Raw genomic sequence first — 144179 nt, 5'->3', positions numbered from 1 at the left:
CGGTCAATCGGATCTCGGTCGGCCGAGCCACTAGCCCGTCTCTGTGGTCTAGTGGTTAAGGCACCGGCGTTCAAAGCTGGGGGCCCGGGTTCGATTCCCGGCAGAGACATTTTTTCGGCATAACCAATTTTTCCAAAGGGTAGATAGCTCTGGGGAACCTTGATTTAAGCTACGTCTACCATTGTTCTCTTCATCCATTTCTTTACTATATATATATATATATATATATATATATATAAATATATAACTCATGAGAAAGAGACACATATCTCGACTTCACCAACAATGCGAGCGCAAAGCGCGAGCTAAATTTTTTTAGTATGTCATGAAAACAGGAAAAATGTATCTGTTTAGGTCTGTTTGTAGTAACTCATGAGGAGGGTCGATACATGTATCTCGCTAGAGAGCGAGCTGAAATTTCTTTATATTCTGACCTGAAAGCTTGATATTTTAAGCATTTTTGTTACCAATCATTAAGATGGGTATCTAGAAGAAGGGATGCGAGCGTTAGCTGAAAATTTTGATATTTTGATCTGGAAAAAAGGACACTTTAATGGAAGATATATATCCAACAAAAGATTATTGCAAAATCAAAGTTCTTTTGAGGTTTAGAATTGAAAACGGGAGATTATATTCACATATATAATCATTAAAAGTATGGGTTTTGGTACATGATGCGAGCGCGAAGCGCGAGCTGAAAATTTTTATATTCCAATCTGAAAAGCAGACGTTTTGAGCACGATTTTAAATCGTTGAACCTCAACCCATCTGTTTAATAGTCCTGAAAAAGAATGTTTTTACTTAATAACAATATACACAAATTGCGAGGGAAACAAACTGATTGATGGCATACTATAATCATCATGATCAAACTTTTCATTTTTTCATTATCATTATTATAATTTTTCTACCCTAAATTATTGGGGGGGGGATGATAATACAGGCCATCCCCCCACTTGAAATATTGGGGGTATATATCCCCCCATCCCCCGTGATCGACACCCATGCTGAGATCCTTAGCAATGCATGACCAATGCTGGGAATCCAAAGATAGTTTACCATTAAATCCTCTCGATAGCATTTAACCTTGTCAATCTTCGTAACGGAAGTTAAAATCAAGTTACAAATTGCAATACTTATTTTGTTAGCTTGGGAATATCCATATCAAGGTATTCGTCTACTTTTTTTTATTTATTAATGATTAATGTGGAACGCATTGCTTAATTCCCCCCCTCCCCCCAAAAAAAAAAATTAAAAACAGAACAGGAAGCGGACAACTGTCATTTTTGTTGTCGTTCTTGTTCAAAGTTGGAATGAGAAAACCGAATAACCAGGCCACAGAATTGCAGTTCATCTTAAAGGTTTCTGGCAATAAACAAAATATAACAATCGCAGTCCCGTAACCAGGATGAGTTCTCTGGGTTACGAGGAATCCCGCAGCTTGCCAATAGCCAAAACAGAGAGAGGAAAAAAAAGAAGAGAATTAAAAGAGGATATGGGGAAATGAATAATAATAAAGTGAGGTGAATGAAACAAGAGGCTAAAAATTCACAAATACGTAAATTATTAATGAAATCTATGTGATCTAATTGCGATTTGTTTTCATTATTTTGTTTCATTGAGATACGCAATTACGCATCCTGTTCGTGATTTAAAAAAGATATGAATAGTCAAAATGTTTGATTATCGAAATGCGTATAATAAATTCCAACAAACCGTAAGTGTTTGAAATACCCCTTTCCATGTTTCCATGTCAGTAGGCCTATATAAATTATTTCAGCGCTTTTTCATGCGCATTAAAGGGGTCATCCAGGCTGAAAAATCTGATCTGAACAGATAATAATCAGACAAACAAAATACTGCAAATATGATCAAAATCGAACAAGGAATAACAGCGTTATGCCATATGAAAGATATGCATTATTTTAGTGAAACAGTTCGGTCTATGCATATCTTCATGAATAAAAGAGTTGATTGATGGTGTACATACATATAATCCCCACTTGTTCTTTTGCATTCTCTTGCATGAAATTGTTTTTTATTCAATTTCTATCCTTTTTTTTTTGAAAGTGTGCTTAATATGTCTGGTTTTCATATTGGAATGACATATTTTCAGCTCGCGCTTCGCACTCGCTGCTTATCATTTCCTTGGCAAGACACCCATCCTTTTTATGATTACAGAAAGTTAATAGAATGTTCCATTTTGGGTTCTAAACCTAAATAAGCGCGCGTTTTACCCTTGCAATAATTGTTTATTGGATATATATCTTGTTCTCAAATTAAAACGTCAATTCAATATAAATATAAAATATTTACAGTCGCATCAATTAAGATACCCATCCTTGTAATTAGTAAAAAAAAAACAGTGTTTAGAATGTCAAGGTTTCAGTCAGAATACGAAAAAAAATCAGCTAGCACTTTGTACTTGCATTAATACTTTATTCAGATAACATCCTGATCATTTCTACAAAAAAAGCTTAGAATGTCAAGTTTTCAGATTAGACTATTCCAAAGTTTTAGCTCGCGCTTTGCGCTCACATTTTTGATCGGTGAAATAACCCTCCTCATGAGTCATTGCAAATGATTTTCCTTCCTCTTTCCTTGTCCATGAAAGCTTAATTGTTTCTCCCTCTTCCCTTTTTCTGAACCGTTTCTACCGACTTCAGCATTAGACAAAGCCATGTCACCTGTTCTGGAACTAGAATCGTACTATCAATCTCAGCAAAGTACAGCAGAGAAGTTCATTAACTTCCGTAACAGTATTGTTACGGAAGTTAATGCACTTTCTATAGCAAAGAAATTTGGAAATTTTGAGTTCTAAAGAAGATTCTAATATTAGAAATGTGTAGTATGAATTATTTAAAATTCCAAAAGCATTAAATATCGTATATAATTATCGGGAAATTGTTTTCGCTGGCAATTTTAACTCTTTACAAAGTGATGTTGAAAATAAGATGTGCAATAATAATTTTACAAGGATGAATAGCTATTATTTCTATGGGTAGGTAGGTGGAGGGTACCTTATATAATTTATATCTGTCATGTCTGTATGATCCGGAGTGATGCCGTATAGCACAAATTTGTAGCAAATTCAAGAAAAAATGTTACGGAAGTTAATGCGTTACGGAAGTTATATGCTTTAAGGTCCAACGTGGTCCTTATTTAGCAGCCCTACCTTTAACAACTGTATTTATTATGAAAGGTGTCTATTATCCTATATAATACTGAATCCTTAACAGAACTGCCAAATTGCATATTTTTTTAAGGTGCGTTACGGATGTTAAACCTGTTTAGTCATACATTTCATTTTTTAAGAATAGTCCTGTATACCATGGTCACATTTGTTCTACGGCGGCCGTACGGCGAGTCGAAAACAGTCGTTTTATCAATTTTGATTCAAACCACCTATATGTAGTTGGACAAAAATATGTTAAAACGGCTGTTTTCGACTCGCCGTACGGCCGCCGCACAGTGGGCCAGAATGGGTTGAAAGTGCGCCAAAATTATATTCCGTGTTAGATTTTTACTTTAACATGTTGATTATGGGTAATTTTGGGCGTAGAATCGACTGAACATAATTTTAAGCCGATATGACGTCACCTTGATACAAAATTTTGATTGGCTACTTGAAATATCTGTGAAAAGACAAATTACACTTTAGGTAACTTGTACTATAAACTTTGTGTTTTGTGCTACTTTAAAGTTGGCCAGAGTGAATGTTAGTTTATGCCTAAAAAGTGTTTTAAGAGATGCCGAAAATAATTTTTACTGCATCAAAATGATTATTAATTACATTTATAAACAAAAAAAACTTTAAAATCTGATAAATATTAACCGTGCTTTATCAAGCTGTGTTGACTTGTATAAAACGCAGAGTGTATAACACCACGAATGTATCACTGTACTATGACGAGGGTTTTAGACTGAAATTATTCTACAAGTAAGTTTTATCCCTGGAAGAGTTGTGGGGATAGCCCTTATTTGCTTTAGCAACATTTATTTTGTTTACATTAAGCCCGGAATTCATGTCATTTTCATGGAATGGAAGGGGAATCGTCCTCGCCGTGCAAAAGCGAACGACAATGTACCCCATGCGGTGCGCTACGATGACTGCGCGGTATAAAAATGACCGTTTTTGAACAGGTTTTGGGGGTCTTGTGTCAAGTTAAATCGGCTCTAATATAAAAACGGGCAAAAACGGGCAGCTAAATTTGGTATCGACTTAAAGCTTAGACATCGGGAAAAACGATGTTTATAGAATTTAGACGGAAATCCACGGAAATCTAAACTATTCTATTGTAAATGCAAAAAACATGGATTTTTCAGCCTATTTCGAGGAAAAATCATCCTATAAACCTCTTAAAAGGTGTCTTTTATCTACTTTGAACCCTTTCACACGAAAAAAGAATGTATCAGGATTATGTAGGAGCCATTTCAGATTCCTACATGAAAAACGTCCTGTGAAATGGCCTGTTTTTCAACTAGGATGTCATATACGCGACATTTCGCAAAATGTCACATTTTACGATTTGAGGTAGGAAATTAACAATCTTTATGCAAATTCCGGAATGAAATATTTTCCTGAAATATTCTTCAAAGTATTGTTTTTCAGCTGGGCATGATGAAAAATAAAAATCTGAAATTGCCCAAAATGACTTTTGGCGCACTTTTGTTTCGCCCCGGCCCACTGTGCGCCGTAGATGTGACCATGGCATTATTTTCATGTAATACAGGAAACACATATGATACTTCCATATCAATTATTTATTAATGAATATCACTCTACTTGCAGACACATTATCATGTAATATCATTCAGTTTAAAAGGGAGAAAAAACTTGTGGCAGTATTCGTTACGGAGGTTAAAATGAATTGAGGTCAAAGTTAAAAGTGAAATTAATCACAAAGTGATCATCAAATAGGCCTACTAGGATAAGCCCAGTTTGTCAGACGTATACACTATGCTGCCCTCACCAGACATTGATGTAGGTAAAGCCCCTTTTACACCTTCACGGAAGCAACACGGATCATCCCGGATTGTCAATCCGGGTTCATCCGTGTACAGTCCGGGACTATACCGTGTACACTCCGGGACTATACCGTGTAGTACACTCCGGCGCCATCCTTGATGTACCGGCATGTCCGGGAGAAAAATTGAACATGTTCAATTTTTCATCCCGGAGTACACGTACTGATAATCATCCGTGTTCATCCTTGTAGCCTCCTCCGTGTAGCTACCAAATGCATCCGGGAGGCTCCTTGTAAGAACCGGTGATCATTGCTGATACCGGCTTTATCCGGGGTCAAATGTTTGTATTGTTTGCGTACATGAACAATAGTCCGTATTCATATCCAAGCACGAGCATGCTCCAGATGCTGCAAAAAGGGACGAAACTTCATTCTAGCCAGTACAGAATGTGAGCAACCGTGAAGGTCGATCCGTGTAAAGACCCAATAACATCCGTGCATCATCCGGGTATTCCGTGTTGGCTCCGGGAGCATATCAAACAGGATCGCTATTGCTACCTTGCCCATCCTTGTAGACTCCGTACTTTTCCGTACATATCCGTGTTAATAACCAGTTAACTCCGTACTCACTCCGGGAATGCTAGGAAAATACAAATTTGGCACCCCGGATCATCACGGACTGAGATCCTTGATGATCCGTGTTGCATCTGTGAAGGTGTAAAAGGGGCTTAAGAAATACAGAGTACATATAAAAGAAAATGACAGTAAAATAAAAACCTGACCCGAGACAGTGTATATTCTAACAAAAAGCAAAAATGGCAAAAAGAAGCTGCTGAAAACTGCTTATCTAAAAAAGGAGCCAATGGAGTAGGAGCCAATGGAGTAAATAAGAGAGTCAAAAGGGGCCTAAGCTTTCGATCCTAGCAGAATCTTCTTCGGAGGCAAAATGACAAACCTATAAAGTGGAACAACCATAATATAGACCACAGACATTCAACAGCAACACTGGAAACAAGGAGACAAAAGGGGCATTAGTGAGAAGAGATGACCAATCAGGTTAATGAAGGGGATGAAAGAAAAGGAGTAGGCAGACACAAAGGGAAGTTAGTGTGAGTAAGGCCAAAGAAAGACCTCAAGTGGGGAGGGATTAAGATATGAGGCAGGCAACATCAAACAGGATCTAGAACAAAACAGTAATGGGGGGGTATGAGGAAGAGATGAATAACAAGAGAATTAGTGAGAGGTGGGTCGAACAGATAACAAAGAAAGGCATAATAAACTGGTACATAAGAGTGGGGAAAAAGGGAAAGAAAAGGGAACAACTGATAATGTGCAAAATACATAAGTTTTTATGATAGAGCATCTCTTGTTATTCATCTCTTCCTCATACCCCCATTACTGTTTTGTTCTAGATCCTGTTTGATGTTGCCTGCCTCATATCTTAATCCCTCCCCACTTGAGGTCTTTCTTTGGCCTTACTCACACTAACTTCCCTTTGTGTCTGCCTACTCCTTTTCTTTCATCCCCCTCATTAACCTGATTGGTCATCTCTTCTCACTAATGCCCCTTTTGTCTCCTTGTTTAAAGTTTTGCTGTTGAATGTCTGTGGTCTATATTATGTATGTTCCACTTTATATGTTTGTCATTTTGCCTCCGAAGAAGATTCTGCTAGGATCGAAAGCTTAGGCCCCTTTTGACTCTCTTAAAAAGCAAAAATAAAAGGCCTGTGTAATAAATTTAGAGCTTTATTAGTCACTGGTCGCATATGGTTTGTGGAGCTAGTCTATTGTCATTTTGTTGATATTTTTGTAGAAAATGTTCAGGGTTGTGAAACTAGCGGGCATATGATAGTCGAGACACGTTTTTTGTGAATTGTAACATTTTTTTGAGAATGACCCAAAAGTCGTATACTTGATGCACTTTTGAACCAGACTTACACTCTGCATGAGGGGCCCGTTTCGTGAACATTTTTGTCCGAAAAGTTGTAAGATTTGACATTTTTCCTTGACTTTGATTGGTTGAGAAGCAACGTTACTATAGTACATGTCGGACAAATTGGGGCTTATCCGGATAAAACGGCCGACAAGACCTTTAATAAAACGCTTCCCTTAGTAGATCACTCTATATAAAAGGGGAAATTCGTTTCAGAACTGGCAAGGGTTGAAGAAAACCTAAATAAAAAGATGATATAGATTCCATAACTCTTGACGATCTCTTTGATCTTTTTTTAAAATACTTTTGATAGGTGATGGTTGAAGGCACATCCAGCCCGTGCCCCCTCCCCCTTCGAGAGGCAAAATAAAACTTTGTAATTTAAATTTGGTGTTCTAACACAACAGTGTGCTTCCCCTTGAAAGCACAGACCTTTTTTGGGGGGGGGGGGGCTTGTCGAATTTTGCTCGGGGAAAATGTGACCCTCCCCCCCCCTTAGGTAAATCCTGGATCCACGCCCCTGTCTATGATCCATCTCTCAAAAATAATAACTTTTTATAAAAAAATTTAAAAAATGGCATTTTGGGGGATTTATATCACACAAAAATTGGAGAAGCTGCTCGTTTGTGACGTCACGAAATAAAAACTTTACATTTTCATCACTGTTATTCTTTGACAGAATTTCATCTAACCTTTTGATTTCATCTAATATTTTTCTCCCAATTTCCGCCTTTACCTAACCAGCGTATCATCAGGGTGAACTTTTCCTTTAACAGTGAAATTCATTTCCAATTTTCATTCAAATAAACTTTCAAAAATACCCAATGTAGTAAAAATTTTTAATGTATTGAATAGAGAAGTAGCATGTTGGCAAGTGGGCCTATATTACAAGACTGCACAGCACAGAATGTAGCATCATGGGAAAGCAACCTGGTCATATTTGAGTAGTTGAGGTAGTGCTGCTGAGGCTGTTGGTTCATATCTGCCTTTAAAGCAGATACGAAGCAATAGCACCATCTCGAGTCCTCAACTAATCATACAGGGGGGCCGTTTCATAAAGCTGTTCGTAAGATAAGAGCGACTTTAAGAACGACTGGTGAACCTTAATACGTGCTTAACCATCGCCAATGTATATACCATTTACCACAAGAAAGGATCACCAGTCGTTCTTAAAGTCGCTCTTAACTTACGAACAGCTTTATGAAACACCCACCTGGCAAGTTTCCTGACCCATAAGTGTAGTCAAGTAACATATAGACCCACTTGAATGATAACCTGCTAATTAACTACTCAATATATTTATACCGCAATAACTATGTTACCAAGTGGCAAAACAATTACTTTTTCTCTCAGTGTCTCTATACAAATAAAATAGGTCAATTCATTCTCTGTAGTATTAGTAGATATCTGAAAAGTATATTTTAAGACTATGTATTTATAAAACACAGCCAATTAGAGACCACACACAGTTGACCCTCCCCCCTTAATAAAAACAGTTTGCAGGTGAGTAAATGCATCCAGATGGAAAAGGAATTGCTCATCGAAATAGAAAAGTGATTATGATTCTGTCCAACATGAACTTCTTTTACATGTATGGTTGTGTCTTTAAATTAACAAAGGCAATTCAGTTTTCAAATAAATACTGTATAATAAGATTGTCTTGAACAAGATCTATAAAGTATAATTGAATATCATCTTATTTTTAGATGTAAGTGAAAGGTCCTATAAAGGGGAATATGATTTCACTGTAAATGATCCATGTGTTATGTTCATTTGGAAATACATGTAAATGTAAGTAGTATGCTAGTTAAGGCCTCAATTTTTTTTTGCAAGAGGGATTTCAAAGATCAAGAAAAGCGTTGATCAGGAACAATATAAATTGTCAAAAACCCACAGGATAAAATAGAAAGACAACTAAATGTGTATACTAATTTGGGACTTGAGATTTAGCATCGTCGATTGAATTGGTTACTCTGAAAAACGGTTTTACTGTGTTCCACAAGTCCACATAACTTCATGCACAATATAATACAAATAATGCACAGGTGAATGGTAATGCAGTGGACCCTGGATTAATAATAATAACGTTTTATTTACCCAGGGTAGCCACTTCAGTTAGGAAACTGCTCTACCAGCGGGCCCTGCATAACATTATATGTTATTATTACCCTTCTCCAATCTAAATGCTGAGCGCCTATAGCAAGAAGGCAGAAGGTCCCAAGTCATTGGTATGACTCGGCCGAGGATCGAACCCACGACCTCCCGTTCATGAGGCGGACGCTCTACCACTGAGCCACCATGTACGGTGTGACAAACAAGAGGCTTACCAGGTGATTTTTGCTCAACAATGTAGATAACCAAGATGCCTGCATCACCATAAGGAAAGAAGAGCAGGGGGCTATTTCATAAAGCTGTTAGTGCATATGCTTTTTTTTTGCAATACACTTTTTACACTATGGTCTATGTTAGCACAAAAATGAAAATCACACATGTTACTCATTGAAGTGCATCTGGTTGGCTACCTTTTTCAACCTATTTATATTAAACATAGGGTCTGAAAATGAATACTTCAAAAGAACTAAGAAAAACATACAAATATATTTTTTGGGACCGAGTCCATTATATTTCAAATGTATTATTATGCACACATCGTACCTCATAATAGACTTCTTGCATACATTGTGAAATAGCAATGTCGTAAACCCATCCACAATAACATCAACTTTCTGTCAGACTTGGATAGGGCATTCCCCTTGATATTTGGGGATTCCCCCAACCCTATCACAAAAAACAAACATGAGTACTTGGTCACAACTTCAAAAATATGGCCACGTAATCAAATTGGTTTGGTTGGGCAGGACTTATGGCCAGCATCTGGATACGGAAATCCCCTTTATGGAGGAAATCTGAACCAAATGTTTCAAAATACATTGGCTGGTTCATAGCAAAAGTAGTCCCAGTTTACAGAAAAGATGACCCGACTAAAGTTACTGATTATCGTCCTATATCACTTTTACCATGTTTGTCAAAAATACTTGAAAAAATTGTGTACAAACGATTGGATTCTTTTTTTGTCATTAAATAAAATTCTTATTCCAACCCAATTCGGATTTAGAAAAAAATTCTCAACCGATTTTGAAATTACTAAATTACTTGATAATGTTGTTGACTCTCTTTCAAAAAGAAGTCATATAATCGCTTTATTTATGGATCTAAGTAAAGCCGTCGACACCATTGATCATAAGATTTTATTACATAAATTATATTATTACGGAATACGTGGAGTTGCCTGGTCATGGATTAAAAGTTATCTTTCAAATCGACAACAATTCGTCTCTATGAATGATATTAAATCTCCGTTGTCCTTTCTTAACTGTGGAGTGCCGCAAGGTTCGATTTTGGGGCCACTTCTGTTTTTAATATATATCAATGATATAGTAAATTCTTCCCAAATTCTTTCGTTTATCTTATATGCTGACGACTCCAACATTTTATTATCTCACAGAAATTTAGATGAATTGATTAATACAATGAATTCAGAATTAGAAATGTTTCGTCGTGGTTTAAATGTAACAAGTTATCCTTAAACATAAGTAATACTCATTTTGTTCATTTTCAAGCCACTCATAGGAATGACGATTTTCCCCAAGACATTCTAATTGACAATGAGTCATTAGATAAAAAAGAATCTGTGAAATTTCTTGGCATTACAATAGACAAAAATTTATCATGGAACCAACACGTAAGCAATATATCCTCATCAATGGCTAAAGGAATTTGAATATTATACAAATTGAAGTATTTTTTGCCAGAACACTCCCTTTTAATGATATACAATGCATTGATACTACCATATATTAATTATTGTAACCTTATTTGGGGAAACTGTAGTAAAACCAACCTTGAACATTTACTTTTATTACAAAAGAAAGCTGTTAGAATCTGCACAAAATCAACATATCTTTCACACACTGATCCTCTTTTTTATCGTCTAAAAACGTATAAGATATATGATATAAATACCATACAAATAGCTATTTTTATGTATAAATATCATTACAAACTGCTTCCTTCTGTATTTACCGATTTCTTTTCATATAATAACAACTTACATTCATATCCCACACGGACTTGTCTGAATATTCACTTAGAAAATCCTAGAACACTATTAGCACATAAAACACTTAGACATCATGGGCCTGAAATATGGAACACATTGCCAAGTTCACTGAAACAGTTAAGATTCATTTCTCCTTTCAAAAAATGGTATTAAATCACTATTATTGAATAAATATTCACAAAGTTAATTTCTCTATATCGTATCAAACACATGATTTCAAAAACAGAAAAACAACAACTATAAGAATAAAAATAAAGCATACATTATGAGGACCAAGCGCCCCCCCCCCCCCTTCCCCCGTTATTATGCACCTGCACCCTTACGTTAAGATATGTAGTAAGAATAATAATTATCATCGTTTTCTGGGGTTGCCACGCAGTCAAGCTTAGCTTAGAGTGGCAACCCCTGCAACCTTCTAATAATCGATATTTTAATAGAAAATGCATTTTTTTGTATGTTTTGCTTGTCAGTTATTTGTATATTATTATTGTATTTTATTTGTTAATATGTTCATGAAAAAGTGTTGCAGAAACCAATAAATGAAAATGAAAATGAAAAATTTAAGAAGGGAAAAAAATCCGTTTCTGAGAATATCTTTCAAAATTACTATCCCAGATCATATGCCATCCTTCAATAAACAGGGTGATTTTGCGAAAGGTTACATTTTTATTGTACCACAAGTTTCATATTGTACTCCGTGTACTTTAGGATGATTAAACAAGCATTATTCCTTATCTTCAATCAGGCCTGTAATATATCAATGTAAAAGTCTGGAAATTGGTGCTTGCAAATATGTTTTATATTCGTAGCATCTAAGTCTGAATAAGGAGTAGTTTCAAACCACCTAAAATATTAAACCAATATAAACTCAATTTACATCATATCCCTTTACTTGACGCAAGAGTGCGCCCCAGCCATCTAAGTCGAAAGCCATATATAGATATATATATACACAACAGCTTTTGGCAACTCTTTTTTTTTTTAAATATGTATTGATATTGATTTAAGCTACGCCTACTATTGTTCTCTTCATCCATTTCTTTACAATATTTAAATAAAAAAGAGTTGCCAAAAGCTGTTGTACATGATTAACTTTACACATTTGTATTTCTTCTCCCATACGTGTACTGTATCGAAGCAATAGCTTTGATCCAGCTGAGGCATGGCGGCTTGTCATTGTTCTAAACCCACCTTCACCCGACAAAGGAAATTATAATTGGAATGGTGTCGAAAATCTGTCTATCTGACGGTCAATCGGATTGGGTTCGCCCTAGTCCCTAACCCGTCTCTGTGGTCTAGTGGTTAAGGCAGCGGCGTTCAAAGCTGGGGGCCCGGGTTCGATTCACGGCAGAGACATTTTTTCGGCATCACCAATTTTTCAAAAGGGTAGATAGCTCTGGGGAACCTTGGTTTAAGCTACGCCTACCATTGTTCTCTTCATCCATTTCTTTACAATATTTAATTAAAAAAAGAGTTGCCAAAAGCTGTTGTACATGAATAACTTTACACATTTGTATTTCTTCTCCCATACGTGTACTGTATCAAAGCAATAGCTTTGATCCAGCTGAGGCATGGCGGCTTGTCATTGTTCTATACCCACCTTCACCCGACAAAGGAAATTATAATTGGTATGGTGTCGAAAATCTGTCTATCTGACGGTCAATCGGATTGGGTTCGCCCTAGTCACTAACCCGTCTCTGTGGTCTAGTGGTTAAGGCACCGGCGTTCAAAGCTGGGGGCCCGGGATCGATTCCCGGCAGAGACATTTTTTCGGCATCACCAATTTTTCCAAAGGGAAGATAGCTCTGGGGAACCTTGATTTAAGCTACGCCTACCATTGTTCTCTTCATCCATTTCTTTACAATATATATATATATATATATATATATATATATATATATATATATATATATATATTTACTATATATATATAAATCCCTCAAAAAAGGTTTTGCAACTCAGTTTTGGGGAATGATATATTTTGGTTAATGAAGTATAAAAAAATGAAACTGGTATCATTGGAAAGCTGAATTATTCCTCTTTACAATGACATGTCAATTGCAGTGATTATGTAAGCAAGGAATATGCAGTCAGCCTGAACATTGTAAAAAGTCAGTAGTGAAATGTTGCAAAATGAATTTGTTTTTTACAAGAGTGTTCATTTCTATAGAATTTCCACCATGCAGGTGACAGTGAATGCACTCGGTCCATCCTCGAAACAATTGGAAATTCGCTATTGGAAACGACGCATTTGCAACATTTCATTTCTAACATTGCTGCGTATTATCATGTCTGTGTATTTCATGATAACACTCGCATTACAAATGACACATGATTGTAAAGAAAAATAATCATGCTTTCTAAAGATATCACTTTTACACATGATGATGGCACATTAAGAAATGTATTAGCTCTCAATCTTGCAGTTTGAGTTCCAGAACTCAAACATGACATGGCAACGAATTTTGCAACATTTCATTTTTTACATTGCTGCAAATTTATCATGTCTGTGTATTTCATGATAACACTAGCATTACAAATGACGCATGATCGTAAAGAGGAATAATCATACTTTTCAATGATACCAATGATACCACTTTTCCATATGATGATGGCACACTAAGAAATTTATTAGCACTCAAACTTGAGTTGCAGAACTTGTTTGAGGGGTTTATATATATATATATATATATATGCGTGTGTGTGTGTGTGTGTGTAAAGTTATACATGTACAACAGCTTTTGGCAACTCTTTTTTATTTAAATATTGTAAAGAAATGGATGAAGAGAACAATGGTAGGCGTAGTTTAAATCAAGGATCCCCTTAGCTATCTACCCTTTGGGAAAATTGGTGATGCCGAAAAAAATGTCTCTGCCGGGAATCGAACCCGGGCCCCCAGCTTTGAACGCCGGTGCCTTAACCACTAGACCACAGAGACGGGTTAATTGGTTAATTGGTTAATTGGCAAGGGCGAACTCATCCGATTGACCGTCAGATAGACAGATTTTCGACACTATACCAATTATGATTTCCTTTTCAGTTCAGTTCAGTTGGTTTATTTTCATTTCAACTCAAATCAATTTAACAGCAAAAGAAATCATTACAAAGATATAAAGGAATATGCAAGTATATACAGTATGACAATATGGCATAGATAAATAAATATTTACAATAGACACGAAACAATATTATCATAATAATAATGATATTAACAATGAACTAGATAATCATAATAATAACTGCAGACTATAATTCATGATAAATAATTTTGCATATCATTTCTTTTATTCATCTTTACTATTTAAATAAATGTTGAGGAAATGGAGGGATCCACTAAAAAGCATGGCTTGTTGAGTGTGGATTCCTCAAAGAATAAGTTAAAAGACAGGTTTGTAGGTATAAGTATAAAAATGCAAGAACGAGAGAAAAAAAATCATAAAAATGCTATTGTGATGGATGGAGTACAGAAATGATGGATGAAAGTGAAAAGAAATGTAACCGAGAAGAAAGACTGGTGCACCTGTGTGGATGAAAGAGAAAGAAAGGAGAAAAAATAAGGGTGATGGCAGATGAAAGGGAAGGACATAGAGGAAAGAAGAGAGAGAGAAAGAGGGAGAGAGATAGAGAGAGAGAGAAAGAGAGAAGTTGGTTCCTGAGCGCTCAATTTGGACTTCGAGAGTGTGCTTTTTAGCTTGATTTTAAAACAGTTCAGACTAACGGAGTTAATGATATCGTGACTGAGTGTATTCCAGTATTTAGGAACGTGAAAGGAAATTGTTTTTTGTGCAAGTTGAGTGCGGGTACGGGGAAGGTGAAAACGGAGGGATTGTCTTGTTGGGTAATTGTGAATGGCGTTATTTTTGTGTACATTTTAATTAATATGTTTGGGAGTTCGTTTGAATTCAATTTGTACATGAATTGCCCTGTTTGAAAAAGAAATAGATCTGGAAGTTTTAAAATATTCGACTTGTAAAATAAATTGTTAGTATGAGAACGAGGAGGAGCATTATGTATAATTCTTATAATGTTCTTTTGTAAGGTGAGAATTTCGTCTGTAAGATATTTGTTGGCGTTACCCCATGTCATTATTCCATAATTCAGATAGGGAAGTATTAGGGAGGAATATAGTGTAAAAAGTGTTGATTTTGGAAAAAGTGTCTTATTTTATTCATTATACCAATATTCCTGGATATAGTTTTGGATATATTTTGAATATGAATGTTCCATTTCAATTTATCGTCAATCATGAGACCTAAAAATTTGGTTGAAGAGACCCTATTTAGAGGAGTGTCGTCCAAAAGGATGTCTCCAGGTAGATTTTGCAAAGTGTTACTAAATAACTCTGGCCCGAATTCACAAAGGTGGTTTCTGCAGAAACCATGGTTTTAACCGTGGGTTTTGCTGATTTTGGTATTCACAAAGGTGGTTTCAAATGAAACCATGGTTTCAACCGTGGGTTTTCGGCATGATTTTGAGTCAACTGTTTTAGGTGGTTTCAAACCGTGGGTTTTAGGAAAACCATGGTTTTTAGGCACATTGACCAATCACAGATCAGTATTTCGGTACATTGCTGAGCAAGTGCATAGACGACGATAAATCAGCTTTGCACGAAATGAAGAGGAGCGAAGCACTTAATATCGGTATTTGCCGAGCTGTGAGAACATCGTAAGTAATTTACCATTTTATAGTGACAATGAATATTTTTTTCTACGTCTGCATGTATTTGTTTGTAAAGAAATATTATAATTAATGCTGTAAATGCATGCAAAGTTAAGAGCGGAACGGTTTTCTTGGGATGGAAAAAGCATTATCGCACGCAAGTTATTTTCCAGTCCCACGCGTGAAGTTTTGTGTCCTGTCAAAATATAACGAAGAGCTGTCCCGCCGACTCGCTCAGGAGAAGGCATTGTCATTGTGATATTATCTTACTGCAGAGCGGTAACATGACAAAGCCGCCAAAGTAGTCAGACTTTCAACCACACACAATTGTGCGAAATTCAAGAAAATTTTGTTCTTAATTAATTTGTACCTTAGTAGTCTAATTAAAGTAGTCTAGTGATCACAAAAATAATTTTTCAACATTCACTTATTCAGATCGATCAGATCCAACTTGAGAAATGTAGTAGATCTAGCCTCGCACCCCTCGAGGACTCTGATGTTTTTTATAACTTTTTTATCATGAAGCCGTAGCCAAGTTATACATGCTAGTCTATGCCTTGGGTTAACCCAGGGAACTCCCGCCTGCGTAGCGGGCGGGAGCCCAGGAGCTTACCGTGTAATTGACCATACTCACGGGACAAGGGTAGATTATGGTCAAAATATCTAGCAAGATAAATTATGAAAACAGAAATTATGCACTTACCACGATTATATGGATGATGGTCTAACGAGTGGCAGTTTTTCTGACATCTGGGCACAGACTGGAGCTCCTACCCCCGTCTCGATCGGCCATTTGTGTTATGAATTGTAACAAAATGGCCGATCGAAACGGGGGTAGGAGAGAAGTGTTAGTTTTTTGAGGTTCCATGCTGTGCCCAGATGTCAGGAAAACTGCCGATCGTTAGACCTTCATCCATATAATCGTGGTAAGTGCATAATTTCTGTTTTCATAATTTATCTTGCTAGATATTTTGACCATAATCTACCCTTGTCCCGTGAGTATGGGTCAATACATGAATTACATGAGCTCCTGGGCGCCGGACCGCTACGCGGGCCGGCGCTCCCTGGGTTAGCCTTGGGTAGGCCCTAGGGCTATGTCAGTGTGTGTTGAAGCTGGTAAACAATTGATGGAATCCCCTTCAATATCCACATCACTGCAAATTGGTTAAATACACTAAATTTAAGTTTTATACCTTTTTTACACCTTATATCATAAAAGGAATAAATATTCTTATAGGGCCTAAATAATCAGATCGATCTGGTGGCCATTTTTTTTGCAAAATCTTCCCATCCCTTGCTGCGCACTGCGTAATACAATAGGCTTGACTCGCTTTGTTTACATTCTTGATGTAGCTACAATACGATTAACACAGGGAACTCCCGCCCTTAGCGGGCGGGAGTTCCCTGGGTTACAATACGATGAGCTACGTTGTGAAGCACCGTTCTGTAGAACAATTAATTGAATGGATTATTTTAACAAATCACCCCAAATGATAATAAGAATTTACATTTTGGTTGGAAATCTGGCAGGTTTGAAGAGATGTTGAATTATGTTTCATGTCCATTTGATTTAAAGCTTAATTTAATGTAGATCTATCTGTACTTTGTTTATTTCCGCAGTAAATTTTTGAATGGGTGAAAACATCTTACAAGTTAACATGCACAGGCTGCCCTGAGAGACTATTAAAGGAGGATTGTATGAGAGGTATGTTCATTTTTGTTGTTTCTATGTGGACTTTTGTCTATTTCCTAAATTTTTTCTTTGTCACCGTCTAAAACTTGTTTATCTAATTTGTTGTCATGATAAAGAACCACTTATTTTGATCAATTTCAATCTTGGTTGATGTACACATCTGACAGTGACTGAATTGATCTAAATTCTGTGTCACATGGTCATAGAGTATAATGCCTAAATGTCAAATATTTGTAGATCCAGTTGATCAATTTAAATTTAACTTTATGAGAATGGCAATCTGATTAGGTTGTGGGCAAAAAAAAGTCATTTGACCAAATATATGCAGATTTAAAAGGTAGGCCTATTAATTTTGACAGTACGCAGTAAAGGTAGTTAAGAATACATATTTTTTTCAATGTTTAAATATTTTCTTTTGCTTCTCACTCTAACTCAATAGGAATATGCCAACAAGAACTGCAATGAGGAGTCGTTGACAGGAGGAAACTTTTTAAAAGAGACCACACACCACCTCATCAACATGCTTGAAGATGATCTGAGCCTGAAGAGGGACAAAGGGCCTAGTGAGGCTTTCTGCAAGTATTGACAATTCTGCTTTTGTATGGTGTATTTTTTTTAATGAGAAAGTTATATGACAATGACATCTCAAGACAAGCCTAGTGTATGCAAGTATTAGTGATATTCTTGTAAGAAGGAAGACTCAATGTAAAAAGTGAAAATAAATTTTGGCAACTGCCTGTTTTTAATTTACAATGAACTGTGCATATGATAATACAATCAGAAATGTAAATTAGAACTATATGTTTTGTCATCCATTGTGGACAGATTCTTCCAAAATCCCTAATTTACATTAAAGAAAAAAATATGAGAGGTTGCATCATGATCTTGGTTATTTGAAAAAAGTATTGCATCGGCTATGCTCAATGTATGTTTGTCACACAAATGTTTATGGGATACGGATAGGTTTAGCCTTTAGACCAGTAAAGTAATTTTTAAAGGATTCCATATGGGAACCAGTCTTTTTTTTTCCAAATCTTACAATGTAAAGACAATAGAATAGTTACATTTTGTTTTCTCTTTGTCATCTTAAAAAAATTTAAAAAAAACGCAGAGTAAGATACTTCTGGCAATATATCTTCATTTACAGGATAATTTCAGGGAATACATGGTGATGAGGCATCAGTGTTGCAATCATCTGTTTGTGAGTGATCAAAGATGTTTCGCAAGCCATAGCAAGAAAAAAGAGGTTTTGTGAGAACTTCAACAACCAGAGATGAGATTGAGACTACCCAACAACAACTGTGTGAGTGATCGATTGGACCCATGTCTATACAAGAATTCCTGGAGGGAAACAAGCCTTGTACTTTCCTGAAGGGCAAGTCCACCCCAACAAAAAGTTTCTTTGATATAATACAGAAAATTCCAATGAGCATAACACTAAACATTTCATCAAAATTTGATGTAAAATGAGAAAGTGTTGACATTTTGAAGTTTTGCTTATTTTCACAAAACAGACATCCTGGTCAGTATGCAAATGAGTGACAAAGTGACGTTCTCCATTCAGTGTTTCTTTTTGTAATATACTAGTATCATGATTTTTTTCCCTCATAATGTGTATAAAGTACAGGTGAGATATGGTTTGATTTCTCCCTGAAACTTTTGTAAAAAGCCATTGTGGCAACCTATACTCAATTCGATGAAGAGTTTTCTCATAATTGTGAATTCTGTAAAAAATCAAGGATTATGATATATTTCTACAGAAGAAAGAGTGTGTGATACTGATATAGACTTGCTTGCATATCACCTGTTTTACCACTTTATTAATTAATTTCTTATTTTACATCCTATTTTGACGTTTTCAGTGTCATGCATGTTTTATTTATCTCTATTCCAGTCACATTAACTTTTTTTTTGTACAGTGGACTTGCTCTAGATAGAACAGGTATTTTTTGTAATGTACAAGTAAGAATTTCATTATTTATTTGTGTCTTTTTTAACACTTTTTTTTCAAGGGGGGGGGGGTTGAATCGACCTCTCTTGAGATCTCTGCCAATGATCACATTAACGCCTTGAAAATTGGTATGATAATAGTGGGGGATGTCCTGTGCAATGCTGTTTGGTTAATTTTTCCGAAATCGTCAGATCTTTTACATTAATTAATTATGCTAATTTCTGCATAAATCATACTTTTATACCATTGCTAACAATCAAAATGAAAAAAAAATCCTAGATTGAAAATGAATTTCTTATGTATTTTATTGTTTTATGAATTTCTTATGTATATCTTTGTTTTTCAAACTTGTTTATTGCCAAAATTATAGCAGAACATTTTTTTGAAGCATAATTATGCTGGAATCAAGTAATTTCACCTGTGAAAGTAAAAATAATCATGCCCATATGAAGAAGATGAGAAAATTCAAGATTGACTTTGTACACAAAATCACGTTTTGGAGCAATTTTGGGTCAGACATGCACTTATGTAAAGTTGAGTAATTTTCCAACAGCATGCCCATGCATCGTAAATTTGATCTCAAAAGCTGTGCATGACTTCAAAGTAAAAAGTCGGCGAGTAGAATGGTCGCAAAATTTTGCACAGCGGAATGGTTGTGGAATATGTTGAGGGAGGGGGTTCATTCACCCTACCCCCACCATAGTTCTATGCCCCCCCTCCCCGGGTTTTACATGTAGGGTTAAAAGAGCACATTATTACTAAGAATTTCACATGAATACAAGTATTTGAAATGAACTTTTATCAGATTTAGTTTCTTTCAGACTACATGTATCTTCAATTATTTTTTCATTAAAAAAAAGCTATTTAATCAGGACGCATCAAATGCAAATTCCTCATTTACTTTTTCATTTGAAATATTCTCACATAATCTAAGTTGTCTATTTCAAATGCTTAAGATTAAAACTTTGATAGCTCACCGAAAGTTTATTGCATGCCCCAAAATATGCGTATGTGTCCATGGGGGTCATCGATTCTCATTGCTCTTTCTTTGTTTTTGCATCAGTTGTGTTTACACTTTGTACAGATAACCATTGGGGATTAAATATCATATGCATGTCCAAGAGGATAATAAGGTCAAAAGATCATATAGCATACACTTTAGATTGTGATATCAGGCAAGACTGGTGGTTCACCTTGTTTTTTGTTGAAATGTATTCTTTTAAAGTGTCCCCAGGGCAACAGCCTAGCTAGGGCAACCAGGTAGCCTTATGAGTAGAGCTCAACTCTGGCAAACAGGAAAACACTAGCTTGGCCTGGCACATGCACATTTAGGGAGCATGAATGAACCAAATTAAAAGGGCAATTAATGCATTTTCTTGGAAAAAAAATATAATTTCAATTGACCCCAAAGGATAACCTGATGGCCTAGTTTGGGAAACCAGGTAGCCTAACAAGTAGAGCTCGACTCGGGCAACCAGAAAAATACCAGTTAATAATTAATAATAATTATTCATTTGGGCCATTATTGTATTGTAATACAAGAATGATGTGGCAATATATCAAAACTTAGACCTTATTATTTCACAAATGTTTGTAATTTTGCAATGTTTTTAAAATGCCAATTGATTATTAGATTTTCAGTGTGTTATATTTTATGTAATTTCCTGGTGTGATTTTCCAAGGTGCAAGATGGTTTCATGCAAATTTAATAAAGATATACAGAAAAATGATAAGAGTAGTCTTTTGCCTTTTTTTCTGATTTGGACGAAATAATCATGAAGATGATCAAGATGAATTTGGTGGTGATGAGGATGATGGTGTTGGTGCTGCTGATGGGGACAAGTGTGGTGGTGGTTATACATGTAATGGTGGTGACGATGTTGGTGGTGATGATAATGAGGTTGATGACAATAAAGATGATGGCAATGGTGATGTTAGTGTTGATGATGGTAATGTTGATGACGATAGTAATGATCATCCCCTTTCATCTTCATCACTCTTATTTATATGTATCCCTCTCATCTACATCTCTCCTCTAATCATCTCCCTTATCATCTGAGTTCATCTCCATCCCTCGTCTCACCATCTCCATCACTCTATCCTTTCATCTCTCATCTCCATCCTCAGTTTCCCTCCATCCCTCATCTCCCATCACCTTCATTCCTCCCATTATCTCCATCACCCTTATCAACTCTATTCCTCTCATTTCCATCCCTCTCAACATCTCCATTTTCTCATATCTCCATCTCAGGAAAATGCATATACACAAGATAGAATTCAGCAGTAAAAATACTTGTTTTGAAATATAATATCCCTCTGTGAAGTGGGTTTTATTATTTGCCATATGAAGTTGAATAATTACATAGTAAACACTATACTTAACCAAATTTGCATTTTTGAAAGAGAAACTGAAAGTTTCATGCACATTTTCAGTGGATATAAAAGTTTTCAGTAAAATTACATTTTTTAAATAAATTCCAGGGGGGGCAACTGCTGCATAGAGCCATGCTTTTGAACATTTTTGGGGCCGGGATTATATCGTCCCAAGCTGGCCCCCATGTATATTTTCCTTTAATACATTTTTGGGGCCGTGGCAAAAAACGCCCGACCCCCCCCCTGCAGCGCCTGTGCATGTGTACTATACATGCAATTTTAGCCTGAATGATGAATCGAACATCTACAAGTCAAGAAATTGAAGCCTATTACCACTTAAAACCAAGCTACACACCATGGAAAATAAATATATTTATTTTAAAAAAGTAGAAGGGCAGATCCTACGATGTAAAGCTTCATCTAATTTTGTCTGAAGGAGAGCAGCAATAGACATTCTTTGATCGATGAATTAACAGGCTTAGTCCTACAAGTCGTTGGAGTAAACTAAACTCAGCCAAGCTCGGCTCTTTGTCTTTGACTGTGCATGCACACTTCCATTGGGGATATCTTCGGGTCTGAAGCGCCCCGGCAGCTACGGGGGCCGAGCTACTAGTAATATTGCTATGAAAAGCACCCGAATCTTTAATCCGTTTTTCGCTACTCACGATCAGAGATAAAGTTGACAAACCTCAACAAATCAGGCATCTACACTAAGTTTTACTCTTTCTATGAAGAAATTGAGTTGAGGGAATACAAGAGAGTCTATCTTCTGCGACAAAAGTGAAGAAAATAAATAATGATCACAAAATTAAGTCAGTTGTTGAGCGGGGTCCCGGGGCCGAGTCGATCACCAAATACAGTCAGTACAGCAGCTAATACATATGTACCTGGAAATCGCAAGATAATAGTAGCTAGAAGCGCATAAAATTACACCTTTTTCATTTTTTTTATATTTAAACGAAAGAAAGTTGTAGTAATTGAAGAATCAGACCGTATTGCCACTTATGCCAGTGCTAGCTGTAGAATGTAAGTTTTCAATGAAACTGAGCATGCTCAGTACGCGCTAAAAAGGGGAAATCCCTGGTTTTGAGGTAAAACCTGTGGTTTAAACCATGGTTTCATTTGAGTCCACTGTTGAAACCATGGTTTCATTTGAGACCACTGTTGAAACCGTGGGTTTTAGAAACCATCGTTTGTGAATACCAAATCTTAGAAACCATGGTTTTTCAAAAACCATGGTTTCTAAAACCCACGGTTTCTAAAAACCATGGTTTCAAACGAAACCACCTTTGTGAATTCGGGCCATAAAGTTTGTCTTCAGGATGTTAAGGGATAATTTGTTAGCTTTAACCCATTCAACTACATGTCTCACTTCACGATTTATAGTAGACAATAGTGTATTTTGGTTCGCATGAGAATGAAATAAGGTCGAATCGTCTGCAAATAAAATGAAAGATAGAACATCTGAAGATTTATAAAAATCATTGATGTATATTATAAATAACAAGGGACCCAGTATACTACCCTGCGGAACTCCACAATTTATTGGTCGCAATGCAAAACTGTGATTATCTATTTGTACAAATTGTTTTCTATTCGATAAATAATTCCTGAACCATTCCAAGGCTTTCCCTCTTACACCATAGTGTGCCAACTTTACTAATAGGACATCATGGTTAATTGTATCGAAAGCCTTGGAAAAGTCCAGGAATATTGCAATTGTATGTAAATGTTGATCAACGGTATGTGATAATGTATCGATGCATTTCAATACCGCTTGAGTTGTATTGTGATTTGCTTGAAAGCCAAACTGTGATTCGCAAAAAATATTATGTTTGTTTAAGAAACATGTTACTCTAATAATTACGATCCTTTCCAAAACTTTGGATAAGGATGGTAACAGTGATATTGGTCTGTAGTTTTTTGTTTCAGATGTGTCTACTTTTTTAAATATCGGGATTACTTTCGCAATTTTAATTTTATTTGGCACAATGCCACTAGTGAGTGATAGGTTAAAAATGTGGGCCAGCGGAGTCGCTATTGTTAAGATTATGGATTTGAGGAAACAGTTATCAATCTCGTCGTGTCCTGAACTTTTCTTTCCTTCTAGCCTATTCACTACACCGATAATTTCCTCACGGTCAGTAGGGACAAAAAAAACAAAGAATATGGGTTATTATTCCCCAGATAATTATCAAATTTACTGCCAGTTGTCGGAATATTTTCTGCAAGTTTTTCTCCAATTTGAGAGAAGTACGAGTTAAAAGTCTCTGCTATCGCTTGAGGTTCTTCAATAAGATCTTTAGTCTCTGATTTAATTTGATATTTTTTGAGTTTTGCTGTTTCTGTTTAATGTTCTGTTAATTATTTTCCATGTGTTTCTCATGTTATTTTTATTAAGCTCAAATTGCATTGAATAATAATGTTTTTTCGCTTGTCGTAGTAAATTGGTCAAAATATTTTTATATCGAGTGTATTTTTCACGAGTCTTATTATTTGGATTAGTTTTGTATTTATAAAAAAAAGACTATTTTTCCGGTTTATCGATCTTAAGGTAGATTTAGTCACCCATGGAGATTTAGGGTATTTTTTATAGTTACTCACTCGTTCTCTAAATGGTATACAAATATCAAATTTATCCTTTAAAATATCAATAAAATTATCGTAAGCCTCATTCACATCTTCAGAATATTTGTTGCCAGTCAACTGTACTTAAATTTTCATTGAGGCGCTCTAAATTTCTGGCATTTAAACATCGAGTTTTTATTTTAGAATTACGACTTTCATCTCGTGTGTTTAAAAGAGAAGTTCTACAAAAAATAGGGTAATGGTCAGATATATCAGAAATAAGGATTCCTGATTCTAAAGGCATATCTTGCATATTAGTAAAAATGTTATCAATTAATGTGGAAGATCGGTCTGTTACTCTCGTAGGTTTAGTTATGGTAGGTAAAAAAGAAGCCGAAAGAATCATTTCAAGAAAATCGTGAGGAAATCCTTGAGCATTGGACTGCAACAAATTTGCATTGAAGTCACCCATTAAGAAACAGTGTTTATTTTGAATAATAGGACTTTGTAAAATGTTTTGGATATCTCTTAAGAAATCATCATGGGGACATTGGAGGGCGGTAAATCACCCCTATTATAACATTCCTATATACTGTGTTTATTTTTAATCTCTATAAAAAGTGATTCAAGACTGTCATTCATGTGGGTAAGATTTTTTAAACAAGAGTAATCTAGTCGGTTCGGTATATACATACCAACAACGCCTCCTGGTCTATTATGTCTGTTGTTTGTGAGTAAATAATAATCATCAATATTCAAAAGAGAGTTACGAGAGTGTTGGAGCCACGTTTCAGTCAGACCAATAATAGGGCTATTATGTGAATTAAAATGTTCTAGAAGTAGGCCTATATCAAGCTGATCAAAATTCTTGTTCAGGCTCCGTATATTTAAGTGTAAAAGAAACGTGTTTTCATTTATATTGTTCAAACTATTTGATTTGTATTCATTTACCGTATAGTATTTAGATGAAGCAAACTGTTGTCCTGGGTCATTGTCATCAAAGTTCAGGGACAACTCTTCTGAGTTTGTGTTTAAATCATAGGAGATGCTGTTGTCGTATTCGGGATTATTTATAGCTCTTGTGATTTTCCTATCTGCATGAAGATGGAACAAAAACTCGTCGTCAATAGAATTGAAAGGAAATCCGTTGCTAACGCAAGAGAGACTGAGGAACGAATCCCAATACTACATAAATATTTTTAGTAATAAATACTTTCAAATTCCAATTGAGCAAGCCAGATAACGATCCCAACATTTGGAAATATTGACTAGATAGTGCAATGCATGTGTGTAGTGAGATATAACGAAGTGATGAGGAGACAATGATATGAGAGAAAGAAATAAAATAAAACATGACATGAAATAGAAATATAACATTTAAATAGAGCATGTTTGAGATAAGCGAAATTGTGAAACGGCGGTGGTTAACCCCTGCTTGTGTATAGATTAAGCTATTTTAGAAGTTCCAATTGGTATTTACGAATTTCTGCATGATTGGTAGGAACCTGCTTGAACAAAATTGTAAACAAAGAGCAAGAAATAGAAATTAGATAAGTATGATGTCACGAGAAATGCTATTCAAAAAATCTATGCAAGCAAATAAAATCAAGTTTGGAGAAGCGTAATTAGAATCATAATGAACATACACATTTATTTGTGTTTGGAAGCATGGGAAGGGGGGGGGGTGTATTTACAGGAGTCTCTGTCATTAACTATTCAAAATTCAAATGATCGTACATATTTGATTTCTAATTAGACATTTGGTCACTTAATGAGACGGAATATATTAATAATAATTGAATTTGTAAAAACAGAGCAAAGAATTTCTTTTACATTTCTGAATACGTTACGCATTGTGTTCACAAGTGAATTCGTGAATAGATTTAAGCATGAGTAAAACATGATAATGCTGACAGGCAAATGCAGTATTTTCTATGGCATCTATGACATGTACAATGCATTTTTAAAATGCTGATTGGATTAATGTAATCTTAGTCCAAAAAGGCATCAAATTATAAACAAATTTAGCGATATTAGAGTACATCCAGGAATACAATGAGGACGCCACAAATCATAGGATATATTTCAATTGAACTTGATTGTGGACAACCCAAGATATTTCTCAATTACATATCGGCTGTGGAAAATTTACAGAAAATCTCGAAAAGATCTTGGTTGTTTGTGATTTACAATAAGATCCAGGTTGTGAACCAAGTATTTTAGATCTTAGTTGTGATCAAACTACAATAAAGATCTTGGTTGTGAACAATCAAAAATGATAATGCATCACATCAAGATCTCAGTTATGATCAATCTACGATGTAGATCTTTATTGTAATAAATCCACATTATTTAAAGAGCCTGGTTAAGATCGATCTTCAATGTGATCAATCTTAGTTGTGATTAACTGCAATACAGATCTTGGTTGTGAACAATCACTAATAATAATGCATCACATCAAGATCTAGTAGTGATCAAACTACAATATAGATCTTAATTGTAATAAATCCACATTCAAGAGCCTGGTGTGGATCAATCTTCAGTACAAATCTTGTCTGTGTTCAGTCTATAATAAGATCCTGGCAGTGAATCATATAATGCCATTAGACATGTTAGATATTGGCTTTGATTAATCTACAATTAGATCCTGGGGTGGTATTCTGAGATCCATTTTATCTCAGATAAAATAAAATATTTTATCTCCGTTAAAATCAGTGAGATAAAATACCCTTAAAATCTCTCCGAATTGGTATTCTGAGAACCATTTTATCTTCATTTTATCTCTGTAAGACACACCTATTTTTTTAATCAATATCCAATTAGAAACGCGCTTTTATAGCTCTCTCATATCACTCAACCAATTAAAATCCATTCCGCCAGGAGGTGTGACAAAGGGGTGAGATTGCGTCAATTTATTGACTTCAAATACGCTTGCACTATACGCTTACGCGTCTTTACCGAGATTTCATTTAACAAAAAGGACAATACTCTCATCTTTTTTCGAAGTCTTTATCGCATCTTTTAAAGCATCATTTCAAAGACAATATTAGTCAAGAAAAGTTTTATGAAATACTCTCTGATTGTACAGGAACAACGTTAAGGTGTTATTCTCAATAAATATATAATTTTTCTTAATTTTTATGTCACCGTTTGGTGTTAATTCACCTAGAAATATTGGTGAAATAAACGTCGCAGAGATAAAATAGCCTCTACCCTCTTTTAAGTTTATTTTATTTTTTCTTGAAAGTAACATGGGCGCAAGCACATCATCTGCGTTGCAACGGCCAGATACGCGATGGGTAGGTGTACGCAGGCATTGTTCTGTTGCATATCATCTGTAGATACGCAAGATAAAATCTAAAATTTTATCTGAGAGATAAAATCTCATCTCAGAATACCAATTTCATTTTAAGAGATAAAATATTTTAAAGATAAAATGACCTCAGAATACCACCCCAGGTTGTTATCAATCTACCATACACATCTCGGTTGTAAAAGTAAAAAATTTTAAATGAAAAAAACATTTCAATAAGATCCTGGTTGTGCACAACCAGGATCTTATTGAAATGTTTTTTCATTTAAGATTTTTTACTTTTACAACCGAGATGTGTATCGTAGATTTATGATTAAACTGAATTATAGATGTTGGTAGTGATCAATTAACAATATATTCCAATACGATCTTGATGGTGAATAACCAGAAATGCATCTCATTAAAACTAATTACGAATAATCTGAGATATATATCATTTAGATCTTGATTGTGAAAAAAGCTGAAATATATTTCATTAAAATTTTGTCTATGATGATAATGCATCACATCAAGATCTTAGTTGTGATCAAACTACAATATAGATCTATATTGTAATAATCCACATTGAGCCTGGTTATGATCAATCTTCAGTGGAGACCTTGACTTTGTTCAATCAATAATAAGATCCTGGCAGTGAATCATATAATGTCATTAGACATGTTAGATATTGGCTTTAATCAATCGACAATTAGATCCTGGTTGTTATCAATCTACCATACACATCTCGGTTGTAAAAGTAAAAAAATCTTAAATGAAAATACATTTAAATAAGATCCTGGGGTGGTATTCTGAGATCCATTTTATCTCAGATAAAATAAAATATTTTATCTCCGTTAAAATCACTGAGATAAAATACTCTTAAAATCTCTCCGAATTGGTATTCTGAGAACAATTTTATCTTCATTTTATCTCTGTAAGACACACCTACTTTTTAATCAATATCCAATTAGAAACGCGCTTTTATAGCTCTCTCGTGTCACTCAACCAATTGAAATCCATTCCGCCAGGAGGTGTGGCAAAGGGGACAGATTGCGTCAATTTATTGACTTCAAATACGCTTGCACTATACGCTTGCGCGTCTTTACAGAGATTTCTTTTTAACAAACAGGACAATACTCTCATCTTTTTTCGAAGTCTCTATCGCATCTTTTCGAGCATCATTTCAAAGACAATATTAGTCAAGACATATCCTATGAAATACTTTCTGATTGTACAGGAATAACGTTAAGGTGTTATTCTCAATAAATATATAATTTTTCTTCATTTTCATATCAACATTTGGGGTTAATTCACCTAGAAATATTGGTGAAATCAACGTCGCGGAGATAAAATAGCCCCTACCCTCTTTTAAGTTTATTTTATTTTTTTCTTCAAAATAACTTGGGCGCAAGCACATCATCCGCGTTGCAATACCCAGATACGCGATGGGTATGTCTACGCAGGCATTGTTCTGTTGCGTATCATCTAGTTACGCAAGATAAAATTTTACGCAAGATAAAATTTAAAATTTTATCTCGGAGATAAAATGTCATCTCAGAATACCAATTTCATTTTAAGAGATAAAATAAAATATTTTAAAGATAAAATGACCTCAGAATACCGCCCCTGGTTGTGATTAAACTGCATTATAGGTGTTGGTAGTGATCAATTTACAATATTTTCAAATACGATCTTTATGGTAAATAACCAGAAATGCATCTCATTAAAAACTAACTATGATAATCTGAAATATATCTCATTAAGATCTTGATAGTGAATAATCTGAAATATGTTTTATTAAGATTTTGATTGTAAGCATATTACTAACATCTCACTAAGCTTTTAAGTGTGATCAGCCTTCAGCATGTCTTGGTTGCGAATTGTAAACTCAATATATTGGATGTTCTTAATCAACAATATAGGTTTTGATTTCCATCAATCTACAATACATCTCAAAATGTTCTTTTAGGCGTTGGGTGTGATCAATCTACAATACATCTCAATAATTGGGTGTGATCAACCTACAATACATCTCAATAATTGGGAATGATCAATACAGATGTAGACTATATTTCAATAAACATTTTGCTTGTGGATATAGATTGCAGCATGCTTTGGTGCAGTAAGAGGATAATTTACAAAGCATATCAAAGAGATCATGGTTGTGATCAACTGCAATGTGTCATCATTAGGTGTGATCACTTTATTAATTATCTTGTCAGGATCTTTGATGTGATTTATTAATAACACACGTCAATAAAAGTTTGGAGATTTTAGTGAACAGATCCTGATACATTTTATAAGGTATACTTTTGATCGACTCCGAATACATCATCATTTAGATCATAAACTGTGATCAAATTTATTCGTTATTGTTTTCAGAGCACTTGAATAAGATTGTCGATCACGGGTGTTCGAGATTTTGTAAAACTTAGGTGTTTTGAAGATATATTTGAATACTTACGACGATCAATACAATAACCTCTCGAATGTAAATGACCAAAGAAAAACACGTGACGTTTCAATAAATTGATAACGCACTCCAAATTATTTGCCATTAATCAATTTCTTAGAAATTTCAATTAATGCCTGTATGTGTATAGGTCATATTAAATTTATAGAACTATTACATAGAACATTACGCGATTGCCTGCCAAGCATTATAAAGTTATTATGATCCTGCTTGAATGTCAGAAGGGGCGTTGTTTCAGAGTGTGTGATGCAAAATTTCTTTATCAACTTCGAGGTTTTGTAGGATACAAATAATATCTAATACTATAGATCACATAAATTGAGTAGACAATTTGTTCTGTGATTAATTGCATTATTATGAAAGAAGTTGTCAACTTAAATTCAAAGATTCAATGAATCTAGAAAGTATGTCATGCATATTGCATGTAGATTTGAGTATTTGAGTTAAATCTTTAAAGTATATCATGTATATAGGGGTTAGATACATTTCTCTCAGTCCACAACTTGCTAGATTATGCATCTTCATCAAGCATGTTAGAAATGTGGGTAAGACTGAAAAATCCATGAAGTTTAACTCTTGAGTATATTTTCGGAATGAGGATTCATTTGTCATATTCATCAGGTAAGCTAAAAATGATTACAATATGGTGCGAGGATTGTAAGAAAATATGGTAAGTCACATGCATGGATTTGTCTAGATGCTAACCTATTGAATAATGAAATGGAGACATCAGATCTGATTTATAATATTTACCCAATGATGTTACTCATCCACGCGTCCTCTCTGTTTCGTTTTGTTTGAAGAGTGACAGATGTATTGACGACTTTGATTCTTGTCATTATAGTTTCCTTTCTTTCCTAAGCGTGTATTAGGCAATGGAGGACAGTCGACCTCGTTCGCGCTTCATAGACGGGGGAAGATCTGACCGTAAGGTGATACGTTGTCGAGCTCCAGCACTTTCGTGGTTGTTGACTGGTTGACGGCGAGCCTAATCGGGGTGCTCGAATTCCTTCAAGACGTTGTCTCGATCGACCATCCTGGCAAATCTGATGATTATGGGATCGGGAGAATTGGAGGCGCTGGGATTCCTAGGATTGCGAGTAGTCGGAAGGCGGCGTGCGTTAGAAATGGGAATATTCTCGGCATATTCTCGGCATCATCATGTGATATGTTTAGAAGCTCAGCGATTGCTTTAGCAGATTCTTTAAGGACATCTTCATCTTTTTTCTGACTTACACCATAAATTCAGAAAGTTCATTTTCCTAAGGTGAATTTCCTGCAGAAGCAACTTTTCTTCGAGGTCTGCAACCATTTTTCTGCTTCCGTTGATGGCATCTGGAATGGTGGAAGTTTCGACGACAGAAATCCTCTCGGAAGTGTCACTAACGGAAACCTGTAGCTCAGCTACCGCTCTGTTAGTAGCATCTAGCTCTAGCTTGAAATGTGCGATATCCCGTAAAATTTGATCTAATTTGCAGTTAATCTCAGAATTTAACTCCGCTACGGCACTTTTGACTGCTTGCGATATCGCAGTAAGCATACTGACCGAAACTCCGTCTCCGTGTTGGTTCATGCGTGCACTAGTGCGCGGTCTTGCCCCTCGAGCTGCTATGTCGGAATTCACTGATTGGGGCGTGGCACTTCCTGATTCGGTTTTTTTTAGCAGCGTGCTTTACCTTCACGGTCGGGGTGGTTTCGGCGTAGGGCATGTCCAATTTCTGGTTCTGTGTCGCAGGTGAAACCGACGCCATTTTGGTTGCAGTTTTGGAGTCAATTTCAGACTTTTTGCTCCTTGGTCGAAGTTGATATTGCTTGTTTTGATTCCTGGCACTTTTCTGATGAGATGTATAGCTCATAATTTTGATTTTGATGTTACTTGTGTAAATAAGGGTTTTTACACCACAGTTGACTCTAGACACACATGCTACCTTCAAGCGTCAGCGCCTGCCTTCCTTTGTCGGGTGAAGGTGGGTTTAGGACAATGACAAGCAGCCATGCCTCAGCTGGATCAAAGCTATTGCTTCGATACAGTACATGTATGGGAGAAGAAATACAAATGTGTAAAGTTATACATGTACAACAGCTTTTGGCAACTCTTTTTTATTTAAATATTATAAAGAAATGGATGAAGAGAACAATGGTAGGCGTAGCTTAAAGCAAGGTTCCCCAGAGCTATCTACCCTTTCGAAAAATTGGTGATGCCGAAAAAATGTCTCTGCCGGGAATCGAACCGGTCCCCCAGCTTTGAACGCCGGTGCCTTAACCACTAGACCACAGAGACGGGTTAATGGCTAGGGCGAAGCCAATCCGATTGACCGTCAGACAGATGTTCGACACTATACCAATTATAATTTCCTTTGTCGGGTGAAGGTGGGTTTAGAACAATGACAAGCTGCCATGCCTCAGCTGGATCAGTTATTGCTTCGATATATATGTATATATATATATATATATATATATATATATATATATATATATATATATATATATATATATATATATATGTATATATATATATATATATATAATATATATATATATATATATATATATATATACAGTTGAGGCCAAAAGTTTACATACACCCATGGAATTGAGTGAAATTTGTTCGTTTTCCAAACATTGCAAAATTTACTATATCTCCAGAAATATAAATACTACCATGACGAATTCGGTATCAAATCACAGAGCATTTTAAGCTCTTTCACATAATAAGAATGCCATGAGGATTATAATATATTTAAGGTGGAATTTTCTTTGAATAAAAAAGCAATATTCGTGCAAAATGTATTCTATTGTTTGTTATTATATTTTCAAACATCTTTTCATAGAAATATAAAAATGTCAAATTTATGATTTATATTATACTTTTATCTTGATATGTCACCACTGAACAAAAAAGTGTAATAAAAAAATGTTTGTGTTGAGAAGTAAGTAGCACAAATATGAAATGTTTTTGTAAATTTTTTTTTTCAATTTATATAAAATATGAAGATTTTTGGGGAAAATTGACACCTAAATATTTTTCAGCACCTGATGACAAAGCAATGTGATGAAAAGGCATGCCATACTCATTTGCTTGATATCAAATTTGTCATGATAGCACAAATATTTTATAAGATACAGTAAATTTTATGATGTTTGGCAAGTGTCAACTTTTGTTTGAATTTCCTGGGTGTATGTAAACTTCTGGCCTCAACTGTATATATATATATATATATATATATATATATAGCCGAACCGACTTTCTTTCCTGACGAGCTGGTTCGTTTCGGCTACAATATACAACCAGTTGATGTAAAGTCCGTCTTTCTTCACTTCTGACTCTTTACTCCTTCGCAATATCTTATATCATATCTCAGGGAACCGCACAACCATGTTGAAGACCGAATACCGCCCAGCATCCAGTATTTCAGTATTTCGGTAATAACAGAACTTTCAAGCGTCTTCACTCATCTCAGTAAAGTCAGTATTTTCAGTATCTCTTCTCTCGTTTCAGTACTTTCCATATCTTCTTCCGAGTCAGTATTTTCAGTATCTCAGGAAAGTCGGTATTTTCCGTACTTCAGTAAACATGATAAATTCAGTATTTTCCGTACTTCGGTAAAGTATTGCCGGTACTTTTCACTTTTTCCAGTCAGTACTTCCAACATTTCCGTACTTCTGCTTTTCAGACCATGCATTCTGTAACTCCGTACTCAACATAACGACAGGCGTGAAACTAAATATTTCTTTCTTCAAACTTTACAGTAATACATGCTTAACCTGACGCAGCAGGATTAAACGGAATTTGGGCAGAGTTTCGGACAGAATATACCACTTGCAGGCCTAGTAGCCTGTTTTGTAATCGAGCATAAAGAACACCTATATCTTTTTTTAAAACAAGTACACACCTAGTAACCAATTATGCATATAGCATTTCCATTTATTTGAAAGCAAGATAAAAGAGCATTGTAGATTAAATGCTTGCTCACACGGGCATAAGTGCAACTAGTCAGTTTTGACTATTGTTGCCTTATAAACATGCTTTTCTTTTTTCCCAAAATATGATAATTTCTTTGTTCAAATTATGTCAGTTTGAAAAGTAAAAGAAAGAAAGGAAAGAAAGAAAAGTTCTCAGGAAATTGTGCAAGACCACCTCTCCTGCCTTGTATTAGTACGTTATCCTGACAAGCCCGCTCGAGGTGCATTTCGAGGGCGTCTCAGGAGTACAAAAAATTGTATTCCCTATGGTGCCATGAGCCTAATTACATCAGGAGGGCTCAAGATATTCGTTCGACTCAACCCATTCGAATTATTTTCAATTTTGATGTTGCTGATTGACAAAAATGTATGAATATGATTCAAAATCTAACACTGATTCTAGAAATGGTAACTACTGAACTTAATTCCTTCGCCCAAATTGGGAAGATAAAAAGTGTCTTGGTACTATTTTTTGACTGGCGGACTAATTAGGGCTATTTTACTGTTTCAGTCGATGAATTTGATCCATTCATAGTTATCTTCATAAATGGCGATTGATTTTTAAAATTAGCTGGCTACGGTACCCTTTCCTGGTCATATATGGAATGCCAGATATATATCCTATCCAATGGTAGTAAACATTCCACCCTCTAATTTCACATTTATTTTTTATGAATTTTTCAAAAGTGCCATTTTAACACACAAGTCTATGGGGAATGTTTTACGCGCGTGACACCCTATGTCTCTCAAACGTGGGCAGGGGGCGCTCTATCCAATACCTCGTACAATTTGTCATGTCATACTGGAAGAGGAATATTGTTTGTTCATGATGACATACAATCGGATCAAATATCTATATGGAATATTTTAACTTTTATTAGTGTCCAAGAACTTTTTTTGCTGAGTGTATATTCTTTTATACATTTTTCTTTTGATACGCACTGTATATTCATTTTCCAACATCCATTTCCTTTTAAAATATTTGATGTCAATTCAATATTCTCAGATCAGATTTTGGCCATATTAAATCATCAGTGCAGTGTTTAATATTCAAACAATATTGTTGTAGTTTCTATGAAGCATGCTTAAGAAGTAAAGCTGTATTAAACATAGGCACCTGTTGGAAGAAAGCTCTGAGAAAATTTTGGAGAATTAATAATATGGCTTGGTAGTAGCTTTACTGTCTGATTGTCAACCTCTTGACAATGCTTTAAGATATAGATGTCAAAAGTTTTATAACGTAATTGTGAAGACTGGTTCGGATGTCGTGAGGAAGTTTTTTTTTAATATGGTAAAAGGAACCATTTCTCAACTTTTTGTGATAATTTAAACGAGATGCAATATTTTCTTCGTGAAAGTAGTAAGAGTGAGAACTGTGATGTCCCCGGCTTGTAAAGAAATTTATGTGAATGTTCTGAAAGAACTTATAGCAGCTAGTAAGAGATCAGGAAAGTGTAGGCGAAGAAGATGGTCAGTTGATAGAATTTCTATGTATTTCTTTGTTTTCAATTTACTCCATCTTCTCTCTCCATTTGAGTATTTAATTTGTGATTTATTGTGTACACTTTTTTTTCGTAGAATTTGGCGAATAAAGATGATATATACAAATTTCTCCACGTAAATTGTTTCGTATCTGAATTGGTATTTCTACAAATATCTGTCAATCTCCTTTTTTTATACAAAATTGAATTAATTTTTGCGGGGGTTTGAACTTTAACTATCCTGAACAGCTTCCAATGAACAGCTTCCAATCACCAGCTTAGATAAAAATAGATTTTGTTTTTCGAAATATCATAAGGAGTATGAAGTACATCACCATATTAACACCGCAAGAATGGTTGGTACCATGTGAAACATTTTCCTCTTCATTTTATAATGGTTTCAAATTCTTCAGTCCAGTAGGTGATACGAGATGTTCGATTGCTCACAGTCGAGCTAGACCACTCATCAATGGTCAAAAATTTGAAAAGTACGCGAGAACTTATTATTCTATATAATATGATATCTCATTACATCAAATACGCTATGGCTTTCAGAAACAAATATTATTCAAAATAATCAAGTCTTTGGGTTCGCCCCGACCAGGAGCAACAAACCATACACTCTTAAAATGTTGGGCAACATAATGATCACACAACAATTGGTTGAAATATTTATCCAACTCTGGGTAGTTTTCAAGCAATACTGTGTGTTTTCAACCAAATCACATGCACATTGTTGGTTCAAAACCAACCAGAATTGGAAAAGATTTTGACAAATTGTTGGTGGACAGTATACATTACCCAACGATTCGGTTATGAATTATGTTCCCATCGTTCTGGTCGTTCATGACCTTGTATCCATTTATTTGACATTTATTAAAGCAACCGTGACGGTTCAAAGTGTAACACATGTATAAAAGCCACAATATGACAAAAATGATAAAGAACATCAACAAAATATGTGGTTTGGAGTCAATCACAAGATCGTAGATCAATGATTCTTCTCTATCTTCTGTGGTGCATGTGTAAACGCCTTCTTGTTGCTTTTGGGCGTTCCAAACCACGAGTGAATCACGATTGGTCAGGAAATAATGGTTGTCGCTCTGCCCTGAGTCCTGGAGAGTAGCATTAGGCATATCAGGAACAACCCAGGAGGCATAAACAAATGGACAGGTCAGTATGGCCATACTTCCTGTACTTACATGTATCTTAGTGTTATTGCCATGGCATTGTGGCATCGGTTCTTTGTAAGCTTTGAATATGGTGATCCGTTTGAGCGTCTCCGGATATTCGCAACTACCAGAGATTTGTGGACCCTCGGTCTTAATCCAAGAGTTTACCCAGTTCATGCGACAATCGCATTGTAGAGGATTGTGGCGTATGATTACGATAACTGGGTGACTCTTTGATTCTGAGACCTGTGGCTCTGGAAGTACGTTGATTTGGTTCCCATCAAGATTGAGTGTTCCCAGTTGGTTCAAATTCTGAAAGGTCCCGCGGTCAATTCGTACTATGGCGTTTGAAGCAAGGTTCAGTGTTTGAAGTTTTGGCATCAGTTCGAAAGTTCTTGGTTCGAGTCGAACGATGTTGTTCCATGAAAGATCGAGTGTCTGTAACATTGTCAGTCCAAGAAAGTTATCCCTGGAAACACCCGAGATAGAATTATATGATAAATTGAGGTTACGGGTCTGGGTAAGACCTTCAAAGCATCCATCCTGCAGAAAACTTATGTTATTATTACCAGCAAGGATCTCTCCAAGTCGCTCCAGGTACATGAAAACATTCCCTTCAAAAACGATTACAGATATGTCTCTGAAAAACAGTTGTGTAATACTTGCCACCGCTCTGAAACCACCTGGTGTGATATACTGAACCCCAGACATTGTCAAACCGTACAGGGCGCTGAAATTATTCACGCTGAAAGATCCACTGTCCAGAACAGCTTGGCCTTCAAATTTCACCTCAAGACAAAGAACATCCAGAAACTCGTCAGGTATCAGTCCGTTTTCTGGGCAGATGCACTTGACATGATCATTCTTGGACGAGCTCAGAAGTGGTTTGCAAACATCGTTGGAAGGAACTCTTGTGCAATTACAGCTCGGTGCACACTCTGCGGGATACGGAGTTGAAGCAAGGATGTTACAGAACACCATATTTGCTATAATCATGATAATAGCCGTTATAGTTATCAGTTTCGATGTAGCAAACATCATTCTTGATTGGATTTCTTTCTCGACGACTGCTAGATAAAGTTTTGATCGCCTTAATTAAGCAACTTAAGATCAACAATGGAGGTCGCACCGTTCCGCCTTTTCAATAAAACACGAACAAGCATTGAATTGGCTAGGGATGTAAATTAATCTAGTTTCAAGTCCTATTTGATTAGATTCAAGTACAACCGTTTGGCTTGAAAGAAGATGATTCGATCACCGGGTACTACCAGCATCATTTTCCACGTTAAAGTTTGCGGTTTCACATCGAATGAATCTGAATAATGAGCTCATGCTGTACTTTGTACCCGGAAAAAAATGATGTCTGCTACTGATGTCTTCGTAGCCTGGATGACTTCACTGGATATCCGAGGAATAAAATGCATGGGTCAAAAGGGTCATTCTCTGAAAAATGAACCAATTGATGGTGGGAAAATCGTAAAAATGAAGTCTACAGAATTGGTTGAAAGATGCATATTGTGAAAGTACCATGTATGAGAAAGTGGCAACAGAAAAGGGGCAAGTCGCTGTTGCGTCAATTTGAAGTACTGACCGGATTAAGTCGAGCACTGTATATCATCGTTACGGAGGTTAATCGTCAGCATGGCCCACTTATGTTACTCGATTAACATGATTAAATCACTTTTGAAATGATTGAAATTGAAATGCACACAATTTAGTTTTAGCGTGGTATCAACAATTTCATTTTCTGAAGCAAAAATGTTTGCAAGATGGAAAAACTATTCAATATTGTTTTCAGAAGCAGGAATTTACCAAATAACATATAACAAAAAGTACCATAAAAATCATTGCACATCTTTCGTTCAGTTTAATGTTCATAATTTGAATGAGGCAACCTTAAAATAACTTTCATCCATAACCTGAGATCCATGGGTGTCGATCGGTATTCTTGGTTGGGGGGATGATTGACACAAATGTTCTTGTGGATGGGGATATTTCAACATTACCCCCACTAAAATCACAAGTTAGGACATTTGGGAGTGGTTGATATGCATGGTGTTCTTGGAAATTCCTTCATAGTTGTAGTGTACTATACTTGTATAATTTTTTCTGAAAATTCAATTTGTGCTACAAGTAAGCCTATTCTAAACTCATACCGAGAAAAAATGACAAAAATTGACTGGACCATGTACATAGTGAACTGTTTGAGCATGATGTATACACAGGGACGTCGATCCATTTTTCAGATGGGGGGGGGGGCAAAATTATGAATCAACGTTCCAAAGGCGCTCGATCACAATATATATATATATATATATATATATATATAGATATATATATATATATATATATATATATATATATATATATATATATATATATATATAATTTTGATATTTTGATCTGGAAAAAAGGACACTTTAATGGAAGATATATATCCAACAAAAGATTATTGCAAAATCAAAGTTCTTCTGAGGTTTAGAATTGAAAACGGGAGATTATATTCACATATATAATCATTAAAAGTATGGGTTTTGGTACATGATGCGAGCGCGAAGCGCGAGCTGAAAATTTTTATATTCCAATCTGAAAAGCAGACGTTTTGAGCACGATTTTAAATCGTTGAACCTCAACCCATCTGTTTAATAGTCCTGAAAAAGAATGTTTTTACTTAATAACAATATACACAAATTGCGAGGGAAACAAACTGATTGATGGCATACTATAATCATCATGATCAAACTTTTCATTTTTTCATTATCATTATTATAATTTTTCTACCCTAAATTATTGGGGGATGATAATACAGGCCATCCCCCCACTTGAAATATTGGGGGGTATATATCCCCCCATCCCCCGTGATCGACACCCATGCTGAGATCCTTAGCAATGCATGACCAATGCTGGGAATCCAAAGATAGTTTACCATTAAATCCTCTCGATAGCATTTAACCTTGTCAATCTTCGTAACGGAAGTTAAAATCAAGTTACAAATTGCAATACTTATTTTGTTAGCTTGGGAATATCCATATCAAGGTATTCGTCTACTTTTTTTTATTTATTAATGATTAATGTGGAACGCATTGCTTAATTCCCCCCCCCCCTCCCTCCAAAAAAAAATTAAAAACAGAACAGGAAGCGGACAACTGTCATTTTCGTTGTCGTTCTTGTTCAAAGTTGGAATGAGAAAACCGAATAACCAGGCCACAGAATTGCAGTTCATCTTAAAGGTTTCTGGCAATAAACAAAATATAACAATCGCAGTCCCGTAACCAGGATGAGTTATCTGGGTTACGAGGAATCCCGCAGCTTGCCAATAGCCAAAACAGAGAGAGGAAAAAAAGAAGAGAATTAAAAGAGGATATGGGGAAATGAATAATAATAAAGTGAGGTGAATGAAACAAGAGGCTAAAAATTCACAAATACGTAAATTATTAATGAAATCTATGTGATCTAATTGCGATTTGTTTTCATTATTTTGTTTCATTGAGATACGCAATTACGCATCCTGTTCGTGATTTAAAAAAGATATGAATAGTCAAAATGTTTGATTATCGAAATGCGTATAATAAATTCAAACAAACCGTGAGTGTTTGAAATACCCCTTTCCATGTTTCCATGTCAGTAGGCCTATATAAATTATTTCAGCGCTTTTTCATGCGCATTAAAGGGGTCATCCAGGCTGAAAAATCTGATCTGAACAGATAATAATCAGACAAACAAAATACTGCAAATATGATCAAAATCGAATAAGGAATAACAGCGTTATGCTATATGAAAGATATGCATTATTTTAGTGAAACAGTTCGGTCTATGCATATCTTCATGAATAAAAGAGTTGATTGATGGTGTACATACATATAATCCCCACTTGTTCTTTTGCATTCTCTTGCATGAAATTGTTTTTTATTCAATTTCTATCCTTTTTTTTTTGAAAGTGTGCTTAATATGTCTGGTTTTCATATTGGAATGACATATTTTCAGCTCGCGCTTCGCACTCGCTGCTTATCATTTCCTTGGCAAGACACCCATCCTTTTTATGATTACAGAAAGTTAATAGAATGTCCCATTTTGGGTTCTAAACCTAAATAAGCGCGCGTTTTACCCTTGCAATAATTGTTTATTGGATATATATCTTGTTCTCAAATTAAAACGTCCAAAAAAGTATTGTTCTCAGATCAAAATATAAAATATTTACAGTCGCATCAATTAAGATACCCATCCTTGTAATTAGTAAAAAAAAAACAGTGTTTAGAATGTCAAGGTTTCAGTCAGAATACGAAAAAAAATCAGCTAGCACTTTGTACTTGCATTAATACTTTATTCAGATAACATCCTGATCATTTCTACAAAAAAGGTTAGAATGTCAAGTTTTCAGATTAGACTATTCCAAAGTTTTAGCTCGCGCTTTGCGCTCACATTTTTGATCGGTGAAATAACCCTCCTCATGAGTCATTGCAAATAGTTTTCCTTCCTCTTTCCTTGTCCATGAAAGCTTGTTTCTCCTTCTCCCCTTTTTCTCAACCGTTTCTACCGACTTCAGCATTAGACAAAGCCATGTCACCTGTTCTGGAACTAGAATCGTACTATCAATCTCAGCAAAGTACAGCAGAGAAGTTCATTAACTTCCGTAACAGTATTGTTACGGAAGTTAATGCACTTTCTATAGCAAAGAAATTTGGAAATTTTGAGTTCTAAAGAAGATTCTAATATTAGAAATGTGTAGTATGAATTATTTAAAATTCCAAAAGCATTAAATATCGTATATAATTATCGGGAAATTGTTTTCGCTGGCAATTTTAACTCTTTACAAAGTGATGTTGAAAATAAGATGTGCAATAATAATTTTACAAGGATGAATAGCTATTATTTCTATGGGTAGGTAGGTGGAGGGTACCTTATATAATTTATATCTGTCATGTCTGTATGATCCGGAGTGATGCCGTATAGCACAAATTTGTAGCAAATTCAAGAAAAAATGTTACGGAAGTTAATGCGTTACGGAAGTTATATGCTTTAAGGTCCAACGTGGTCCTTATTTAGCAGCCCTACCTTTAACAACTGTATTTATTATGAAAGGTGTCTATTATCCTATATAATACTGAATCCTTAACAGAACTGCCAAATTGCATATTTTTTTATAAGGTGCGTTACGGATGTTAAACCTGTTTAGTCATACATTTTAAGAATAGTCCTTTATACCATGGTCACATTTGTTCTACGGCGGCCGTACGGCGAGTCGAAAACAGCTGTTTTATCACTTTTGATTCAAACCACCTATATGTAGTTGGACAAAATATGTTAAAACGGCTGTTTTCGACTCGCCGTACGGCCGCCGCACAGTGGGCCAGAATGAGTTGAAAGTGCGCCAAAATTATATTCCGTGTTAGATTTTTACTTTAACATGATTATGGGTAATTTTGGGCGTAGAATCGACTGAACATAATTTTAAGCCGATATGACGTCACCTTGATACAAAATTTTGATTGGCTACTTGAAATATCTGTGAAAAGACAAATTACATTAGGTAACTTGTACTATAAACTTTGTGTTTTGTGCTACTTTAAAGTTGGCCAGAGTGAATGTTAGTTTATGCCTAAAAAGTGTTTTAAGAGATGCCGAAAATAATTTTCACTGCATCAAAATGATTAATTACATTTAGAAACAAAAAAAACTTTAAAATGTGATAAATATTAACCGTGCTTTATCAAGCTGTGTTGACTTGTATAAAACGCAGAGTGTATAACACCACGAATGCCTAGTGTCACTATGACGAGGGTTTTAGGCTGAAATTATTCTACAAGTAAGTTTTATCCCTGGAAGAGTTGTGGGTATAGCCCTTATTTGCTTTAGCAACATTTATTTTGTTTACATTAAGCCCGGAATTCATGTCATTTTCATGGAATGGAAGGGGAATCGTCCTCGCCGTGCAAAAGCGAACGACAATGTACCCCCATGCGGTGCGCTACGATGACTGCGCGGTATAAAAATGACCGTTTTTGAACAGGTTTTGGGGGTCTTGTGTCAAGTTAAATCGGCTCTAATATAAAAACGGGCAAAAACGGGCAGCTAAATTTGGTATCGACTTAAAGCTTAGACATCGGGAAAAACGATGTTTATAGAATTTAGACGGAAATCCACGGAAATCTAAACTATTCTATTGTAAATGCATGGATTTTTCAGAGTGAGCCTATTTCGAGGAAAAAATCATCCTATAAACCTCTTAAAAGGTGTCTTTTATCTACTTTGAACCCTTTCACACGAAAAAAAAAATGTATCAGGATTATGTAGGAGCCATTTCAGATTCCTACATGAAAAACGTCCTGTGAAATGGCCTGTTTTTCAACTAGGATGTCATATACACGACATTTCGCAAAATGTCACATTTTACGATTTGAGGTAGGAAATTCACAATCTTTATGCAAATTCCGGAATGAAATATTTTGCTGAAATATTCTTCAAAGTATTGTCTTTCAGCTGGGCATGATAAAAATTAAAAATCTGAAATTGCCCAAAATGACTTTTGGCGCACTTTTGTTTCGCCCCGGCCCACTGTGCGCCGTAGATGTGACCATGGCATTATTTTCATGTAATACAGGAAACACATATGATACTTCCATATCAATTATTTATTAATGAATATCACTCTACTTGCAGACACATTATCATGTAATATCATTCAGTTTAAAAGGGAGAAAAAACTTGTGGCAGTATTCGTTAGGGAGGTTAAAATGAATTGAGGTCAAAGTTAAAAGTGAAATTAATCATAAAGTGATCATCAAAGAGGCCTACTAGGATAAGCCCAGTTTGTCAGACGTATACACTATGCTGCCCTCACCAGACATTGATGTAGGTAAAGCCCCTTTTACACCTTCACGGAAGCAACACGGATCATCCCGGATTGTCAATCCGGGGTCATCCGTGTACAGTCCGGGACTATACCGTGTACACTCCGGGACTATACCGTGTACACTCCGGCTACTCATCCGGCGCCATCCTTGATGTACCGGCATGTCCGGGAGAAAAATTGAACATGTTCAATTTTTCATCCCGGAGTACACGTACTGATAATCATCCGTGTTCATCCTTGTAGCCTCCTCCGTGTAGCTACCAAATGCATCCGGGAGGCTCCTTGTAAGAACCGGTGATCATTGCTGATACCGGCTTTATCCGGGGTCAAATGTTTGTATTGTTTGCGTACATGAACAATAGTCCGTATTCATATCCAAGCACGAGCATGCTCCAGATGCTGCAAAAAATGACGAAACTTCATTCTAGCCAGTACAGAATGTGAGCAACCGTGAAGGTCGATCCGTGTAAAGACCCAATAACATCCGTGCATCATCCGGGTATTCCGTGTTGGCTCCGGGAGCATATCAAACAGGATCGCTATTGCTACCTTGCCCATCCTTGTAGACTCCGTACTTTTCCGTACATATCCGTGTTAATAACCAGTTAACTCCGTACTCACTCCGGGAATGCTAGGAAAATACAAATTTGGCACCCCGGATCATCACGGACTGAGATCCTTGATGATCCGTGTTGCATCCGTGAAGGTGTAAAAGGGGCTTAAGAAATACAGAGTACATATAAAAGAAAATGACAGTAAAATAAAAACCTGACCCGAGACAGTGTATATTCTAACAAAAAGCAAAAATGGCAAAAAGAAGCTGCTGAAAACTGCTTATTTTAAAAAAAATAAGAGAGTCAAAAGGGGCCTAAGCTTTCGATCCTAGCAGAATCTTCTTCGGAGGCAAAATGACAAACATATAAAGTGGAACAACCATAATATAGACCACAGACATTCAACAGCAACACTGGAAACAAGGAGACAAAAAGGGGAATTAGTGAGAAGAGATGACCAATCAGGTTAATGAAGGGGATGAAAGAAAAGGAGTAGGCAGACACAAAGGGAAGTTAGTGTGAGTAAGGCCAAAGAAAGACCTCAAGTGGGGAGGGATTAAGATATGAGGCAGGCAACATCAAACAGGATCTAGAACAAAACAGTGATGGGGGTATGAGGAAGAGATGAATAACAAGAGAATTAGTGAGAGGTGGGTCAAACAGATAACAAAGAAAGGCATAATAAACTGGTATATAAGAGTGGGGGGGGGGGGAAGGGAAAGAAAAGGGAACAACTGATAATGTGCAAAAGACATAAGTATGTATGATAGAGCATTAAACAAACTAAGAGAAAAAAAGTAAGTCTAAAAATAAATCTATAAGTATAAAAGTATATAAATATATCCAAAAGGAAAAAATATATATGTATATATATACAAATGGTGTAACTGATATTGTAATCCACTGGGTGTGAGGGGAAAAAACAGAAGACTATATAGTAGAAAAAAAACCCCCTGTATATGAGGAAGGGAAGCAAATTGCCTAAAAGGGTAAAAGCAAATAAAGAAGCTGATGCTGAGAAAGGGGGTGTAAATTAGAGAGAGAGAGAGAGAGAGAGAGAGAAAAACATAGTTAACATGAAAAAAAAAGCAAAATAAATAACTGGTAAATCTGAGAGGTGAAGGGAGAGAAAAAAATAAATTAAGATAATAGTTATATTGCCTGAATAAGGGAGGAAAAAAAAGGAGCTGAGCTTGTATAAGATATGGGAGTAAAGTAAAGGCAGAAACTAAAATGTAACTAATCTAAAAGAGCTGAGGGAAAAAAAATATATATATATATATGTGAATACATTGCAAATGGAAAGTGAATAAGGATTCAGTCGTTCCCCTCTTGGATGTTCAGGCCATGAGGTTGGATGGTGCGAAGTCGTCTCATCCAGTACTTCTCTCTGCTAGTACGGACTGAGTCAGGACGGGTACCTAAAGATTCAATGCCTATATTGTAGCATCATGCCAGTGATGGAGTGGTTGGGAAGGTTAAAATGGCGGCCAACTGGAGTGTCCAGCTTTGCTGTCTGTGTTGACGGTTGATCTGTGCCCGTAGAATCGTTTCTTGAGTGTGGTCTTGGTTTCGATCCACTACGTATTGTACCCTACAAATTCTGCAAGTGATGAGATATACAACATTAGTGGTAGTGCATGTGATATTGCCCTTGGTTCGGTGAGAAAGGCTGGTAGAGTTGCTGGTGAGAGTGTCGCCCTCGTGAATGTGTATTTCACATATAATACACCTGTTGCTGGTGCATTTGAAGGTGCCATGCTGTATGGGAGAAGAATGGTTAGTGAGGGAGGGCAATTCAGCACGAACAATGAGGTCCCTGAGATTCGGTGGGCGTCGGTATGCTAGAATGGGAGTATCGGAACGGCCTGTTGGAGACGATCAGAAGTGTGTAAAATGTGGTGGTTATCAAACAGGATTTTGCGGAGAGGGGGTAGATTGGGATGGAAGGTGGTCACAAGTGGTATTCTGTCGGTAGTCTTCTTGTCACTTTTAGGTTTGAGAACTTCAGATCTAGGGAGAGAACGAACTTTGTTGATTGCCAGTTGGACTGCCATGGCCCCTGGCACAGAGATGTTTCTTCAAATTCCTGGTATGGAAGGAAAAATCAGGGTCCTCGGAGCAGATGCGGCGAAGTCTGAGGGCTTGACTGTAAGCGATGCCGGTTTTGCAGTGACGGGGTGGCAGCTGGATGAGTGGAGGTACTGGTGGGCAATATAACTATTATTTTAATTTTTTTTCTCTCCCTTTCACCTCTCAGATTTACCAGTTATTTAATTTGCTTTTTTTTCATGTTAACTATGTTTTTTTTTCTCTCTCTCTCATTTATACCCCCTTTCTCATACAGCATCAGCTTCTTTATTTGCTTTTATACCGTTTTAGGCAATTTGCTTCCCTTCCTCATATACAGGGTTTTTTTGTGTGTTTTTTTTTCTACTGTATAGTCTTCTGTTTTTTCCCCTCACACCCAGTGGATTACAATATCAGTTACACCATTTGTATATATACATATATTTTTTTTCCTTTTGGATATATTTATATACTTTTATACTTATAGATTTATTATTAGACTTACTTCCCAGAAGGAAAAACCAGTTCCACTGGACCAGTTAGACCAGTATAATTTTAACTGGTAACTCTGGAAATTGGAACATCGGTTTACTGGTCTAACTGGTCATACTGGTCCAGTTAAAAATTAAACTGGTCTTGAAGTACTGGAATTTTATACTGGTCTTGTTTCTGGTGGTTGTTACTGGTCTCACTGGTCTTCATACTGGTCTCACTGGTCTTCATACTGGTCTAACTGGTCCTCAAACTGGTCGAACTGGTCCTCGTACTGGTCTTACTGGATCAGTTTATTACATGCATTTGGTTTGCTATATACCATGGCCAGTGAAATGTGATGGAAAAGATAGTTAGTAAATTAATCTTTCTGCTGTTATTTTGAATGTGATGTATGAAATTACACATTTTCATTGTGAATTAGTTCACACACTTATTTTGAAGGTTTTCAAACAACAATGAGTGCTATTGCAAGGATATTCCATTATAAATCCTGATTTTTCTTTAAAAAACAGGAAATATGCAAATGAGGTAAACCACGTGATCAGCATCATCAGAATTACTGGTATTACTGGTCTTGACCAGTTTAATTTCAAACATTGAATTACTTTAGACCAGTTGACTATATATCAGAGGAATACATCTTGCTTTGATCTTAATCATAATTAGAGGAAATAATTATTTTAATGTTAATATCAATACTTGATAATTATGATAATATTAATAATGATAATTACAATATCAATAACAATAATAACAGTAATAAGAATGATTACAACAATGATCATTATAATAATAATTGTGATAATCATAAGAGCAATGATGATAACAATGATAAATGATAACGATAATAAGTTTCTCTGAATTGCAAGATTCATTTTTCATAATTTGTTAAATGATCTGACTTGAAAGTCATTATTTATTGGACCAGTAACCAGAATGCAATTGTTTGAACTGGTCTCCAGTTCATTTTTACTGGTCCAGTTAAAAATCAATTGGTCCAGTAAACATATACTGGAAACCAGTAAAAATCTACTGGAAACCATTTATTGGACCATGTAACAGCAGTTTAACGAAAAACAATTTAACTGGTATTACTAATTCCTTCAACTGGAATAGTCCAGGATAGGCCTTATACGAAATTGACCAAACCTTGTTTTTTTATATATACAATATTTTTTTATGGTTTCTTGTCAATTCGAGGGTGCTGATTACGAATCTGAATGATGCCACTCGTGTAACTTTGAGCATTTTCTGCAAATTGGCAAAATCCAATATGGCCGCCAAAATATGCAAATTACCCATGAAATTCATAAAATCGTCCGCACATTGGCTGTGAAATGCATGAAATTGTGTGGCAGGAGTGAAATACAATCTTAAAAAATAATTTTTGACAAAATATTTATCTTCCTGATATTCAAAATGGCCGCCATAGGCCATTTCGAGACCCCATGGTCGCGCATGGTATCCACTCGTGAATGGAAGTGGCCCCCCCCCCCCCGGGTATCATGTACAATATGAATAGGGAAAACTAATTTTCACAAAAATGAGCACCAAACTGCAAAAATCGCGATGTATGAACGAAGTAATATATGCAAATCATCATTACTAATGAGATATATTACTTATTATGTCAAATATGGGAACATTGCTGTATTTCGATATCTAAAATAGCCGCCACTGGCCCAAAGAGTATTATGTACAATGGCAATGGCCGGGGCCAAAAAATGAGAAGATTGAGCATTAAAATGCATATTATTAAGATAAACGAGTGGAATACTGACTAAAAACATAGTTGTAAATATGCCATTTATGTGGTAAATGCTGTATTTTGAAATTCAAAATGGCCGCCGTAGCCCCTATATTCATCATGTACAATGCGAATAGAGAAACTAATTTTCACACGAGTAAGAAACATAAAATGCATGTAATTGTGATCTATGAGTAAAATATTGTCTGACAACATGTTTTATAGCAAGACATATCATTCTTTTGTCATGCATGAGATAAATACTGTATTATCAAATTCAAAATGGCCCCTATAGGCCCTAATTATCTACAATGTGAATTGGGACATATAATTTTGTACGAATTTGGATTTGCTTGACTATGACATCCATATAATCCTGTTGTATGAGTAAAACGTTGTTTGAAAACATTTTTTTTAATCATCGCATTTCTTCTTTCATATAGGTGATAAATACTGTATTTTGATAACCTCTACAAGCCCTAACTAAATTATGTAACATGCGAACAGGGAAACTAATTTTCACAAGAGTGAGAATCATAACTAATGCATATAACTGTGATGTATGGGTAAAGATATTGTCTTAAACATTATTTCTAACTAAATACATCACATATGGGTCGTGGACATGGTGGAGGTAATAAATGGTGTACTTTGAAATCCAAAATGGCTGCCATAGGTCCTAAAAGTATTGTGTACATTGTAATATGGGACATATAATTTTTAAAGAATTTAGCTTTGCTTGACTCTAAATATTGCATATAATTGTGAATTGTGATGTAAAGGTGAATAATTGTCTAAAACCATGGTTTCTAACTAGATATATCATAATGTTGTGTAATTAAGGTGATAAATGCTGCATTTTTAAATTGAAAATGGCCACCATAGGCACTTATCGTATAATATACATTTTGGGTGGAGACAAATCATGTTCACAAAAAGGGCATATGGCAGCCATTTTGAATGTTGAAATACAGTATTTATCACCTAAATTACATAAGATATGATATATTTTGTTATAAATCATGTTTTCAGACAACATTCCACTCATACATCACCATTTGACCAAGCAAAGCCAAATTCTGTTCAAATGATTTGTTCCCATTCATATTGTGTATAATACCGTAAGGGACTGTAGCGGCCATTTTAACTTAAAAATAACCGTATTTATCACCTAACTGGCAGAATAAATGATATATCTTAATAGAAATTATGGTTTCAGACAATATTTTACTCATAGATCACTATTACGTGCATTTATGGTGCTCACTCCTGTGAATATTGGTTTCCCACTTTGCATTGTACATAATACGGTTAATGTCGATGGCGGCCATTTTGAAAGTCGAAATACAATATTCAACACAAACTTAAAACCTGAATGATATATTTCGTAAGAAAATAAGTTTTTAGACAGTATCCAATTAATTTATCACATATATATGCATTTTAGCGCTCACTCTTGTGATTTCTTTTCTCCCATTTCTCATTTCTGTATAATACTTTTAGGGCCTTTGGCAGCCATTTTGAATATCAGAATACAACATTCACCACATACATGGCATGTTAGTAAGATATTCCGTTAATAATTATGTTTATAGTCAGTATTCCAACTGTTTAATCTTCATAATAAGCATTTTAGTGATCACTCTTGAGAATTTTTTGGCCCCCATTGCCATTGTACGCAATACTGTTTGGGCCAGTGGCGGCTATTTTAGATATCAAAATACTGCAATTTTCCCTATGACATTACAAATGCTATATCTCGTTAGTAATGGTGATTTGCATATATTACTTCGTTCATACATCGCGATTTTTTTGCAGTTTAGTGCTCATTTTTGTGAAAATTAGTTTTCCCTATTCATATTGTACATGATAGTGTATACAATGGCCTATGGCGGCCATTTTGAATATCAGGAAAATATTTTTTTGTCAAAAATTATTTTTTAAGATTGTATTTCACTCCTGCCACACAATTTCACGCATTTCACAGCCAATGTGCGGACAATTTTATGATTTTCATGGGTAATTTGCATATTTTGGCGGCCATATTGGATTTTGCCAATTTGCAGAAAATGCTCAAGGTTACACGAGTGGCATCATTCAGATTCGTAATCAGCACCCTCGAATTGACAAGAAACCATCAAAAAATATTGTATATATAAAAAAACAAGGTTATGCCTCTTCTATCCTGGACTAAAATGCAATTGTTGGAACTGGTCTCCAGTTGATTTTTACTGGTCCAGTTAAAAATCAACTGGCCCAGTAAAAATATACTGGAAACCAGTAAAATTATACTGGAAACCAGTAAAAAAATTTACTGGTCTGTTTTTTCCTTCTGGGTTTTTTCTCTTAGTTTGTTTAATGCTCTATCATAAAAACTTATGTATTTTGCACATTATCAGTTGTTCCCTTTTCTTTCCCTTTTTCCCCACTCTTATGTACCAGTTTATTATGCCTTTCTTTGTTATCTGTTTGACCCACCTCTCACTAATTCTCTTGTTATTCATCTCTTCCTCATACCCCCATTACTGTTTTGTTCTAGATCCTGTTTGATGTTGCCTGCCTCATATCTTAATCCCTCCCCACTTGAGGTCTTTCTTTGGCCTTACTCACACTAACTTCCCTTTGTGTCTGCCTACTCCTTTTCTTTCATCCCCTTCATTAACCTGATTGGTCATCTCTTCTCACTAATGCCCCTTTTGTCTCCTTGTTTAAAGTTTTGCTGTTGAATGTCTGTGGTCTATATTATGTATGTTCCACTTTATATGTTTGTCATTTTGCCTCCGAAGAAGATTCTGCTAGGATCGAAAGCTTAGGCCCCTTTTGACTCTCTTAAAAAGCAAAAATAAAAGGCCTGTGTAATAAATTTAGAGCTTTATTAGTCACTGGTCGCATATGGTTTGTGGAGCTAGTCTATTGTCATTTTGTTGATATTTTTGTAGAAAATGTTCAGGGTTGTGAAACTAGCGGGCATAAGATAGTCGAGACACGTTTTTTGTGAATTGTAACATTTTTTTGAGAATGACCCAAAAGTCGTATACTTGATGCACTTTTGAACCAGACTTACATTCTGCATCAGGGGCCCGTTTCGTGAACATTTTTGTCCGACAAGTTGTAAGATTTGACATTTTTCCTTGACTTTGATTGGTTGAGAAGCAACGTCACTATAGTACATGTCGGACAAATTGGGACTTATCCGGATAAAACGGCCGACAAGGCCTTTAATGAAACGCTTCCCTGAGTAGATCACTCTATATAAAAGGGGAAGTTCGCTTCAGAACTGGGAAGGGTTGAAGAAAATCTAAATAAAAAGAGAGCTAAGAATGTTTAATTTTAGATTTCAGACGTCATATCCAACCTCTCCCTAGAGGCGTTTCATATGATATAGATTCCATAACTCTGACGATCTCTTTGATCTTTTTTAAAAATACTTTTGATAGGTGGTGGTTGAAGGCACATCCAGCCCGTGCCCCCTCCCCCTTCGAGAGGCAAAATAAAAATTTGTAATTTAAATTTGGTGTTCTAACACAACAGTGTGCTTCCCCTTGAAAGCACAGACCTTTTTTTTTTTTTGGGGGGGGGCTTGTCGAATTTTGCTCGGGGAAAATGTGACCCTCCCTCCCCCCTTAGGTAAATCCTGGATCCACGCCCCTGTCTATGATCCATCTCTCAAAAATAATAACTTTTCATAAATTTTTTTTAAAAATGGCATTTTGGGGGATTTATATCACACAAAAATTGGAGAAGCTGCTCGTTTGTGACGTCACGAAATAAAAACTTTACATTTTCATCACTGTTATTCTTTGACAGAATTTCATCTAACCTTTTGATTTCATCTAATATTTTTCTCCCAATTTCCGCCTTTACCTAACCAGCGTATCATCAGGGTGAACTTTTCCTTTAACAGTGAAATTCATTTCCAATTTTCATTCAAATAAACTTTCAAAAATACCTGATGTAGTAAAAATTTTTAATGTATTGAATAGAGAAGTAGCGTGTTAGCAAGTGGGCCTATATTACAAGACTGCATAGCACAGAATGTAGCATCAACGGAAAGCAACCTGGTCATATTTGAGTAGTTGAGGTAGTGCTGCTGAGGCTGTTGGTTCATATCTGCCTTTAAAGCAGATACGAAGCAATAGCACCATCTCGAGTCCTCAACTAATCATACAGGGGGGCCGTTTCATAAAGCTGTTCGTAAGATAAGAGCGACTTTAAGAACGACTGGTGAACCTTAATACGTGCTTAACCATCGCCAATGTATATACCATTTACCACAAGGATCACCAGTCGTTCTTAAAGTTACTCTTAACTTACGAACAGCTTTATGAAACACCCACCTGGCAAGTTTCCTGACCCATAAGTGTAGTCAAGTAACATATAGACCCACTTGAATGATAACCTGCTAATTAACTACTCAATATATTTATACCGCAATAACTATGTTACCAAGTGGCAAAACAATTACTTTTTCTCTCAGTGTCTCTATACAAATAAAATAGGTCAATTCATTCTCTGTAGTATTAGTAGATATCTGAAAAGTATATTTTAAGACTATGTATTTATAAAACACAGCCAATTAGAGACCACACACAGTTGACCCTCCCCCCTTAATAAAAACAGCTTGCAGGTGAGTAAATGCATCGAGATGGAAAAGGAATTGCTCATCGAAATAGGTGATTATGATTCTGTCCAACATGAACTTCTTTTACATGTATGGTTGTGTCTTTAAATTAACAAAGGCAATTCCGTTTTCTAATAAATACTTTATATTAAGATTGTCATGAACAACATCTATAAAGTATAATTGAATATCATCTTATTTTTAGATGTGAAAGGTCCTATAAAGGGAAATATGATTTCACTGTAAATGATCCATGTGTTATGTTCATTTGGAAATGCATGTAAATGTTAGTGTGCTAGTTAAGGCCTCAATTTTTTTTGCAAGAGGGATTTCAAAGATCGAGAAAAGCGTTGATCAGGAATCAATAAAAATTGTCAAAATACCAAAGGATTAAATAGAAAGAAAACTAAATGTGTATACTAATTTGGGACTTGAGATTTAGCATCGTTGATTAAATTGGTTACTATGAAAAACGTTTTTTCTGTGTTCCACAAGTCCACATAATTTCATGCACAATATAATACAAAAAATGCACAGGTGAATGGTAATGCAGTGGACCCTGGATTAATAATAATGTTTTATTTACCCAGGGTAGCCACTTCAGTTAGGAAACTGCTCTACCAGCGGGCCCTGCATAACATATGTTATTATTACCCTTCTCCAATCTAAATGCTGAGCGCCTATAGCAAGAAGGCAGAAGGTCCCAAGTCTTTGGTATGACTCGGCCGAGGATCGAATCCACGACCTCCCGTTCATGAGGCGGACGCTCTACCACTGAGCCACCATGTACGGTGTGACAAACAAGAGACTTACCAGGTGATTTTTGCTCAACAATGTAGATAACCAAGATGCCTGCATCACCATAAGGAAAGAAGAGCAGGGGGCTATTTCATAAAGCTGTTAGTGCATATGCTTCTTTTTTTGCAATACACTTTTTACACTATGGTGCATGTTAGCACAAAAATGAAAATCACACATGTTACTCATTGAAGTGCATCTGGTTGGCTACCTTTTTAAAACCTATTTATATTAAACATAAGGTCTGAAAATGTGTACTTCAAAAGAACTAAGACAAACATACAAATATATATTTTTGGGACCGAGTCCATTATATTTCAAATGTATTATTATGCACACATCGTACCTCATAATAGACTTCTTGCATACATTGTGAAATAGCAATGTCGTAAACCCATCCACAATAACATCAAATTTCTGTCAGACTTGGATAGGGAATTCCCCTTGAAAATTGGGGATTCCCCCAACCCTATCACAAAAAAACAAACATGAGTACTTGGTCACAACTTCAAGAATATGGCCAAGTAATCAAATTGGTTTGGTTGGGCAGGACTTATGGCCAGCATCTGGATACGGAAATCCCCTTTATGGAGGAAATCTGAACCAAATTTTTCAAAATACATTGGCTGGTTCACTGTACTTTCCATAAATAAAGTCTCATGACAATTCAAATGAAAATTTCAGATTATAATTTACATTTATTTGCTCATTTTTTCCTTCAAAAATGAAATTGAAAGCCAACCAACGAATCAACAAGGATGTAGTCGAGTCCGTAACTTCTGAATCATGAGGCCGCTGAAACAATCTCGCATAGACTTTGTACACGTGACTCAGTCCGAGGCCAAGTCCATTGCAGGCAAAATGTGGGCTCGACCACATCCCGGCCAATCAAATAATCAATGATAAATAAGTGGATCGGTGATTCAGTATGGTCTGCGAGGTTATAAAAACCAATGAATGATTGAAGGAATAGTGACCAGGAACAGGTTTCACAAAACCATCATAAGAGGCTAACTTTCTGTGCAACCCCCAAGAGGCATGTGTTATAGAATCAATAAAAAATAGATTTGTGAAGTTGTGAAGCATGCCCTATGTTTCAGAAATGTTGAAAGATGTTTTCTTCACAGATGTTCTTTCAATAGTTTCCATTATATGTGAAGTTTCTAAAAAAAACACATTCCTAACTGAACCTATCACTATTACATTGATTCTTTTTTATATCAAACCATTGTCTGACATCATGTACAATCTGATGGGTAACATTTGAGAAGCTCTAATCGAAGCATCATAGATTTGCTTTAAAATCATATCCAAATTTATAATGAAATAGTCTGTCGTTCCCATGAACTCTGCAAAGCACATCATCCCACTTTCACATCACATTACAAAATATTGTTGACCTCCTTGCTTTGTTTTCTTTTGATTCTTCAAGAAGAATATCAATTCCAATCGACTGACGAAGGGCTAAAACACTCATTATAGGTCCCAAGTAGGAGGGTAATTACCAGCCAATGCAATGATCACCTTATACGATACCACTGTCTGAGCTGATAGGCTTCCTCGAAGAGCCAAAGATGGTACAGGTATATAACCATAACAGAATCAAAAGGTCCTTAACACTGCATAAAATAATGGGAGTAACATCCTTCTGTTTCTCAAGGGATGAAGATGTGACATAATTGTTCTATGATATAATCACGCAAATCAAGGTAACATCTAGGCAAACATATCTTACCACATTATGACAGATAGAAGCTGATTGCCATTATCACTGAACTTTCAGCATATTTTCAAAATAAGAGAAACTGGCAAGCAGGCTAACTTTTTTTTCAAAATACTGTTTTTTAATACAAATACAGTTTCTCTCTAATTATCTAATTTACATTTTTGTCTATTGAAAAATACATCTTTGAATTGTGTGCATGCATACAGGTTAAAAAACCTAACATAAAATAGATGGTTATATTTTTCAGGAAGTCACCTTCATAACAAAAACCTTCAAATTCAAAATGCATATGCAAAACTTGCCTTGCATTTTTATTCTTAGTGAAGCGTTTCATGGATAAAATATACAATACATATCAATAAATTGCTTTCTATAGATAATACACATTCAAGATATTTTCAGAGAGAAATTAGAGAGGAGAGTTGGTCGGTTGCTATGACGCCGACTGGACCTCTTTCATCCTATTGAGGGCACTACCTGCCTGGAACCACTCGATCTGTGTCTCGTTAAAAGTATGGCTAAGAAGGATGGTATCTGAACTGCCGTCCTGGTGCTTCAATACGCACTCAACAGGCTGCACAAAGGAGAAATAAAGAGAAAGAAGATCAATACAGGTATACAGCCCAGGCTTGTATTTCCCTAAGTTAAAAGCGTGCAAAGATGCCAACACTTTGTCAAGGCTATGTCAATTCCAAGCAGTAAAGTGGACCACTTCTGTGACAGTTGCATGTTCAAGAATATTGTTTTGACATACGCATATAACATCCACTTCATTTTCTTTTTCATATTTTGGTAGATACATGTATTTCAGGATGACAGTTTGCTAAAACCAAAATCAAATATTTTTTATATAATGTAGAACATAAGATATTAGATTTACTCTCAAGTAAGTACATAAATATTTATTCAACAATCAGGATTTTAAATTGAATTTTCATTGCAATAATATGGTGTAAGTATGAAATGAATAACACAACATCAACATCATCATTTTACTCCCCCAAAGTGATATCAGACCTATGAATTATCATGAACTGTCAAAAGCTTGAAATTCTCCCCTTATGTCAAAGACATTTATCTTAACATTGACTGAATGCAGAAAAATTGCTACCTCTATTTATATTTAAAGGTTCTTAAGGGAAAAACAGTCTCTTTTATTTGATTAATTAATTTATTAATTTATTCATTTACTAGTTCATTTACATGTATTTTTTATTACTTATTCATTCATGCAACTACTCTTATTATTACTGTTATTCATTTACGTATTTATATATATATATATATATATATATATATATATATATATATATATATATATCCTTTTTTGGGGGGGGCATGCCCTGATGTGATGAGAATTATTTATTTTCCCCACTAACCATTATACAGATTATAAGCCACCCACACCCCCCCCCTCTTCCAACCTCTCCACAAACCCCAGTCCAAAAAAATTTCAAGAGGAGACATTACCTTTCCAGGAGCCAATGATGCCAATCCTCTAAGTGATACTCTGTCATCGGGTCTGACCTTATCATAGTCTGCAGCATTGGAGAATGTCAGAGGAAGCATGCCCTGCTTCTTCAAGTTGGTTTCTGTGATGAAGAATAAAGAATAGCTTATTGTTAAAACATTAACTACTGATTTCTGTCATTCCCTTCAGTATTGCACAGGGAACCACCAAAGTCCAGTAGGCATCATGTTAACCTGTTGAATACTGATTTTTGTAATTCCCTCTAGTTTTGTACACGGACCATCCAGTTCTGGTAGGCAATGGGTTAACTTGTTGAACAAAGTAATTTCCATAGGTTTTTTTACACAGGGGACCATTCAGTTCCAGTAGGAACCAGCACCATATAAACTCTTAAATACTGATTCTATCATTCTGTTCAGTTTTGTACAGGGAACACCCATTTCCAGCAAGCACTGTTTAACCTCTTGAATACCGATTTCTATTACCACAGGTCTTGAACAGAATACCATCAAGTTCCAGTAGATAATGGGTTAAATCATTGATCTTCAAAAGATCTCATCCCCAGGTGTTGGAATACGAAGATCATTTGGCTCTGTGTAATGGTACACTATAACATACATATATTAACATCTAAAACAGTGTCAAATAACTTGGTTTAGTCAGTTCTGTCTCCAGCTCAGCAATTCAATTCAATTTATTCAAGTTCATACAGGAAATTAATTCGGGATTCACATACATACATTTCATGACTAAATGTAAAAAATACATGAGTGAAAGACATACAAAAGTATAAGTATAGGTAAAAGGGACCTTAAGCCTACAAGCTGGCTGCTCGGTGGTACATGTATTGAAGGAAGACTGGAAAAGGGAAGGGCAGGATGAGGTACAAAATAATTGATTATTTCATGGAACTGGATAATATTCCTCATTATCACCTGTATCAGACATCTCAGCTGGTCATTTACAAAACCGTATTACCCCACATTTCCTGAATATCAGGAAGGGATGGGTATATTATTTGTATTTTGCTCAATTTCTATGCGCATACTGACTTTTCATGCAGAGACAATGCAAAATATACCTATGTACTTTCCCTGGTCTAACATCCGGGCATTTGAGGCTGCGTGTAAAGAGATACCCTTCATAATGATCCATGCACCAACATACATAAAGACAATGCTACAAGTACGTCAAAATTGTAAAGAGCAGAGCCTAGACCCTGATATTAGCATGACATAATAGAACTCTATACTTAAAAGAAATATCACCATTATCATAATTTTGCTTTAGATATATGATTTGGATGATAATAAAAATATTGACTGGCTACCCTTTCAGGGAACATCAAATATATTGCCCTTAAAAGAACCATTCTGCCCTCGTCTATTACGTGCAATATTTCTGATGTTCCCCTCAAGGCCAGTCAATATTATATAAATACTAAATATTCAGAGATGCCAAGTTCAAAGACCAGCTATGTGTGAGATTTTCTGTGAATCTGAGTGAGATCACAGACACTATGTACAATGTATATGGGGATAGGCTGTGATAGTTGCGTGAGACAGAGATTTGAAGGGATGAACAAGAGTCCAAAATGCTCGAGTCTCACGCATAATGCGTGAGACTTGGTAGCTCTGAATATTTGATACAACACAGAGGTATATTAACAGAGTTTAATCACTCTGTTTTGTGTGAAATATGATCTTGGTGAAACAATACCAGAATATATTGAGGGATAAAAGGTGTACTCACCATGAATACGAGCAAAGCTTTTAACGATGATGGCCCGACCACCAAGATGCCTTGGTTCTAGGGCAGCGTGCTCTCTGCTGCTACCTTCTCCGTAGTTCTCGTCACCAAATACAACCCAGGGAGTGTTCTTGGCCTGTGGATGTAAATAAAAACAAGTGGAATGCCTCTGGCCGTCTCACCTGCATCACGCGGTTCAATATAGCAGCAGTGCTGACTTTGAATACTACTCTAACTCGCACAAGATGTTCAGTGATACATGGTTACTCTTATGTCCACTTTTTATGAACTAGACCAATAAACTTACAGAGATATGATGGTTATTCAACAAAAAACCCAACATGGCCAAAGTTCATTGACCTTACATGACCTTTGACCTTGATCATGTGACCTGAAACTCGCACAGGATGTTCAGTGATACTTGATTACTCTTATGTACAAGTTTCATGAATGAGATCCATAAACTTTCAAAGTTATGATGGTAATTCAACAGATACACCCAATTCGGCCAAAGTTCATTGACCTTTGACCTTGGTCATGTGACCTGAAACGCGCACAGGATGTTCAGTGATACTTAATTACTCTAATGTCCAAGTTTAATGAACTAGACCAATAAACTTTCAAAGTTATGATGGTAATTCAACAGATACCCCCGATTCGGCCAAAGTTCATTGACCCTAAATGACCTTTGACCTTAATCATGAGACCTGAAACTTGCACAAAATGTTCAGCGATGCTTGATTACTATTATGTCCAAGTTTCATGAATCAGATCCATAAACTTTCAAAGTTATGATGGGAATTCAACAGATATCCCCAATTCGGCCAAAGTTCATTGACCCTAAATGACCTCTGACCTTGGTCATGTGACGTGAAACTCATGCAGGATCTTCAGTGATACTTGATTAACCTTATGTCCAAGTTTCATGAACTAGGTCCATATATTTTCTAAGTTATGATGACATTTCAAAAACTTAACCTCAGGTTAAGATTTCGATGTTGATTCCTCCAACATGGTCTAAGTTCATTGACCCTAAATGACCTTTGACCTTGGTCATGTGACATGAAACTCTAATAGGATGTTCAGTTATACTTGATTAACCTTATGGCCAAGTTTTATTAACTAGGTCCATATACTTTCTAAATTATGACGTCATTTCAAAAACTTAACCTCAGGTTAAGATTTGATGTTGACGCCGCCGCCGCCGTCGGAAAAGCGGCGCCTATAGTCTCACTTAGCTTCGCAGGTGAGACAAAAATGATGGGAAATCAAATATGATCAAGTAAAGTCTTTGGGAGAGCAGTCTGTCATTCATAGTTACGTTACAAAGACAGACGTGACTCGGGGGGGGGGGGGGTGGCTTAATCAATTGAAGGCCATTTAATCCATGGCCCTTGATGGTTAAATGATTGTCCTTGATGTCTCTAGGATAAGTTTGTACCCATATCAATTTTTCCCTTTGGTGCTCTTACAGAATGCACACTACAGAATAGAAGCCTTGGCTTCAATATAATCTTAAATTTACCTTGTAATCCCTTGCAGTGGCTGGGACTTCACCAAAGTCTCCAGTCAACTGATTCCTCACACTGTTCATAGCTCCGTTTTCACTGTTTGTAGCTCTGTCATGAAAAAGAAATCATCGATCATTAGAATTTAATCAAAGAGAGCATTAAGTCTTTCTGTATGTGAAATAAAGTCATTCATGATATGAACGTATACATAAAGCAAATTATCAACGTTATAGGTTAATTACGTTATTAATTTTTAACACAACTGTTTAGTTCACAAAATAGGAATCCTAAGTTTCAAATTTCATTTCTTTGTATGAAAATACAAACCAAGCATTCCACTAAAATGTAATTGAAGAAACAGTATTGTGTTATTGCGTTACATCTCGTGCCTGAATAATTAAATAACAAATTGGAGAGCTTGTGTCAACATTGTGCTAAATCAAAATACAAAGCTTACATTGCAAAAATAGATAATATTCAGAATAAAATAAAATAGCATTATGCCTTAAACAGCACTCCGTATGCTATGGGAAAATGTGCTAAATGAATCAATTTAACACTCTTTCTATTATTCTAACAAAATACAAATCAACAACACTCGGTTCAAAATATGAAAGAAATACCCCCCCCACTGGAAGATCAAGTACGAAAGAAATGAGCTTACGTGATGAGAAGATTATCTGAGATGTTGTCAAGATGTCCTCTGTATTTCAACCATGGTCCTGCAGAGCTGATGTGATCTGTTGTGCATTTACCTTGAACCTAAAATGAAGGAAATACAATGTGTAATAACAAGTCAAAATTTCATGGGCAATCCGGGTATTTGAGGTTGCGTATAAAGAGATACACTTCATAATGACCCATGCACCAACAACATACATAAAGACAATGCTACAAGTACGTCAAAATTGTAAAGAGCAGAGCCTAGACCCTGATATTAGCATGACATAATAGAACTCTATGCTTAAAAGAAATATCACCATTATCATAATTTTGCTCTAGATATATGATTTGGATAATAAAAATATCGACTGGCTCCCCTTTCAGGGAAAATCAAATATATCACGCAATAACAAGTCAAAATTTCATGGGCAATAATTACTGACTGACTTTGTTCCTCCTGTTCTGTGGGATCATCGGGCAGCAATAAAACTCTTCCAACATTTCTTGTTTTTCTGTTATAGTCTCTGCCTCTTGACAAGTATGCCCCATTTTTTGGAGGTCTTCCATAAGCAATACCACTTTAGTATAAAGAAATATATATATATCCATTTCACAACACCATAATAATAGGAATACAGACTGACAAATAATAGCATGATTAACTTTATGAATATGGACCATATTATCCCCCCCCCCAAAAAAAAAAATTAAGTGAGTAAATGATTTGCTGACCTTGATAAGAACAACCATATCCTCTAGATCCTGTCCATTCCACTTGTCAAAGGGAGTGAGAAGCTGAAGACGGTTGCTAGCTGGGTCGACATCAACGGCCACACCCGATCCATCACTAGGCGGTGGCTGGAACGTATCCTGGCCTGGATCAAAGCCCTGGATTAATTTAAAGACAAAATGTGGATAAGCAAGCATAGTGGCACAATGGAGGGGAAAATGAGGCAAATTTGGTACAAGAAAAAGAACTTGGGACAACTGTTGGCTGGTGGGTTAACATCCTCATTTAGGTCCATTCATTGCTTGATGGCAGCTGAAGTCCCAAGCATTTTTTCATAAAGAGTTTTGTCCCAGGGTTGTTTTCATAAAGAGTTGGTAAATTTCCCATCATGGCAAATACCATGGTAAGAGCACCCACCAGCCATTCACAATCACAGTTTCTATAGTATTTACAATGATGGCAAATCTTTATGAAACAGATCCCCGATCGGATCAACTTCCTGAAAGAAAAAAGAGATTATGGATGATGGAAGCAGGAATGGAAAGACAAATTCAAAGGGCGTAAATCTACAGGGGGCATGAATGAGTCATGAATGATACAAGCAAGATCTACATCAAAAATCACATCTTATCTGCCATTGGAAGGCAGCAAAGATCCATCCTGGCCAAGATCAAATCCATAGTATGATGCAAGTTGTAGGCACATATCAGAATAGTTAACTTGAAGCACGATATAAAACTTTACCTGGTTTGGTAACTCATCTCCATAGGGGCTCTTGAGTTTAAACTTCTGCCCATTATCTCCCACCAGCTCATCTACCTCAGGGTTGAAGTCTAGACGACCTGCAAGGGCCAAGGCTGTTGTCACCTGTACAAATAAACACAAAGATACAGTACATTGTCAAAATAGAAGATAAATTATACTTCATAAAAAGTAGTGTGAATTTATTGATACCAGTACGGGCACTAAATGAAAAATTAACTGGAAAACATTGAATTGCATGATATTGAACATGTTCACAAATTTCAGGGAGCGTTTCAAAAAAATTTTCATCAGACATTTTGATTGGCTGAAAAGCGATGTTACTATGGTAACAGTCAGATAAAACAGACCTTTTATCACACAAGTTCTTTTATGAAATGGTCCCCTGGAGCCTTTTGAGAAGAGATTATACTGAGAACCATGCTGAGTGATGACAAAAAATATCTAAATAGGTTGAGATATACTTTAGTTTTTGCTTCACAAATATGAACTTTTTTGTGAAACCATTCCGAGATTCATGGGCTTGGTACAATTACATTTCTTTGTCATCCAAGCAAAAATATTTGGTAGAGGGGACATTTAATTTTGGAACTGTAATTAACAATATACTCATTCAAAGCCACTATGAAAAGAAAAACCATTGAATCATATGCATCCCCCTCTTCAAGTTAATTATTCAACTGCCCTTTACTGCACCCGCACCTGCACCTGCATTGCACCCACTTGATCAATGAAGAAAGAAATTTATGTACCATTTTACGAGGCCGCCATCATTTTCAAGCTTAACCGCTCACGATGGCGATCTCCTGCATTCATTTAAACTGTTATTTTCTTTCGATTGAATATTGCTTCTTGTCGATATTTATTTTTCATTGCTTTATTATGACTATTGCTTTATTACTTTGTGAAACTGAATTGTATCACCTTATTGTTATGTTGCATATATTATCTTGAATGCAGAAATAAATAAAATAAAATCAAATCAAATCAAACGTAAAATATGAATATTTCCGCACAATGCCCACATGAAATTTAATGTTAAGTATGGAAAACAAGCTGAGAAATTCCAATAAAAAAAAATCCCAGAAAAGTCTCACATATGGAGGTGGATGTACCTGTATACAGTTTGGAAAATTGCTCAGTTTAAGACCAACAAATTGGTAACATGTTACAAATTATGTATATCAATCAATATACAGAATGCACATATTCAATCAAATTTGGTGGTCTCATTGAAGCTGTATCCATAGTATCAGGCGTCAAGTGAAAAGCACATGTTCATCTTTGGATGCTCACTTACGCACCATATTAAGCATTATTAAAGCAGAAGTCTACAAAGCCCCTGATTTCAGACCACTAGTTTGAAACCAAATTGATGAATTCACGTATATGAGTCTTCTTTCCCAATATGACAAAGTAAAAAAAAAATGTACTAGCAAACCCTACGTCAGTAGATAGGAGTGATCTTACCTCAGGGGAAGCCACGAATGCATGGGTGGCAGGGTTAGCATCGTTACGTCCAGTGAAGTTACGGTTGTAGGATGTAACAATGGTGTTCTTCTCTCCCTTCTTGACATCTTGCCTGTGGGTTGAAAAAAATATTTCAGTCCTTTATAGTTACAAGTATACCTGGTAGGTTGTGAAAGTCTATATAAAGGTATGCCCAGCAGTTCATTCTTGTAACTGGAAATGCTACCCAAGGAGTAGAGAAAGTGCATATATTGTGTGTAAGCATGTCAGGATCTGATGACCAGGGTAACAATACAGTCTGCAAAGTGCTTAGGAACATCCTTCCAATGTTAGTGCTATAAAGAGTGGAATATCTTTATTAATATCTATTGTAGTTCAGAACAATTATAGAAAACCATTTCAGGTTTATATTATTCATTGCAGGGAAATTAACCAAAATGCTCTGGGTTTGCCTCAGTCAATTACATTCAATCGAGAGAACATGTATGGAGAATTGCAACATAACTGTACATACTAAGTGAATTTCAAATCATTAGTATTTTATAAAACAATCCTTAGTTTAAAAATTCCTTAGTCGATTCAAATTCATATTTCTTAAGCTGCACAAGGATAACTCCATCAAAAAAAAAAACTACCCAAAAAATATCTAAGCAAAATCTACACTTAGTACTAACCTGTCCCACTGCCCAATGCAAGGACCGCAGGCATTAGCGAGGACGATGCCACCAAACTCACGGAGGGTAGCAGCTTGACCGTCCCTCTCGATGGTAGCTCGGATCTGCTCGGAGCCTGGTGTGACCGTGAAAGCTGCCCTGTAAACAAAGGGTTGGACAATTGGTAACTTAACCCCCATCTCATTAAAAAAAAGTATATACATTCTCTTCTCCAGAAAGCTTTATTTACTTACAAACAAAATTTGACAGTTTTTCGTAGACTGTAATGTTTTGAATGCTTTCCACCATTTCATCCCCCCCAAAAAAAAATTGGTATCACTGCCCACTGGCAGTGAGATGGGTCTCAAAAATACTGTGGCTCGTATAGGGTAAAGGGAGAACTCATATGTTTTTCACACTGCATTTCCTTAACCCCATACTATCCTTAGCCCATACTATCTTTTTTTTTATTCACACTGTCTTTCTTAACCCCATACTATCTGCTTAGCCGGGGTTAATTCCTTAACCCCGGACTATCCCTCAGCTCATGAATATTGATGATTTTACCATACAGAGCGTTACTAACATGCAATTCGACTTCTGTGATTGGCTAATGCTTAGCCCCACTTTCCTTAGCCCTGTTTTGTTTTCACACTGCATCTCTTAGCATCGCAATTGTGGTGCTAGCACCACAATAAGCCGGCTAACCCTGCTTTTTTGCAGGGCCAGATAGTACCGTACCATTTACCGTGCTAGCCCACTTTGCTAAAACATAGTGTGAAAACGAAGTGGGCTTAGCCCCTCCAATTTCCCGGGGTTAATGGAAAAAAGTGCAGTGTGAAAAGCATTTCAGAAAGCTCTGTATGTCACTTATTTTACTTACTTGCATTTGACACCATTATCCAGAGCCTGCCTGGCAATGCTAGCTGCCCTGCTCATATCCTCATAACTGCTGTTTGTACAACTACCGATCAGACCTGTGGGAAAATACATTTCATATCATAAAGGCAATGATACTGTGAGTGAAATTGAATTTCACTGTGATGATTTCTTTGTAAAATTACAATTGCTGGTCTTCTTTATTCATCAAAAAAATATATTCACAGTGCTAACATATGCCTCCATTTCTGGAGGGAAATACATGGTTTTCTGGATTTCACATTTTCTTCTATCTGTAAACGATATCTTAATAGGTAAAACAAAATATTAAACAGCCTTTGAATCGTTATTTTCCTTTTAAATTCTTTTCCAGCGAAACATTTATGAATAGTATATAAAGCATAATTCAAAATTATATCTACATCATTTTTTTCTTTTGATTTAAATGAAATTCCTGATGATATATGACATGGCTGGAAATGAAAATTTGGCGAAAATATATTTCTGTACATTTTCTTCAACTTTTTTCCAAAATATTATCATTATGTTACAAGAGAAAAACATGACTGCAATCACCTTTTTGATCACAATAAAAACATTGATCATCTTCTTTTAATTTCCATTTAAAAAGGTTAGCTGGTGTTGCCAATTATACATGAACTTAAAATTAAAATTGACCAATACATTGTCCTTAACAAACTTTAACTTAAATAACCAGAATTTCACTGTGATGATGATTAACAACACAATCAACATTCAACATTATCACCACTCATCATTATAATCACAATCAATAACAGAAGCATTAACAGCAGTCTTAGAGGCAGAAGCATGAGAATCATCACCATTGAAATATCATTTACCATAACAGTCATCATCGTCACTCATCATCAACATTGTCATTATCACTGCTTTCATCATAGTCATTGTCATTGTTGTTGTCATCATCATCGTCATCATCACACAACCATTTTCATATTTTCATCATTACAATCACCCTCATCACCCACTCCACCACAGCAATCATCAACATCCACATTACCTTTCATAATCATCACAAAACATCATCATTCATCACCTGCATGTTAATAATAATCACCTACATCAACTCTTTTTTTTTTCATGTTTATGAGTTATCAACTCAATATCATTACTACCATCATATAATTAGATGGATGTTGCCATCATGAAACAGCAAAACACTGCCAATAACGCAATACATCACCAAGCAAGAAAACTCATTATAAGCATTCATTTTGAGCTGTAATTCCATGTGAGCAGGAAAGGGGAATTGAGAGTAAGCCTTTCATCGGTGCTAGTCCATAAAAGCAGACATTTGGGTACCAACTTAAAAAGTTCTGAGCTGGTTTAGAGCAATACACAGCAGCATTTCTAGTCAATAAATAATGATTAACATTTCATAATCCAACAATAATTTGGCCATATTGTGTTACCACGATATATTAACACAATCATTAACCCTAATTCTCCGGGGGGGGGCCTTAATGGCCCACCCTCAACAATTTTCACGATATATCTGCTGCGTGAAATTTTTTCACCTCGCAGCTCACTGACTTTTTACATTCAAGTCTCGCGCAAATTTTGAGACCAAAGTTTTGACACCCGGGTACGCGGTTACGACATTACGCAACATTATGCAAGTGCATGTCAGACCCAAAATCACTCATAAACGTGATTTCATGTACAAATCCAATGCAAATTGCGTATTTAGCCAAAATTCATAAATGTATCATTATTTCTACTTTTACTGATTAAACTTAATTAATTTTGCCTTGTTTATGATCAGAATTATGTCTGGAACAATTTCCATTGAAAAAACAATAAAAAACAAAAAGTAAAAAAACAGAGAAATACATAAGAAATTCATAAAACAATAAAATACATAAGAAATTTATTTCCAAACCAAAGTTTTTTTGAATTACGATTGTTAAGAATGCTACAAAGAAAACTTTTACCAAAAATTAGCATTCTAGGAGCTTTATTTAGTGAATTAGAGCAAAAAGTATGATTTATGCATAAATTAGCATAATTAATTCATATAAAATAAAATCTCATTATTTTGGAAAATTTTACCATACAGCCTTGTAGATTACATCGCACACTACCAGCGTGCAAATTTTTGCGTCGCTCGCGCGATCGGCGGCCGAGATCTTAAGGGGGGGCCATAATGCCCCCCCCTGGAATGACAAGAATCAAAATACCCCGGGAGATTTAGGGTTAAACCATTATTAAATATGAAATATTTTTTGATGTCACATAGAATATTGAAATATCGCCCAGCACTACTAAAAAGTAAACTACAGACTTACCAACTTTGACATCAAGAGGCCAGCCTTCCTTCTCAGCCACCTGTCCAACCTTAGATACAGGGTTTGCAAGGTCAGGTGTGAATGGTCCATTGATCAGGGGTTCAAGCTGAAAGGTTCAATCAAAAAAAAAAAACACATAACATCAACTCTTCATCTGTAATAAAACTGCAAATTCATATCCAGGTAATTGCAATCAGGCACTTGACTATGGAAGATGATATGGATGCAAACGTTTCGACTTTCTTGTATTGACTAATGCAGTAATGAATTCTAAAATTTTGCAATAACTATGGATTACAGCTAATTGGTCTGAAACAACCAAATGAAATGCATTCAACTTCCTAAAACAAATATAGCAAAACAAAATAAGACTACCTAAAAAAAATAATGAAATGAAGTTTAACTTTGATGCTTCACCATTATTGTTACCCTATTCAAATCATCTCTACAACCCTGCCTCCTCATAATCTCATCCTCAATGATCACAGGCTTTCTCTACTCCTCCCAAATGGCTTACCTCATCAAGGTTGATTTCAATGATCTGATCATATTGTGCTCCTTCATCGGCCGTCAAGAGATGCTTGTTTTGATCAGCCAGTCCAGCAATTTCTACAAGGAAATTATTCATTGAAGAAAGTTTGTTTTAGGACACAAGGAATATTGGAGAGGGATATTTTTTTAGCATTTTTTTTTCGTTTGATTCCCCCAACATAATCTAAGTTCATTGACCCTATATGACCTTTGACCTTGGTCATATGACCTGAAACTCACAAAGGATGTGCAGTGATACATGATTACTCTTATGTCTAAGTTTCATGAATAAGATCCATAAACTTTCAAAGTTATGATGGAAATCAACAAATGCCCCCAATATGGCCAAAGTTCATTAACCCTAAACTTTTGACCTTAATCATTTGACATAAAACTCAGGCAAAGTATTCAGTAAGTCTTGATTACCCTTATGTCCAAGTTTCATGAACTAGGCCCACATACTTGCTAAGTTATGATGACATTTTAAACACCTAACCTTCGGTTAAGATTTTGATATTGATTCCCCCAACATGGTTTAAGTTCACTGACCCTAAATGAGTTTGATATTGGTCACATGACATTAAACTCTGGCAGTATATTCAGTATACTTGATAACCATTATGATAACCATTAAGTCCAAGTTTCATGAAGTAACCCCATATACATTCTAAGTTATGATGACATTCTAAAAACTTAACCTTCGGTCTTCGGTTAAGATTTGATGTTGACTACCCCGCCGCCACCGCCGTCGGAAAAGCAGCACCTATAGTCTCGATCTGCTATGCAGGCGAGACAAAAATATTGAATTAGCCCATCCATGCCACATATCTGAACATTTGCTTTTAGCTCAGTCCTACAAATGCAGCAGTCAATAAAGCATGAGCAAAATTGGATGGGATTGGGTCTGTTGCAAACTCTTTGATGGCACATAGAAGATAGATACAGAAGATGCATCTCACCTGATCTATTGGTAGCAACAAGGTAATCCTTCATTCTGCTGTTGAAAGGGAACATGGACGTGGTAGCACCAATCTCGGCACCCATGTTGCAGATGGTACCCATTCCTGTTAAAAATATGGTTGTTGAAAATTATTGTGTAAACTTAGGCATGAGAACTGATAGAATAACTGGTAATTTATTAGCCTTCTTGGTTGTATGAAATACTCTACACAACTGACAAACTCATTATACAATTGATTCTCTTAAAAATAATCTTGCCAGATCACCTCAAACCTCTGTGGCTATTAAAACCAAATTAATCTACTATCACTTTGGTCTATTTATTATCTGGTGTAATCACTGGCAACACTTGGTCTCTAACAGTTTTTCCCCTTATTTATCAAGCAGTGTGACTGCCTGTTCAGTAACTTTAAGATATATGTGCTATTTACAGCAATTCACCCACTAACAGGTCAATCTAATTAAAAAAAATGGATATGGTTTCCTTTTATTTCACAGAAATTTTTGAGATAATCATTCGCCGTACGATGTCCGGTCCCTGAATATTGAAATATCAATTTCATGCCTGGTCTCACTCTTTGTCATAACACTAACTGTTGCATGCCCAAGTGTAAATTAGACAAAATTATGATAATGCAAATGGAAACTGGAAATTACACAAATGGTAAGTAGGCAAAGAGGCTGTTCCTCCGAATGCTTCTAATGGTATTAGTCAAGATGGGATGAGATCAACGGCATTGAACAAAACATATTAAGATCTTAAGGCAATTTTCTAACAAGGTGGATATGGTCTTGTCGGACAAACACATCACATTATGATATAAGCCAAGTTGAATTGGGTAAAGACTATTTGGCAAACAGTAATTTCTGCACTGATGGCATTGGGCCCTGTATCACAAAACTCCCTATGCTATAATTTCACAACAAATTGGTTCTCAGCCAATCAAATGGCATGTTTCAGAAGCTTGATAACACTAGGTTGTAGTGATAAACAGTTTTATGAAAGAGGGCCCTGGGAACTATACCTTACCTGTGCATGAAATGGAGTCAACGCCAGGTCCAAAGTACTCCACGATGGCTCCAGTGCCGCCCTTGACAGTCAAGATTCCAGCAACCTTCAAGATAACGTCTACACAATACAAGATAGAATACAAAATGCCATAAACACTTCATTGGAGACTGTGAAATTATTATCAAACTTTTTCAGGATAGTGTTATGGCCCTGGGAATCAGGGGTGCTGAAGCACCCCAAGATATTCCTGGGGGCGCTGCGTGTATTATTCTCCATAGGCAGCACCCCCTGGAACTCTAGGAGTCGTGAAGAAATGGATAAAAGGAACAAAACTGGCCTTCAATTTTTGGTGAAACACATTTTTTTGCTTGTCAAATATCTAAGGACCAAAATGACCTTCATTTTTTCGTAAAACCTTTTTTTTCTCTCTTTTGTGGGGCTTGTCAAATTCACATCAGTACCCCCCAGTAAAAAAAAATCCTTCCCAGGGCCACGATAGTGGTGATTGATAATTAATTTCAATATTAGTTAAAGGACAAGTCCACCCCAACAAAAACTTGATTTGAATAAAAAGAAAAAATTCAACAAACATAACACTGAAAATTTCATCAAAATTGGATGTAAAATAAGAAAGTTATGAAATTTCAAAGTTTCGCTTCATTTCACAAAAACACTTATATGAACGAGCCAGCTACATCCAAATGAGAAAGTCAATGATGTCATTCACTCACTATTTCTTTTGTTTTTTATTGTTTGAAATATGAAATATTTTGATTTTCTCGTCATTGTCATGTGAAATGAAGTTTCATTCCTCCCTGAACACGTGGAATTCCATTATTTAAACATTTTGTGCTTCAGGCAAGGAGGTCCCAATCGTCAAATTCGTAAAAATTGAAATATTATATAATTCAAACAATAAAAAACAAAAGAAATAGTGAGTGAGTGACATCATCAACTCTCGCATTTGGATGTAACTGGCTCGTTCATATAACTTTTTTGTTAAAAATAAGCGAAACTTTGAAATGTCATAACTTTCTTATTTTTCATCCTATTTTGATGAAATCTTCAGCATTGTGCTTGTCTGATTTTTCTCTGTTGATTCAAATCAACATTTTTCTGAGGTGGACTTGACCTTTAATTATCACAAGCAAAATGCAGCAACACAATGTATCATAGAGTCTGATAACTCATTATATACATTGAATGAGCTACAATTCTGTGAGAGCAAGAAAGGGGGGAAAGGTTTTCATCAGAGCTAATCCATGAACAGCAGGCATTTTAGTACAACTTTCAAAGCTCTTAGTTGGTTTAAAGCAATACAGAGCAGCATTTGTGGTCAATAAAAGTGATTCACTTTTCAAAATCAACAATGTTTTGGTCATATTTTGCTATCGCGATATATCAACATATTCATATAATCATTATCGAATATTCTATTTTTTTTCAACATCGCATAATTTTGATAACGTCAAATATTATTGCCCAGCATTAGTTCAGGAAATAGGAATATGTTGGGGTTTCATATGATCAGCATGGCATGATACTGATAAGGCACATGAACTGATGGGGTTTGAGTTTTAAATTCCTGTGCCATTCAATTTGCCTCACTGGTAAATTGACGCAATTCCCTGTATTTAGATAAGGTTGTGTGATGGAAAGAAGCTGGTCAATGGCTTAGATAAAACACAAACGTCATTCATGAACTGTGAACTTGGATATTTGTTTAAGTCTGGCAATAAAAATGCCATCTCCAGTCCAAATCAATAAATCAATACTACAAGTATTTACAGAAGCTGCCAACTGCCAACAAAAGTTTGTATCGCAAAAACTCACATTTCTCAAAATTATAACTAATTTACACAAAATGAACAAAGTCTGAAGGGCTGCAATATATATTAATATCAAGTAAGACAAAAAGAACCAATCTTGTCATGCACAGAAGCTCATTATAAATCTAAAACAAGACAAGTGAACTATGATCAGGAAAGAATACAAAGTTCATAAAAACAAAGAATGGTGTAATAATCTCAGAATATTACATCAAGTAGTGTACTTTGCTGCAACAACATGCAATATTTCGTTCAATTTGTAGATTTAATACTGGAACAATGAGAAAAAAAAGCCTTAACATGTCCACTTAAACAATAAAATACAAGGCATAATTCTTCAAAGATTACAAAAAGATGAACAAAAGTTACCTTTAGGTGAGGTCCAGCCACTGAGTTTACCGGTCAATTTCACTCCGATGACCTATGATAACAAGGTATATGGATAGATGGAATATCAGGAAATGATAGGTGACTTAACAGGTAGAAATTCCTGAAAAAGCTGTGAGCACCAAAATCACTTGCTGGGCTTAGCCAAGGAAATATAGGAGCACCTTGAGCACCTAGTAAACTGGTACGTGTGCGCTCTACAAATAGATGGCCTCTTGGGTTTACAGTACATCTGTTTTGTTCTCATCCAATGTATTAACACATTTTACCCTATGCCAGGGATAACTTGGATTATGGTCTGTGGGAAATGCACTACTACACCGTATACTGAAATCAAATTTTGCAGTGGGTAAAATCTGCTTTTGTCAACATCCATGAGCATCAAGCACTCTATTCTACTACATCTATAGAGTATATACATAATTTAAAAAAATCCTACAATATATCTCTTTACAGAAATAATATTTATAAACCATAATTTGTTTATTTATATGATACTATAGTATGGAAATTCTTGTAAAGCAGATAAAAAGATACATACATCTTAATTGAACTGAATTTGAAATATCCATATGGCAACCAAAAGATTGAATTTCAGAGATATATTTTTTTATGAATGAAAGTAAATTGTGTACAGCAAACACTCTGATCATAAAATAAAAATGCAAGTGAAAAAGGTGTAGGTGCAATAATTTGTCAAAATCGAGATTGTGAAATGTACATGAGGGGGAAATTCCAGTGGTTGCCACATAAGAATCAATATAAATCATAAGAGGTACTTGGCTTACATTTGGGCATTTGAGTTCCCATGGTATGTCTGCCATTACATCTACAGCATCAGCCCCTCCGACTCCGATACAAACACCTCCTAACCCCCCTCCATTGGGAGTGTGACTGTCCGTACCAATTAGTAGTACACCTGGGAAAGCATAGTTCTCAAGGATGATCTATTATTTCAAGGGGTAGAATAAGAAAAGAAAATAAACTTCCTCCTTATTCTAATTTCTATCTAGGTTTAGTTTTAGGCTAAAGCTTTATCATATTTCAAAACACTGTTTATCAAGCATGAAAGTGAATTATTAAGGGTTGACTTAGTTCTAAAATCAGTCTCATTAAAATGTTTCTCAAGTATTCACAAGACAAATTTCATTTTACAATGAAACTACTTCCATCTTTAGAAAAATGTGTGCTACAATGCAAGTTAATTACTTTAATTAACAAACTCATTGTCAGTAATATCGTGAAAGGGAAGTACATGTATACCAAAAACACATTGGTTACCTATACATGTTGAGACAGTGACTTTCCTTTTTCAAAATACTGTATTTCTGTTTCTGAAAATCTGTAATTCCGTTTCAACTTGATCTAAAAATGGAAGTTCCGTTTTGTCACTGAAAATGTACACAGTAAAAACCTGAATTCCGTTTTGCAAAGGTGAATTCCATGAATTTTTACATGAAAAGTGTAAGAACCAAACAGAATTTCTGTTTTATTTACCGCTAAAATGGAAAATCACTGTCCCTATACATGTACATGTAAAAAAGTGCACATGTTCTGGAGGTTCTCTCTTTATTATAAAACCTTTTTTTTCTTTACAACGGTATTATTGCTCTGTAAATGGGTAAAAAGATAACAAAAATATAATAAAACTAACATCCCCTTGTAAAACAAATTTACAATTACATAAGAACAAATAAGAAAATTTTTAGAGAACTATGTACATGCACATTGAAAACAATACATTGAGGATATGTGAATAGCATATTTATTAAGAACAAAATATAGAAATAAAACAATAAGCAATTTACAATGAATTTTGAATGTAGACAGCATCATACATAGATTGCCCATGGTCTGTGGGGGAGGATCACACACAACCTACACCTGTAGCTGTCTTTAGACTGGTGACCAACCACACCTGCCTAAGCCTCACTCCCCACAATATGGGCAATGAGACTGTCGAGGCAAGGAATAGAAAGGATCACCAGTCTTGCTTTCCTGTAGGTGACTCACACTGCTGTCTCAGTGCATGAGGGAAGATGACACGTGACGTGTCACCTGTGCACAGGACCATACAGCCATCACCATATCAATGCAAGAACAAGTATACCTTCATCATTTTGCATAAATATGGCACGTATCTCTTCAAGCACTGAGAATATACTGTTGCTCTTGCTGGAATTGCAGCCTTTTTAAATATGGTCAACAATATTGATCAACCATGCTACAGAGAATCATTCCTCAAAATCTAAATGAATGCAAAGTAAAATACAACTCTTTTGTTCATCAATTCATGATTCAATATTCCCAAATAATTAACTGGTGTGTTGCCTTAACAATACACAATGTTGTCTATAAGTATGTTTACATAGTGATGTCAATAAAATCTAGATGCAAATCTCATATCACATTGCAACAAATGAAGGGGTCATTGGGGCAATTGTCCTATTTATAATTCAATATCATTAATATTGCAACTTAACACCCAGCATGAATTTATTTCCCTCCTGGCAGTAGTCACAAGAGGCTGATAATATATTGTTTTAATGTCGGTATTCACAAAATAAAAAAAAATCATTCTCTGCAATAACATGCTGAAAAGATGAGATTGTAGTTAATAAGTGTGTAAGACAGCAAATGTAGGTGTAGTCCCTAACAAACCTACATTAAAATGACAAAACTCATTCATCCAACAGAAAATCTAACATTCAGTAATCATATTCATATCAATTGTCTGATATGTTTTCCTTGAATTTCCACCAACGTACTTCTTTGCTTCAATTAGAGTTGCATATTTCCTACACTGACAGCCAAAACTAGGGGAAAAATATCAAGAAATTTCCAGAACTTCAATGATCTAGAGTTCCTATTCAAAACTACATGAATTTTTTTACATAAATACTAAAATGGCAATTTACTTTCCCCAAAATAGGAATATTCAAACTAATACCTTGGTAACATCTCCACTACAGTGGCCGTACGATGAGTCGAAAGTAGCTGCTTTATTCATTTTTATTCAAACTACCTACAAGTAGCTGGTACAAAAAAATTCATAACGGCTGTTTTCGACTCGCGAACGGCCACCGTAGGGGAACTGTATCTGAGGTAATAATGCTGAATTGAAACAAGAGATAAGTGTCTCTCACCTGATGGATGATACCACTGCCTGGTTTCCAGAAACCTACACCATACTTAGCACCTGCCGTGGCCAGGAAATTGTACACTTCCTTGTTCAAGTTCTGAAAATCATCAAGACATACAGTGTGTGGATTGTCACGGCTTGTTCACACATTTCATGGAAAAGAACAGCCACATTTTGCATGTACATACATGTATTCGATTGGATATCAGTCATCAAAAACAATGTAAAATGGTATAGCAATTCTTTATTGAGGCAAAGCCCCCCCCAAAAAAAAAAAAATAATAAATACAAATTGTGCACTAATTATGTAAGGAGTTTAAAAATCATGAAGCGCAAAATAATTTCCCCACAGTTGTGCCAACTAGACTCACAAATTCATTCAACATGAATCATGATGTAAAAACCAAAATCATTACGAAGTGATCATGTATGGTGTGAGTCATGATATCATAATGCAATCATTGATTATTATGTAATGTGTTGTTCTTTTTTGTTGCAATTTCATAGCACTGCCTCTGACTTTTATAGAACTAAAAATATGTTTTCTTTTTTCACTATTAAAAATGCAGAAAAAAGCAAAGGAAAAGATTATTCATAATAAAAGGCACCTGGAAAGACATATTTCAAGCAATTCACGAAAAATATTTCAAAGCATTTCTGGACATTGGAAATCAAACCGAAACTAAGCAATTCTCCACACAGCAATGACTCTGAAGCACTTCATATAACATGTACTCCATCAGACTTACCTTAGCTCTTGAGAGATCCTGTTCACCACCGACCTGGGCTTCAATCAAGTGATCACAATGGATGGTGGATGGGACAGCAACCTGAAGAAAATACATTAGAAAAACACATCAAAGGACTCTTCATAAAGATGTTCTATATCTTGATTGCATCGAGACTGTGCAATAGACCAGTGATGGCCTGGCGGTAGAGTCCCTGACCGACCATCAGTAGATTAGAGGTTCAAATCTTGCTGGTTCAAATATTTTTTTAAAATTCATTTTCCAATTGAGATTTTTTTTTTACTGGGTGCAATCCAGAAGGTTTATATGACTCTACGAATGACCCATACTGTTCTTGTGCTAAATTGGGATAGTCCAATTTTTCCTAGTTCAATTCAATGTGTCTGAACTTCTTAGTTCTTAACTAGTTCTATAGTTTGACAGATACTTCCGATATAAGATCATACTTTACTTAATTTATGACCATTACTTTATAAACATATTCAAAGGGAGGGAGGGGGCATTCATCAATGTGGGGCCCCTCCCACAAGAGATCCAGGGTAACAAGTGTGTCAAAATATTTAAGATTAAGCTAAAAAGTTACCTCTATTACTCACTTTATCAATGAAGATTTGTTGTTATTTGTTATTTTGTTTTGCTCTCCCTTCAAGCGTGTGCCTTGAGCATCTCATTCGAGATGGATATGGGGTCTAATAAATTGCATTTATCATAACTATTTTTATTAATAAATGCTATAGATGACTTACTTTTGGAAGACCGCTAGAGATGAACTGTAGCATAGCCATTTGGGCAGTAGCATCTTGCATAGCGACACGATCTGGTCTGAGCTTCAAGTAAGACTCTCCACGCTTAATGTCCTTTTGAATAAAAAGTATATGATTTCAATTCATGAGATATGAATAAAATGTTGTCATCTACTCAACTTATATAGGACCTCTTATCCTTAAAACTGTTCTCTCCTTTTTTTACAACAGAAATATCACTCTAATGACTCACTATCTTCAAGAAGAACAAATTATTTTGTAAAAAGAATTTCCATTTATATAACTGCACAAAATTTGGTTTTAAAACAAATTATTGTTATGACTGTGAAACTCACATAATCTTAACACACATCACAAAATTTTTTTAAAATTTGGATAAACATTTGGATAAACATATAAAGCAGAGTATTCATCAATTACATTCTTTGCACAATATAATTTTTTTTTTTGGGGGGGGTGGGTGGGTATGTTCACTTTTTTTTTATAACTCACCTGTTCCTTAGGGTTGTCAAGATGGCCATAAACAATCTTTTCACTTAGTGTCAATGGTCTTTGAAGTCTATCTTTCACTATCTTCAGGTTTGCATCCAATTTTTCATAGTTAATAAACTTGTCTTGTTCAAATCTACTCATGGCAACCTAGGAATCAAGATAATCATTGAGCACATGTGATTTATAATTTCATATCAAATATTTAAAGAACTAATTCTATCAATTTAAATCAAGGGGGTAGGATAGTATTGAACTAAAGCTAAATGTGTGAACCATATTTGTTTAGAAAAAAAATCTACTCACAACCTGATCATTCACTAAGAACAGTACATGAAATTACACAGCCATATTTTGTTAAGTTAGACAGTAAAAAAGGCTGAAAATAGATAACAATTTCATTATCAATGAAGTATTAGAAAAAAATCCAACACAGAATAATAGAGTTATAGAAAGTAATTCTGTTAAACTATACTATCTTACAAAGATATCATGTTGAGTACATAATAATCAAACATTATTTAATGCTAGTAGACACATGAAAAAAAAAACAAATTGATCATTAAGACCTATAAAAAATGTACAAAGGTATGGAGTTTATATCCTGATGACTTATACACTGTAGGGAGATGCATGTGACATCAAACTGTGAAGTTTGAAATTCCTAAATGACATTCTTTCATGGATTTTCAACAAACCTTCATAAATATTTGTTTCTCATGTTTTTTTAACATTTCATTAAAAGCAACTGCATTAAAAGCATCTTGGTTTCACGATGAACTCTATAATAACTGCATTGTTATCCATTATCGGTACCACGATGCAAATCTTTGAACATCATTAACACGGCTTTACTATAATGAAGTAGACAGGTTTCTTCTTTTGCAAATTTTTATATTTATATTACAAAAATTCTGTTATGTTTAGGGACAGAGATTTTAATTTACCACGTGAATCAACACAGAATATCTGTGTTGTTTCTTTACTTTTAATGTGAAAATATATTGAGTTAATCCTTGCCAACAGAATTCACATCTTTGCTATGTGTATGGAAAACAGAATTTCCATTTTCATTTGAAACACAATGCAGGTTATCAAAAATTAATGTAAAAGACATTTATTTCCAGCAAAATATCACTGCTACTATGTGTTATTTTGAGCATCACTTGTTGAAGAGATAAAAGAATTCTCAGAAGAAAAAAATACTCACTTGAGTTGCAGCTGCTGAAGTCTGAAGCAGCCTGGCCCGAAGGCCTGCAGCCATGAGGGATTTCACCTGACAGAAAGAAGAGGCAAATTTCTCTTTTAATGACATCTTAATAATATTGGAGGGGGCAGCAGGGCTGGGGAATGTGTGCTCATTAGAAAATAATTGATTATTTTTCTTCAATGTAAAATGACTATCATTGTGCAAGACCATTTACCGTACAAGTTTGTATTTTGCAAAGAAGTAAACAGAATGTAAAGAGAATTTTCAGCATACATTTTATCTCAATATGTTATCTTGCACAAAGGGATATTTATGCGCCGTTTTTAACTTTACGCATAATTCTAGCACTGACATCATACACGCTCAGCGAAAGTTACGAGAAAAGATACAAAAAGAATTTTCGGAATAGGCCCTACAGATTTTTATGTATTGTTTTGTAACGTTACTCTCTAGAAAGATACAACTTACACTACAAGATCATGAATACCGGTATTTCTTTTAACACAGTTTTCAGAATACAGTTTCAGCTATTTAATAAGCATAACAAGCTAAACACCAATTGATAACTAAAAGACTTGCACGTATTCACACATGATTGAGAAATAAGAATGAGATCGACATGTCACTTCACTCAGTTCACTGTCTCACGCACACAACACTGACACATACACAGCACCACTTCTTGCACTTTGCACTGCAGTGCAGTCAGTCAATGGTCTTAATACTGAAAAGTTTATCTAGTTTAGATTCCAATTTAGTTAATTTAACTGAGATGTTTTACAATTCAAAGTATACCCAGATATTACAGAATCAATATCGAAATTGATCTGTAAACCAAGATACTCAAATAATCAAAATAAACTTGTATTTTACCCTTGATCCTGATGCTCTAACCGCGTACGCCATCTCGATCGTGACACCGGTACAATGCGAATATGGTAATGCAGACGTGACGTAATACTACGGAAAAGTAAAGAAAAACCAGGCTAATACCCAGTCGTTTTTTGTGATTTATTCATTTTCCACTCCCCATACAAATTGTTTAAAAAATAATAATACCTTGAATTCATTTGAAATTCATTTAAAAAACCTAATCTACTCCTAATAAATTATTTGAAATAATTGAACAGATCATTGAGTTGTTGAAAAAAAATATCTGGCAATAGCGGCTAGCTATGCATGCATAGCATAAATACCGGTACCGTACTCGAGGACCGAGCTAAGCTCCCTACTCTCTCGTTCTTCAAATTATTTGGTAAATTAAACCTCTCATCTTTTTTCTTGAAAAAAAATCAGCTTTATCTGTATGATTTGAGTTATCTGTGTAATTGTTTTGATTGTGAGATAAAGGGAGCTTAAGTTGGTGAGTTTTGACTTTTGAGCTGAGTGAGGTGCGTGATGGTTGTATCGCGTTGGCCAGGCAGCGGCACCGCACGGTAATATCGGCCGTAACTCCGCGCTGGAGCACTCTCACGTATTGAGAGGTTAGTTTCCTCAGTTGTGTGTCCGGACGATTAATTTCAGAAAGTCATTTGTAAAAAAATTACAAGCGAAGTTTCATCAATTTTTAGAAAAATGTTAGGAAATATTATAGAGGACAAAATAGAAAATGATTACAACTATTGAATTCATATTTTCAGTGTAATCCAATTCCAAAGACAAAAAAGGCTTCAATTCAATAGTTCAAAATATAATCGCAAATAGAAATACTTGAACATGTTGAATAGATTCACGCAAAGCAAGGCTCGACATGAGCGGTGGCGCGGGGCCACCAAATCTTCATCTCGGGCAACCATTATTGAAAAAATGTTAAGTTTTGGTGGCCCAAATCGGGCAACCAATAATTTTCAAGGCATTTCATTGATATGAAATGTTAATTTTTCCATCATTTTGTCAAATATATTATAGGGAAGGATAATGTTACCCGCAAGTGAAAACCCGAACCGTACCGTCCCGTATAATCCAATAATTTGCAAGCGGGACCCGCTGACCCGTCGGGTTTTAACCCGCAAGTCAATTTATCTTTGAAAAATGAAAAACATTATTTCTGCAATCCCCACACTATACAGGCTCAAATCAGGAAAATATATGTCTACTACTACCTAGCCTAGAGTGAATTTACTTACAATTTGCAAATTCGCCTTTTATTCCGGAGAGAAAATGTTTTTTTGGTGACTTTGTACCACGAAATGGGTCCGCTCTGATCTCGAAATTGAAAGCATTACGCAATTAACGCCTCGGATCGGAGCTAGCGAGCCGCAGCTCAGCGCGCTAGCTAGCCCAGGCTGCCCAGCAAGGATCGGCAGACGGCAATGTTGTTTTTCAGTCCAGGTCGGTCGACAATGCGACTCACAACAATCATAATTACAATATTCAATTCCATGGGACCTCGTCTATAAAGTAATCAAAATTGCAATAAATACCTGGATAATGATACAGTCAATTTTTTCTTCTCGTTTGTCTCTATATTATTTCCTTCTGTTTTGTATTTCATTCGATAATATGGCCGCTAAAACTCGATGTTCAGTTTCCCGTCGCCCGCGTTTGAAAATCAAATTCTGAAAATAAACTATTTGGATATCTAGATTCAAAACTGATTTAAAACATTAATATAAGCTTTTCAGTAAGACAATTACTTGTATATCTTGTAAATACCTGCAAATCTTTTCTTTCTTTTTTTGTGAATGGAATGACGCTGCATGCTCAACCATACCTCGAGGGATGTTCGTGCAGGCTCCACTCAACAACCGTAGAAGTGGTGGAGCCTGCACGAACATCGCTCGAGGTATGGTTGAGCTACCTCAATAAATCCCAAAGTCTAGTAAACTCGCGTTGGTGAGTTATCATACGGCCTAGTACTCATCCAAAATAACTTATCTTATTTGCTAATTATAACTTAAAAATCATTTGTTTTATTTTTCCAGGGGATGAGTTAAAAATCAGACAAAAAAATCATCAAAGCTCAATCTGTTACAAGGCCGACGGGAGACTCACCCACGTACGCATTGGCGCTTGTGCTAGCTAGTCTGAGCTCTGTCTCTCTGCCAGAGCTCTGGGGGACAATTCGCTCTGTAAAGGCCCTCAATGATGGTGATTTTCTGCTTCAGACAGAGTTTATATTTCGGGTATATTTTTCAAAACTGCCAATGAAGTTTGATGATTTCTTCATTGTCATGTATATTTAAGTTATTAATGAGTTCATTCTCACCAAATTTAGACTCCCCCATAGAGAAATACAATTTTCGTGGAGATCTGCGTTTTCAAAGAACTTCAGGAAAAGTAAGGGTATGTGGGCCTTTATTACATGGCCAAGTACTGGAATTAGATGGAGTAAAATTTAGATATTAAATTCATTTATATCAAGTTCAACTCACAGTCTCACCCACACAAACACACCCACATCCAAGATTCTAGGCATGAAAAAAAAACTTTAAAAATCATACAATATTAAACAACAAGTCATAATTAATTTAATAAGTGAACAGGTATTCCTCAAAATACAAAAACGTAGCATTTGAAGAGCCCCTGAAATATTGCAAAAAAAATGAAAATGGAGCCCCCCCCCCAAAAAAAATGATTAATTTTTCCTGGCTTCAAGTTCCACAGAATAAAGTGCGTTAAAAGGTTACAAAAGGTCAAACTTTCATCTTCTGAAAAATAATGAATAATGAAATCGGTTCCTCATTATGAGCTGGAAAAAATGGGACGGGAAACTCAACATCGAGTTTCATTGGCCCATGCGGTTGCTTTTGACTGCGCTGCATGCACGCACTGGCGCTGGCCTTTGAAAGAGAGCAACTCGATGTATTTATCATGTTGAACTGTCTCAGACTCAGTCCTGTTCACTATTCACAAGACAAAAATACGCCGGCATTTTTAAAAGGAAATATCTACGTCTCTAAAAGAATCTGCCACGTAAGAAGCACATGATCTTAACTCAATTTTCACTGTGAATGTTTTTATTATGCGTCGTTTATTCTCCCTTTTTTTCGCATGACGGTCTGCGGGTTTGAGAATGAACTCGGCCCGGCCCGCAACCCGCGATCGGAGGCATACCGGCAGGTTAACCCGTACCGCAACGGGTGCGGGTTACAACATTAGGGAAGGAATTTTCTCACTGTTTTTTTCCAGATAACTTTTGCTGTTTTTTTATTTTTTTCTTTCATTTTTTTACAGTGATTAAACCATTTATAGATCTACCCCTTCCCATTGAATAAGCCTGATTAAAGAATGTTTCTACTGAATAATAATTATAATTTTCCCCATTTTTTTATAATTTTGTCTTATTCATTTTTCTTACATTTTCTTTTGTTTGTTTTTTTCTCAATTTTTTTCCCTGTTCTTCATTTTTTCTTTCTTCATTTTTCTTTTGTTTCATTTCACTTATTCATTTTACAATTTTTTTTCTTTTTTCAATATATTATTTTTGTTTATTTCCCCTTTTATACATTGTTCTAATTCTGCAGCATATATTTCTGTGATTTTCTCCTGCTATAATATGCTGGAAAAGAGAAAATAATCTGGATTTGGGGCCTGCATAATCTAGGTTTTATGATCAAAAAGGAAGAAAGGAAAAATCATTGTTTTGTAAATCTGAGTTTGCTAAATGCACTTATTTATTAGGTGGTCTGTCATTTATGACAGATCACCTCTTAATTTCGTCAGAATTTTCTTATTTTTATTATTATTTATTTATTTTTACGGATTTTCTTGTCGCCAGGTTATCTCAAAATAGACTTAATCAATATCATTGAATTTCATGTCATCTATAGGATCTATCATGGACACGTCAAAATAAGCTTTTCAAGGTCATCGGGTCATGATGACGTCATCTAGGCGCCATTTTGTAAAATCACATTATCAATCATATCTCCATTATCAATTATCAAAAATCAATTAAATTAACATCACATCAACTTCAGGTCAAAGGTCATCAGGTCATGTCATCAAAGGTCACCTGGAGGTCACGACGCGCACGTACGCGCGCGTCAAAATTTCAAAATGCTCAAAATCACTTTTTTACCAAACGAGAGTACGTTTCAGGTCATTTTAAGCATTTCAAAAATTTGCGCGCGCGCACGTATGCGCGCGCGTTTCCGCGCGTTACACCTTAACGAAACTCAGAAACACCGTTTTTTTTACATCATTGCATTGATAATATAATTCTGAGCAATTTGATACCGAATTTAGCTCTCTACGACCATTAATGACGAAATTAACACCCGTTAAAGTCTGCAGCACGTGTGCGTGCGAGCTCTCACTATAGGCCATATATGGGCAAAAACATGCCTATTGAAAATTCACTGTAGCTCTTTAAATAGTCCATTGACCCCCAATTTTTTTTTCATATATCGATAGAGTATGAGTTGTAGATTTGATTTCATGTCATCAATGTCCCTAAATTATATCGTGACGTCATCAAAATGGCGCCTAAACTAAAAATTTCATTTTTTCAAAAATGACGTCATCAAATTTATGCAAATTTGGTTGTAACTTCTCGAATATAGATCGTTTTTCGCCCAGATTTCGATATGTTGTAGTATGCAATATGTTGTAGTTTAAAATGTACTCTTTCTCCTCAGTTAACATAAATATTCGTTTTGAGAAACGCATCATTGCGTAAAACAGCGATGAAAAGAGGCATGTCATTTTTGCTCATTTTGCGTGTAATCTCTATGGGACATGACTTTTTCTCAAAACCAGATTCGACATTTCTCTATTTCGTGAGCCATATCTCCATTTTTTCTCGTCAGTTTTCTTTAAGCTTTTAGTATGTTGTAGCTGAGATTCTAAGCTTTCGCAAGTGTGCCCTCCATTTTTTGATCAGATGCCGAGATCATGCCCGTATTTCACTTGCAAAATTGGACTTGTAATTCTCAAAATTGCTTACGTGTATTCTCTATGGTGAATATCGTGGCTTTGACTGCTTCTTAAAGGGCGCGGGTTCGAGTCCTGGGGTGAACAAGATGAATTTTTTTTTTCACTTTTTTTTCTTTTTGCCACTTCTTACATGATCCTTTATGATAATTTAAAGGTATAAAAGTTTAAATTTAGCAAGATAAAACAGATTATAATTACTTTTTTTCATATCACATGTATTTTGCGTGTAATCTCTATGGGACATGACCTTTTCTCAAAACTAGATTCGACATTCCTCTATTTCGTGAGCTATATCTCCAATGTTTCTTGTCAGTTTTCCCTGAGCTTTTAGTATGTTGTAGCCGAGATTCTAAGCTTTCGGAAATGTGCCCTCCATTTTTTGATCAGATGCCGGGATCATGCCCGTATTTCGCTTGCAAAATTTGAATTGTAATTCTCAAACTTGCTTACGTGTAATCTCTATGGGGAATATGCTATCCGATCTTCTTCGGTTCTCCTTCGCAACTGTTAAACAGCCTCAAGAGCTTAGCACCATTGTCGAGTGCTGAACGTCCAATGAGGTTGTCGAAAGATCGGACAAATTCAAAGTATCTTAATGGGTCCCCATTGAACTTGAAGACATCTGCGTTGGACAAACTTATGGCCTCTAGAAGACGTTGATTGTTGAGTTGAGCCTGGGACATCTGTTGGAAGTTATCTGGCATCTGGTATTGTCCTTCAGCTTGCCCGAATGAGGGCGATCTTGCTGAAATTGGATAAGGAATTGTGTCATCTAGATTTGGTTCCAATTTAACGTGACCTTTACCTTGACCTTGAGGGTTAGTATCTAAGCCAGAGTCAGTGTGTTCTTGAGTGGTATTCTTGATGTGACTTGTTTGTGGCTTCTTATCATCATTCTCTTCATAGAGTTCATTGTAGATCATCTCTTCAGCCTTGGCAATCTCAAGTTTAGTCTGGAGTTCCAAAAGTGCCTGCTTCTGCTTTAAGCGAAGTTGCTCTGCCTCTAGTTCTTGCTGAAGTTGCAATCCCTTAGCCGCTGCTGCAAGGGCTGCACGCTTGGCCATTGCCTTGGCTCGTAAATGGGTACTCGAACTAGAAGTCGAGGTAGCTGCGGAAGTCTTGCTCCCACATTGGCTGACAGAGTCTTCCGGTTTGACGTCCAGTTTGACATCCGGCTTGGTGACTGATTTGACGTCTGGTTTGACATTTGGTTTACCATCCGGTTTACCATCTGATTTTGCAGCACACATCCTGATTCACATTCAGATAAAGGGTGTCAATAATCAGGGTGACATATGGTAGGGTGACTAACGCATAAGCGTTGTTGTTGAACTGTTGGTGACGTTAACTAATTTCCCCACAGACCACCGTGACAACAATAAACCAGAGTTGTGAGACCATGCGTCCAATATAAAGATGCAAGTAGCAAGGTTCAACCTGCAATTTAATAAGATATAAAATAAAGAATCATAAATTATCTTGTATACATACATACATGTGAGTCAACTTCTCAGTAGCATGTTATGTCACATGAATATAAATTGCAGGTATAAATAAAAAAGTCATTCTTTTGTATCAAACAAATATCAACTCTTTATCCTTTGTTGTCCCTTTAAATAACCTCATTTGCATAAAGCTATATCAGCTACATCAGTTTCAGTTACTTCATCAGTTTCATTATATCATCAATAAATGCCTTTGCATATGCATATGATATAAGTCTTCAGTTTGGTGTCATTTTGTGTGCTGAGTTCTATAATCTAACCTGATGAAACACTCTTTTAGATTCCATCAGTAATCCTAATAATTTCTATGAAATGTCTCACAATAAGCAAGTCAATAAACTAATGTGTCAACTATCATATTAAATCCTCATATCATCTTTAGTTTTGGCAATAAGATAAACAAAACCACCAGTACAACGTATTGTGTGCACAAAAACAACAACCACAATAAATTGTATGCTTAGTGCACACTGGCCTATCTTTACTGACCTCATTAAATATACATGCTGTGATAATTATCATTCATGCACTAAAATGACACATTCTTGATCTAAATTACAACTTATAAATTCATGCTTACACATATCAGGGTTGCCAGTTAAAATTAATGTGTGCCTAAAAACACAGTTGTCCATATAACTTGTATGGTTTTTGAACCCCAAACAGCCTAAAATATGGCATGAAAAATATCTGGCTAAGCTTTGTTTATTAACATAAATTCAGGCTTTGTTTGCCTAGAAACTGGCATCCTTGACATATGTACTACGAATAATACATTTAAATGTCCAGCATTTACAGGCTGGCTCATAAGTGTTCATAAATACTCAGAAATTACGTTTCTGTGCATGTATAAACCTTTCTATATTTACTGTACAACGTACGGGGAACTAACACTTTCATTTAGGCACTCTCCCAATAGGCTACATTACGAGCGAACTCACACCTAGTTCTGAAAAACCTAGAATGAGCTGCAATTTTTGTACTCAAATTAATAGTGTTTAAAAACAGCATAATTCATTGTCTCTCATACACATGATAAATGAAACCTCAAATTCAATTAGTAACTCATAATTATTTACTTACAACATTGGCTCATCAAAATACGACAAAATAGCGGTGAATCTATGGAATTATCGTGATTATGTTTATCAACACACGTGTCAATTCTTGCTGCCCAGATTACACAGCGCCTCCAAGCGACAAGGCCAAAATTGTCACTGAAGATTTCTCGCTTCTGACGTCATTGGACGTCTGAGCAAATCATAGCACTGGATTTGGCATATAATTAGTTAATCTGAATAAATGAATACTCTTGACAATTTACATCCCGGCCCCTTAAATGAGAAGTTCAAATCACTGAACATTTACCACATTTTCTTTAAGTAAATTGACAGACCAAAATTAACTCATCAAAAATAGTATCCCCTTTGATAAATATTCATGAGTGCATTTAAACATCACTCTAGTCTTAAATGAGCCTCAACTTGTGTAACCTACATTGCCTTTGATTATAAGCATTATATAAATATTGCACATAGTTTCTTAAGCTACAAATGTATTTCTAGAATGAGAATCTGCTTGATTCACTCCTTTATATTTGAAGAGAAACACATTTTGCTACTACCTGACAATAATTGCACGTCATTCAAAAGAAGTGTACAAACTAATGAAAAGAAGTGTACAAACTAATGAAGAAAATATATAACCTCTGTTAATATGACATCTTCAATTCTGCAGAAATAAACCTAAAATTATCTGGACTTGAAATATAAATTTCCTCAATTGAAAGAAATTTATCTGTATTCTACATATCATTCTGGAGTTAGTTGTAAGAATAAATCAAACAAAAAATATTTGTCAAACTGCACAGATTTCTGTATCACAAATATTCAGGTTAAAAAAAAAAAAAAATTGCAGAAAATTCATACTCATCGAATAAAAAATGACACAAATGACATTTCATGCAAAAATCATGTCTATATTATGTCAAATAGTGAAAAGGCATTCAATTTGTTCCTCTTGCATATATTCAATGTTCAAAATATCAAAAGTGGCGTCATGTATTTTTTTTGCTTTTTTTTTTTTTTTGTATGACACTAACTTACTAAGAAAATCAAAGAAAAATTATGTGTTTCACTTCAAATTTCTTTAACTGTCTTATTGAATGCATTTTCACACATGAATAAAGGCATAAAATGCATACAGGCATAAATTCAACTCAAGAATATCAGACATTCCTCAAATCGTGAAAGTTCAAAAGTTCAGTTGTTTCAACCATCTGAGTGTCTGAAAGTTGTTTTCAAAGTTCTGAGTTCAGAGTCAATGTTCACAGTCTCAGAAAATGTAATGTTTCTGTGATTTTAAAGTTTTGCAAGATTTATTTAGAGTCTGCAAGTTTCTTTAGAGTCTGAATATCATTTTCATCTCATCATTAAATAATCTTGCTGCATTGTTCTTCCTTTCTTTCAAATATTGAAACCGCTCTGATTTCATCTCTTGGCTGAAGTCTCATCCATAAGCTTCGCGAATCGCGATATAAACGATGTTCATGAATCCTTCGCTGATTTCGCGAATCAATCCGGGGTCGGATATGCTGAATGTGCGGATCCAAGCTCAAAATTATGCATATCTCCATGATCCAAAATTCAAATTCGCGAATCTACATCCAATTTGCTCCAAATCGTTAAAACACAAATTTTGCATATGATCAAACTTTCATATTTGAATTACATGTATTTGCAATATGAATTTTCTTCCATCACAAAACATTTCACATATTTTGTATGCATAAATCACATTCTCCAACGCTCCCAAGATATGTTGAATATTCTTCTCTCAAATTCAGGAAATTTCAAATAGATTATTCAAACAAATGGCATTACTTTTCATCACTTTCCACGGATTCCAACAAGCACAATTTGTGAATCGGTCTTGTCAATTCTCCTGTGACCACTTTCACCTTTGCTGACCGCACAAGCTTATCCTTGCCGGGGTAGATTTCAACCACTCTGCCCAGCAACCATTTGTTACGAGGCATGTCATCGACGACGAGAACAACGTCATCCACGTCGAGATTTTTTCTTTCTTTGACCCACTTCTGGCGGTGTTGTAATGTTGGCAGATACTCCTTCGTCCATCTCCTCCAAAATACATCAGCGAGGTACTGCACCTGTCTCCACCTTCTGCGTGAGTAGAGATCACTCTGGTCGAATACCCCTGGAGGTAGCTCAGCATTCGGCCTAATCAAAAGGAGGTGATTAGGCGTCAGAGGTTCAGGATCCCTCCGATCTGCAGACACCACAGTCAGCGGGCGCCCATTGACAATCGCCTCCACCTTGCACATTAGCGTAGTCAGTCCTTCATCGTGGAGACTTTGCTGCATCATGAGAGCACCCAAGACTTTGCGTACAGTTCTTATCTGGCGCTCCCAAGCACCTCCCATATGAGATGCTGTAGGTGGGTTGAATTTCCAGGTGATTTCCCTCTGAAGTAGGAATTGATGAATTTGGCGTTGATTCCAGCATTTGATTCCTTCTCTCAATTCTCTCTCAGCCCCAACAAAGTTACTGCCATTATCTGACCAGATAACCTCTGGTCTTCCTCGTCTCGAGATGAATCTTTCCAGACCATTGATGAACGAGTCTGTGTCCATAGCATGAAGAACCTCAATATGGATGGCTCTCAGAACCAAACATGTAAATATGCATCCATATCTCTTGACGTCCTTTCGTCCCTGTTTTACAGTAAATGGTCCAAAGCAGTCTACCCCCACATTAGTGAATGGAGGCTTATCAGGGGTGATTCTCTCTCGAGGCAGATCAGACATCTTCTGTTCCATGGGCTGTGATGATTGCCGTCTGCAAACAAAACATTTGCGTAGTACTTCCTTTACTGCAGAACGTCCTCCAATTATCCAATAGCGTTCTCTCAAGCGTGCTAAGACATGTTCCTGTCCAGAATGTCCAGTGAGTTCATGGAAATGTCTTACAAGCAGCTCAACGACATAATGTTTCCTGGGAAGAATTAGTGGATGCTTGAGTCCTTCATTCAGAGTACTATGCTGCAGTCGGCCTCCTACACAAATGAGTCCGTTTTCATTCATTTCTGGGTTGAGTTTTGACAAGGAACTTGATTTCATTACCTTTCTTTCCTTTGACTTCACTGACTTGTCATTTTCTTTGTTGATTTGGGGTATTCCTTCAAGGCATTCACACTCAGTCTTGAAATGTGTTTTTTGCACATAGTGTATGACAGCTTCTTCCGCTTTCTTCATCTCTGACAAAGACAAAGGGTGATTCATTTGAGATCCTTCAAAATTGACCTTGTGACCTGCTTTCCATCTCAGATAGCTTCTGAGTCTCAGCATATACACTACAGCTTTCTTCAGGCAAAACCATGATGAATACCTTCTTATCAGAGCTTCAATGACATCTTCTGAGTGCGTAGAAGAAAATACTCCTTGAGTTTGACCTTGTTTGACCTCTGGGTCATTGTTCAATTTGTGTCCTTGAAGTTCAAGACATCTTGGCCATTCTTCTTCATCAGCATACAGGAAATCTGGTCCTGTTAGCCATCGGCCATTCAATTCTCTTGGTGTCAGTCCTCTAGTGATGTCATCTGCAGGGTTCAGGTCAGAGCTCACATGTCTCCACTGCTTTGGATTTGATCCCTCTCTTATGGCGGCAATTCTATTAGCGACGAAAGTATGAAATCTCTTGTCTTCATTGCTGATGTAATGCAGTACAATGGCACTGTCTGTCCAGAAGACTGATTCCTTGAGCTGAAGATCAAGCTCATGTCTGATCATTCCATCCATCGTTACTGCCAAGGTTGCAGCCATGAGTTCCAATCTAGGAAGTGTCACTTTCTTGAGGGGGGTTAGACGAGATTTGGCCAAGACGATGTTGCAGTCGACTTCTCCTTTCTCATTCTTCATGCGTAGATACGTCACTACCCCATATGCTTTCTCTGAAGCATCACAGAAATTATGAAGTTGATTTTCCACCACTTGTTCAAAGTCATAAGGCTTGTAGCATCGATTGATTTTTACATCTTCCATCTGAGATAGCTCAGCCTTCCATTTTTGCCATCTGACCCGATATTCATCTGGAATGGGATCATCCCATCCCAATTTCATGGCTGTCAGTCCCTGTAGCAATCCTTTGGCATACAAGATGAACGGGCCAGCAAATCCATACGGATCATACACAGACGCTACTTCACTTAACAATCCTCGACGAGTCAATGGTTTATCCTTGGGAGTGATCTTATAGCTAAAGCAGTCCAGTTCAGTATTCCATTCAACTCCAAGGGCCCTCTCAATAGGCAGGGTGTCACAGTTGAGATCCAAACCTTTCACTTGCTTGGCTCTGTCTTCTTCAGGAATTGATGTAAGGACTTTCGAGCTATTGCTTGCCCACTTCGTCAACTTGAAACCACCCTTTTCCAGTAGGTTCCTTAACTCTGCTGCAACAGTTATTGCCTTTTCTTCATTTTCACAGGAAATAAGGCAATCGTCAACATAGAAGTTATGCGCAACAGCTGTCACTGCTTCAGGGCTGTATTCTTCCTGATGGTCCTCTGCCGTCCTCTTCAGAGCGTAACTGCAAACACTGGGGCTCCATGTTCCGCCAAATAGATGTACACACATTCGAAATAGCTTGGGTTGTAGTTCCAAGTTACCTTCTGGCCACCAGAGGAATCTGAGCACATCACGCTCTGCTTGTGGTACACGGACCTGGTGGAACATGGCTTGGATATCAGCCATCATGGCGGCAGGTTCTTGTCTAAAGCGCAGGAGAACTCCAAGCAGCTTGTTTGTCATGTCTGGGCCTTGCATAACAGCATCATTCAAAGACCGTCCCTGAGACTTTGCAGCACAGTCAAAAACAATTCTTGTTTTGTCTGGCTTCTTGGGGTTAAACACAGGATGATGGGGCAGATACCAAGTAGGACCATTGCTGTCTTCTTCCTGATCTGGGACCTCTTCTGCAAAGTTTTGTTGGAGCAAATCTGCAATTCCCTCCTTATATTTGGTGTGCAGTCGTTCATCCTTTGCCAACCTTTTACCAAGTGACTGCAATCTTGATTCAGCCATAGGACGGCTATCTGGTAGTCTAGGAGGGTCCTCCTTGAAAGGGATGGAGAGTTCATAATGTCCTTCCTTAAGACAAACAGAATTGTCCCAAACTTGTAATGCCCTTCTGTCATTGACGGACATTCCTCTTGCATCTTCTGGACCCTTCACAGTTTCCATAGACCAGAACAGTTTCAGCTGGGTTTCCAAACTATCATCATTGGATATGAAACTTGAAGATGCCTGTGTGTTTCCTTCATCTATGTTTACCAAAGGTCCGTTGAGTGTCCAGCCAAGCTTTGTCTTGATGGCAAAAGGACCATCTTCCCCTCGTCGTACTTCCAAAGGAATCAATGCCTCAGGGGTGTCTTGGCCAATCAATAAGTGGACCTTCACAAAGCTGGTAGAATCTAAGATATTCAAATCCTTGAGATGAGGAAATCTTGATATGTCTTCTTGACTTACATTGTTGCAGCTTATATTGATAGCCTTCTTGGTGTAAACATGAGGAAGGGTGACGAGTTCATCTGTATCATGGGCCTGAACTGTAAGACTAATTTCCAGGCATTCCAACTGGTTGTTTGCATGCTCCAGAGTTGACAGAGAAAGTGTTCTTTTCTTCCCGGTAGCATGAAGTCTTTTGCGTAAGTCTTCTGTACAGAAGGAGGTCGTCGAACCTGGATCAAGCATGGCAAATGTGTCAACAGTAAAGTCATCCTCAGATGAATAGACCCGTACTGGTAGAATGGGAAGAGCCACCTTCAATTTACCGGCCCCTGTGACGTGACTTTGTGTACCAAGAGGTTGCTGATCAGGCTGGGCTTGAGAATCAAACTGAGCTGGTTGTTGGGAATTTCCTGATTGCTGTTGTTTACCAGGAGCTATGTGGAGGAACTTTGTGTGTTTCCTGCCACATCCGTCAACTGTACAAGTCCTCTTCAAATAACAATCCTTTGTCATGTGACCTTTGACCAGGCAATTGAAGCAGACACCAGCCTTCTTCGCAAACTGCAATCTTTCAGCAGGAGTCATCTTCTTGAACGTATCACATCCAAAGAGACTGTGTTCCGCTTTGCACAAATAACATTTGCGCTTGAATGTCTTGTTGTTATTGTCATCTGCAGATGTTGTGAAGGAACTAGTAGTAGTCTTCTGCTTAACAGGCTGTCTAGAGGGAGGATATTCTCTCTTCACCTCAACCAAGGCTCCAAACACAGGGTCATTTACCTCTTCAGCTGCATCCGAGACAAAGTTAACCACGTCAGTGATGTTTGGTGCACGTCCATGGTGACGAATGTCCTTCACGACTCGTAGCCATCTACTCTTCAAGTAATACGGCAACCTCTCAATGATCTTCATCATATGTTGTTGGTTGCTCATCTCAGACATCATTCCCAATGCTTGAAGGGTGGTGTTGCAGATCTTGAGGTCATCAGAAAATCTCTGTAGTCCTGATTTGTCAGTAGGTCTCAAGTTTGGTCCGCTTGTGACCTTTCTCACCCATGCTTGACTGATCTTAAATCTACTCCCAAATCTGTCTTCTAAGAGTGTCCTGGCCTTGTGATATCCAACAGCAGGGTCCATAATCATGCAGCACTGAACGATCTTCTTCGGTTCTCCTTCGCAACTGTTAAACAGCCTCAAGAGCTTAGCACCATTGTCGAGTGCTGAACGTCCAATGAGGTTGTCGAAAGATCGGACAAATTCAAAGTATCTTAATGGGTCCCCATTGAACTTGAAGACATCTGCGTTGGACAAACTTATGGCCTCTAGAAGACGTTGATTGTTGAGTTGAGCCTGGGACATCTGTTGGAAGTTATCTGGCATCTGGTATTGTCCTTCAGCTTGCCCGAATGAGGGCGATCTTGCTGAAATTGGATAAGGAATTGTGTCATCTAGATTTGGTTCCAATTTAACGTGACCTTTACCTTGACCTTGAGGGTTAGTATCTAAGCCAGACTCAGTGTGTTCTTGAGTGGTATTCTTGGTGTGACTTGTTTGTGGCTTCTTATCATCATTCTCTTCATAGAGTTCATTGTAGATCATCTCTTCAGCCTTGGCAATCTCAAGTTTAGTCTGGAGTTCCAAAAGTGCCTGCTTCTGCTTTAAGCGAAGTTGCTCTGCCTCTAGTTCTTGCTGAAGTTGCAATCCCTTAGCCGCTGCTGCAAGGGCTGCACGCTTGGCCATTGCCTTGGCTCGTAAATGGGTACTCGAACTAGAAGTCGAGGTAGCTGCGGAAGTCTTGCTCCCACATTGGCTGACAGAGTCTTCCGGTTTGACGTCCAGTTTGACGTCCGGCTTGGTGACTGATTTGACGTCTGGTTTGACATTTGGTTTACCATCCGGTTTACCATCTGATTTTGCAGCACACATCCTGATTCACATTCAGATAAAGGGTGTCAATAATCAGGGTGACATATGGTAGGGTGACTAACGCATAAGCGTTGTTGTTGAACTGTTGGTGACGTTAACTAATTTCCCCACAGACCACCGTGACAACAATAAACCAGAGTTGTGAGACCATGCGTCCAATATAAAGATGCAAGTAGCAAGGTTCAACCTGCAATTTAATAAGATATAAAATAAAGAATCATAAATTATCTTGTATACATACATACATGTGAGTCAACTTCTCAGTAGCATGTTATGTCACATGAATATAAATTGCAGGTATAAATAAAAAAATCATTCTTTTGTATCAAACAAATATCAACTCTTTATCCTTTGTTGTCCCTTTAAATAACCTCATTTGCATAAAGCTATATCAGCTACATCAGTTTCAGTTACTTCATCAGTTTCATTATATCATCAATAAATGCCTTTGCATATGCATATGATATAAGTCTTCAGTTTGGTGTCATTTTGTGTGCTGAGTTCTATAATCTAACCTGAAGAAACACTCTTTTAGATTCCATCAGTAATCCTAATAATTTCTATGAAATGTCTCACAATAAGCAAGTCAATAAACTAATGTGTCAACTATTAAATCCTGATATCATCTTTAGGTTTGGCAATAAAAATAAAAAACCACCAGCACAACGCACTGTGTGCACAAAAACAACAACCACAATACATTGTATGCTTAGTGCACACTGGCCTATCTTTACTGACCTCATTAAATATACATGCTGTGATAATTATCATTCATGCACTAAAATGACACATTCTTGATCTAAATTACAACTTATAAATTCATGCTTACACATATCAGGGTTGCCAGTTAAAATTAATGTGTGCCTAAAAACACAGTTGTCCATATAACTTGTATGGTTTTTGAACCCCAAACAGCCTAAAATATGGCATGAAAAATATCTGGCTAAGCTTTGTTTATCAACATAAATTCAGGCTTTGTTTGCCTAGAAACTGGCATCCTTGACATATGTACTACGAATAATACATTTAAATGTCCAGCATTTACAGGCTGGCTCATAAGTGTTCATAAATACTCAGAAATTACGTTTCTGTGCATGTATAAACCTTTCTATATTTACTGTACAACGTACGGGGAACTAACACTTTCATTTAGGCACTCTCCCAATAGGCTACATTACGAGCGAACTCACACCTAGTTCTGAAAAACCTAGAATGAGCTGCAATTTTTGTACTCAAATTAATAGTGTTTAAAAACAGCATAATTCATTGTCTCTCATACACATGATAAATGAAACCTCAAATTCAATTAGTAACTCATAATTATTTACTTACAACATTGGCTCATCAAAATACGACAAAATAGCGGTGAATCTATGGAATTATCGTGATTATGTTTATCAACACACGTGTCAATTCTTGCTGCCCAGATTACACAGCGCCTCCAAGCGACAAGGCCAAAATTGTCACTGAAGATTTCTCGCTTCTGACGTCATTGGACGTCTGAGCAAATCATAGCACTGGATTTGGCATATAATTAGTTAATCTGAATAAATGAATACTCTTGACAATTTACAATTGTCATCACCACATCAATAATCACATTTAGTAATGGTCAAAACTTATTCTTAGGATGTCTACGATCAAGATTATCAATGATATCTAAATGATTTATTTCATACATCAGCCGACACTGAATGATAAATCATGACAGACCACCTAATTCGTCCGCATGACGAATTAAATTCTAGTTTACTTTACCGTTATGAATACATGTGTGTCTATATGGAGATGTACTTGCTCTAAAGAAAGACAAATCATGAAAATTTGTTGATGATATTTGTGAATAAATTACTTTCAAAATAAAGTTGACATTATAATGAATTGTATCAGACATTAAATTGGAGCTAGTGTGTTGTAGATTTCAGAGAAACTTTTACTAAACTTTGGGTTGCAAAATGACTCATTTCTCTGGTAATTCCGTTACCATAGCACATATCCGTCATTCACACCTGAACGGATGAGGGGTTTTCTAAAAATCTTGGTTCACTATATAGCACTAGTGGCCATGCATAGTATTAGGTTCAGAAAATTGGAAAATATTGAGATATCTGGATGCTGTGAGCAAAAATAACAGCCAAATTTCTCTGATTTGTAATTCCGTTACCATGGAATTGCCCATGTATGTCTATATGGAGATTAAAAGTCCACACAACCTGGGAACAATACAATCCTTTTATTCTCTTTCACTCATTTCATATTTACAATGATAGAACAATTTATATATTACCACAAAATAAGCAAAGTAAAATAACAGCAAGCACGATTTACATACAAGATGTACAAAGAATAGTGGTAGTGACTGCAGAATATTTCAGAATTTTTTTTATTCATTTTAATTACTGGTAATGTTTTTCTTTATATTTTTTGGGCCACCAAACTTTACTGCTGGGCCACCAAAAAAAAATTATTTGAAGGTTTTGGTGGCCCGAATGGGCCACCACCAAAAAAGTTAATGTGGAGCCTTGCGCAAAGTATCATGGGATCGAAAAGGGGGCAATAGCGCCGCTATTGTCCGGATGCAACCGCAAGCAGCCAACAATAAAGTGTATGATTAGTGTATCAAAATACGATCGACGCCCGCAGCCAATATTTTGCTAACTTCCAGTAAACACCTCGTCATATTTGTTCCAGAGTCTAACATCACTTTTCTTCTTAATCATGGGTGGCAGAGATAGATGTGCTGTCTATAGCTGCAAGAATTACCATAGACTATGAAAACAAGTGCAATTTTGTTTCATTTTTTCGCGCACTGTGACTGTGCAAAGTGTGCTTGTATACAAGTGCTACCATTCGTTTTACTGAATTGATTTAAGTACAGAAAAAGTTATATAAATTACCGTAAATTATGCTGGCGCAAATATTCACTACTGATTGATACGCGCCGTATAAGCTAAAACAGCAAAAACAATGTTTGTCAATTAACCACCAAAGTCAAGTCAAGACAAGACAGTTCTTTACAGTTCAAAGATCGGACACTTTGCTGAAGTTTTTGTGCCTAGTCTTTCCCTTGTAGTGTCTTTGATACATGTATGAAGATAAATCGCGCCCCTCTTTAGCTAATTAGACAAAAAATTTAGGAAATACATGCAAGCTGGAGCTGGAGTGGAGAAGACAAGCAAGACACAACTTAACTAAGGACAAAGTTGGGCCAAGTGTTTGTTACTCGTGTAGTTAATGTTTTTAAGCGTGTGTCGTCAGCTCAGCTAAAGAACTTTTTTAAAGGCCTTAGCCTGCTCTTGGTTAGTGATTGAAAGAAGAATGAAGGGAATCAGAATTGAAAGAAAAACAAAGGATTGAAAAAAAAAGGAAAATATAGACATGGAGATCGAGGAAGAAGAGAAAAATGAAGAAAAGAAAAAATAGTGAAAAAAGTGTGAGTTTTATGGACTTTTGAACATCTCTTTTCCTTTGTTACTGTTTTGGTTTCTCCTACCATGCCTACTCCTAGTCCAAGGCAAACTAAGGAGTAGGTGTAGTGAAATCAGACAATTGGCAGATCCCGAGCTTTGTGCGCTGAAGGCTTCTGAGGTATACTTCCATAATCATTAAATGTTATTTTAAGGTTGAAAAAAATTATAAGTTTGGAGTAGAAAATAAATGAAGTTATAAATCAGCAAACTCAATCATCAAACTGAAGGGGAAAAATAAGTGAAACTGAGACGCAAATGAAAAGAACTGCAAACGAGGGAGTCTGGTAGTGCACTGTTTATTCTCTGGGCTACTTTGCCTCAGCTAAACTCATTGTATAATTTACATAAATATTTAAATCAAGTATAATCAACCAATCAAAATAAAATAAATGGAAGGATTAATCTAAAATGTAAGAACCCAATTCATAAGATAAACCAATAAGGAATGAGATGAAGACAACAAAGATGTCTGGTGATTATGTAATACGGGAAGTAGAAACTAAGGAGTCAGGTGAGGGATCGAATGAGTGGAACACCTGAAGAGAGAATAGAGAAGGAATGAAGGTGACAAAAGCGAATCAGAGGAAAGGCATTCAAAGTAGAATGAATGAATGAATCACAACTGAATATCATTAAACTCAAATAACCTAAGTTCAGACTGCAAGGGAACTGCTGTAAAAAATGGAAATGAACTAAAGTCTAGACAGGAAAGAAATGAATAACAGCTGAAGAAAACACAAGTCAAAGGAAATGAAATAGGAAAATGACAAAATAACCATCTTACATTATTGACAAATTACCCCCCCCCCTCCCTGCAGATCCTATGTATGATCAAGAAGTTCTTCGAAGCCGCCAGTTTCAGTGAAGAAATCCGAGGAGTGAAATTTTACGAATATCCATTTGGATCAATTTTCCATCTTTTATATTAATAAACAAACAGAAATTTGTACGCATGACAAGACATGAATAACCAAGCACTATGACGCTGAGATATTTGCCCAGATTCTATCAATTTACCTTTAATTAGTGGAAAAAGTAAGAATTTGACCTTTACTGAAACCAGATTTTAACACCCGATCATTTGCAGCAAATCAAAATTTCAAATGTGGTCGATGGAATATTGCTATTCATTATTGTATATATGCCAGATGAGTGTCCGCACATGCCCAGTCGAGGAAATTTGAGTCATGTTTCAGGGCATATTGCATAGTTTATTTTCGCATGCCTCCAAATTATGTACTACTCATATAACCAGACCAGATGCTGCGAAAAAGTAATTACATGTATCATCACTATAGCATATTTCCCTTTACACATGACCTATAGCTGCGGAGTCATTTGTCTAACCGATTGCAAGAGATGTCGAGCAAAGTGCACGACTGACATACTTTCTGCTGGCTGCTTCGAAGCTTGTTCAAATGGATTTTGTTTGCTGTTACTCCGTCTCATTTAAACCTCTTTGGTATGATGAGGTTAAAGCTATTTAAGTTTTCACAACTTTATTATTGTTAGTATATATGACAGCATTATCGGTAATAACTAATATGTGCATGGCCGGTATGGTAGACTGTCTCCCATCATTGTTTAGGTATGTTACAAAAAAAAATGAAATTGAGAAATAAGGTATTTGCTTCATACAATGTACAATGTAGCATCATTTAGAGCTCATCAAGACCTTTCATTTAACACCCTGTTGAATCTCAATAGCCCCAGTAATAAGAAAGTTATCATAGTTTTAAGTTTGTACAATTCCTTTGTTTTTTAAAACAAAAGTTGTGACTTTAATTGGGATCAAGGTGCACTAATAGAAAACAACTATGCGCATATGGAAGTGCTCAACAACTCTCCCCTAGAAATTACACATGCTGCCGAAACGGACATGAAAAACACACTTTTAGCATCAGTAGGTTTAATTCAAATTTCACCACATGTAGGGGAAGGCAGTGTAAGTTGTGACACTTTTTGCTTTTTGCATGTTAGAATTGATATAATTAATAATCTTGTAGAAATAAGTTTCTTGCCTTAAAATTTCATTCTTCTATAATATTTTTCACCTGTGTATAACTTTCTACTCCCACACTGAAAGTCATTGTTACCTTTGAAAAAAGAGATATCAAATGACTCAACTTGCCCCATCTTCTGGGGAAAGTTGAGCGACAAAAACAATGTATGGAGGAGGAACCAGCATGCAAAATTTTTATTTACAGTCTTTTCACTTGCTAATTCTCTATGAATTCTAACATCCTCTAAAAGGAAAAGAACAGTCATGTAAATTTACTCATTTCTGCCTGCATATTGATGGCTTTTAAAATTTCATTTTGTTTTTCTTTTAATATACATTACCATGGTTCAAATTGTCCCATGTTGGCTGGCTCAACTTACCCCAGTCCGAACTTAATGCAATAATTTCACATCCATACCTTTCTTATGCATCCATCATGTAAAAGACTATGACAAGAATGAAGATCCATACTTGGACTAACAATGTTCTTTTGTCTTTTATTATTTTTAAAGGTGTGTGTATGTGTAAAAAGCACTTATTTCACACCCTTTATTTTATTTTTTTGGCTGAAATTTGTATTTTTCCCTCTAAAAAGTACTTCTTAATCGCTAGAGGGAATTCGAACGGTTTTCCGCTCGGACACCACCTTACGCAAACAGCTTGTACGCCCCAAAGACCCTATCCCTGATCACAGACGTGATGGCGTAGTATAACATTCCTTGCCAGGGATGTGACGGGTCTTACATCGGAGAGACAGCCCGACCGATAGTTGAACGCATTTCTGAACACAAGCGCGATGTTCGGTTACAGCGAACCGACACATCCGCAGTGGCAGAACATGCTTTGGAGAAGCAACACCACCCAGATTGGGAGGGTGTACATTGCATTGCCAAAGAAAGACATTGGTATACACGCAGGATTAAGGAGGCTATTAGTATACGTCTTTGTCCTAACAACTTCAACAGAGACAGCGGGATCGACATCCCCGATTTCTGGATGCGAACCATCCGACAGCACAATACCCCCATACCTGACATTGCACGCCGACTCGATCGTTCCCGGCCCCGATCGAGGGACCGCTCAGCTAGTCAACCCCCGCCCACGGGAAACTAGCGAGCCCGCCAATTTTGGTCTCATTTGCATATTGCCGACCCACGGCGTATTTGCATATACCCCCGGCTTATTTGCATAACTCCTGACCAATCACACAACGGATCAGTGCCCACCTATTGTTCTCGCGTTTGTGCGTACGGTCTTGGAGATTAGTATAAATAGAGTACGATATCGGACAATCTTTGTCACTTGATAAAGAGTTGCAGCGGCACTCGAAAGCTCGTGAACTTGTAAGCTAGTGAACACTTTTTGCGAGAGTGATCACGAATTTCCTCGTTGACCATAGTAGATTGCGAGACAAATGAATACCCTCTAGCGATTATTTCAATCCGCAATAATGAACCTATTTAGTATTAAAGTACTTGTTTAAAAGTTGAAAATAAAGTGGTGGGGTTAGGGGTTATGCAATGGGTCATCAATACATGAATTTTGCTGGGACTAGCAGGTGCAATACACCGGATGAACACCCTTCTCTTTGACGAATAGTGTATTGGTTTTAATGTGCATAGGTTGTGACTCTCATTTACACGGGACCAACATTTGCATCCTTTCCGATGGACGGAGTGTTTTCCTATTGCATTCACACCTGCACTGAATACAGTGGTGGGGCACGCTAACACAACGCATTGCATCAGATTTTTTATAAGACGCTTTCTGCGTGAGCGGGACTCAAACCCCTCACGCTGAGATCTACGTTCTTATCCGAAACATGTGCTCTAACCGCCTGAGCTGCGCTGCCTCCCTACATTTTTTAAGGATTAACGTTCATGTCTAGTTATCTTTTACATTACAGAGTTGATAAAATGAGGGTGAAAACGGAGGCACCGATTACCAAAGAGAAGTATGTCGCCAGGGTTTTCTTTAGCTCTCCATTTGGTGGGCTTGAAGAGGAGCGGGAACTACTAACCAAGCAGTACTGGCCAGAGTTGGCCCATCTCTGCCAGAAGTCTGGCTATGAGTTTGTTCCTGTCGATATGAGATGGGGTATCACCTCAGAGCTTTCAAACGAGGCTGCCACCATCACTATCTGTCTTAGAGAACTGGACAGGTCGGACATGATCGTTGGATTTTTTGGTCAGGTATATTGGCATCTTTCAGAGAAGGGTTGATTATTTTCTAATGTTTATCATACTTGTTATATTTCATATTTTTGTGATGTTTATTTACCAAATATTATATTTGGAAAAAGCACATTGTTACTTGAAATTCACCTTAATTTGAGTTCTGAAAATTGCCACATTGTGTTACTTTATAGTATCTGCTATTTAATGATATTCCCAAGTTTTTGTAACCACAACAGGGACAGATTCTAGAACACAGTAAATGCATTGGAAGTTCCATTCAAATGACAATGAACAGCTGAGAAGTCTTTGTTAAAAATTGGTAAACCAGGACAGCAGATCATCTCAAAATTCGGTACTCATGAAAAAGTGTGAAGTCTTTGTCCAGAGTCTTGGATGAAACTGCTGTTTTGATCCACCGATTTTCGATGAAGACTGTGTTGTCATGAAGGGTTTTTGACAATAGATTCTCTCTGTTCAAGAAAGCATCTACAAAGTTGTTGCAAAACTTCCTATTGCTTGCCAGGCTGCCATTCTACCACCAGGCCATAGCACAGTCACAATGGCCAGTGGCAATTGTAGTTGACACGGATGAGCTTTGGACACCATTTTCAGGAGGACCCCAATGCTGTAACACTCTTTAAAAAATAACCTCTAAGGATTGTCAGTATTTGGCAGTTGAGCATGATTTCAATGCCCGTTCTGGGTCCCGTAACACAAAGGTTAGCAATTAATCATAGGCTTGAATTTCACAATTGATTTTACATGGTAGTCAATGCAATCAATTGTGGAAAAATGTACTACGTTCATTGCTAAGCTTTGTTTTATGGACCCCTGGTTGCTCTTTATCCCAGATTCACTGTTGCATGCAGACCTATGACAGTAGAACCTCTCATTTAGTAGCATTCAGAATTTTATTTATTAGATTCAAGTGTGTTTTGAATGAGCTTGCATTTCTTTGACCATATTGTTTTTCTTGATATGGTTTAATTGGTCATTAAGTATTATTATGGTATGAAAATACACATTTCGGATAGACTCAATGCAGCAAGGGTAGGCTCAGTCAGCAATGGGTTAAACCATTTCATTTGTTCTCTCTACCTTTGCCAGCGCTATGGATGGCATGGAGCTAAAGACGAGTTCCTTCAGAAGACATTTGATCACGCACTACCCCTCTACCCCTGGCTGAAGTCCTACAGAGACAGGGCTGTCACTGAGCTAGAGTTCCTTCATGGTCACCTCAACGATCCTGGACAAAGACCGGCATGTTTCTTCTTCAGAGACAAGGTATAGTCTGTGTGTTTCTAATGAGAACCCACTCATTCTCTAAATTTTGGTATTTACAGGGATCATTTATTTGTTGCGCCAGATTTTCTTGATCTTTATATCATTGCCTTCTGGAGCAAGATAGCCCCTGTGCCAAACCCTGTGGCAATTCCAGTATTCAGAAGTCCACTAATTTCCAAGAACTTTTAGTTTTTATTTTCTAATCTTACTTCATATACATTTGTTGTTATCACTTTCTGGTAATGTCAAAGCAAAGTTATTGGTATTGATATTGGAGAGTAAAATCTTAAATTGGTCTTAAAAAGGATTGCATGAACAATCAGAATATTTTGCTTAGACTATAGTCAACCTTTCTTCAGCCAATGCGGTTTGGACTGACAAAGTAGCTTCAATCTATACAAAGTTCGGCTAACATGACTTTCAAGAATAGATCAATAAAGGGTCTGGTCATAAATTTGACTTTACATGTTACATATACTTGAATCAGATGGTCACTTTAGAAATAATGTGAAAAATTTCAGAATTCAGTAAGCAAGGTAATAACTTGACTTACGGGAGTGTCACTTTTGTCTAAATACTTTCCACCTTCAGGCCTACGATGATACCAAGCTTGCCGAGTGCATCACATCGGGAGATGAGAGAGGTCAAAGGAAGTTTAAAGCCACGTCAGATGGACCTCATGCAGCAGAATTTCTAGATGACCTCAAACAAAGGGTCAAGAAAACAGAGGATAAGGTAGGCAAGCTAAATGCAATATCATTGTTTTTCTACAAGTGTAATGAGTTCCGGGTATATCTGATTAAATCAATTATTATGGCAAGTCATAGGTTATTTGTTAGATGTGTGAACATCCTTCAAAATCTGACTTTTAATATAAAAAGCCTTAAATTGTTTAAGTCTAGCATATCCAAGATTCTTCATTTAGTTTTAGTATCAACCACAGACTTACAACTCGTTTGATATAAATTTAACCTTAATATCCCAGTAATTTTTGAAGATATGATTTATGATAAGTTTTTCTTCACTTAAAGAATAATACAATGGAAGTGATTATGATTTGAATATTAGAGAGAGGATATCTTTTTCTTCGAGAATAAAACTTCAATAAAATGATTATAAAGATGTATATTCAACTAGAATGATCGTAAAGCAATGGTAGCGATAATGAGACAAAAAAAAAAAAGATTTATCATCTTAAATCCTTCACAGTGTAAGTTCCGTCTGTATGATGTTGTATTTCTTTAATACTCTCAGTGCCTTGCCATTGACATGAGTTACCCTACTCCAGAGGTTGGAGCTCGGTTGATGTTTGAGACGGTACACGCCCACCTGGTAAGACTTCTGGGTCAGACCGAGACAGAGAGCAGCGAGATGGAGAAAGAACATGCCCAGCATGAGACATTCCTCATCACTCGTCGTGGGATGGGAGGAAAGCTTGTAGGAGGGGAGGCATACTTGGAGGAGATTGACAAACATGCTCTGAATGGATTGGGGAGAGAGGATGAAAGGAAGTCAGTTGTTCTGCTTGGTGATGCAGGTAACGTTTTATGATGAGGAGGATAGTCGTGGTGGTGTTAAAAGTGATGGTGTTGATGATAATGATGATGATGATTATGGTGGTGATGATGATGATGATGATGATGGTGATGATGATAATGATGATGATGGTAATGATGGTGATGATAATGATGATGATGGTGATAATGATGATGATGGTAATGATGATGATGATGATAATGATGATTATGATGATGGTGGTGTTGTTGGTGTTGATGTTGAGAAGGAGGAAGATGGTGGTAAAGATGATGGCAATGTTGGTGATGATGGTGATGATGATGATGACGTTAATGGTGAAGGCAATTATAATAAATGTGTTGATACGGATAATGATGATCATTTATTGGGAGTTACTATGTTAAAAAATTTTATAGACTTTGTTATACTTCTTTTCTCTCAGTTTTTTATTTCATTTTTGTATACATTGCTTGATAAGAAGAAACCAAACTGAATATATTGCATACAGAAGTTCCTATTGTTATCTGTAGCTCTAAGCAATGATTCTGAAAGTTTTCCTTTTATTCTTGAATCTGTTTTATATTAGGATCTGGAAAGTCCTGCGTCTTAGCCAACTGGATAGAGAGACACCGTGAGAGATATTCAGATGATATTCTAGCTGTGCACTTTGTCGGATGTACAAGCAACAGTACACGTGAGTATACCTCAATCCAATCAAAGTTACCCTTCGCTTGGTACTTGAAAGTCTCTTACTTTATCTAAAAATAAACAAAATTATTATTACTGTATAGGTTGGAATTTATTCATTAAACTTTATATTTTGTCAATCATCGCTTGAATTGGGGTGTTGTGGTCTAGTGGTTCTGACTCTTGTCTTTTAATCAGAAGGTCATTGGTTCAAATCCATGTTTTCCTTCAGCAATAAATTTACCCATGTTGTGCCGCACCTTTAGGTGAGGTGAATAGGTACCAGGCAGGGTTAATTCTTAAATGAATAGCACTGGAAATGACAAGATAATAATGTTAGTTCAACTCGAAGTAGATAAGTCCTCGATAGAGGGCACTATATAAATGCATATTAGTATTATTCATACAGGTGAATTAGAGCTATTGAAGCATCTGTGCTATCAGATCGAAGAAGACCTCATTACTCTTAGACCAGACTATGATATTGGGGATGAGAAAGCCAAGGAAGGATCAGAAGACGTGAGAGGGATGAGAAAACTCCTCCAGAGGCTAGTTAGTGATGCGTCGTCGCTCAACATCAGGGTCATCATCGTCATCGATGCTCTCAATAAGATAGATGCTGGAGGCAGGGCTATGAAGGTAGGTGATTGAACTTCTGACAAAATAAATGGGGTACTCCAAGCGAAATATAAGTTGAAAAGATGAAGTAAAATTAAACATACAAGATAATGAAAAAAATCATCAAAATCAGGTGAGGAACAAAAAAGTTGGAATATCTTGAAATTTTGCATTATTTCATGTCTCATATCAATGAATAGTGAGTGGGTGACGTAACCAGTTCCCTTATATGCATGCTGACCAAAATGTGCATATGTGAAATTATTAAAAACTTCTGAATGTCATGACTTTCTTAGTATTTGACAGGCGGTGCTATACAAGGCTCCTGGTTTGTATTTGCTTTAACATTTGCCACAAACAACACCCTCTGGTACAGGAACTCTACTGGTTGCCCAAGATGATATCCTCAAAGGTCCTCCTAATCCTATCCACATCCAACTCTGACACCAAGAACATCAAGGAGCTGCTGGAGGAGCGACACTTTGACTCCCTGGAGGTCCGTCAGTTGACCCCTGACCTGAGGACAAAGGTCACCAAGGGCATGCTGATGGTGCGAGGGAAGGAGCTGTCCCCGAAGCAGATGGAGAAGGTGATTGGCAATGCAGAGACTGGTAACCCGCTCTATCTCTTTATTCTACTCCAGGTGAGTGTTGATATTGGCAATGTCTGCATGAAATCGATTCAGTCATGACCATTGGCGGACCGTGAACCGGAGGAGACAAAGCATTGGAGGGGCACATCATTGTTCACAAACAATACAGTGCCCCTCCAATCATTTGTCTCCTCCAGGTCACGGTCCGCCACTGGTCATGACTTTCAACGAAAAATCAAGGAGGGGCTTGTCATCATATTGGGAAAGCCCCAACTCAACCAACAGGTGTATTACCAAAAAAATATTGCTTTGATTTAATCAACCCCACCCCTACTGACCTATCACCGACATAGCTGTACTTTCACCCCTTATTTTAAATTCAACTTGTTCCACATATTCATGTAACTACATTATTCAATGTTTTCCTGATATCCAAATTGTATAAATACCAATGACTATGTCTTTTTTTTTTGGGGGGGGGTTGAAGATGAGGTGTGAACTTTGAAACGTGTTCCATTTATTAAAATGTTGTGTTCTTTTCATTTTTTTGTATTCATGAATGTGTGTGTTGTGAGAATAACTTAGATATCTGACATTTCACTGTATTGTAACATTGATGTGTGTGTCTTTCTATCCTAATTGAAGTCTTGTGTTAATACATACATTTAATTATTTCCTACTTGTTGTCTTCAAGGAAGAAAAGACTTTAAAATCAAGTAAATAAATGTGATATATGCATGTAAATCTGGAGAAGAAAGGAAATATTAATGTTGTACTATTCAGAAATTAACAACATTAAAGAACTCTACTTGCAGTGGAATTTGAGTAGGTATGAAAACTGTGTTTGAAAAAAAAATTAAGGCAAAGTCCCATATGCATGCCTCTGATTGGTTGAAATTCAAGTTATGTTTTTGGAGTTGCGTTGGATTGTATCTCTTTCATCATGAGGCCCCATATATACCAGTGGTGTTAGATCTATTGGGTATTGAATGAAATGGGCATGTCCCAATTATGATGAAAAAGCTAAGTGTTAACCAAGAGGTTATTCAATGAATAAGTTTGAGATAAAATGTAGGGACAGTGATTTCATTTCATTGGTGAACCAAAATGGATAAACTGTTTGATTCTTTACTTTCATGTAAAACTTCATTGATTTTACCTTTGCAAAATGGAATTTATGTTTTTACTTGGTAAATTTTCCATAACAAAGCAAAATTTCCATTTTAGATCAAGTTTAAAACAGAATTGCATGTTCTTAGAAAAAAGGAAAACACAATTTAAAAAAATTTTTTATATGGGAAATCAATGTCCTTGCACCTCACTGTACGTACATGTACCATCATAACAGGATTGCACGTTGTTCACCGTTTCATTCACTTTTGATTTTCAGGAGTTGTGTAGTTTTGGTTCATTCTTTGAACTTGATGAGTTTATTGACACCCTACTAACATCCAAAAGGTGATAATATCTTTCTTGCTTTTTATTCTTTGTTTTTGTAAATTGTAAATCTGACTAACTTGTTTCAATGTTATTATACAAAACTGTTGTTCAATGTTCTTTTTTTATTGTTTTTGTTTAGTTTTAATATGATCCTTTACCATTCTTTTCTTTTTGCTTCTTTTATCAACTGCTCTTTTATCCACTTTTATCATCTTTCTCTTTCTGGCTATCCACCTTTTCTTATTATCTCACCCTTTACATTTACATTTCTTTCTCCTGTTTCAAGTGATCACTAAATTTGAAAGAAATATATTTTTGAGAATTTGTTTACAAGGAAAGGGATATTTTTTAATGGAAAATAGTTATTCATAGTCAGTATTGCCATTTATTTTGTGCATGCAGAATTGCAGATATGTAATAGGTACATGACAAATTCTTCATCATATTCATACAGTACTTGCTTCTCTATTATAGCACTGTGGATTTGTTTGTAAAATTCTTGGAGAGGCTTGAAAGAGACTACAATCCTGAAGGGAAGCACCTCGTGAAAGAGGTATGTAAATTAATAAATATTACAGCTCATGTATTCCAAAGTCAGGTTTAAATTCTGTGCTAAAATTATGGGGAGCCACAAGTTCAAAAATTATGTTTATATTGTATATTTATTAAGTTTACTATTTCATTTTGCTTTCATAATGAAGAAAATTACTTCAGTTATCATTCCCAGACAATTATGAACAATTTGGATGTCATTATGAGTTAATAAATTTAATGTGTACTGTTAGGGATTTGTGCTCCAATTGGCTCTCCATAGTTAAACCACAACTTTAAACCAGGGTTTAATTTAAAGGGGAATCCAGCCTTGGCCATAAAATGGTGTGTTGGGAAGGAGAAAAATAAATTAAACAGAATGGTGAAAGTTTGAAAGAAATCGGACAAGCAACAAGAAAGTTATTGCTGTTTTAAAATTGAGATCACTAATACTATGTAGATTTCAAATTTGGCAACTAGGTAAGTAAATTATGACAAGGGGCAAGGACAACTTTCCCATAGGCCATGTACTTTATTATCAGGGATTTGTGGTTTTCTCCCAAGTACCCATTACCCTGGGGCTGTAATCTAAATATAACCCAGGTAATATATTGTTTAATGTCCTCATGACAGAAAAATATAATTTGAAATAAAACTTGTGGGAAAAATGATAATTTAGCCATAATATGCATTGGAGTACATGGAAGAGTAGTCCTTGTCTTACATCACTATGACATTCCATATGTGGCCAATTTGAAGTCTCCATGGGTATAGTGATTACCAATATTTACAACTTTTAAAAATTCTTAACTTTCTTGTTGTTTGTCCAATATTCAAACTTTCAGCTATCAACTTATCTGATTTTTCTTTTCCTTATAAAAACAAGTTTTTATTTGGGTTGGATTCCCCTTTAAACCTGAGTTGAGAATACAGGCCCAACAGTTATGTTCGATTCAGGAAATCAATTGCAATCACAGTACAGAAAGTTAAAAACTCCTTTGTGTGAGCATTCACTTTAATTCGTTCAATTTATTTCCTAAACTGGCTTGATAATTTGATAGCATTACAACTTGTGATAGACGTTAGAGACACTAAATCATCTCTAGAACATCCTACATACATGGATCAAATGGGCGTACATGTATTTTCTAGAATTGTTAATAATTAAATACAACCAAAATGCCTACTGTTTACTCATTAGCAAATTGAAATTCACAGATTTTTTTTAAATTCATTTATAAACTTTTCACAGGTCTTGTGCTGCCTGCTTCTCGCACATCGTGGACTTTCTGAGAATGAGTTAAAATCTATGGTGAAACCGACCAATAAGGAATGGTCTGCACTTTACTTTGCTATGGATGATTTCCTGTTAGAAGCAGAAGGGCTTTACAGGTAAGCTTGGAGAATGAATTTAAGTCTATAGTGAAACCGACAAAAAAGGAATGGTCCTCTCTCTATGGATGATTCCCTTTTAGAGGCAGAAGGACTGAACAGGTAGGCATAGCCATTAACTATTTAATAAAAAATCTCTAACACATGTATCATTGATGATATGTTAATGGAAAGGTATACTAAATCATCAATGATTTCGGTCGGTAATAACGTTGCAGAGCCAACCACCAACCAAGTATTAGTATGTGACATCACTGATTCATTCATCGCATAAAGTCCAGGATTTATATGTTATGGAAATATATTTTGCTTTAAAATGTAACTGTATTTATTTAAATTTTATTTCAATTTTCAATGTTATGCTTATTTGATTTTTCTTGATTAATTCAAATCACTTAGTTGTTTGGGATGGACTTGCCCTTATAAAATTGCTCACTTTCAGCAGTTCCTAAGTTATGCACGATATTGATATGCTGTGCATTAAGCCAAGTGCACACTATCTGATCCGATGCGATACAATTTTTTTTAATGAAATAGCATTTTGCATTAAATGTGAAGGTTCCAAGGGGTAAAATTATTTCAATTGAAGTTCGGCATTATGCTCTGGATAATAAAATCATAATTCTGCTTTGTGGTCGGAGTAAAGTCCAAATTGGCTTCAAGTCCTAGCGCACGTACGTGCACGAGCCATAGACCCAACGTCAGCTTAAAGGGCGACGCCATATTGCCAGATTCTGGCCAAATTTGGCGCGCGCCCTCACCCGGCTAACGTTGAGCGCCATTCATCTATACACTAATTCCTCTTGATTACCATTGATAAAAACCTCGTTCAAATCTTTTCCGGAATTCTTATGAATAAGCGATTGATGTTTTTCCGTTAATCAAATATCCGTTATTACACCCATATTTTTGTGATATTTATGACATTTTTATTTTAATCACAATTTCAGTCCAAACGCGGGTCAGTTTTTGAGAACCCACGTTGTTTGTGCATGCCCACGTATGGCCTTACGCGTATTGAACGGAATGATGTTGGGTCGAACAACAGAATATTGTTGTGATTGCTTGTTCCGTGTTTGTTAGGGATGAAGCTATGATGGCGACCACTCACGTTTGACAGTACCGCCAAATCGTTAAGATTAACTAATTAAGGTCAAGGTGAGATAAGAGAAATGAGCAAGGCGCTTTATGGGGGGGAGAGGGGGGGGGAGTTAAGAGGACCCAGTGGGGATACAGTTTCATCATGCAGTACAGGGCGTCGATGAACAACTTAATTTTTTTCTTCAAAATGTGGAAAGTGACAGAAAAATCAGAAAAAGGTTAATTGGTTCTGATTTTGAAAAAAAAAAAACAGAATTTATCAAGATTGCTGTTTAATATTCTTCATCATTGTAGAATTTAATTCAGTTTATCTGATAAGTATAATTCTTTCAAACAACTCAAATTGTGATTAATCGTATTGGATTTATTTCACTCTTTTCTTTCGCCTTGTTTTTTTTTTCTTCCAAAAAAATCAGGGAGCTGAAAAATATGAGAGCTAGAACGTAAAGATATGGACTCCGTAACACAAAGGTTTGCGATGAATAGCAAATATGAAAGAACGCTTCTGATTGGTTCTTAGTCAGTATTTTGCGACAAATGCGCGTGTAACATTGATCTTGATTAGCCAATTCATTTAGCAATTGATCGCTAATCTTTGTGTTACGGAGCCATGGTGTAGCTATGACATTGGAGAGGGCTCAGCCCCATGCACTTGCAGATCCAGATCGATTTTCATGGGGGACACTTAGAGTGCCCCTATATTTCTTCAGTATTATTTTTACACGCAAAAAGGTCAAAGACATCATGCCACCGACAGCTGCCTCGTCAAAGGGGGCGGTCAATTATTTTGATTTTTTTTTCATTTTGTCCTCGATAGGGAAGCGGGGGGGGGGGGGTCAATTCATTTTATATACATTTCTATTGTGTTTATATATGGGGGGTCTGCTACTGAGCATGTTTTTACAAGGGCTTAATATAACAGAAATGGCATGATTTAACACAGTAAAATGTATCATGGAGGTTAATACTAAATTAATACATAATTAATAATTGTTTTAATTGAAAATGAAAATAATAAAGGCACCCATAGATCTTAAAAACATCTCGTAAATGCAGGCCTAAATCTGTATTTGAAGTTGAACAGGCATAAAGTATAAATGTTTAGCTATAGCTGATGCTTTGATCCCGCAACCAAATAATGTTGGCATAAACTAGCTGTTATATCAGTGGCGTAACGAGCGAAAAAAATTAAGGGTTATATACGATATGGTGTATCGATCAGGCAAAATTTAAAAAGTATTTAGTAAGTTGCAACCGACATGAGCAATTGAGCATAATTTTGATGTTTTTGTTACAAAAATCCAATTGAACAATTTCGCATGATTGATCTTTCCTTTTCCTCTTTTTTCTGAATTGGGGGCATGCAAGACCCCCCCCCCATAATTATAAAGCACCACTCTTTGTTATGCCACTGTCTAAAATTGGATTTAAACTTTTAGAATTTTAATCTCTTATCTAATTAATCTAAAGGGATAAGAGTAAGACAAAAAAATAGTTGCAGATTACTTATTTCAAAGTATTTTTACTTAACTCCCAACTCTGCTCTTGCTGCACTGCACCTAACGGCCTTCCACCAAAGGGCCAGGCCGACTCGCCCCGTGAGCAAGTGACCGTGTTCGCTTAAGTTCACCCGAAGCCATGACTAAATTCTGACCATAAACATCACCTAACTATTCACTCTCTGACAATATTTCAAAGTGTATTTTATTACAGTCGATCCTTTGGGCCATTAAACGATAATATTTCAAATGTTATCATGACAAATAATTTTAATGAGATAGTGGCATTGTAGAAAAAACAAATTTATAAGCACGAAATGGCACCAGATATATCATCAAACATACAGCGCAGCGTTCGGGACTGGTGAGTGGGACGGCTCGCTTGGTGTTTTCGCCCCGACGAATTCGGCGAAAACGTTACCATTGCGCCGTGCGAATGTTCAATCTGCGGCTCTCAATCAGAGACTTGAATGTCTCTTTTTGAATTATCGAAAATGAATCATAGACTTTGTTTGATTTATTTACAAGTAAGTTGCATATCCGTCGTGATAATTAGGAAAATCCATGATGTCTTCTTCTAATTCTGTAAAAATTACGTCTTCTAAATGCCTGTGTCAGAAAATTGCCGGAAATCATAAAAACTTGCCTAAAATATCTCTTTTTGAAAGTTCATCCATGGTCTGGAAAAAAATGTCATAACTTTTGTAGACGTATACCGTAAACAAATACATCCTCGATCACTGAAATAAAGTGTTTGCTAAGCTTTTTTAATTCAGACCATGTTACCATGACAACTTGGGAAAACCCTTATTTTTTCGAAAAAAAACTTTGGTTTTAAGGGTCATTTTACAGACATAAAACTAACCCAATTTTGAAGAATTGTGTTTAAATTTCACATAAAACTGAATTATCTACGTTTATACTTTCGTATATGAATATTCATATTTCTTATAGAATCTTATTTTTTGATTGGTCAATGTTTCAGTCATGGATAATGACTGAGCGTAAAAAAATCTGAAAATGCGCATTTTATCGGCAACCAACAAGCAAGATGGCGGAACACATTAAGTTGGCGCTTTGCACGTACGTGAGCGGATGGTGACATCATAACGATTTGAAATTGAATTTGCTTTTGTTCCTACAGGAGGCTTGAACGAGACTGAATTTTGATTTCAGCAGTTCTTACCATTAATTCGAACTCTGATTGCTAAGATTTCATTTGCTGGAATGTTCATCTCATATGTTATTACAATTTCTTTGAAATTTGTGTGGCAATGAATCGCACAGTGTGAGCTGGGCTTCATGACGAAAATCTTGCTTTGAAGAGCAGTATACCCCAGTTTCCCTTATCAAATCTCTTCTCCCAGTTCTACAAACCCTATTGCCCTCAAGCATGAAATTTAAGTATAGAAACACCTGTTTCTTGACCTCGGTCCGAAGATAATACACCCCAGCATCAACGGTCACAGCAGGGGGCCACACACGATGGATTGCAATGTGTGTAGTTCTGGTGAGTGCATGGAGTTCCATGTATACACGCGTTGATAGAAACTTTTTTCTTCCTTTCTTTCTTTCTTTTTTATTCGCTTACTTTCCTTATTTCGAGGTCGATTTTCTTCGTTCGAAATTGAAAATGAACTAGTATTGGATGTCTGAATGTAATATGCCTTTGAAAACGTGATTAATATCGAATACAATAATTTCATTCCGAAGATCCTTCTACAGGCAGACAAGTCTTACGTAATAGCACAGCTGTTTATCATTTCGTCCTTGGCTCAACGCTCGTTTGGCTGGCCTGTGGTGGTGAGACAAGGGGATTACCTGGCCAAGATGGGTTTATCGGGGTTGGAAATGTTGTTTGAGATTTTCCAAACGAAAAATGGGGTATACGACCGCAGTTTGCAGTCCGAAGTGCGGTCGAGAATCAAACGGGAAATTTTCGTAATGTTTAGGGTGTGGTTGCTACTGTCGAGTGAATTGAAGTATGACATTCTCCTACCCATTACCCCTGTTTTCTCATTGTAGACTTGGATACAGTGAATTAGCAGACGCAGTAGAGAGACATTTCTGTCCTACCCTGGAGAGTCAAAAGCCGTACAGACAACTAATCGTAAACCACTTTATGAATACTTTTAAGGTTAGTTATTGAAGAGAAAACCTCCTACGAGTTCTGATAGTGGGTTCTCTAAAGTCGGCTCCTGTATTGTAGCGCTAGTCTGACATATGTGTACTTCTTTATTACTAAGATGGGGACTCTTAATGAAAATTTCATGTGAATTTGATTTAAGTCACAATGACCATTTGATAACAAGTAAGAACAGGAATGTTTAGAAGCATGATGTAATCATTTTGTCTCACCTGCATAGCAGAGTGAGACTATAGGCGCCGCTTTTCCGACGGCGGCGTCAACATCAAATCTTAACCTGAGGTTAAGTTTTTGAAATGACATCATAACTTAGAAAGTATATGGACCTAGTTCATGAAACTTGGCCATAAGGTTAATCAAGTATTACTGAACATCCTATTAGAGTTTCATGTCACATGATCAAGGTCAAAGGTCATTTAGGGTCAATGAACTTAGACCATGTTGGAGGAATCAACTTCAAAATCTTAACCTGAGGTTAAGTTTATGAAATGTCATCATAACTTAGAAAATATATGGACCTAGTTCATGAAACTTGGACATAAGGTTAATCAAGTATCACTGAACATCCTTCATGAGTTTTATGTCACATGACCAAGGTCAAAGGTCATTTAGGGTCAATGAACTTTGGCCGAATTGGGGGTATCTGTTGAATTCCCATCATAACTTGAAAGTTTATTGGTCTAGTTCGTTAAACTTGGACATTAGAGTAATCAAGTATCACTGAACATCCTGCACGCATTTCCGGTCACATGACCAAGGTCAAAGGTCAATGAACTTTGGCCAAATTGGATGTGTCTGTTGAATTACCATCATAACTTTGAAAGTTTATGGATCTGATTCATGAAACTTGGACATAAGAGTAATCAAGTATCACTGAACATCCTGTGCGAGTTTCAGGTCCCATGATCAAGGTGAAAGGTCATGTAAGGTTAATGAACTTTGGCCATGTTGGGGTTTTTTGTTGAATAACCATCATATCTCTGTAAGTTTATTGGTCTCGTTCATAAAAAGTGGACATAAGAGTAACCATGTATCACTGAACATCTTGTGCGAGTTAGAGTAGTTTTCAAATTCAGCACTGCTGCTATATTGAACCGCGTGATGCAGGTGAGACGGCCAGAGGCATTCCACTTGTTAGAAATTATATTAGTGGCATGAAGGCTGTAAAGAGAAGTTGAAAACAATTGCTGTCATTGAAGGGGTCTAGATTAATAGACTACTTTTTCAGAATTTTGCATGCTAGATAGGATTCATGAACTGGTTGAACTGTTCTTAACTGGATTTTAATGCTATTAGTATTAAAGAAGACCTTTCCACTGTTACTATAACTCATTTCATTTTCAGATTAAATGTGAACTGATAAAACATACAAAAACAGTCATAAGTACATTTTCATGAATTACAAGACAAGGCAATAAAAGAAAAAAAAGTACACGGAGGGGTACTTACAAGCATGAAGCCATATGGCTAAGGTAACTACAGCTAGGTTATGGAAAGCATGTATTGTTCTACTATCACACTTGTTCAATGGTTAAGATGATTGCATTTATATTTATCCTTTTCTAAACATGAACATTTTTTAAAATCAGGATCTGGATCAAAGGTTTGACACACCAGTCCCTCGCCGCATCGCTGATGAGTTACCATGGCAACTTGAGAAGTCCGGTCAGCTGGGTGAACTGGTAGAATGTCTTTCCTCCATGAACATGTTCTGTACTCTTTCAAAGTAAGCAGTCATAATGACTCATTAGGTGATTTCAAGTTCAGTGTTGACCTTTTGGTGTTGGTGTTTGGTCAATTTTCATTCGATTATAACACCAAGCATAAAATGAACATGGTCCTGAAAAGTCACTCTCTAGTTGTTGAGATGTCAATAATGCCTGATCTGGACCAGTTTTACTCAGAATAAGTCAGAATAGGTTTTGAAGCTTTCGGGAAGCAATCCAAATTGTGCTTCCAACACAAATGCCAAGACCAGACTTGAAATCACCCATTATTGTTTTTTCTTTTTAATGAAAATGGGACTATGCAAATCAGTCATGACATATTCATGAGCTATGGAGAGATGCATTGTAGTGGGAAGGCATGATTTCATAATCCTTCATATTGATGTACTCTGACATTAAAAGTTTTTCTGAATTTCACGCAAGGAGTTAGTATATCGTAAAGTAGCTGATTTATATTTGATTGCCCACAAATCTATTCAGGTCATAGGTACTACATTTTGTGGTTGCCCAAATAAATTTAGATCCAGAGCTCTAAAATCCTACAGCATGGTGAAAAAAAGTTTAGAATGCAATGTGCATTTTACCAGGGAGTTATCTGTAAAGTGCCTTCATTGACTCACTACACTTCATTCTCTACTCAAGAACAATTTGAAAAGAAAATGATCCCTAAAATCCTTTGACAATGCAATGAAAAAGAGTTTTCCTTTCAAATGTGCAGATTTGCAAATAATTTCTCCATCTCTGTATTTCATATACTTCAAGCAAGATGAAAAGAATTAAAAGGCAGTAATTAAAGATATGTAAATATGGTCTCCTGTTTCTATCAGGGGCCTTTTGCAGTAAATATTGTTGAATCAAATGCAACTCCAAAAACTGATCACAACTTGATCTTTAACCAACCATAAGCATGCATTCAGGACTTTGAATTTGATTTTTCATTCTGTGTGATCTCTCTACCAAGGGGCCAAACCAAGTATGATCTGATGAGTTATTGGACTACCACGAACCTCAGTGGGGATGCCATCATCGAGAGACTCCTGTCAGCGGTCGATGATCAGGTCACCTTGCTCTATCTTGAGAATGAGAAAGTAGGGAGGGGTGGGGACGCTGGAAAACCTCCAGCTCAACAGGTTAGGTTATGCATGATAAGTGCAATCAAAGATCATATCTCTCTTTGTTAGCTCTACAATTTGTCATTAGATTGTATTGTTTTCGACTTGGTATTTAATAATAAGATTATACAATTTATGATTTAGCATAGAAATGGAAAGGGAACTTACAATTTATATTGTAAGCCATTGAACATGATTTTATTTCAGTATGATATTTTTTGTCCATATCCATGCATGGGGCTTGATATGTTGGACTTATACTGACCACTAATGTCTGCTTAATTTGTTATTACAGAACAGTGTTGTGTCATAATATACCATTTGCAAAATGCAATATGAATTTATGTGCAATCCTACATGAAATCAACTCTTTTTTTTTTAAATATCCCTTATTTTTTAGCCCAAACTTGTAACTGTTGGTAGGGAAACATTTTGATATGGTAAACTTACATTATGTAATACAGTACAGATTGTGAAATTAGCCCTTTCAAGGAGACATATGTAGCTCTTCATTTTTTTACTTGTCATATTCACAAAATTAATTTGATTACCGTTTTTCTTACTCATTACAAAATCAGAGTTCTTTCAGTGCAGTACAGCTCGTGACTAGAAATTTGGGGTCGCTCTTTGCACTTTCATATCCTTTTTATCAGTGATGTTCAAATGAGAATTAGAATTGATTATGATTATTTTTCTCTTTCCATTTGAATGATTTCTTATTTTAGTTGATTCCACTGCTTGTGAGCTTGACTGACTTCTTAACTGACGCAGGTTACAGTTCATCCATGGAGCCAATGCTTCTAAGAGCCTTAAATATGCATGTGAGCATTTCGTATTCTTAAATTTGGAGAATTTTGTTTGTTTGTAATGCATGATATGTCAGCCTTATGTTGTTCTTAAACCTTTTCAGGACAACAAGACTTCTCTTCATTGCTAATCATAACCCACATCAGTGATCCTTTATTTCAATCACTGCTTCATTCATATAGCATGGAATGCCCCAGAGACAATGGTTTAATCGCTATTTGGGGTTCTTAAAGCCTTTCTGATTCCCCCAAAAGTGTTGTTTTCTTTTCCAGTTTATTACGACTTATGAATTTGTCTGCCTGAGAACTGTTTCGGTTAGGATAATAGGACATTTAAAGAGTATATTTTAGTAGATACACCTGAAAGTTTTACTTCAAATTTTACTCTTATCTGGCACCTACATTAAATAAATATTTGGGAGATGAAAAATAGCCACAAAATCCATTGACATTGTAGCTTCCAAGTGTATTTCTCTTGTATAGTCACCACTGTAGCTACATTTGACTATTTTTATTTCTCTTTGTATTGTTTTAATACAGAAAAGCCAGTACACAGATGCTGATATTGAGAACAGCGTTGATGCTCTGAACTCGTACTGTGAGCTTCAAACCAAACTGGCTGTTCACTATGCCAGTGCCGAGAAGTTGGATCAGGCTTCTAAGATCCATTTAGAAACACTGGCATTGAGAGAAAAGTAAGGGAATACATTATTACGCCCTCGCCCAAAGTAGGTGGTTTGCTGGAGGCATTGTGATTTATGATCTTCCTACTCTCATCACGATAACTGAAGAAATGTTTGATATTTTAACTTCAAACTTTGATCATGTTTGTTTATCGGCGTGTTTCTTCATAAAATCATTAAATGGTATTACCCAAAGTATCCAGAATTCCGTAAAACTACCCTGTAGAAACAGACGAGATGCGGTTTATTGATAAACCGCATCGCGCAAAATACAGTTTCTCATAACCATCTCTGGGGGGTTGTTATTGCCGCTGTGTTAGTCCATTTTTACCTTTCTGTAGAAACACATGGCGAAAAAGCGTATCATATCTGGCAGAAGTGCATGAACCAGGAAGTGCAATTTCGCAGTATATTTGCACGTTCTGGCCTTTTAGATCTTGCCAGCTGACATACCACAATGCTTTGCTAGGTCATAGGTTGAATTTCTCATTTCCGCTCGCTCTGTAGCAACAGCCTGGTTTAAAGGTGATTTTTTCTATTCCGGAAAAAATTAACCATTTTTAACGATTCCCTGTAGAAACACGTAGGTATCAAGACCAAAGTTCATAGAGGTGACGTCTTGTTCTTGCAATGATTAAAAGAATCATTGAAGGGACAAATTTCAACCTTGTATCATGTGTGCATATGTGAGTGACAAGGATCTGGGGCCCGTTTCATAAAGGAATTGCAACTGTTGTAACTTTGCCATTATGGCAACTACCATGTTAAACTTTATTGTGATTGGCTGCTTAGCCATCTTACCATGGTAGTTGCCATTATGGCAAAATTACAACAGCTGTAACTTCCCTGATTAGATCATGTGTCACAATGTTGCAGGGTTGCTTTTCGCAGAAGTCATTTAAAAGATGGTTGTGTGATATATTTCAGGGCCCTGTCTTCCAAAGAGTTCCGATTAATCCAGTCAATAGTAACTCTATGGAAATCCATCATTGTCATAATTTTTTCTACAGAAAAAAAAAAAAATTTTTTTTTTTTTTTTGTTGCTCCGACTGTGAGAGAAAGTCAACCTTTTGAATACTCTCCTGATTTGGACTTGTTTTAACTGGATCCCTACATTTGTGTTGGTTCATTTTTATACCAAGCCTTTTAATAAGTATTGAGGATCTTGCAGGACAAGGATGGTGCTTTTATATGTGTTATTTCAGGAGAACCATCAACTTTTTGTTTTCTGACTCCTGTTCTCAAAGCTACATGGTAGCCATACTTGAATTTCACCATGCACATTTACTTTGCACTCCACAACCTATAGCCTGCATTCAACCTTTAAGAGGATTACCTGTGTGATTACCTCTGTGTGAACACAAACAATTACATTCACGATCATTGTTATCTCACTTTCACAATGGAGTGGTTTAAGTTTCTTCCTTTTGTCATCCTGACCATTTTTGTGTGTACTGGACTACAAGATAATCAAGTAACTCACTACTCTTGTTCTATGCATAATTCAAGTACCTTCGACAACATTAATGTGACCAGGCACTTTCGATCTCGTATACCCTACTACAGTAATACCACTGCAACTTTTCAAGTTGCATTACTGGCTTGTGGTGATATACAGTCAAACCCAGGTCCCCCAGTCAACAATGAAAGAGATCATTGTGTAAACTCACATAGGACTATGCTAAACTGCCGACTGCTTAATGCTCGTAGTTTGGGCAACAAACTACAGGAGTTACAAGTCTTGGCTAAAACTGAAAACTTGGATATAATTTGCATTACAGAAACATGGTTAAACTCAGATTTTCATGATAGTGAGCTTTTAGACACGGATGCTTATCAAATCTATCGAAAAGATCGAAATCGAAATGGAGGTGGAGTATTATTTGCTTGTAAATCTGACTACCAGGCCACTCGTCGGGAAGATTTTGAAATACCCAATTGCGAAATGCTGTGGGTTCAAATTGCTATGCCGAATTCTCAAGGAAAATTGCTGATTGGGGTGTGCTATAGACCTCCATCTTCTAAGGTGCAATTTAATGAAGCTTTTGAAAACTCTCAATCGTGTTGTCCCATATATTTCTTCCTACAAGGCAATTCTCTTGTGTGGAGATTTTAATCTCCAGCTACCGATTACGACTTCTGAAGATGATGTACCTAATTTGAATAAAAACACAAGGGAAATTATAGACATAACCTCCTCACTTGGCATGTCTCAGTTGGTATCCTTTCCCACTCGTTCTGATTCCCTACTAGATCTTGTTTTCTGCAACGACCCCGATCTGATATCCAATATGAACCCTGGTCCACACATTGGCAATAGTGACCACGAAGCTGTTTGTTTCTCTATCAACTTTCAGCATTCTCAGCAAACGCTTCCTCGTCTGTTTCATCAGTTCCACAAGGCTGACAAGGCTGACTTTCAGAGAACAATAGAATGCATCCCGTGGGATCTTTTTTTTGACAAAGATAATATTAACGATACGTACGATAACTTTAAGTTATTGATCCATGCAGCTGTTAAAGATGTTGTTCCCATAGCGGTATCAAAAGGGAAACGCCGAACTCCTTGGATTACCCAAGAAATTGTTAACCTCTCAAGAAAGAAGAAACGTGCATACAGAAAAGTGAAGAGATGTAAATCTGCAACTGGAAATCCTGTTGTAATCGAAAAAAATAAGAGACTCTGGACTAAATATCAAGAGATTTCTCGAGAAGTGAAGCGCGTATGTAAATCTTCATACAATGACTATGTACACAACCTTGCCATAAATGCCAACAATGATCCGAAACGGTTTTGGTCGTTTGTTAAGGCGAAACGTCGAACTTGTAATGTCAACAACTTTGTTTATAATGGTAACTCGTATGATTCTGCTGATATGATCGCAAAGGCATTTAATGAGTTTTTCTGTAGCAATTTTTCTGATTGTACTGGATCTGTTTCCGATGTTAATGACATGACCAATAATTGTAATGCCCAACATGTTGGTCTAACCCCTTTCTCACAAATTCAGATTGAAAATGCAGATGTTCGAAAAACAATTGAGAATCTTAAATCTTCCAAACCTCCTGGCCCAGATGGTGTTTCCCCGGCATTTCTCAAACTTGCCGGTAATTCAGTTGTCCCCATTCTAACTCGCATTTTTAATTTCAGTTTGAATCTAGGCACTGTTCCGAATGATTGGAAAGCTGCTCATGTTATCCCTCTGCATAAAAGTGGCAAACGGTCTTCAATTGAAAATTACCGACCTATTTCACTCACATCTGTACCATGTAAACTCCTTGAAAAGATTATAGTGCGCAAACTAATTGATTTTTCTTTGGACCATAAAATCATCCCTGACACTCAACATGGGTTTTTACCTAAGCGGTCTTGTGCTACGCAAGCCACGATTCTGTTTCACACCTGGGCAAAAACTTTAGATCGCACCTCTCCGCCGAGAGTAGATGCAATATTTCTAGACTGGTCGAAAGCGTTCGATAAAGTGAGTCATTCGGTACTTATTCGTAAACTACACAGTTTTGGGGTATGTCAGAATGCTTTGAAATGGATCTGTTCTTTTCTTACAAACCGGGTCCAGCGTGTTTTGTTCCAAGGTGGTCAGTCGGATTGGAGTTCTGTAACTTGATTTCTGCAGGTACTTGCTTGCCCCAATATGCTGACGACACAGTGCTTTATCGCACAATATGTACCCAGAATGACATTGAAGTTCTCCAATCTGACCTAGACTCCATAATCATTTGGTGCAATAATAATTCCATGGAATTGAATGCATTGAAATGTAAGATAATGCACATTACTAGATCTCGAAAGGTTATTACAGATCAATACTTTGCTGGTAACCACGCTCTCGATGTTGTTGATTCTTATAAATACCTTGGCTTGGTTTTTTCACATGATTTGACATGGTCAAAGCATGTGAATCTTGTTGTATCCAAATGTTCCAAACTATCAGGATTTATCCGCAGAATCGTGAATTCACGAAATCCTTTCATTCTGAAACGTTTGTTCTGTTCACTTTGTCGGCCTATAATTGAATACGGTATACCAGTCTGGCTACCCCATCAAAAAAAACACATATCCTCTCTTGAAGCTGTTCAACGTCGTTTCACCCGCTTCTGCTTTCCTTATGATCAAGCAAATTCACTCTCTTATGATGAAAGATTACACAGCTTAGAACTCCCTCCATTGTATAACAGACTGGTCTACCTATCTACCGCCTTTGTTGTAAAATCGTTGTTTAGAACTTACGACATACCTACTCATATCTTACCCAGGCCAAGAACTCGGAACTGTCACAAGCTACTCTTCATCCATGAATTTGCACGATGTAATGCCCTGAAATTTTCTTGTTTCTTTTCTTTCCCCAGATTCTGGGAATCTATTCCTTCAGAGATCTTTGCCTTGGTGTATCTGTCACTCCTTTCCTTAATGCTCTACGTGAACACTTATTCTCCATGCCTCCAATTGAATCTGCGTTTTAATGGGACATGCAGATCTTGTTTTTGTCTTGTCTCTGTTTAGACCTCTCCAATTTCTTTCTTTCCCTCCCTTCATCTTACTTCTCTCTGTTTTTATCATTCTTTGCAGGCTAAATGGCACGTATTTAGCCTTATATACTTGGCTTCAATATTGTACCCTTTGTTATGCATTTTGTTAATTACTGCCATGAAATTATTTGCTCTTGCACCGTTCATTATGTTTATTCCTATGCTAGTTTACCAACTGTACTCATGCAGATTTTTGTATGTCGATCATGCTTCGTCTCTTTATTGCCCCTCTCTCTCTCTTTCATTTCATTCTACCCCAGTTCTCAAAACTCTTTATTCCTCTTCTACTTCTTCTCTCTCCCTCCCCATCTCTCTCTCTCTTTCTCTCTATCTCTGAATATTGTATACATGTATTTGACAGTAACTTTGATGCTATATTTTTGCTTTTCGTGTTACTTTGTAGCATGATAGTTATTGTCAAGTTCGTCTATTGTTTATTTTCTGATATTTTAACATTTACGTTTTTACAATATATTATACAATTCCACCTCCTCAGGCTTTACTATATATCTGATAATTGTTTGTTTAAATAAATACACGAACATTCCATATTGACTGGATATTATAATTACACATGAAAACAAACACTCCTTATTGTTAGGTTTTTGTTTTAATAAGTAATGTGTCTAAACATACATGTATATTGTCATTTTATACCGATTTTATTTTTGTATATTTAATTTTGTAAACCCCGATTAGTGAGGAGAGCTTCATAACAGAAACTAGTTTTTCTTTTAGTCATCCTCAGGCACTAGTCGGTGGTAATTTCTCCTTGTACTTATTCTTGATGTCTTTTGCCTGGAAATAAAATAAATAAAAAAAATAAATAAATGTCCTTTTTGTCTCACCTGCATAGCAGAGTGAGACTATAGGCGCCGCTTTTCCGACGGCGGCGGCGTCAACATCAAATCTGAACCTGAGGTTAAGTTTTTAAAATGACATCATAACTTAGAAAGTATATGGACCTAGTTCAAGAAGCTTGGCCATAAGATTAATCAAGTATTACTGAACATCCTATTAGAGTTTCATGTCACATGACCAAGGTCAAAGGTCATTTAGTGTCAATGAACTTAGACCATGTTGGGGGAATCAACATCAAAATCTTAACCTGAGGTTAAGTTTTTGAAATGTCATCATGACTTAGGAAATATATGGACCTAGGTCATCAAACTTGGACATAAGGTTGATCAAGTATCACCAAACATCCTGCATGAGTTTCACGTCACATGACCAAGGTCAAAGGTCATTTGGGGTCAATGAACTTTGGCCGATTTGGGGGTATATATTGAATTACAATCAAAACTTTGAAAGTATGTTGGTCTAGTTCATAAAACTTGGACATAAGAGTAATCAAGTATCACTGAACATCCTGTGTGCATTTAAGGTCACATGACCAAGGTCAAAAGTCAATGAACTTTGGCCATAATGGGGGTATCTGTTGAATTACCATCATAACTTTTCAAGTTTATTGATCTGACTTTTGAAACTTGGACATAAGAGTAAGTATCACTGAATATCGTGTGCAAGTTTCAGGTCACATGATCAAGGTCAAAGGTGATGTGAGGTCAATGAATTTCGGCAACATTGGGGGTATTTGTTAAATTACTATCCTATCTTGGTAAGCGTATTGGTCTAGTTCATAAAACGTGGAAATAAGAGTAACCAAGTATCATTGAACATCTTGTGCGATTTATAGTAGTTTTCAAAGTCAGCACTGCTGCTATGTTGAATCGCGTGATGCAGGTGAGACGGCCAGAGGCATTCCATTTGTTCAACAAAGAGAAGCACAGTGAATTTTCAAGACAACAATGAATGCATGAATATGCATCATAGTTAAAAGATATTTGAACAAACATGCATAGTAGATGTTGATGTTGCTGGATGTCCAAAGAATTGCAGGGATATAACATAGATGAGATTTTTCTGTTTTTTCTTAGGCATGTTGATCGAGTAGAGAGAGGAAAATCCTACATAGCTGTGATCTTGAATAACCTTGGTTATATTTGTTTAGTGGAGCACAAGTTTAAGGAGGTAATATTTCAATAAATCAGAGCTTTTATAAGTTATAAAGAGATTATCTTGTAACCTGTAAAATGGCAACAAATATTTTCTTCCACATTGAAAACATTCTGAGTGATTGCATGTGGAGAGCTAAAGAAATTCAGCACTTTGCAAATTATTTTTTAAATTGATAATGAATGGAAAGTAAAGATAAATGAAAGGAAAGAGTATTTCATCAGGCACTATTTGATACCTTTTTTGTGGATTACATTCATTCTATATATGAATAAAAAGCATTGTTCTGAGAGTTTACAAATGACCTTTTGTCAAATAATACATGGAATTAAATTTTTTGTTTGATGTTTGAGGCTTTGAATAAAGCTTTCCTCATTGACACTAATTGATTTTAACACTTTTTCAATCATTACTTATTGTTCATTGATGCATGATTGCATTGCACCAAAATGCATTTTACTTAACATTTATTTATTAATTTGTTTAATATTGATTGATTGATTCATTTATTTTATCTATTTATGTAGTAAACGTTTATTTTTTAAGTGTGCTCCCCGTTTTTTCATCTCTAATAATTGAACAGAGGCAAAAAGACCATAATGACCAGCACTATAAAATTATGACATAAAGCAGACCTTTAACGTGAGAAAATAATGAAAGTGCAAAAGATGGAATCATTGAACTGTGCAAATCTATAATCTATAACCTTTGCATTTTCATATTTAAACATTAGTGGAAACCCGATTTCCCTTTTTCTTCTTTGAAGTGCTTCTCTATTCATTCTATTGGGGCATTATCTATCTGTTGTTGATAGTGCGTAGGTTTAACCTGAACAGAGGGATGTTTCATTAGCTTTTTATAAATTACGAGTGACTTTACTGACAACTGGTGATCCTTTCTTGTGGTAAATGATGCACACCATATTTGCATAGGTGTTGATTCAATTCCTATTAAAAAAAAGCTTTGATCACGAGTCATTCGTAGAATCACTCATAACTTACAACCAGCTTTATAAAACACCACCCATAATAGATACAACCTGCCTCAGACATTTGTACAAATGAATATTTGATTGCCATTTGTTACAATTGACTAGGCTGAGGGGCACTTCCGTCGAGCAGTTGAGCTCCATCGAGAGGTGCATGGAAACAACAATGATCTTGTGGCTTCTGCAGTCAACAATGTTGGAATGGCACTGTACAGACAGGGGCAGTTCAAGGAAGCTGGTCAATTCCTTGAGGAATCCCTTAAGGTATAGCTTCAGTCATATTTGCATGAATTCACAAAGATGATTTTGAACGGCTTGAAACAGTTTGTGCAGATTTCATGCTTTGATTACACTCAGCGCATGTATTGGGAAAGCGTCCAAGTCATATTTTTATCACAGCTAGTGCACTTAATGGACACATGCTATTAACGTTACCGCATTAATGAGCCCACTCTCTATCTTAGTGACCTCAGTTTGAATAAACAGTTGGCTCACTAATGCAGTAACCTTTAGTAGCAAGCTTGAACACAAAAGCAATCATTAATGGAAATAATATTAATAGTGAATGAAATATGCATAAATCTTGGATTAAAAACCACAGATTAAAAACCATGTTGTGAATTCAGTCCATTGCTTCCTCAATACCTGACCCTAAATTACCTTGACCTTGACAGTTAATCAAATTGTAAATTTCTGGTATGTTTTCCAATGATCAATGTTAATGAAGATGATATTGGTCATGGTGAATATTGTTATACTCTTTCGCATTCTGCAAACCCATTGCTTTATTTGAAGAGTTTGAACAGCAATAACATTCCACTAGCCAAAAAACTCAGACAAGAGTGAAAAGTATCGTTTGTTTGGAGATACACTGTTCAGTGGGCTTGGATCCAACAGCTACACACAGTCATGTGCAATGATGTTCAGTCATGTTCACAATTTGTGAGTGTGTTGTGCCAAAGCGCGATGTACGTAAAATGCAACAAAATTCCTTGTAGGTTGAAAGTTTGCAATCTTTTGTGTCTCAGATCTACGAGGAAGTTTACCTAGGTGAACTGCCACCTGATGTAGGAGGAACTCTTCTCAACCTTGCTATGTGTACAGCTAGACAGGCCGACAAAGGCTTGGAAGACGTAGAGCCCCTCTATCAAAGGTTTGTTCTTAATTCTAGTTCAATATTGATATCTATTGTTAAACAGAGAGGTTCAAATTTTTAAAAGGAAATATTTTAACTGCTATTATGATTATTCAGTAGCCTATATAAAGATTTGAGATCACTTTTATGTCAATTTACTCTGCATTTATTGCTGTGTGAGAAACAAGTATTACATATTTAGGTTACAAAAAATAGATTTATTGACTACATTATTTTATAAACAAATTTTGATAAAAAATGTTGGATTGTGTGAGTAATGACTTTCCATTCTTTTCGCCTACATGTATTTTCTAATGCAAAATAAGATTTTTCCTAGAAATATGAATAAGAAAGTGGATAGTTACTTGACATAACAATTTTTGTCTCACCTTCATAGCTTACATAAGATAAAGGCTTTGCTGTATTCAAAGGTCAATTAAAAAAATGTTTGATATTTCAATTTTACAAACTCAACACTTACAATATTGGTTTGCATAAGCATAATGTAGGCAAGACAGCCAGAGGAGTGCCATTTGTCTATTTCAAGCATGTGGCATGTATGAGATTTCACAATTTTTTTCTTCTAGCTTATTTTGTGTGTTTAAAAAAAAATTCTTACAGAGCTTTAGAGATCCGAATGAATGCGGTCGGGAAGAACCATCCAACAGTAGCCCAGACGTACCTATCCTACGGCTCTTACCTCATGAGGGTGGACAAACTAGAGAGGGCACTTTCAATGACGAAAGATGCCCTAGAAATATCAGAGGTGAGAGAATGTGTATGTCTTTACTTAGAAATATATCACAGAGTGTAATGTGTGATTGATTGGTTGGTCAAATGGTAATAACAAATTTGTTGCTTTTTAGAAAAGATTTTGCCGAAGTTCTCATCGATACCATGCATTCCTATTAATTTTCTGCATCTATTGTATTTAATTTTAATCACGTTTTCAAAAGCATTTTCTATTAAGAAATCTTATGTTAATTTGTTTTCAATTTCAACCGAACAAAGTCAACCTTGGAATATAAAGGAAAAGAAGCAAATAAAAATGATGTCATGGTGAGCAATCTGGCGAGCAGAGTTTGCTGATGGTTTGTCAGACTACATTCCCATTGTGTATGCCACCAAGCTGTGAATGTGGCTGAACTCGGTCAAGAAGCAGAAGTTTTGATACTTGAATAGTTCGCCTGGGGGATGATTTAGTTTTGTCTTTGCTTGAAAGAGAGAAAGATGGAGGGAAGCGGGTATGGTGTCCTCGATGGTTTTCATCATGGATGCCTCAGAAATGATAGTTGGTCCATTACCTTCTATAACAGCAATAATGATTTGCTCTACTCTTTTGCCTATAGATTGCGAGTGGGCCTGAACACCAGGACACACTGATGACTCTTGAGAACATCGCCCTGGCGTATGTCAGCCTCAACAAACCAGAGGAAGCACATCCATACTACAAGAGAGCAGGTATTCTTTTCTATGTGACAAGTCGTCGCTGGCCTGTTTTAATAATAATTAGACTTATATCGTGCCAAATCCACTCAGTAGAGTGCTCAAAGTGCCTTTTAGGAAATTATAAAAGAAATTAAGAAGAATTGAAGAGAAATGTTTTCAGGTATTTGAAAGTTTCAGAGGTCGAGCACTGTTTGATGTTTTCAAGGAGGCAGTTAAAACCTTTGTATCTTAAAATTAAAAAAAAACTTTGAGGGTATTTTAAAAAGCTGTATTTCATTAATATAGCAATGATGGCAACCTCATGTCTGAAAAGAGTCCCCTAATTCTATAAAGAACTTTTTTCAAGGCAAAGTAATGTAAACTCTGAATGTAAGCTTTTTAGAGCTGTCCTCAAATTGTTCAATTTTTGACATACATGATTTGATTCAAGGTTCATGAGGTCAACGGTCAATGATATCCTGGCAAATTGAATATTCTGTTCTTGCAATGACATAGTAATCATCAATTTAGGTGATTCTTCTTTAAACTTTACTCATTATTATGTTGTGACTTCTCCTCTGACCAGGTGAAGCGCTCCACAAGCAGGGCCGGATGGAATTCTCTCACCCCTACCTGAACAGCTCTATGATCACATACTATCTGTCTTCTGACCGGGAAGGGGATGCACATGACGCCCTCATTCGTGTCATTGGAACATCGTTTGTGTCCCCGAGGGACTATGCTGCTCTTGATTACCTGGATAGCCAGTTAGCTGAGAAGCCATCAAGACCATATGAGCACTCCGTAGACTGCGGCTTGGAAAAGTGAGTGTTCGTTTAATTAATGTTTTATGAGTTACTTGTACATGTGATTGACTCGAGTCCATGCACGTCAATGCACACATAGGCCCGTATTCTGAAGTCCAGTTTAACTTACATGTTGGCAGGGCTCAACATTACAAGAGGCCCTGGGCAACCCCAAAAAAAGAGTTGAGCCACCAAAATCCTCTAAAAGCCAACATTTCATGGCCCGGATGGGCTACCAAAGTTTTGATAACTTGTAATGTTTTCTCTAGTTTTAGGGCCACTAAATTTCTTTGCGGGCCACCGAAAATATGAAATTGATGAATTTGGTGGACCGATCTGGCTACCAAGAAAAAAAGTTAGTGTGGAGGCCTGACTTAGGCCATGGTCTAAATCTGTGCTAAGATTAAATTGGCAGATGGGTGTTGGCATTGACACATATGCCAAACCCCATTCCTTATGGTCAAGCAGAAGAGTATTGGACTCTTGTTTGAACTGTACCGCCAACTTGCAGAGATGCCAAGTTCAAAGACCAGCTATGCGTGAGATTTTCTGTGAATCTGAGTGAGATCACATACATTGTGTACAAAGTATATGGGGATAGGCTGTGATAGTTGTGTGAGACAGAGATTTGAGGGTATGAACAAGAGTCCAAAATGCTTGAGTCTCACGCATAATGCGTGAGACTTGGTAGCTCTGCAACTTGCTGCCTTTCTACCAGCCAGGTGACAAACCTTCTTTACAGTATAGGTTTTGTTTTAGAAGAATTTGCAACTGTACACCAACATTACTATTCGTATTTCTGTCAATAGATTTCCAACGAGTACAATGCTCCTGGGACGCAAGCTTGCCCAGCTAGCCCCATTGGGCAAGGCAGATGAGATGATTGCAGTGCTTGAGAAGGGTAGCTTTGATGTAGGAAACTACAACAGTGCATACGCTGAGTTTGTTGAGAAGGATCAAAGAGAGAATGGATTAAAGATTCTTGAGCGAGCTGTGGAAAAATTCCCAGAGGATGTGGTAAGTTGTAATAGTCTACTTGAGGTTTACCAAGTCCATTTGCTAGTTTAGTCAACTTGGACGTAGGTGTGTTGCAAGAATATAATTGCAATCAATTTCAAATATTCTGTTGCGATTTTGTGAATGATGGATCAATTTTACTTGAAGGAAATCAGATTATACTCCTTGTTTCAAGAAGCAGGTCAGCTCCCAACTGCAAATTTGCAATTAATAACAAGATTTAGGGACCAAAAATAGACTTGCAAAAGTTTCTTGCCACACCCCATTTGCTAATCATTCAACCCTAACTCTCCCGGGTATTTTGATTCTTTTCATTCCGGGGGGGGGGGGGCATTATGGCCCTTAAGATCTCAGCAGCGGATTGCGCAATCACAACAAAAATTTGCATGATGTAGAGAATGCCGTAATCTATGCAGTTGCATTGGTAAATTTCACTGAATTCATATATTTTTATTTTATGTGAATTAATTATGCTAATTTATTCATGAAATCATACTTTTTGCTCTGATGCACTAAATAAAGTGATGAAAATATTCTTTATAGCATTCCTAACAATTGTGAATGAAAAAAATTCTGGTACCAATACCGATTTCTTATGTATTTTATTGTTTTTTAAATTTCTTATGTATTTTATTGTTTATTTTATTTCTTATGTATTTCTTTGTTTTTTTTTTACTTTTTTATTGTTTTTTCGATGGAAATCGTTCCATACGTAATTCTGATCATAAGCAAGGCAAAATTAAGACCTAGTGCTTCACATTTCTTAAACTGTTGAATGTCCTTTGTTTCACTCATATTCATGATTTAGATCATCAGAGAGAATCTTGCCAAGGGTTATTTCTGTTACAAACGACACGGAGAGGCTGCCGAGGTCCTGGGCCAGGCTCTGAGACTTGACGAAGAGAACCTGGACCTAGTGCTGCTCAGGGTGAGGGTGTTGGCCCTTGATAACCAGCTTCTAGAGGCCCAGGACCTCATACAGGTTGGACTGATGATTGCAGAAAAGAAAGGTGCAGTGGAAGCTGAGGCTAAGGTGAGAAGAAAGAGCTGGCTCCCGTTTCATAAAAACCTATTATTGATGTAATGATAACAAATGCACAATCCCATAACAAATTTACCCATTAGCCAATCAGGCTGAATGGTTTCAGTAGCTTTTAATTGTTACAGCAAATTTGATATTTTACAGTTTGTATGAAATGGGCCACAGGAAGAAAAATGAGAGAGTCATGTCGAGGTTTTGTGGGGACTAATGGCAATTTCGCCCCATGAATGTTAAAAAAAATCTCTGGAAACTCAAAAAGAAGCCCTGGAAAATCTACATTTATTGCTATGTTAATGCTTATCCAATATTACAGATTTGGGTAGTAAGTGATGACAAGTAGACCCCAAAACTTAAATGAAATATATATCTATCAGAGCTACCAATTCTCACGCATTATGCGTGAGACTCGCGCATTATGCGTGAGACTCAAGCATTTTTTACTCTTGTTCATCCCCTCAAATCTCTGTCTCACGCAACTATCACAGCCTATCCCCATATACGTTGTACACAATGTCTGTGATCTCACTCAGATTCACAGAAAATCTCACGCATAGCTGGTCTTTGAACTTGGCATCTCTGATATATATTTGGTCTATGCATGCCATCCATTAGCTATTAATCTTTCGATTCACCAGCATCAGTCTTGCTTCATACATGCATGTAGGAGTATAAATTATCATGTGAAATGATTTGGTGATCACCTGGTTAAAGATGCTTTGCTTTTCTGTTTATGAATATGGCATTTTCTTACAATGAATTATACATAATCATAGTGATCAACTGGGGCTTTACCTGATATATGCTTCTTGGAGTCATCATTAGCTTTTCCTATCTTATATTTGTCTAAAAATTGATTTGACTGAAGAGCTATTTCACGGCAAACCCCTTTATCTCAAGTAATTTATATGACAACAGCCCTATATTCTCATGAATTGAATTCATCTTTCTATACCTATATTCAATACCAGAATGCAATATCTTAAGTTATTTCATGTCTGTGCTTTGTTTAGTTGGAGGATTTTCTTCGGGTCCTCAATGAAGCTCTCACAAGCACTGCAGAGTAGTATGTCATATCATGGTCAGGACTTGACTAAAGCTGGAAGATCTGTGGTCAGGACTGGTCTTAACTGGAAAGATCTGCATCACGACAAGTTGAAACTGAAAGATCTACAGTCAACATCTGATGTGTGAAGGACAAGTCTGGTCTACATCATCTGGAAAGACGTCATCTGCCGGAGTTGAAAAATTGCCACCATATCAAGTAACAAAGATCTATACATTGTACCAACCGAGATAAGTAGTTTGTAGTTGAGGTATGAATCTTGGTAAGTTTGTGATGTCAGGTATTAGATTTCATGTCATAACTGAAGAGAAATGACATTTGGTTTGTTCATTCTTTGTTATTGCAAATCCATTTATTGTAGATGGAAGATCTCATTGGGTATGCGTTTGTATAACATGCTGTATGAACATGTCAGGAAATGCCTCTTCCCTAAATGCACCATAGGCATCAAGGGAGTGGGTCGTTCGTCCGTCCGTCTGTATTATTTTGTGAACTCGATATGTCTAGAACCAAAGGACAGATTTGAGGAAACTTCATCATTCGTTAGATCAACAGAAAAAATGGTAGATCTTGGTAATGTGGTTCCCAAGATTTCCCAAAGAGCCTGTCAGACCTTAGTAATATTTATAAGTTTATTCAAAAAACTAATTTGAGTAATCATTGAGTATGGCAGGGTGTAACATGGTTCTTCTTTGCACTGTCCAAGTCAGGTAAGATTTTACAAAATATTCTATTGCAATGATCAGTCTTTGTAAGTGGCAAGTTATGTTCAATGATGCAATGTGTGAATTGATATTCTGAATCTGAAATAGTGATAATATGCAAGATTTATATCATAGCACTTAATACAATGTTTCTATTACGCGCTGCATACTATTACCCTTGCTATAGCACGGCTACCCTGATCAAGCGCTTAAGCATTCAAGGAATTCTTACCGGGTACCCATTTACTTACCTAATAAGCGAGTTCAGTATAACACTGTACGCATGCACGAATCTCTTGATGGCTGTGTCGAGTATACATGAAGAAATCGCACCATCTGGCACCACTCACACCCATCTGATGCTGCACCTGGCTGTAGTATGAGTGTGACTTTTTCAGGCCACAGACACCTGAACCATCGCAAGCGATATAGCACCAAGATCAACTTTGTCTGCCAAAACAAACAGTCCACAATCTACCACTTTGAGTTGATGATGATTTCCACTAATGGCCCATATGTATGCTTTTCTTGCCTCCTCCATTTCTTGTCCATACTTTAGAGCAGGCAACGATGGATCTACAGTTTCACAACCCATGATCTTCTTCACGAGTGCAGTGGTGTCGACCCGTTTGACAGTCTCATCTCACGAATGTTGCTTAGTCATCACTGCATGGGCAACTGACCCTGTCACTCTCCCCCTCCGATGTTTACTCCACTCTTCGTTGCTGGCTTGCCCACGAGTTGCGTGCTCAAGGTCCTTCCCCTCGTCTTCAGAGTAGTTTGGTAAACCCTGAATGAATGCTTCCACAGACGAAACAGCAGTCAAAGTACGAAGGGGAAGTGGAATGTGGAATGTTTCTGGCTACCACACCCTCTTCATGATCCACATTGATATCTGCCCAAATGTCTGCATTAAACTGATAATCCTGTTCCTGTTGAGGCATTTCCGTGTCAATACATTTGAATACAGCTGCATCTTGGAAGAACAGGACGAGGGCATGTGTTATTGTCTTTGTTGACGTTGGATCTGATGTTGAGCGGACAGCAAGCGGGGAAAATAACTGCCGTGCTCGGGGATTGATGCCTTCACTGTCTTTGACAGACCCTGCATTTTAATAAAGAAAAAGAAAATTAAAAATACAGAATAAAGTAGTGCTCAAAATCCAAGAAATTTTTCTTAAATGTAAATAATAGATACATTCAAACACAAACAGTGCACTGCTTTTAATTAAAATTTATTGCATAATGATTGATTGTAAACTTCAATTTTTTTCGTAGTACTTGGGGTATTCTAGACCCAAGAATATCCGATCATCTTCATTACTGTTACTGTTAAATTGTTTTACATCAATTATGAGCAGATGCTCTGGAAGTGGAGCAAGCACTCTCGCTCTGCCCTTCACCTGAGCCACCACTCTGGATAGGTGCGCTTGGGTTCGGGCGAGCATTTGTCGCTGCTCCCACTATGCTGCTGACCAGAGATCAGAGACGAGGAGCAGTGCTCTGCCCCCCTTTGGCTGGCTACCAGGCCTGCTAGCACTGGGCCCTGCTTCTTCGGACCAGTGAGGAAACTCTCCTCTATCCCAGAGTGCACTGGCCTCTTCCTGCGCCTGGGAACATCTCCCTTGCCCAGATTGCAGCGGACTTCCATGAGTCCTGAACACCTAGCAACCCAGTCAGTTTGCCCTCTTTCACTTCCACATTCCAATCGCTAGCCTGGCCCAGAAAAACTAGCAAATGAAATCAACACTTAAGGAATGTAAACAATGGAAGAAGGCGAACAAACTTATTTACTCAAACAAATCTCTATTTTCCATCCCGTTATTATAACTCTCCCCTACTGAATCGATCTGTTCCATAAGATCGCCAAAAAATAAGGGAAAAATTAAGGATTTGTTGATACTGACGGTCGTCCATCCATGACACTTGCAATTTGTCATAAACGATATAAACATTCAAATATCGTTCTATATTTATGCCAAATATTGTTATTTCAAAATCTTCCTTTTTTGGCAAATAAATTGCATGTATATTCATTGTACCTGTATCTTCTTCAATTAAGAATAGGATTTGGAGGGCTTCCCATCAGGGGAATGTCAACGTATAGGCATTGGGAAGTGGATGACCCAAGCTTCCTACTGCTTCATCGATGACATCACCCCTTCAAAGATGAATACTCTAGACGCCTGAAAAAATTGAATTGATAGGTTTAGTTACAAATTCAACCTCTAAACATCAATTAAACCTTCATTATACCTCTTATGCACAACTAGTTATGTCAAAATACTACATAGACATACATGTACAGTAGTAATAATAGCAATGATACATGTGAAAAGTATAATTATCCATATCCGTATCTGTATCCACCTTACAAAATTAAAAACCAACAGCAGTAAATCTGGTCATCTTATAAAAAACTATAGATAACCTTAGTTAAAAAGTGCATGTTTCATGTCCAAAGTGATTACTGAAAAAAATCTTTTGCATCAGCATACTCGTATAATGCCCTTGTGGAAGTGCTTATTAATCAATTGAACATTAATCAATGGATGGGTTGTAATTGTAAATCATGAACAATCAACTTCAGGCATTACAAATCAACCATGAACATGTATCATAAACAGTAAACATTAAATATTTTGATATTGGACAGCATGCATGCACATGTTAACCTCGCTCTGCTATCGTTACCCATGAGGTTTGACAATGGTCACAAATAATGATGTTTATTCTGAAAGTTACTATTTATTATTTTATGTGTTATACTTTCAGAATTATTACTTTACAGTGTTTTAATGTACAATTCATCATTTGCTGCCAAACAGATGACATAGTGCACCTCTAGGGTAAACCTCCACATTAAAAAGATAACAATTGTTTAAAAAAAATCCCTTCTTTCATTTGTTCAGATTTTACAAGTCCTTTTACATGGACAAAAAATTAACCCACACATTACTTGTTTTCTACCATTTACCAAGACTTTGGGATGATGTCAAAACTACCATCAGAGGTGGATATCCCATGCCTCCTCCAGTTCCGTTTGACACCATCCTGCCGTCTGATATGTAGTTTTCCTATAAGGACAAATATAATTACATATTTACAGCTTAATTAATATGACAAAATATATTAAATGATCCTTGTCGGCAAACCAAACTGGGCCAGTCAATCAAGAGAACCAAGCAATCATACATATAACCCACAATCACTGATGTACATCATTCATCCCACAATAATAAAAATTAATTACATCAAAAAATGTGTCTGACAAAAACTTACTATTCTACGTAGGGTACGTAGGTATAGCTCCTTCCGCCTCTCTGTCAGATGCACTCCATCAAGAATATGATGGGGTGCATCCGGCAGGGAACGGTGCTCCCAAACCCAGAGCATGTCCCTGTGGAAAGATTCAACAGACAAAAGCCTGTTGAACCTCTCCACACGGAGGTTATACTCTGAGAGGGAAAGTGCTGCACCCATGTAGGCCCTAGTCCTTGGGAGGACTGGGAGGGCAAAAATTGCAGTTGGGGTATCTCCTATTCCCCCCAAACCATCTATGAACTGTAGAAATTGTGCAAGCACAGTTATTGGGTCCTGACAACACAGATCATTTGTGCCCAAATCTAAAATTAATATATCTGGCTTGCTTGCCTGAAGGACCTTCACATATTTTGTATTATGTAGTATTCTTTCAAAGTTGAGTCCCCCTTCTCCAAAACTTCTCAATATTAGTTCTTTACCACCTACTTCCAAATTCATGCCCCTTACCCCACTCCCTACTAGTCGCTTCACAAGAGTTTGGGGGCTCTTCATGAAAGGGGGAGAGTGCAAAATGTAGACTTTCTGAAGTCAAGAAAGTCAAACACACACAATTAGAAGATAGACAAAGTGAAAGCAAGAGTCAGGACAGGAAAAGGAGGAAACTTAGATATACTTACAAATACGTCGACGACACACGGGACATCGCCGGCGAACATCGCAGCAAACAGTCAGTAAAAGTATCAGTACCAGTATCAGTATCAGGATTAGTTGGGTGAACTTGGATGTGAGCGCGTGGTTGGAAATCCCCAAACCCGGAGCAGCAAGTGTTGAAGGAGGTCCTCACCGATGCTGCCCAGATCCAAATAATGAAATTGTCATCATCATAAATGATTGAAGGCGGAGTCCAGCCCAGAGATCCAAGGAAAATTTAATTTTTTTACTTAGAATTTAAATTACTTTATTTCTTTTTCCTTAATCTCAATACGGACCTAGGTAAGTTGTATGGATTAGAATGAATGCCTTTACTTTGTCTTTGAGATCTCCTCTGGACGACACCTCCACTTGTTCTGCCTCTGGTTAGACCAGTACTCTCCCCTACTGTTTCTGTAGTTACTCTTTCTGGTACTAGAACATATTCATCCTCAAAATCTTGTCTAGAATCCTCGTAGCTAACAATGGTTTTCCTTCTCTCATCAGAATTCAACCCAAAATCTTCCCTATTTTGGTCAACCACATCTGATTCAGAAGGTACTTTCCTTATAAGCCTATGATTCACTATCTTTGAATTACCTCCATTAATAGGTCGGATACGATAAATATCCTTAGTAGGATTTATCCAAGCAACAACATATAATTCATCAAAATAAACATTCTCCAACTTGTGTCTTTTACTAAAGTCACACTTCTTTAAGTAAACAAGAGATCCTATGCCCAGGAGAGGGGGACTTGCAGAGATATTTGCATCAGCTCGGGCCTTATTCCGGGCTGCTACCTTGTTAGTTCTTTCTCTGACAACCTTTTGAGCCCTCTCAACCAACTCGGCTTGTTCTTTAACAAAGTCTTGTTCCCATTCTACATCAGACACACCCAACAAATGATCTAAAGGAATACGCTCTTTCCTACCAAACATAAGAGCAAAAGGGCTGACCCTCGTAGTTTCGTGGGGGGTGGTATTGTACATGTAGACAAGATGAGGCAATAATTCAGGCCATCTATGTCTATCATGCTGATCCAGCGATTTGATTAGGCCAAATAAAGTCCTATTGAATCTTTCAGCCTGAGCATTACCCTCGGGATGATATGGTGTTGTATGAGTCTTAGGTATACCATAAAGCCTACATAATTCTTTTATCACCTGACCTTCAAAATTACGTCCCTGATCACTATGAATTCTATTTGGAATTCCATACTTTGTGAACCAGTGCTCTCGTAGAGCTTTAGCTCCTGTTGAGGCGTGTTGATTTCTACATGGGATTGCCTGAGCTAATTTCGTATATACATCTGTAATAACAGTACATCCTCAAATCCTCCCTTACCAGGATCTAACTTAACAAAATCAATAGCAATAATTTCCAATGCCATTAGATGTCTCATAGGGGTTCTTACCCGAGGCTCTATCTCCTTTGCCTTAGCACATTTAATACATCTTTTAACATAAAATTCTATATCATGAGCCAGGCCAATAAACTCTTGACCTAGCTAATTGTTCAGTTTTATTTCTACCTTGATGTCTCCATTCATCATGACATCCAACTAAAATACTCTTACGCAAACACTGTGGGAGTAAAATTTGAAATATACTACCAAATAAAGGATCAAGGACCTTCCTTCCTAATATTCCATCTTTATCAGTAAAATTAGACCATTGATATAACCATTGTTTCAAACTATCTGGTTCAGAAAAACGTGTGGGATATTCATCCCCCGGTTTCCAGTTTGCTCTCTACCGTTCCCACACAAATCTCAGTTCTGGGTCCATTTTTCTGCATTTGAATGAGTTGTTCAGGTGAAAAGGAAGGAAAAAAATTAGAAAAAGTGGGACCTAACAAATTTTCCTGGTCAGAAACACCAGACTTCGATTGGATTTCCTCGGATGCAGTTTTACATAAGTGAACCTTAACAGGCGTAGACTGAGTATATGAACTAATTATCTCTTCCATGTTATTCTTTTGTTCTGATTTATTAGACTTGTTTGGTTTTGGATATCGACTTAAGGCATCTGCACAATGATTTTGAGAGCCGGACTTAAAGCGGACATCAAAATTGCTAATTGAGCTACCCAGCGCATTTCTGTTGCGCCTAACTTAGCTGTCTTAATATGGGACAAAGAATTATTGTCTGTATAAATAATAAAAGATGAACCTAACAGGTAGTCCCTAAACTACAACAGCCCATTTTAGAGCTAACAGTTCCCATTTAAATGAACTATAATCTGGGTAATGTCCTTCAGCACCCCTTAATTGTCTACTTGCATAAGCTATTGGGTGGGTCTTCCCATCCACGCCAACTTGCATTAAGCATGCGCCCAATCCTTTTAGAGAGGCGTCCACCTCGAGCACAAAAGGTTGGGAAAAATCAGGATAAGACAAAATAGGAGCTTGAGTAAGTGCAGATTTTAACAACTGAAAAGCTTTATCTGCTTCTTCTGTCAAAATAAAATTTATGCATTTTTGTTTCTTTCCAAAATGTTTCTGAAGTAGTTCAATATACTTTTAGTATCTAATGTCCCCGAAAAACAACTAACTTCTTTACGTGCTGCACCTTCCAAATTTGCTTTGATTATGCCGCACTTTTGAGTTTCAGAGATTCGATATTGTTCACAATAAAGATCTATCTCTTCTAACCATTCGGTAAGGGAAATGCCACCTTGTCCAGAAAATCTCTCAAGTCTGGTACTTCTACCACTAGGGGTAAACCTACACCCTTGTAATGCTCCGTTTAAACCGGTTACTAAATCTTCAACTAACTTTTCAGCCATAATTTTATTATGTATATGTAAATACTATTGAAAGGAGATGCAACCTCAATTACGATAAACCTTCAGTTATAACACACTTATTAAATAGTCTACTATCTAATTCTGGGAGAGAAAGGTAACCAATCGAACCAGACGCAGAACCTAGGAAAAAAAGACATTTAGTTAAAATTGTGACATGTGTAAGTCCAGACCACAATAAACATTGGGGGTCTGATATAAAAGTAATCACAAAAAAATTCTATATAGATTTTCTAAAGATGTATCTTCATGTGTTGCCAAAGAACACTACCAGAATCTAGACTTTTACTATTATTATTCTGTCTAGTGGTATATTTGCAGAATTTATTTGTGCTATCTCCTTCAGATCCCAATGCACACTAATGCAAAACAGACATAATAACAAACTGCATAGCTACACACATATCTTAACACATCGTCATGCTGAGAGGATAACAAGTTCATATCTTTTCAGATACATATCAAGCATATCTTATAGTTTGTAATATGAGAGTCTACATTAAATGTGAATGACTGTTCTGGAAAAATCTTAACAAGGGCTTCATAACATACCAGCGACTCCTGCTGCTTCACTCGCCAAGGCTATCGGCTTCCAAACGACAGTGCCAGCTTCCACCGTCGAAGTTATCGAAGACAGGGTCTACCACACCACGTCGATAACGAAGATGAAGGGCCGTGTCGAAGCGTTGGTTGGAAGAACAATGTCTCGGAGCTCCTCGATAGCGTCCAACTCCCCGAGCCGGACTAGCGCCTGCGGCCTTCAGTACCTAACCTCAATCCATCCTCATGAGACGACCAAAGGAAAAGCAATCGCCCTGCTGAGTTTCTTTACAGCCCCTTCCAAGACGATCCTCGTGCAGTTAAACGACTCCTCTCACCGCAGTGTAATGTGAAATCACCAGACTTCGTCAGTACCAACTAATCCGGAGGGTTTTAGTGGAAACCAGCTATGCTACCCCGTCAGGTCTATTTGCAGTGGTTTTCACAGGTCCCTCGACTCCTCGCTACAATGCAGCCACGCGTGAGTCCCAGGATGAAGGATTCTTTCTCCTGAGCTCAACGGCACATGTAAGGTCCCAACGTCGAAAACCTGGGCAATGTGGGGGCTTAATTCCAACCCCTGCAGCTGAATTTCTCTCTCCAACGTTAAAGTTAAAATAATATCATAATTCACATCCTCGAACAAAAAATAAGTCGGAACCGGTGACATGAAGTAAAGCTCTCCTTGTTGAATTTATCTCAATGTCCGATAAACATTGTGTTTATGCGTAAAACCAGACTGAAGGACTAAAACGTTTCACGAACATACTGAAGATGACGGTCGACCCCATTCGTACTACCAATTTTGTAGCGGCACAGCATTGCAAGACGGCTGGTGGCCGCCCACCGTCTTGCACTGCCCACGTACAAAAAAAGACGGGAGTCAAAAAATGACAAGTTCGATGAAGTTAAGTTGTATATCAGGTCTTATTCTAAATCAGAGTCAAATTACATGCTGGATAATAATATATGTCGCATCTCTGGGCTGGACGACCGACAACAGTACGAAAATTAAGCCGACATGGCCTATGGCAGCAAAACAAATCGGGAACGAAAAATTGCTCCTTGTCGACTAAACACTCTCCCTTTTATCCCCTTTTGGGTCAACCACCATGTCGCGAGAAAAGCCTGGCCCAGAAAAACTAGCAAATGAAATCAACACTTAAGGAATGTAAACAATGGAAGAAGGCGAACGAACTTCTTTACTCAAATAAACAAACCTGTATTTTCCATCCCGTTATAGAATGATGAGGAAAAAGGCAGGATTTACTGAAAAGGGGAAGAAGGGAGCCTGTAATGGGGACATAGAAGATACTGCTGTGCTGTACCAAGCCTTACAAGACCAATGTACCTGGCTTGCTGGCTTTGGGGTAATTTTTCATTTCTGCTGACTTCCTGCCAATTCCATGTTTAGTTTTAAGATAGCTATCCAATTGTCGTATGTTAATTTCACACAGTGGAATTTCTTTGTGGGAAGTTTTCTTTTGGGATTGTCCTTTCATTGACTTGAGAATTTATTTCACATCAACCTCCAAATATATAGTTTAGTTTCTTCCTTAGCTGCATGTATAATGCGTTTTTTTTTGGCACAGCCAAATATTTTTAGAGGAAAATCCTTTGTTGGCTCAGTTTCTGTCCGCAATTTTGATGAAAATGTCTGAAGCATCTGTACTCCGATCCATTTCCATTTCTTCCTGGTTTGCAGTGCAGAGGCTTTCTTCTCCATCAGTTATATAATATATTTTAGCCATGTCAGCAAGATGAGAGCTGGCATTGGAAACTGCACGGAAAATCCTTAATTTGTAAACGACTTTTGTCTTTTGTGTTTTCAGGGTCTGTGTTTTGGAGACACCCCATCTCCCCATCCCTATTTTTCACCTGATGTTTTCGGATGTCAAAATTCAGATCAAATTTGGATGTGCGAGTCGTGCCCCACCCCAATGCGAAACATGGATGGCCCACACAAATATTTGAATTGACTTGAGCCATCAAATCCAATACATTGTCTTTACCACCCCCACAGAACCTACCTACAATCCAGTGGAGAAAGTCTCCCCTCTTTTTCAATTACTCCACTGAAGGTGGGGCATCTTTTTTTTAAGTTTGATCAAAGATGAATGCTCATAGACATGTCGCTTAATATGAGCCAAGTTAAGGCTATAGCTATGGTAGGGACAATTATGTTTATGTCCTAAGTTGGACTTGCCCTTACCTGAGCTGGCACCAGGTGGTCAGGCTGTTCCTCGTGGGGGACACATTCCTGAACTTGGGAAATCTTCTTACTCCGTGCTATCTCTTGTCTTACTCCGTTTTGGAATTAATCCATCTGTAGGGATTAAGAGGATGTATTTAAGTTTACAATAATGCCAGAAACTTCCAGGGTTTTCTCTTTTAATGATTTATGATGATAAATATCAGGCATTAGCCATGTTGTAGGTGAATTATAAGACAATAAATAGTATGGCTTGTAGCCTCTTTTTTTTACCTTTGACTATAATATCCTTAAATTTAATTCACCCATTCTTACTAAATTCTTGGCAAAAGCTAGTGATATATTAACCTATCGTAATTCCTCATATAAAATACAACCTCATCGGAACTAGAAAACATCAGAACATGAAAGAACAGAACATGTATAATGTTGTGGAATTAGCTAGTAACAGATAAAAATAAAATAACCAAGTAAATGGAAACTGAACGGATATGCTCGAACCAGGTGG

General features: G+C 36.6%; 5 protein-coding genes and 1 long non-coding RNA gene across 7 annotated transcripts; 2 read left to right on the top strand and 4 right to left on the bottom strand.

The window, feature by feature from the left end:
- Positions 1–15413: 15413 nt before the first annotated feature.
- Positions 15414–19090, top strand: LOC121423337. Of its 2 annotated transcripts, none has more exons than XR_005971271.1 (4): positions 15414–15684; positions 17299–17383; positions 17811–17950; positions 18519–19090. It is a non-coding gene; the product is annotated as an uncharacterized LOC121423337 (long non-coding RNA). The 2 variants fall into 2 exon arrangements; XR_005971270.1 differs by having other exon boundaries at positions 17811–17977.
- A 16644-nt stretch (positions 19091–35734) lies between these two features.
- LOC121422829 (slit homolog 2 protein-like) lies at positions 35735–37631 on the bottom strand. Its single transcript, XM_041618041.1, has one exon. It carries the CDS (start codon positions 37623–37625, stop codon positions 36270–36272), a length of 1356 nt encoding a protein of 451 aa, XP_041473975.1. The 5' UTR covers positions 37626–37631; the 3' UTR covers positions 35735–36269.
- Positions 37632–54071: 16440 nt separating this feature from the next.
- LOC121422352 (aconitate hydratase, mitochondrial-like) lies at positions 54072–79745 on the bottom strand. Its single transcript, XM_041617340.1, has 22 exons — positions 79670–79745; positions 78797–78862; positions 77590–77736; positions 77080–77190; positions 76334–76414; positions 75589–75681; positions 73231–73389; positions 72425–72476; positions 70245–70343; positions 69214–69318; positions 68241–68332; positions 67724–67829; positions 65398–65491; positions 64536–64673; positions 63862–63973; positions 62374–62496; positions 61632–61787; positions 60901–60998; positions 60251–60344; positions 58729–58861; positions 56976–57097; positions 54072–56079 (listed from the first exon to the last, which is right to left on the bottom strand). Exons 1-22 carry the CDS (start codon positions 79700–79702, stop codon positions 55939–55941), a joined length of 2355 nt encoding a protein of 784 aa, XP_041473274.1. The 5' UTR covers positions 79703–79745; the 3' UTR covers positions 54072–55938.
- Positions 79746–79973: 228 nt separating this feature from the next.
- On the top strand, positions 79974–143770 carry LOC121422351 (TPR repeat-containing protein DDB_G0287407-like). The gene is made up of 25 exons (XM_041617339.1): positions 79974–80051; positions 102009–102294; positions 103387–103563; positions 104155–104298; positions 104818–105100; positions 105665–105772; positions 106175–106404; positions 106760–107026; positions 108366–108433; positions 108890–108968; positions 110199–110338; positions 114964–115075; positions 116674–116810; positions 117773–117941; positions 118649–118744; positions 119270–119424; positions 125898–125991; positions 127073–127228; positions 127993–128117; positions 128721–128865; positions 129449–129560; positions 130114–130351; positions 131143–131350; positions 132159–132383; positions 133403–143770. The coding sequence occupies exons 2-25, from the start codon at positions 102019–102021 to the stop codon at positions 133454–133456; spliced, it is 3798 nt and encodes a 1265-aa protein (XP_041473273.1). The 5' UTR covers positions 79974–80051; positions 102009–102018; the 3' UTR covers positions 133457–143770.
- LOC121422681 lies at positions 85150–87909 on the bottom strand. Its single transcript, XM_041617844.1, has 2 exons — positions 87265–87909; positions 85150–86113 (listed from the first exon to the last, which is right to left on the bottom strand). Exon 2 carries the CDS (start codon positions 85924–85926, stop codon positions 85150–85152), a length of 777 nt encoding a protein of 258 aa, XP_041473778.1. The 5' UTR covers positions 85927–86113; positions 87265–87909.
- On the bottom strand, positions 89060–96198 carry LOC121422679. The gene is made up of 2 exons (XM_041617843.1): positions 95963–96198; positions 89060–94817 (listed from the first exon to the last, which is right to left on the bottom strand). Exon 2 carries the CDS (start codon positions 94628–94630, stop codon positions 89060–89062), a length of 5571 nt encoding a protein of 1856 aa, XP_041473777.1. The 5' UTR covers positions 94631–94817; positions 95963–96198.
- Positions 143771–144179: the final 409 nt, after the last annotated feature.

This window comes from Lytechinus variegatus, chromosome 10, assembly GCF_018143015.1.
Source record: "Lytechinus variegatus isolate NC3 chromosome 10, Lvar_3.0, whole genome shotgun sequence".
NCBI classification, from domain to species: Eukaryota; Metazoa; Echinodermata; class Echinoidea; order Temnopleuroida; family Toxopneustidae; genus Lytechinus; species Lytechinus variegatus.
Note: the sequence above shows the minus strand (reverse complement) of the source record. Positions and strands in the feature narration are given on the sequence as shown.

Bases quoted from the DNA above. Each gene is read 5' to 3' on its own strand.
- LOC121422829 (XM_041618041.1), bottom strand. From the start codon at position 37,625: ATGGTGTTCTGTAACATCCTTGCTTCAACTCCGTATCCCGCAGAGTGT.
- LOC121422352 (XM_041617340.1), bottom strand. From the start codon at position 79,702: ATGGCGTACGCGGTTAGAGCATCAGGATCAAGG. The intron at 77,191-77,589 runs GTGAGTTATAAA...TTTATTCAAAAG, and splicing joins TTGACAACCCTAAGGAACAG to GACATTAAGCGTGGAGAGTC. The intron at 62,497-63,861 runs GTAAGATCACTC...TTATTTGTACAG, and splicing joins CATTCGTGGCTTCCCCTGAG to GTGACAACAGCCTTGGCCCT.
- LOC121422681 (XM_041617844.1), bottom strand. From the start codon at position 85,926: ATGTGTGCTGCAAAATCAGATGGTAAACCGGATGGTAAACCAAATGTC.
- LOC121422679 (XM_041617843.1), bottom strand. From the start codon at position 94,630: ATGTGTGCTGCAAAATCAGATGGTAAACCGGATGGTAAACCAAATGTC.
- LOC121422351 (XM_041617339.1), top strand. From the start codon at position 102,019: ATGAGGGTGAAAACGGAGGCACCGATTACCAAAGAGAAGTATGTCGCC. The intron at 105,773-106,174 runs GTGAGTATACCT...TTATTCATACAG, and splicing joins ATGTACAAGCAACAGTACAC to GTGAATTAGAGCTATTGAAG. The intron at 129,561-130,113 runs GTATTCTTTTCT...TCCTCTGACCAG, and splicing joins TCCATACTACAAGAGAGCAG to GTGAAGCGCTCCACAAGCAG.